The following is a 144,179-nucleotide window of genomic DNA, read 5'->3' as shown; positions in this document are numbered from 1 at the left end:
AGGAAAAACGTGACACAGTGAGTACAACAATTTATGGAAAAACTAAGTTCAGCAAAACAGTGAAGTGAGTAATGCTGTATTTCTTCATTATTTCTGCTTGACGGTAAACCTCTGATGACACCACAATGGGCTGACAGCTGTCACTGAACACTGACGTATATGGTGTCCCACGCCTTTCCACTTAGTCTCAGTAAGGTCATCTGCACACAGTGTCAAGCTGTACATCAATCCTCAGACTGCAGATAGACAGCACTGTTAAACCGTCATCCATCTGCACCTACTGTCCATTGCTTTTACCAAAGGGCGGTGTGACTCACTGAAGGACAGGAATAGAGAGCACAGAGCAGGAAATTCTAAAAATTAAAACAATAAGATAATTACACTAAGTCAAACAGAACATTCAAAAATGTAGCTTGGTGGAAGTATATTGTCAAATTTAAGTCCTCTTTAATGACCGAGGTGAGTGTTGGATAAAAGGCAACAATATGACCAAAAGTCCAATGGTCTCTGCAAACATGCAGTCAGAAGAGGCACCGGAGCTTCAAAAAATCAATTACAAGATAAAAAAATATTTATGTGGTGATGCAAGTATTGGTTCTTTATAAATCCAGTAACTTTTGAGTAGAAAATGAATGATGGTACATATTTCCAACCTAACCAGAGGAGCAAGGTGAGTTCACCTCAGAGTATAGGTTAACACAAATCCAATTAAGATTGGCTTCTATCCAACGAGAAGAAAAATGAAATAGCTATATCTCTCCTAAATAACCCTCTAAATAATGCAGTTAAATCAAAAATAGCCTTCATAGAGTAAGATATGTTTTGAAGACACAGAGACCTTCTATAAACTAAGCACTGAAACATAATAACACAAGGACACACATCCACTCTGAAGGAGATTTAATTCAGTGCACACACCAGAAACAGTAGTAATCTGTTATAACACTGAGGTGCTTGTGTTATTTGTTTCATGTCTGGACAAGTCCGAGCTTCATAGCATGTGTGATAATCAAAACAGATAAAATATATATGTATATAATTTAGCTGGGCCCCAAAACAGTTAGCTGAAAATACAACTTTCAACATGAATTTAGTTACCAAAACAAAACTCTTTACTGCTGCTGCTGGTGTTTTACCCAAACTTATTAACACAATCAATTTAACACAGCAGCACCACTAGGAATAAGGTAGATATGCTTGAAATCTCACCCCGCTCTGTGCGGTAAAATAAGTCACTACGTTTCACCAGTTTCATGGTCTACATTAGCATTTTTCTGCATGTTGTGATTTTGTCCCATCTAACTCACTCACAGAAGGCTGCAGTATTTACTTTTCTGGACTGAATAGTGGTGGATGTTTTGCCCAAACTTTATTTTCTGCAGTATTGTAACAAATTGCTGCTCCAACATGCTATTAAGAGAGCGATTATAAAAAATCTTGATAGTTCCAACAACTTGTATTTCCTCAACTTGTTTTTATAGGACTCATTGATAATTAGGCTTGAAGCAACATGTAAAGTTATTCCAGTTAATGGTGTATAATCAAAAGTTATACACAATTGATAAACCATTTTTGCCATGAATGTCAGAAAATGTAAAGGCTTCAGGGTTCAACAACTCTGAGAAGTTTTGTCAGGCACTCCAATACAGAAAATCTAATACCAAACGGCCTGATTCAGTATTACCACCTAAGTAAAGTTTTATTTTGTGACAACACAGAGACACACAGGACCAACAACCATGCACACACTTTTAGCTATGTCTATTGTTTTCTGCTCTGTGACTAAAACTCTTAAAGCAAAATCTGATATATTGTGTTAATGTAACAATATAAGAAAAAAGAAAACTTAACACTGCATTTAGATTTATGTTTTCCACATTTCCACATAAAATCTTATGCTCAGAGTTTCTACATATACACAAGTGAAATGACTAAAGATGTAAGGATAAAACAGCGATATCTCTTTGGCGGGGAATGGGAGGGCTGAGAAATAGTTTTCACAACTCATGCAGTCTAGCATGTCTTGACAAGTTTGCCTGCAAATTTTCAGTTCAGCAAATGTTTTAGTCCCTATACTCTCACTTCTAAATGAAGCATTTACCATATTTAGGGAGTTGAGAGAATAAACACTGAAATTAGTTAGCTGAACTGACAGCAGATAAATTGTTTTGATGAATATTTTATGTGGGGTTGGCAAAAAATGAAGAAAATGGGTGAGCATGAAGAGAGGAAGCAAAGACAGCAGACAGAGAAGAAAAGAAAGATTAGAGAACCATTTATTTAATCTCTGTTGTTTGCGACTAACAATAATGAGGAATCACACATGTTAATTACTCATTCACAAAAACAGGCAAAAAAACAAACTGTATTAACAGAGCAGCAATATCTTGTAATCAACAATTAACAGCACAGCAAACTACGTCTTATCAAATAATTCACATTGCTACACAATTCACTGGTGACAAACTGTTAATGAATGAAAATAACATTTTCCTCATAATGTCTGACTAAAAACACTGGATGTCCTCACTTTAATCATTAAGGGTTCTTAATTAATTTTATTAATTTCTTTTGGTGTATGACTCAGATGTATTTCCTCTACAGAATGCTCCATCTTATAGGGCTTGTTTTTCGGGTAATACGGCAAACAGCTGTAGAAGGCTGAGATGGATGATATGTCTTGGAACATTCATCATATGCATGTGTTTGCAAAATGTTCCTGTCCTACCAGGCTGCTGCGTCTGCTTTACTTTTACTTTTGAGACACACATAACAGAGGAGCAACAAAATAGGAAAAGCACAGTTACTGTAGTTATATTTAAAAGTCCATTTAGATTTTGAAGTCACCATTAAAATTGTGCAGACTGTTATATCTCCAGGAGTGTGCAGCTGTTGAGGAGGTGGAGGGGGATTGCAAAGGATGGTAGTCTACGTAACCGGCGTGCTTTTTGTGCAATATCAAGTCCAGTCACATTTTTAAAGTAGGAGCATCGCTTTTGTTGTAAGCCACTCTGACTAGTGCATGTAAACTGGGATCAGTGCTCTTGTTTATGGTAACCTGCTGTGCAGTGAACATGTCCTCTCCATACAGTCACCATCTGGTCTAATGTTTTTTTTTTTTTTTTTATCAAACATCAATGCTCTAAAGTGAATTTCATCCTATCTGAGACCCCACTGGGTAAGATTAAATACATGAGATAAATACATGATATAGTAGGCTAGGTGTTATTAGTTCATTAATCCATCATGTCCACGTAAATAAAATATTTTATAATGAGTTTAAGTATTATTACTTGGTAATTGCTGCATGTTGAGGCACATTTTGTTGCAGCATCACACATTAACAGCAGTTCTCATACTGCAAAATTGTTTGACTTTTTCAAAAAAATGTCTTCCAGTGTCAAAGCTTACAACGGTAATGTGAAAACATTATTCTGTATTACCTTTACAATACTGTGAAGGTAATAGAGAAACCATGGTTTACCTGCAGGTAGATAGATCAGGAAATGTCTTCACACTAATCTGATTTTAACTTATACTACCTTCACACAGTAAATCCAGATGTAAACAATGGCTGAAAATTATAACTATAAAAATTCTGAACTTATTAACTGTTGAAACTCTTTGGTTTCATGCACTACAGAAAATATTTTGTAGTGAGAGCTGTGTTGAGCTACGTCTTATTCTTGATCAAATTATGTAGGAAGTGTTTGCTACATTAGCACAAAATCCAGTTTAAGTGTCAGTTCTTATCTGAATATACCAATTCAACTTACCAGCGATAAGTTAATTTAAATATTTAAATATTTTATCAACTTCGCAGAAAGAACATAGTTCAACTGTCTTTAGGTTTATGGGTAGAAAAAATTGTTTTCTCTTCATTATTGCTATTCTTGTTAGGAATTTCTCCATTTAGGCAGTGAGTCTCTCAAATATGAGCTGGAGGATTTCTAATCTGTAGATGAGCAACCAAAGAGTTGAACAAAACTGACAGTGACATAACACAATCTCTGAACTCATTCACCAAGTGTGAGACTTGTGAGCGTCTGCTCTTTGGACCTTGCAAAATGAGTAGAGTGAAAGTAGTTTTTCACAAACTGAGGAGACTGCATCTGTAGATGTGGATGAGGAAAATTAGCATATTATTGCATCTGAAAAGATGGCTTAGATTTATTTTTTGCAACAAATCTCGAATATGTTGTTTCGACAGATGACTTTTTAGGGAAATAACCACTGCAGATGAACATTAATGTCCACAATTTGCATGCATGATTTGCATCACACTCCTCTGTTCATATAACGTATGAAACAGAATATTTAACCTAAATGACCCTAAATGTAACAGAATTCCTATGCAATTCAATTCAAAGTGCTTTACAGAGGCAAAAATATGTAAAGCATGTGGGCTCCTGTAAGAAGTTTACATACACTAATCATGGGAAAGAAATTAACATTATAGAGGATTTTCTTTAATTCAGATAGCATCAAGAGTTAGATATAGGTTAAAATATTTACATATGCTACCAATAATGTATATTTTCAATACAACTCAGATGGCAAATTAAAACCTCGTCTTACTTATGACTAAATAAATTTAAGCATGAACTGTTTCAGAAGTATTTTATGAAAGATGTAGCCACCCCACACCATGACACCTGCCGTGTCTTTAAGTTTGTAAGCATTAGCTGGACTCCTCCAAAGACACAGTTCTGGTGAGATGTTCACAGTCACTCATTGTGGTCTGATCAGTGGCCTTTAATTGAGTCATAAGAGTTGTTGTTATAATGGATTAGTCAACCAACAAGCTCTCTGAATGGAATTGGGTAAACAAGTGTGAATTTATTGTGGATTTAGTCTAGTAAATGACAAACTATAGTGAAGTAAACTTTACAAGGCTTTTATTTTATTGTATAGTTACTTTTATGCACTCCTGTTTACTCAAGCCTACAGCAGATTTAAACTTGGAGAAGAACTGAGACAAGATAAAAAGTAAAATAAAACCTAGAGCCCAAAAATCACATTAATCTTAGCTCCTACAGAAGGTCAAATGCTGTTTATGTTCTCTCAGATTGTGGTCGACTCCTTTTTCACAGAAAATTGGGTGTTATTGATCAGAGTTAGGGCTACAAATCATTAAAAGAGATGCCGATGTTCAGACACACATGTGCTGCCGTTCTGTAGCTGCATATAAAAACGCATTAAAGTCTTGCAGAGTAAGTCAGTGGTGTGTGATTTGTAAAAGCATCAGTATCTTCACACAGCAAGAAGTAATCCTTCAGGCATGCCATTAGGCATAAATCAAACAGCAATATATTTCCAGAATAATGCTTCAATAGTGACAGCTTGTTCTAGTAGCTCTATTTATGTCCTATTTTCCCTGCATATTCTTAAGACTGGCTTTCAAATTTCTTTTTTTTTTTTTTTTTTTGCCTGGAAGAGTTTTTTTCTTGACTGCACAGTGCTGCCCAGTTTCCTTTTTTTGCTGCTGGTACTGAGCCTTTTTAACATCTGTTGTGATTAGAAACTATACCCATGTGAGAGTGCTTTATATGCAAGAAGAGCTGACTGAGGAATTAAAAGCACAGCTAATGCCTGAAGTGGGAATTCAAATCTCTGTTAGCTTGAAGAAACATCACAGACTTAAGGCAGAAATAAAACGGAGGATAGGAAAGTATCTTCATTTGATGATGTTAAATACTTGGCAAAAAAACCCTCAACATCTTGGAACACTAATGAGAACAAAGCATGCATTTCAGGGATATGAGATTTTTAATAAGACATTTTAACAGGATCACATGAAATGACTTAAAGATTTTTTTCAGACGGAAGGAAGAAAAATGGACAGCAGGTGGATTTTAAAGACAAAAAGGTCGTTAAAATTCACTTGTCTAAACATGAAAACTGGTTTAAAAGTGAAAAGATGTCATCATAAAGACATTCTTGGACAGTTGAAAACCAGAAGTTTACATACAAAGAATAAAAAGACACGTTCACTTTTTTTTTTACTGTCTCAAGTTAAATCAGTCCAAACGCCTTGCTTTAAGTCAGTTAAAATTGGCAAAAATATTTCTATTTGCTAAATGCCACAATAATGACCAATAGAATATATGAGAGTTTATTTATTAAAGTCCTCAAGGTAAAGAATTTATTTTATTTTTTCCAGTATTTGGTAGAAATGCCTTTGAACTGTATGACCTGGGTCAAAAGTTTTAGTTTCAGTTTACTGAAATTCTGACCCATTTATCCTTACAGAAGTTTACAGTTCTCTTCTTTTCACGCATGGCTCCCAAATAACTGGCTGAGATACACAGCAGATACTGTAGCTTCTAATGATTGCTATGGAGACTTGGTAGTCACATGATGCCACACTTTGCTTTGCTGGAGTAAAAAAAATTATGATTCAAGTGCAAACAAATTTCTCCATGTCTTTATTTCTTCACATGGCAGAATTTAAGGAATCCTTAGGTTTATAATATGATAAATTAGACTTCATGCATCATAATTACATTAATTTTCTGTTCAAAGATGAAGCCTTGAAAAAGTTTAGTGAATGTGAATGATGGTGGAGGATTACAGTTATTGTTGTTTTGTCTTTCATGAATAAAAAGGGGATTAATTTGTCAATCAGAACACATAATACAGTAAAGAAGCATAAGAGCAAAGCAAAGCATTTTATTTCATCTGTAAAAGCTCTTAACTGGTTTCCTCTAGAAGCATAAGTAGCTTTAACTATCCGTCTTTTTTTTTTTCAATAAAACACGGCTAGTCCATTCAGTGTAACATTCCAACTCTTTTACGTATCGGACTAATGTGACTCATCAAGAGCAATAGAAACAGTTATGTCAAGAACTTGACATGAAGAGCTTTAAAACCACTGAGCATTAAAATTGCTGCTGGTGAATAGTCCTCTGCTTCTAGAATGAGTTTATGCAACTCTGTGCCACAAAGAGGAGAGAAAAGAGTCTGAGGTGTCAGAGCGGTAACACAAAGTGAGATGATTATAAGAGGAAAGAATTAACATTGTGGCCTCACTGGAGTCTATACTGTTATATCCACACCTCTCTATCTCACATCCTCTCCTTCTTTTCGCATGCCTGCCTGTTATCATTAGTTTCAATGTGTTTTTCTCTCACCTGTTTTCCCCAAAGGAGAAATGCGACAGGAATTTGCGAGTGAGTCAACCGAGGTTCGACTATAGGTTAAATTGGAGCAATTATTCCTTCACTGGTATTTAATTTAAAAAAAACAAAAAACAAATGTCCTCAGATTTTTAAACTTTAAGTTGCCTTTTAAGGCATTTTTCTAGACAAACTGTTACATTGACAAGGATTGTGTGATGTTACAGGTTTGAAGGTGAATAAATCACCTTTTTTTTCTTGAATGGTTAAAACCGATAATATTTCTTATGCATCAGAGGATAATTATTAGACTCCCCAATCAAATAACTGTTTTAAAGCACTTTGCAATAGCATTTGCACCCTTGAATGGTGCCAAATATTTTCTGGTTACAGCTTCTAACTTCAATGTATTTTAATTGGAATTTTGTGTTATAGACCAACACAAAGAAGTCTAGAGTTGTGATGCATTTTTTTAATACTTCTTTTTACATATTTTAATAGTCGGAGTTACAAATTATGTGTTTGTGCATTTTTATTCAGTCCTGACTTTGCTAATCCCATTTTGCTGCACATATTTTGGAGTGTTTCTCAATGTTTGTTTTTACAGATTTTTCTTTGGAAAAACAGCTCAGGTTTGGTTAGATGAAATGGAGAATATTTTATGGACTAACATTTTCAGCTCCTGCTACAGATTTTGATTAGGATTTTTGTCTGGGCTTTGACTGGGCCAATCAAATGCGTAAATATGTTTTGATTTGAACCACTGCAGCTCTGGTTGGATGCTCAGAGTTGAGTTTGAACCTCAGCCCTGGTGATAAATCTCCTGTCAGTGTTCTTTCATGATTGTCCTCCATATTTCCATTGACTCTGACCAGTTCTATTTTCCTAAAGAAGATTCTCCACAAAGCTTGATGCTGTTGCTGCCGTGTTTCACGGTGGGGATGATGTTTTCAGATTCGCTGTTTTCCTCATTTTACATGTACGTCAAAAATGCAACATTATCTGACCACAACAGCTTCTTCTACATGTTTACTGTTTCCTTTCTATGGTTTGAAACTGTGCTTATTATGATTTTCTTTTACCAATTCTTCCACCTGAGCAGTAGACCCCAGCGGCTTATCATGTGCCTCTTGGCTACTTTCAACACTTCACAAAAGTTCTATTTTTGGTTGGTCTGTCACATAAAATCCCAATTAAATACAATGAAGATCATGGTCATTTTACAGGGTGGTAAAATTAGTTGAAACTACTATTAAATCTGGCTATTTTGAGCTGCTGGATGCTGGTGGAAAGTGTAAACATTTCTGCAGAATAAGGCCCAGCGCTCTCAGGTTCCTTCGGGGCCCCACACTGCCTGCTGGTTCCCAAAGGGCCCGTGAAGGAATAATCAGTCATTAACCGGTGCACGCCCAGCTTCAGCTCCAGCTCCAGAGTGGCCGTGTCCCTGCAGGATCAATAGGCCAGGGTAATTAAAGAGCTGGCCAGGCAGGGAGGGGAGCATGTTGCCAGTAAATCCACCGCAGCGACTGGATGCTTGTAGCCAGAATGACTACAACATTGACACTGAAACTGTCTCTAAGGGAGCGGAGCTAAAAAATCCCACCAACACAAGCAGAACGGCTCATCACAAGCCAAATTATTTAAACATAATGATGCATAAAGACCAGTGCTTGATTACTTGGCCATTTTCTCCTTTTTCCATTAAAACATTAAACAAATCTCATATATGATAGTAATTATTGTGATTTAGGCTTCTTCGGTGCAATCCGAACACCAGTGGATTAATTGTGTCGTCCTGTGTATCCGTGTGGAGACACAAATCTATTGAGCTGTCAGGACACATGGTGATTTAATTTCTCTAAGCTGCTTTTAGCGTGAGTAATGTTTTATTGTTGAAAAGATAGCAGCAAGGTAAGCTGTATGAGCCATGCTGCTTTTCATATCCCAAACATCACAGATAGCTGCCTTTTTGGGGGGTTTGAAGTTGCTCAGATGTAAAAGTCCAATAAAGGGATCAAAGAGTTTCCTCAGAAAATCCTTGAGGAAAAGCTGATGTGGATAATGTTGCTTTGCTGCTTTTTGTTTGCTGAGCGGGGTTCAGTGTGCTTCCTAAATCCTTCAACATTTGCAGGCTTCACTAGTTCTCTTAATCTGATGCATTAGTGATCCTTACTTCATTCTAATAAGGACATGGAGGTCTTGTGTTGTTGTCATCGCTCTGAGGCTCAGAGGGCAATTTAAATCCGGCCCTTTACATTACAGAGCTCTAAACAAGAAAGTGGATGAGCTGTGCAGATCCTTGGTGACAGGACGCTGTACGTTGCTTCTTTAAAATTATCTAATGGCAAATTATTCTTCCTGTCAAGAGCAATAGCCAGAGATTCTGAGGGTAAATACTAAATTACACTTCATTTACTGCACTCTAAAAGCTGCTGGGTTATTTCTTTTATCCAAATGCATAGCAGGGACAGAAATTGAGCTATTTTTAAACAGGAAGCGAATTAAACCTGGAGGATCACCTGCTTCCCACCATCTGTTCTGTATTGAGGTGTACAAGTTTTTTCAAACAGCAAGCTGGTAAAACTGTGGAGTGAATCTCTGAAACTCTGTAAAGGTTCCCAAAATCTCAACACCAACTGTAAGAGCAGTTATCTTGCTTCAGTCACACAGACATTTAGAGTTTTCCTGAGAAAACCAAAAACAATATGATCTTCTACTGCGACTGACAGCAGCGATGCATGGAAAAAGATTCAAACTGGGGCTAATGAGAGGGAGTCTTCAGTTTTGTTGCAGAACTCTAAGTAGTGAAAAGATGAAATTAATGTTTGCAGCATTTCTACCAGCCGTCACTGTTTGATATCAGCAACCTGCATGTGATTTAACTGGGTTTCATCATTCTGCAACTAGCAGCACATCAGGAAAGAAGAGGCAGAGTCTCATCACAACAACCGACCTTCACTTTTTTATGGCATCATAAATGGTTCAGATTTTTCCTCTAATATAATAGAAAGAGGAGTGTTTCTTTGCCACTGCAAAACCTATTTCCACAGCATCAAAGCTTTGATTAAAAAAAAAACTAAAAAAACTATTTATCTGAAAAAAAAAACAAAAAAACAATCACTCGTTGCAGCTTTGTTTGCTTTAGACTTTCCCTCCTAGCAGCACTACTGCAGCCTTAATGGCAGGATAAAATAAAGCTTTCCTTTTCCCAGAGGAGCTGTCAGAGCAACCATGACTGCAGGCCTCTGGTGCTAATCTGAACCCTCTCTGGGTTAACAATCAAAGAAATATACAACACACTGAAACCCTCACCATCAACATTTACCCACATGTTTTCAGTATGTGTGTTTAAACATTACAGCACTAACCGTTTATGGGAGAAAAGCAACAATTAATGTTGGTCTTCCTAAGCTCTGTATAACCAAAACTAAAGCTTTACTCATTTCTTATTTTTGTTCAATCATCTCATGGTGAAACAAGAATCTAGACAATTTCCAGACTTTGAAACAATGGTGTTATAATTAATTTTACATAACTCTAGGGTATAGTAAAGTGTGATTCGTGTTAAGAATGTAGTTAAGTTAAAAATGTTTTTGTAAAGTTGCATACTTTCTGATATTTTCAAGATATGTATTTAATAAACAAGGATTATACATTTAGCCAGGATTTGAACCAGCTATAGAACACATACAAAACTGAAAATATAGACTTATTTCTACATGAACTTAAAAATAATTCATTTTATTCACTAAATAAAATTTATTATTTGTAAATAAGTCAAAAGAAATTGACTTCCAAAAAGTAAAAATTAAATTTATACCAAATGTAGTTTAAATATTGTAAACAATTATTCTTAAATAAAAATAAAATGGAAGAGATTAAAGCAAAAATAGCAATCTCCTTTGTTTAAAAAAGTTGTTATAATGTTGCATTTCCTGAACGAAGTGAAAATATTTTTACGTTGACGTTTCCCTGAGTGCATACAGGGCCACATTTGAGAAAGAGTAGATAAAGACCTACTGTAGGTAAACAAAAATAAAATGCTTTAATTGGTGACTTATGAAATAAGTGCAGATATTTTGTACCCAAAATTGGCAACTTTTACATTTTTTCACTCATTAATAATTAGGTTTGCAGTGTGTAAATCACCACTCTTTTTGTTTCTTTTTGTCTTTTTTCGTAACATTAACAGCACAAAATATATTGCCTCTTTTTAATAACATTAACTTTATAAATAATTTAGCTTTTCCAGTGGTATAATAATGATGGTGGAAACAATGTCAGTGGGGAAAAAAGCCAAAACATCGTGCTTTTATCTGCAATGACCTAGCAAACAGATGCATGTCCAATATTGACTCCTTAGTTCCACCAAGTTGTAACTTGCTGCCCTTCAGAGACCAATGATTATCGGATTTATCGACCCCTTCCTCGTGATACAGTAAAAGTTTGAAGAGTCTCGCACGGCGGTAACAGTGGAAGAAGGGTGGAGGCTGGATTAGTAGGAAGAAATCTATAGATTTTTTGGGACGTGGGACTCTGACCACTTTGAACATGCCAGGATCGACAAACCGTCCCCAGATGGAGCAAAACCTCGATCCTACGGACAGGGAAGCAGCCGAAGGGTGTGTCCGTCAGGAACAAACATTCCACAACTCAACAAAAACAAGACAGGCTATTAGCTGTGATGTCCATTGATCGGTCAGTGCTGCGCATAGTCAAAGAGACAAGCTGGTCCAATTTGATTTACTTGGAGACAGTCCCAATGTAATTGTAAGTAACTGAAAACAGCAAAAAGGACAGCACAGGTCAGCTGGACACTGGAACACAGTTGTTGCAGATAAATCAAGATTTAGGCGAGAGCATGGGGAAAAGTAAGAAAGAAGGACAGGAACACAGAATGAATCAAGTGGAGAAAGACTTGGATTCCTGCGGGTTTGATCTGAGCAGTGTCATTAACAGTCCAGGCAGAGATTTCCTCCTGGCTGGATCGCTCACTATCCACTGGGGGTTATATCCTCACAGAAGGATGTGTGAGCAGGAGGGACATATATTAGCAGATTACTGGCAGCTTTATTTTACCGTGTTTGGCAGAACCTCACAGGTGGCGGGTAAGCATCAGCAACACATAACAAGTCTGACTCCATGAGACTGTCTTTTTCTCCCGATTTTTGACACCGTCCGTAACACTGAATCCAGGCTGGACTCAGATTTAAAGATTTAATATTTTCTTCCAACCTTTGACCCATAGAATAAAAGACATTTTAATGACCAACTGGATGAACTATGTTTGCTTTATTTTATGGTATTTTCTTAGCTTCAAAGATTTTTTCAAAATTTTAAAGAGTGGTCTTGTTTTTAGAAATTAAAACAGCCCTTTAATGAAACAAAGTAAATTACAGTGCCTTCCAAAAGTATTTAGACTTTTTTAACTTTTCCACAGTTTTTGTCACAGCCAGAAACCTCAAGTTTAAACTAAAACAAAGATAGTACATGATTTACAGGTCAGATTTTCAAAGCAAATGTCAGAAGTTTGACTTGCATATATGTTTAGAAACCTTTTCATCTGAACCCACAAAATAAAACTCAATGCAACACCCGTGACCTGAAGAGGTCACCCAATCAGTAGCTCAAGGCTTCTTGTGTGTGATTTAATATTATTGTAAATTAGGGTTCTCAAAGTAAAACACCAATATTTTCATACAATTTAAGCAAAAATACAATTTTAAGATACTCTCTTGTGTCACAATGCAAACTGAGATATTTTTATCTCCCTGAGTTGGGACAAAACTTTGCACTTCTTCCTCCAACTTTTTGGCTTTAAACATAAAGAAAAGAAAAAAACAGAGGATACTGTTAAGCCCTCAGTGCTAGTAGTGGCAACAAAATCCCAAGAAAACCACAACCCCAATGAAGGAGCTTAAAAACCAATGTTCTGCTGTTCAAGATGAATTTAAAAAGGTCAGTAACGCTCCTGTACCCATTGCTCCATTGCAGAATTGTTAAGGAATTAATGGCAAATGTGACTTGAATAAAGATGAACAAACTGTTGATCTAGACTGATTTGAGCAGAAATATTCAGAAATCTTAAGGGTTGTAGTTGATCATCGAAAGAAAATATGTTGCAAAATTACCAGAAACACAACAACTGAACAGAGCTGCTGTTAAATACGTTTGCATGGACGAGAGCCATGTCTACACTGTAACAAAAAAAATAAAAAATTCTAGGTGAATGCTCCCATTAACATGTCTGCTAAGTGTTAGTTGCCTGTTTTTAGCTATAAACAAAAGCAACACTTATAAATTGCAAGTGTTTTTTTTTTAAAGGCGCGCTAAATTTCCGACTGCTTGTTTGTTTTACCCTGATTAAGACAATAGAAATATAACCATGCTATAAATAATGATCTTTATAAGGAAGAAACGTTTGTGAGGTATTAATGCTTTTTTACCAGGCACAGTGTATATGGCCCCTTTGTAAATCCATCCATCCGTCCATTTTCTAACACCCTTGTCCCTAATGAGGTCGGGAGGGGTGCTGGTGTCTATCTCCAGCTAACATTCCAGGCGAGAGGCGGGGTCAACCTGGACAGGTCGCCAGTCTGTCGCAGGGCAACACGAAGACAAACAGGACAAACAACCATGCACACACACACACACACACACCCTCACACCTAGGAAGAATTTAGAGAGATCAGTTAACCTAACAGTCATGTTTTTGGACTGTGGGAGGAAGCTGGAGAACCCGGAGAGAACCCACGCATGCACAGGGAGAACATGCAAACTCCGTGCAGAAAGACCCCGGGCCGGGAATCGAACGCAGAACCTTCTTGCTGCAAGGCAACAGTGTTACCAAATGTGCCACTGTGCAGCCCCCCATTTGTAAATACAAGACAAAAAATAGAAAATATTAAATGCTTACTAAAATTATTGACTCAAGTAGAGTTTAAAGTAGCAGTAAAAAGTAATTAATCTGACATGCACAGAGTAAAGGTTAATTACATATATAACTTCTGTGTGGCATACAAAGGACAAGAAAAGATTTCACATTAAACTCATTTTCTAAAATTAAAGGAAAATATTTTTTATGACAAAACATAAAAACATTTTCCACACAAAACATTTGTGAAACATTTGAGAAGAATAATTTCTCATTTCACTAAAGGTCATCCTGTGAGGTTCAATTTATCCACTAACATAGCATGCTGAAAAAGCTTGCTACTATGAAAACTCATTTAAAGTGTCATACTTCTTTATGGTTTAATTACATTTCCTTCTTGAGGCTACAATTATACAACTTCTGCTCAGTTAGGCAGAAGAACAGATTTAAAATATTGAAGGATATTGATAGATTGTTGTTAATGTCATACCTCAACTAATAAGATGGTTCCGTTTTTAACAAAAGAATTAGGATATAATGTTTGAAATAGATAATTACGCCTAATCATCCCATCATTATTATTACAGTCAATGGTATTCATTATTTTCTTGTTTGAATAAGTCAAGAGTCACAACTTCTACATATTACCTTGCTAAAGGAGGCCTCATATGTTGCTCTTTTCATTACATTAATCCGGTGTATAAATTTACCTAGTGACCCTAAATCATAGATCCATTAATTATATGCTCAGGTTTGTCTCTATTTTTTCTTTCTACCATCCATCCATCCTGATCCCAACTCATTTCGGCTGCTTGTACTCGCGGTCTTATTCTTTTGGTCACTACCTAGCGCAGGGGTTTCAAACTCCAGTCCTCAATGGCCGCTGTCCTGCAGATTTTAGATGTGCCACAGGTACAAAGCACCGGAATGAAATGGCTTAATTACCTCCTTCTTGTGTAGATCAGTTCTCCAGAGCCTTGCTGATGACCTAATTATTCTATTCAGGTGTGGTGCAGCAGAGGCACACCTAAAAGTTGCAGGGCAGTGGCCCTCCAGGACTGGAGTTTGTCACCTGTGACCTGGAACTTGTGACTATCTGATCAGTAAAATTAGTGCGCGATCGCACTAATTTTGTATGCTCACACCCTCTCTCATTCTCTCTGCTACGTTACAGCTCGTTCCCCACACCGTAGCCTACCGTGAATGCTAAAGCTAGTTTGCATGGCTACAAATGACTCTGCCTTTAGCTCATTGGGTAGCAAATACACAAGCATGATTGACAGTGTTAAGATCCTCCTCTTGGCTCTGATTGTTTTTGACGGGCATCAGTGCATTTCCACAGATGGGAAAGAGCTCTGTTTTTTCACAGATCATTTGTCTTATGTTTTACTGTTACAGTTTGAACAAATATGTAACCATATTTACCGCGGGAAGCACTGTTGTGTTAATTGTTTTTAAGCTTTAACACAGACTATTCCTCAATATCAAGTTTTCATGTTTGTAAGCTGTACCACCCCCCTTTACCTTTAAAATAACACAATTTCTTTTTGATTTTCATTGCAAGTATTATTTCACTGACCTTCACATGCTGGCAGGTTTGAGACAGAATTTTTATAGCACATGAATTCTGTCTGTCAGGGTAAACAAAGCTTGCACTGCACAAAAAAAAATCTGTTGACCTACTTTAAGTTGGTGCCGCAGCAGTTCCCTTAAATAATGGAGAGAGTTCATTTTACTCTAGAAGTCAGGCAACTGTTTCTGCCCTGTTGAGAAGCTGTGCTGGATTTTCAACAATGATTTTTCTCTTTTTTTCTGTTCAGAATTTTTCCATTAGGAGCAAGCCCAAGTCATGGCTGCTTATTTATTTATTTTTGCATTTGTATTTTTCCAAAGAGGGAACAACAAAAATGATAATTGTAGAATCATTGCCACATTTCACTGGATTGCATGATCTCTGAGTTTATTGGCAGCTGCTTAAGCACCTTCTGAATCCAGGCCTGGGCTGGTTACTGTTGCTAAAGCTTTAAATACTTATGATTAAAAATTATTCAAGTTTATTTCAGACCATTTCAACAATTTAAAGTTATTTGAATTAAATACTGTATGGAATATAGGGTAATGGAGAACTGTTCTTCCCTCACCTGTTGCTGCTCACTGTTGCTACAAGATAAATTCAGCTGTTTGGAAATATTATCTCATGTAAAGCATTTCTCTAAAGCAGCCTACTGCAAGTTCTAACAGAGCAGATAGCGTCACTAATTAGGCAATCTGCTTAAAATTAATTAATTAACACTCTCCCAGTTACTTTATTACTGCAATAAGTAAACTTTCTTGGAACTGCTACTAAATTAGTTAAAAAAAATGTTTATTTAGGTCTATGTGACAAAATCATAATGATAATTGTTATAGGTATCAACATTGTGATTGGAAAGATAAATGTTATATGTTAGCAGCAGCAGGGAAAGAGTTGATACTTATTGAATTTACATGTTTAGATAAATAGTGTCATAGAGTGATTGTGTCACACTATGACACTATTTACAGGAAATCTGACTTCAGCTCAGGCTGTACAGGCTGTACGTTGTGTCTTTTTGTTCTTCCACAAAGACACAACGTTGATTCCTCAAACTTGGCTCTCTGACGTTTTGAAGGATCTTTTATATTATTCACAGAACTAAAATCTCCAAATATGTCTCACATCATTAGTGTCAGCATTTTCACAACAGCACTTTTTCTTTTTTTAATTTCATTTTAGAAAATGTACAAATTGTGTCAACAACTATAACCATTAGACAAAGCACATTTATCTTATTGAAGAATTATACAACCTACCTTTTAATTCAGATCTGATGAAGAACATAAGTGGCACTCTTCAAAAGTCAAAAAGTGTAAATTGCTGTAGTGTTTTAACCATTTCTGTTCAAAATATTCATTCAAATGGACAGATGGCAGCTTTTCTCCACAAAAAAGATGAATTAATTAACCTTCATGAGTCACTGTGTGCAGGCGAAGAGGAGTATTTTATTACTTATCAAATGCTGCCAGTTCATATTCATTTTTGGATTTTCTGTGTGCTAAAAGTTAAATAATTCATCATCGGAGCTGAGTAAGGAAGATTAAAATTAGACATCATTTAAAGTGATCTGAATTTGCATCTTTGATAAAAAATATCTAGTGTGTTACATACATCCATACATTTAATATCTAAAATTTTATGTAATTGAAAATGAACTATATAGTGTGAGCATTCCTGGTTATTTGGCATAATTAATTCGTGATAAACTGGCAACTTGTGTAAAAAACCATTTAGCCTGACACCAAAGCCTCCAAAGCAAGAAAGTTGTTCTCTGTCTGGCACATGGCTGCTGGACGGTCCCACATTCTGACTAGGTTCAGGTTTTCCATGGCGGTTTAAGTGGTACAGAAGAGCTGTTGTAGTTAATTTACATCCTGCTGTTGATTTCTGGGTTCTTACGTACTAAACAGGGAAAATTGGGTTATGAACTCAAATGATAAGTAGCAGCATTGGATGATAAAAGATCAGCACTAGACACAGAAGCGACTGATGACATTTTAACAGATGGTGTCTTCTGGCTTCAACAAATGCATGAAACTCTATGAACAGTAAATAAATAAATACAATTATGATTATGCTAAATGTATTCCTCCAGAAAACATTCTAAGCCCAGAGGTAATGGTGCTAGGACAGGAAATTAAAAATATGACTAGGTAATTATATGTTATTCAAAGATATTATTGACAATACTTTATGATCCAAAACATTTCAGTGACAGAAACAACTAGAAGAATATTTTTCATAGCACTGTACTGCTTCTAGTGCTTTTTCTTGTCATCGATAAAGATTTTGTTGCTTAGTTCTATTCTGTATTTTCATCCATTTATCTAATAGTTATTATTGTGGAACTTTGTTTAGGATGTTATGATGTCATTATTCTTTGCATGCTTCACCATTTGTTTTAATATTTGGATACGCAGCTTTTGTTACATGAAAAGTGTAACCCCCCAAATAACTGATCATTCAATCTGTAAGATGGAATGATTAATCAAAGACTCTTGACTGATATGATTTAAAGACTCTTCCAGAGAGTTCAGAGTCTAAAACATCAATTAAACCTCCCAGTACCAAACAGCCATGAAAAGTCCTCATGTGTTTGGTCCATGGACTGAATGGATTGGTTCAAAAAGTGACAGAAGTATAATTGACTTATGGTCTTCACTTTATAGATGATCCAGGAATGAATTAGGCTCAACTTGTATAATTTTATGACTTAATCCATAGTAAGAAGTCACCAGTGGTACAAGTTAATTATTATTTTTAATTTCAATATTGTGTTGAAAGGTTTGATGAATATTAAAACGTTCACCAGTGAACGCAGCTTTCCATTATAGCAAGCAACATTACAACCCAAACATCTAAAAGTAATTTTTAACTTAATACACGTAATATCAGGGCCCATAAAATTTACACACCTGCAAAAAGCCATTATTCCAGCTATAATTTAAATGGGGGATTTTGTAACATGGATTAATTATAGCTGAATTTCACATAATGGTGAACCAGAATTGCTGGGTCGCAATGAAAGCGAAGTGGTCCATGAACAGATTAAGAGAAAAATCTTTAATGTTTTATCTTCAAGACACATGCAGAGAGAATAGATATGGTCAGGTTGCCTCTAAATCACCAAGTCAATTACCTCCACCATATGGAACAGCCGTGATTTGGATATTAAGGATGAGAGTGAGGGGAGCGTATCAAAGGAGTCGTCTCAGCCATCCTGCGTCCCTTAAGGCTACACTTACGAACACCTGAGTGACTCTGACTCATGGTTGTGCTGGTTGTGATAGCTTTGGCATCAAGTTCAGATGAGATGGAGGATGGAGCACCTGGTCCAAAAATGACGGTGTCTCCAGGGATTCCAATAATTAGCTTCAGACCCATGTTGGAGAACCTCACAGTTGTGTCCTGCAGCTCAATAGGACTTTAGTTTTAGGTTTTAGAAACAGCTTCACGTGTAGTATAGTTGTTCTTATTGGTGTGATTCTACATAATTTTCTCATAAATTTTCTGGCACTTTCTCATATACTAAAAAAAGTCTTCAATTTCCACTAACAAACAACTGGACAGAAGCCTCATTTTTGTCTCTTCAGCAATATTTTAGTGGCTGCCTGAGGCACAATTCATGTCATGAAGCCAGGACTATATTTCTGCCCACCTGTTTCTGTATTTATTGACAAAAACATAAAAAAGAAGTTATTGAAGTTGTAGGCGAGGGAAATGTGTCGCTTAAATATTTTGTGCAAGTGTTTCACTAAATGCAATATCAATATTTTGAGATTTGATTTCAGTTTTCCTTTAAGTTAGGGTGGAGGATCTGTGAAAATGTGGGCCAGTGGCTCTTCTAAAAGTCCTGGGAATCTATTGGCATGCATAGCATTGTCGAAGGATAATGATCCAAAACAAATATTTAAATCAATGCAGAAATATTAACTAAACACAGTGCGAAGATCCAAATATAGAAAACCTGTAAGGCGAGCTGAAGAAAACAGAGCATAAATGAGGTCAGAGGACTCTGAACCACGTGGAGAGATTGAACAGAAAAGGATGGTTAAAGATCGCTCCTTCATATTTTTTTAAACAGTTCAAACACATATGTATATAAATGGAAACTGAAGAATGTTGGGGTATTATTATAAAATCTAGTAATCATTTAAAGTAGCTCCATCTTACTTATCAGGTGTTGGCTTGTCATGTAAAATCCCAGTGTGTCATTAATTATTGTGATTTGATTCAAATGTAGAGAATTGTCAAGAAAATGTCAACAAAGCATAATTAAACTGGTCACAGAAAATTGCTTTTTTAAGACATAAAATCCAACAACTACGCCTATCAGAGGCCAAAATTTCTCCAGTTAAAATATTAGCAAAATTAAATTAAATGTGAATGCTGAACCAGCAGCAAAAATAAAAAGATTAAATATTTCCTCCATTGATGTCTCCTGTTGAAAAGACCTTACCTGTCAAATCACGGACTGTTCTGTGAAGTTTTAGATTGTGTAGGCGTTAATTTAACATCTGCGTAATATATTTTACCCCTCGTAAATCAAGCCAAGTGTCAAAGCTGACATGTTTTCTACTGCTAAAAAAAGGGTGAGTAGATTTCATGTCTAAATGAATTAGTAACATAAATGGTTTGTAATGTAGAAATGTCACAAAAAACTGACCTTTAACTTTTTTTTTTTTACATCATGATCTATTATCTTGTCAGCTGTTTTGACAGGATTTATTTAGCTTTTTGTGGTTTATTTGTTATTATGCAGAGATTCACAGCATTACTGTATGTATAACACTTTGAAACAGGCCAGTTTTATCCATAAAGAAAAACGCAATGTTGTTAACAGGTCTGTTTGTTAATCTGTCCTGGTAATTTTGAAGAGAAATGCCATGTTGGAAATGTGTCATTAGTTGAATTTAAATCTATACAACCCATGAATGTTAGGGTACACAAAAATCACAGTTCTGTATTGTTAGGTAAATTGTATTCAAGTTTTAAAGTCAAATTTCTTATATTTTTAGTATTCTTTAATCAAGAAATAGATTGATTTCTTACTTCAGTCAGCAGCTTTTAATGAGAATTAATTTCTAAAATTAATTTCTCTTTATGTCCTGAAACTTAAAAAAGTGGTAGCATGGAACTTAATGGAGATTTAGGTTGACAGACAGGTTATACAACAATGTAACCAGGTGTAAATAGTCAAATTTACAGTTTAAAATAAGATATATGAAAATATCAGAATAAAGCGTGCTCAAACAACTTTGGAGTTATTGTTACTACTGTGTCCCAGCTACACCTGAATGCAGCATGAGCAGCTGTTTGGAAAATCGCCTCTAATCAACAGGTTTTCATCCTACTTGTGTTTTACAGTACATTGAGTATGAAGTTCGGGAAGATGGACCTTACCATTGGCTGATTCCCATTCTACCACCAGCCGGCCCCTCTTGCGCAGCCGCACCCGGCACACCACATCAGAAAGTCTGTGAATCACCACAGATGGCCCAGCCCACTGACTGGTGAGCTTTGGGGACAGTCCTTTTTTCCGTTCAGGGCAAAACACCCAAACCTTGTCCCCAGGCTCGAAGTTCCTCCCCTGGCAGTGCGAATCAAAGTTCCGGCCCTGATCTGCTTGAGTCCGGCTGCAGTTAGGCACTCCCGAGCCAGTTCATGAGCAACCCGTAGACGCTGCTTTAAATCACAGATGTAGCTCAGCCCTGGCCCAACAGGTTGCTCCATTCCGGGGGGTGGTCCAAACACCAAGTCCACTGGGGTGCGTAGTTCATGGTCAAACATCAGCAAGGCAGGGGTGCAGTGAGTGGACTCCTGGACTGCTGTCCGGTAAGCCCACAAGATGACAGGCAGGTGTAGATCCAGTCATGTTGCTGTTTATCCACCAGAATAGCCAGCTGGGTGGACAAGGTCCGGTTGAACCGCTCAACCAGCCCATCGCTTTGAGGGTGAAGTGGCGTGGTTCGTGTCTTCTTGATGCCAAGCCTCCGGCAGACCTCACCAAACACCTCCGCCTCAAAGTTCCGGCCCTGATCACTGTGCAGCTCCTCGGGGGCACCGAACCGACAGAACATCTCGCTCACCAGTCTTTCAGCCATGGTGGCAGCGCTCTGGTAGGGAATGGCATATGCCTCCGGCCACTTAGTGAAATAGTCCATGGCAACTAGGATGTAGCGGTTCCCTCTTTCCGTCACAGGAAATGGGCCCAGTACATCCACACCCACTCGTTCCATTGGAGCACCCACCTGGTACTGCTGCAAGGGGGCATGTGAGCGCTGGGTTGGCCCTTTCTTTGCTGTGCAAGCATCACAACAATGGACATGGAGCTCCACATCTTGGCGGCAGCCGGGCCAATGGAATCTCGACCGGAGGCGTTGCAGCGTCTTAGCGACTCCAAAGTGACCTGCCCCCACGGAGCCATGGACCATCTGGAGCACCTTGGCCCGCAACTGTTTGGGCACCAGCAATTGAAGAACGTTACGCTGTGCTGCTGGAGCTTGCCACTGTCGATAAAGGAGCCCACTGTGGCAGCAAATGGTGGACCACTGGGAGTACAGTGCCTTAGTCTCTGGATCTAGAGCTGATATCACCTCCCAGGTGGGCCGCTGGCCAGCCTCCACCCACTGCTTGATCCGAGCGAGAACAGGGTCCCGATCTTGTTCCTCCCGCAGTTGTTCGGCCCCCATAACTTCCACACCATCCACAGACCCTTCGGTCACCCTGAGACACCTAGGATGTTGTGGGTTTTTGCTGACGACTTGTAGAGCCACGGTCAGGGGGCCCATTGACCCACGTCCTTCCACCCGTTGACACTGCTTACAGTCAGTTCCTATTGCACACGGCCGGCGGGACAGGGCATCAGCATTGCCATGAAGCTGACCAGCCCGGTGAACGATTTGGAAGTTGTAATCCTGCAGTGCCTCTAACCACCGTGTTAGTTGCCCCTCTGGCTCTTTGAAATTCAGCAACCAGGTCAGGGATGCATGGTCAGTGCAAAGAAGAAACTTCCTCCCATAGAGGTAGTGGCGGAAGTGTCGAACCCCCTGGACCACAGCCAGCAGCTCCTGCCGGGTGACACAATAGTTCCTTTCTGCCCAGCTGAGGGTGCGGCTGTAATAAGCAACAACCCGTTCTCCTGTCTATCCCCCTTGCGAGAGCACTGCCCCAATGCCTCTATCACTGGCATCAGTATCCAGAATGAAGGGTTGGTTTGGGTCAGGATACTGCAGTACTGGGGCCCCCACCAGTGCCATCCTGAGTGCAAAGAAGGCAGCAGCACAGTCTTCATCCCAGTGGAATGTTTGTCCCTTTTGGGTCAGCCGATGCAGGGGGCTGACGAGAGTGGCAAAGTCCTTTACAAATCTCCGGTAATAGGAGGCTAGCCCCAAGAAGCTACGCAGCTCCTTAGTGTCCCGAGGCTCTGGCCAATTCCTCACTGTACTGACCTTGTCCGGGTCTGTAGACACTCCGGCTGCACTGATGACGTGGCCCAGAAAGGTGGTCTCCCTCCGGAGCAGGTGACACTTCCGTGGGTGAAGTCGCAGGTTAGCCTGGCGAATGGCATCAAACACTTCCTGAAGATTGGCCAGGGCAGCCTCAAAACTGTCCGCGTGCACCAGAAGGTCATCCAGGTAGACCGCACAGCTGCTTCGTGGAATATGGGCCAACACCCTTTCCATGAGGCGTTCAAAGGTAGCTGGGGCATTGCAGAGACCAAAAGGCATCACCTTAAATTGCCACAGTCCCTGCCCAATGGTGAATGCTGTCTTTGGGTGAGCTTCTGGAGACAGTTCCACTTGCCAATAACCGCTGCGAAGGTCGAGGGAACTGAACCAACTGGACCCAGCAATGTAGTCCAGCGTATCGTCAATGCGTGGGAGGGGGTAGGAGTCCTTGCGGGTGTTTTCATTCAGTTGTCGGTAGTCAACACAGAACCGCCAGTCTTTGTCTTTCTTTCCCACCAGCACTACCGGTGCGGCCCAGGGGCTATTGGAGGGCTCTATGACATCAGCCTTTAGCATCTCTTCGATCTTCTTCTCTGCCACGGCCCGCCTTGACAAAGGCAGACGGTGGGGCTGTAGACGGATGGGTCTCGTTTCTCCAGTGTCGATGTCGTGCTGTACCAGATTAGTGCGAGTACACTCCTCATCCTTAGCAGCAAAAATGTCAATGTAGGCCTCCAGCAGGTCCTGTAACCGTTCACTCTGCTCCTGACCCAGTCCTCCACAGCTCCGCAGGCACAGCTCCCGTACAGCCTGCCCTGTCTCCTCTGATGGCAGTTCTGCGTGTGCCTCCTCCGTCCCCACCAAGTCATCCAGTGGTCTTTGTGGAGCCCTCTTGCGGTCTTCTGATAGTGTTGGTGCATTAACCTGTCGCACCTTCTCTTGACGTTGGGAGTGAAGTTGAACGGCTTTGTGGCCCACTCGGAGCGTGGCTGAAGTAACATCTATTATGCCCCCCTACGCCACCAGCAAGTCCAATCCAATAATACAGGGGTCCTGGATTTTCGCCAGCCAAAACATGTGTTGACTTTTCTGACCCTCCACCTCCACATCAAGGACCCACCAGCCTTTCATCCTTGAGCGCTCCCCAGTGGCCGTGGTGATGTATTTCTTGATTAGGGACCATCCTCTAGGACTTGGGGCCTCTGTCCCAGGCAGTATGCCCGGTCGAACCAAGGAGGCCGTGGAGCCAGTGTCTATCAGAGCACTGCTAAGGAAAATGATTATTTAATGCTAAAAAACACACTTAATCTTCCAACATGTGTTAATCACTCGTATTTGAAAAAAACAGGCTTTGTGTGACCCTTCAAAAGAGGCCCGAGGAGACAAGCAGACCCCTTCCACTGTTTGTTTAAGAGCATACAAAAGCTATAAAATTAGCATCTCCATGGAAACGGCAGCTGGAATGTAGGAGAAACTCCAGGGGAGTCGGCGAGATTTATAGCAGGACTTCGGTGGGGGTTTCTCTCCGGTTTGGCTTGATGGACCACAGAGCACCCTCGTAGCTGGGCTGAAAAGAAGGGGAGTTTCCGGGGGCCTCTGAGTGGTCGAAAAACAGACCGCCTTCTTTGCATATATTAAATAGGGAAACGCCTCTTTAGTTAAAATTCTAGGTCAGCACCGGAGAGTCAGAGAGTTTTTCATCTTTTTCTCCACGTGGGCGCCTTTGTTTGTCTGTCTTTGTGTTTCGTGTTGTCTGTTTACCCTTGTCTGTATAAAATGTATATCTCTGTTCCTCTGCAGCTTTGTTGTCGATTGCTTTGTATGAGATTAAACTCTGTGATCTGTGACGTCATTGTGCCTTGCCGTCTCCTTGCCAGCTGTGACGACATCTGCTCGAGACCCGGCTAACAGGAGGAAAAGGAGAGCCATGCTTTTTCCAAAATTTAAGCTAACCTAATAACTTTCCTCCTTAACAGCACAGAGGGCAACACCATTTAGCCTAATGTTCACATATAGTCCATGTGGGCTGCCTAGTCGCCCCAACCGCATTGCATTTTCAGTAGTAGGGGTGTATTCTGGTGGTGGCAGGCCCCCTCCAGTACCACCCCCAATCAGTTTAAAGGAGGCTGTAAGTCTCCTTTACGTGGAGCTGGTGCTGGACAATCACGAGCCAGATGCCCCAGCTCTCCACAACGGTAGCACTCTGGTCCTCTTCATCACCGCCCCCCGGATGGTGCTCGCGGTTGGACAGCTGTTGCTTGTCTCAGGTTATCCTCATCATCACTCTCAGTACAAGCTTGGTTTGCATACAGCCTCACCCCTGGAGCGGTATTCTTGACGCTTAGAGTAGGCTCTACCCTCTCTGCCTCCTCCAGCACCGCTGCCCAGCTGTTATGAGAGTGGACACAGATATGTTCACGAAGTCTGGCTGGCCGAAGTCCCCTAATGAAGGCCTGGAGGGCAAGTTTCTCCTGTATTGCTTTCACCAGATCAGGGTAACCTTGTCGAGTTTGTAGCAAAATGTCAGCTGCATAAGAGCCTAGGGACTCACTATCCAGGCGCCGGCGATTAATCAGCTGTTCCCTTGCATGCTCGGCATAAATCCTCCTGCCAAAACGCCTCCGAAGAGCTTCCTGGATCAACGGTCAACTCTGGCGTTCTTCTGGACGTAGGTCAGACAGCACTTGTAGGGCACCCCCCTCTAAGCTCAAGGCGACTTGAAGCGCTGTCTCCACCGGGGACCAGCCACCCAGTTCGGCAGCCATCTCAACCTGGACAAGGTAACCATCCAGTGCTGTCTCCCCGTTATAACGTGGGAGCTTGGGTAGAGTTGGAAGGTGACGCCGTCGGGGAACCTCCTCCCAAGCAATCCTCTCCTCCGACTCTTGCCTTCCGATGGTAGGCGGGGAAGCAGGGACGCGGGCACCTACCCAAATCAGTCAGTATAAGTTATGTAAATTAGTTATTTCTTTTTATTAGTACCTGTTTGAAGTGAGCAGTTAGTTTTTCCTATTGCACTTGAACGCACGTCATGCAGCGTAGTCACGTAGGCTGTTGCATGCGGAGGGTAAATGCTGCCGACTGTTTTTCCGACTGTGGAATGTTATATGTTATGGAAGCCGAAATTAGATTGTATTTAAATGTACAGCAAGCTAATACGAATTCTTGTGTTACAGTTTTGTAACTGTGCATTACGTTGGCTTTATTTCATGCAAGTGTGGCGGGATTTTTATGTTTTTTTTGTTTGTTTGATTTGACTAATTTTTCTTTATTTTGGATGCTATTTTCTTGCAAAAGGAGGTGTCTTGGACCAGACTGTGCAGAGTGCTCACTCCTGTTTCTTTTGATGTCTCAAAAAGGTATGGGTTTTATAAAAAATGACAAATAATGTCAAGAGCTTTGTTTTGGTTTGTTTTTACTGTTCCACTATGACAAGGATGACCGAATGTCCTTGTTAAATGTGAAAATATAGTATTTTTGCATATGTCCAAACACATACAAAAAAAATGCTGAACTGAGGACGGAGGTATTTTGGACCAGACTGTGCAGAGTGCTTACTGCTGTTTCTTTTGATATCCCAAACAGGCAAAATAAAAGACGGTCGGCCCGGATCTGGCTCCTGTTCTATTTGATACACTGATAGAAACATACAACGGAGAGTTAAAGATTGGACCAGTCACATGCACATAAACATTCTGAATAGTTCAAGTACAAGACGATGTATAAAACTGAAGGTGGCTTATCTATCTTTCCATGTATCCATCTATCGATCTATGTATGCATATATGTCAAGAATACATCCAAACCTGTTTCTGATTGACTTCCTTAAGCCATTTAATGAGCTATACTCAAATTTTATTCTTTCTGTTCATCATAACTTTTGTGCTTTGTGGTTACAGTTTTTACTGTAGTGTGTGTTTGAGTTTGATACTATTTGACTCTTTAAATAGTTTGTTTTTCATAAAAAGCTGGTCATGTGAGATCCCATAGGGTAAGTGATCACTTCCAACTCGCGTGGGCGTGTAGGGGTGTGGGCGTGTGTGTGTGTGCATATATATATATATCCATCCATCCATTTTCTTACACCCTTGTCCTTAGTGGGGTCGGGAGGTGCTGGTGCCCATCTCCAGCTAACGTTCCGAGCGAGAGGCGGGGTACACCCTGGACAAGTCGCCAGTCTGTCGCAGGGCAACACAGAGACAGACATGACACTCACACCTAGGGAGAATTTAGAGAGACCAATTAACCTGACAGTCATGTTTTTGGGAGGAAGCCGGAGAACCCGGAGAGAACCCCCACATGCACAGGGAGAACATGCAAACTCCATACAGAAAGACCCCGGGTAAGGAATCGAAACCAGGACCTTCTTGCTGCAAGGCAACAGTTCTACCAACTGAATGTCGAAACCAGGACCTTCTTGCTGCAAGGCAACAGTTCTACCAACTGTGCCACTGTGCAGCCTATATATATATATAGGCTGCACAGTGGCAGCCTATATATAGGCATACATACACACAAATATACACACAAATATATATATTTGTGTGTATGTTATTTATTTATTTTTTTTGTCTTTTTTTTTTTTCATTAGCACCTCAATATTGGCTAGCAGCTCCAAGTGATCTAAGGAGGTCCCAGACAGCAGTGGATAATCCAAGTGATCAAAGGGCCTAATGCAATATGAGTTTTTTTTAAAGGTCAGCAGCAGATCTGCCATTTCTTATAAGTCTTGTGCACTCCTCAGGTTTGCCAGCCATTAAAGGTCACATCATACTATACTCTCCTGCAGACAAAAAGATGGCAAAGGGGTCTTTGTAAAGAGGACTGTTCTTTATCTAACAAGGATGACAAGAGAGTGCACTTCTAATATATTACATGCTGTCATACCTAATTTACGTTAAACTCTCTCTGAGTTGTTCAAAGAGAAAGGTTTGGCCTGAGACAGTTAAAATGTTAAAAATAATTTCAAGTCTTCTGCAATTTACTATTAAATAATGACAGTCCACATTGTGGTCTTTAAATCTTACTTTATTCAAAGATAATGTCAGGATATCACTGCTATTAATTGCTGTTATTAATTTTTTAAAGCACACAATAGCAAATGATGCACCTGGAATAGCAGAAGGATATCTGCTATTAGGAACTTTTTTTGCCATTTCATTTCTGTAATGACAATCGCTTACATTTTTTTTGGTCTTACACTGTTTGTGACTCTGACTCTGATCCCAAACTGTATGAACTGAGGAACTCAGGGCAAACAAAACTAAAATGAAGCAAAGCTGAAATGATTGTACCAACAGTAAATGTTTTAAGAGGAACAGACATTTTAGAAATGATCATAAAGCTAGAATCTGGGAACAGAAATGGGAATTTGTGTTAACATGTGATCTAGTTGTTTTTTGGGGGGGTAATTTACCATGTTTTGGCATAACACACTACACATACTAGTTGTAAACTAGGTGTTTGAGAGAGGGAAAAAAAACCTTTTAAAAGCAACCCGGCTCCATGTGGAAAAAGTAATTGCTCCCTAGATCTCAAAACTGGTTGTGGCATCCAGGTACTGAATCAGCAAAGCAGCCACATAGACATAATTTATGCCTAATCTCTTCATTGTTATTGAGTCATAAACATTTAACACCATCCGAGAGGCAAGTGAGATATATAGTGCTATAGATGTTGTGTGTTCTTTTCTGACTTTTTAAATGTATCGATGTGCTGCTGAAGCAGTTTTGGTTGGTCATCCTGGGAAGGTTCACCGCTGTTCCATTTTCTCTATTTGTCGTTTGATAGTTTCAAAAGCTTATATATACTGTAGCTTGGTGACCCTTTTATAGACTAAAAAATGTCAGTGACTTTGTCTTTGATCCTTGATATTTATCCATATTTTTGGCTGGGTGTGTTACTTTTTGAGATCTGTCAGTCTAATTTATGTTCTCTGACAGTCAGTGATTATTTTGAAATGTGAGAGGAAGCCCGAATACCCGGCGAGTACCAACAAATGTATGAGGAGAACATTCAAGCTCCATGTAGAAAGACACCAGGACCTTACTGCTGCAAGGCAACGGTGCTGCCAAATGTTCAACTGTCCGTCCCACTGTCTGAAATATTTTTCTTATTCTGCAATATCCACCAAAAGATCAGATCCATTATTAGATTATAAAGTTTTAAGCTGCCACCTGGTGCATAATAAAAACAATGTCCAAAATACTCTTTGTATTTACTGCAGAACAGATTCAGATTAATCACAACACTTTAAAATGTGACGTTTGCATTACACTGTACGAAAGCAAAGAGAAAAATGAATCCAATTAAGACATGAAATGGATTTCATTAATCTGTTGTGGCTTGTGGCAAAGCACTGTGAAGGCTCCACTAAATGCAGCTTACATATTCAGGAATAGATTTACAAGGTACTTTTCATTGACCTCGGTAATTTCTTGTATTGTTTCTGCCTTTTTTGATTAAGAATAAAATAAAACTATTTAAAAAAGACAAAAACATTTGCTTGTTGAATTTTATATTAGTTTTGGAGAAGAAAACCTGCATTATTTACTGTAGTGTGCTTGAATATCATAAATTTAAAGAAATATTGGACATGAATAGATTAATGACTTTTTATTCCTTCTAAATGGTAAAGTTAGTCAATAATCTTGAGGTGTGAATATGATGCCTGCAGATCAAGTACTGGCAGGAACAAAGGGTGTTTTTATTGTTGGAGCAGCTGTTAGAACCATCCCATGTTCTCCGTTTGGTCACTTCGGGAGGTTGTATTATTGCTTTTCTCACAATAACTCAATGTATGACTATTGAATTTATTTTCTTGCAAAAATAACAGGCCTGAAGTCTGAAGCTGTTCTTTTTTTTCTTTTTACAGCTTTTACTTCTCTGTTGTGTTTGGGAGTGTAGGTCAAAGTACTGTGAAGCCACTTGAATATTTCAGATCATCAAACAACTGTTTATGTCAGACAATAATAATTCAACTAAATACAAATGTGTTTACAAATAACAGCTTGATCTATTAAGGACATCAAATTTCTAACTGACATGCCCCTATGTGAAAGAGTCCGGTTTAAGCTCACGTGACAGCATTTAAATCAGATTTATTTCCATACTTTGACTAGGCCTCTCCAATTTCTTCATTTTACTTTGTTTTGGAACCTTTCAGCTCAAACACCCGGTCTCCTGATTGTGTACAGACACACAACATTCTGACTGACTGTAAAACAAGTCAAGTTCAGGTCCCTCTTGAAAATGAGATCTAGATCTCAACGGGGTTTACCTGATTAAATAAAGGAATATTATATATATTATTAAAACCCCAGGACACAGTAGCATTATGACAAAATACTAACACTGATGAGAGAAAATCAATTTGTTCACTTGATTGTGCTTTAAATTAGTTTCCTGTGTGATTTCAATATTTTTATGGTCAAAATCATTTGATCTCCTCATTGCTTGTTGAGAGAAGGGCAAGGTCAGGCAGTAATGAGCTTACCTTTAATGACGTGTCATACACACTGACTAAAGCCTTTTCAAGTGTCAAAATAAAAAATAGATTGGTTTTTGCATGTTTGCTTCATCAAATGCACTACTAAAGGAAATCATGGAGAATACGAGCTCACTTGCCTGGCCAGTGCATTAAGCAGGCAGTGATTAGTATATCAGTGACAGATGCAGCAGGACATTCATCATCAGTGCAAAGGAGAGATGGCATTAATGAATAATGCTGCTCTAATCACAAATGTATGTCGTATCACCTTAAGCATAATTATAAAAATGCTTGCTGAGAATTTTAATCGGATATCAGATAACAACTAATAAGCATCCTTTATGTTCCCCTCTGTGAACGTGAGGGATGCAGATTATTCAGCATGTTTGTGAAGCCAAACGGTACCTGAAGTCAACATGTTTCCAACATAAAGGTCCCAATGTCAAGTTTTTGTAATAAAAACAAAAAAATACCAATATTTAAAATATTTGTAGTTTCCTGGTAAGACATTTTTATGTAACTCTAGGCTTTTAATTGGTTTTGAAAGTTTTACAGAAGAAAAAAGTTACAGTAGATGAGAGACCTTAATTTAAAGCATAAGAAAAGGGGATTTTCAGTTTAAAATTTTCCAGCATTGTAATGCTGGCACCCAAGGCAGTGCTTGCAACACAAAAGACATTTTCTACTTGTAGTTTCAGTGAAAAGTAACATGCGGAGAGACAGAAAAGGCTCATTAAATTAGAGAAGGAGGTGGAGGAAAAACCTCCTGCATGGTCATTTCTTCTCCATTCATCACGCATGTGTTACAGATGTCCTTATGCAGTGTGGTGTGCTGCATTTGCATGTAGGTTTTTCACCCGTGTACTGTGAGACAAAGTTCCCCGTTAGCTAGACAGCCACGCTGAATGTGCGCTGATTGTCTCCCAAAAATACTCGCCACCGATCCACAGATGACATTATTCAGACACGAATCAGGAATTGGAGAGGGGTAATGTTTCCCGAAAAAACACTCAAGTGTTGATAACTGACACCTTGAGTTATGCATATTGATTAAGTCGTGAAGGCATTGGCAAACTCAGTTGAACTGGAAAAAGGAGAGGTGTAGTGACTGCTGCTGCCACAGTAACTGAAAGACATTGGAAGACATTTCAATGCAAGGGGCTGGGCTGTGGTGATAGGATATGTAAATAAACCAGCAATCAAGATGCATTAGCGTCAGCCTGAGCAGCCTCGATACACTGCGGTGATGGACTGTTTGTTAAATGGGAAACAGTGCAACCAAATGCAGGTGTTGTTTAGAAGCCATGCCCTTGGCAGAAAGCGTCAAGGTCCTCTGCAAAAATATCTTCTTTATCAAAAAGTCCATATCTACTGCATTGGCCTTCTTCTTTTCTGGACATTATCTTCACTTTCTATCACTTTCCTCACTTTCTATGGCCACAATGTTTATTGTGTTTTATTGAAATTTGATGTGGATTGTAAAGTTGTAGGAAATGGATGTATGACTTTCAATTTTGCGTACAGTAGAAAAATCTTAAGCTGGCTGTTTAACACTTACAGTACTGTCAATGGAGCAATTGCTGCAGAGCTTTCAGGGTGAATTTTTTTGTCCTCTCTTCTTTGCAGAATTGCCTAAGATCAGTCAGATGAGATGGAGAGAATCGGTAAACAAAGATCTTAAGTTTTCCAGTGTTTAATGCTGTTTGTGTGGTCTTGCTTTAATCTAAGCCACTGGTGTCCACAGTCAGTTATCGAGGGCCAGCATCCTGCATAGTTTAGCTAACAATCGAGGCCTTCTATTGAGCCATTATTTGATCCAGGTGTTTAAAACCAGGAAGGGAACTAAAACATGCAGGAGGCCAATCCTCGAAGATCAACTTTGGACACCACTGATCTAAGCCATTCCTTTGTAGCTCCAGCTGTACTTTTAGGGGTCATGGTTCTGTTGGAAGGTGAACTGAATTGAGTCTTTTGCAGCCTCTTCCAGAATTGCCCTATTTTTAGTTTCCCCTTATTCACATTATTCACACATCCTCACATTTTTTTTCAGTGAGAGAATCTGTGTTCGGTTTTATGTACTGCTTGTTTTCTGCCACACAAAGTATTTAACATACTGGCCAAAGAGTTACATTTTGACTAGAACCCCTTTTATGAAGTTTGCTGTGTCTGCAAGCAGGACCTTTTATGGCTTTCTTTTTGCCCCACTTCAATAAAAGGCCAGATTTGTGGATTGCACAATCAATAGTTGTCCTGTCAACTTATTGTCCCACCTGAGTTGTAAATCCTGAGGCCTCTTGGTTACTTCCCAAAATGAGGTGGACATCCATCTGTAGAGATGCACAGTGCATTGAGTAGCAATTGTTATTGTAATATCAGTAGCAACTACTGGAAAATTTAATTGATTCCAAATGTTCTTGATGCCACTAATGCCACAGTCATATTCAAAAAAGTTAAATATTTTTGGATTTTGAGTTACTAAGTTATTTTAGTAACTCAGTTCGCAAAGTAGAATACATTATTTCTTAAGTACACAATGACTGACCTTTTCAAGCCATTATTTCTGATAATTATGAGGATTTTTTGTTTATATCTAATAAAAACAGCATTTTGACATATACTGAGCTGAAATTATACATTACACAAGTGACTCATACTCTATCTAGCAATATCAAAGTAAGGCCTGGTACAAATACATAACACACTTCAGTTTTTCTTTTATTTCTTTGGGAAAGATGAAATAATTTCCTTCCACTTCTACATGTTGGCCTGTCAAATAAAATCCCAATAAAATTTAACAGCAGTTTGTGTTTGTATTATGAAACAAAATGTAAACAAGTTCAAGGGGTTTAAATACATTTTCCAGGCGCTGTATTACATGTAAGGCAGTTATGTGGTCTATAATTTGTAATCAGGGCTACAATACTGTGGAGCACTTGTGTCGTTCACATAGAGCTACTGCAGTCCAGGTAGAACTAGATCAATATTGTGCAAAAGTCAAAGGGACATAGTGTGTTTGCAGCAACACATTTTTTTTCCTGGAAACCTGTCTCTGCCTTCCCAGCAACCACCTCAGCAGTGAGGAGAGAAGCACCTCTTCGGATTTCCTACTGAAATTCAATGTGCCATCTTCAGTTTCCAGAAAGACGCTTTCATGGCTTTTCACTTGTGATGATGAGGAAACCACCACCACAAACAGGAGGCCAAGACCACATGAAACTAAACGCCGCAGTGACTGCACATAAAAGGGCAAGACAGCCTCGAGCAAATGGGCTTCTCAAGTGGACATGTGCTAAAAAGCCTCACGGACACATACCAATCACTTCTCCACTGAGCGCTGAAGCATTTATTATTAACAGAGGAAATCATGGGGGGCTTTTAATTGGAGATGCTCTTGTGGGTGTCTCTAAGGTAAGCGGGGTGCTGTCACTGTCGATCTGCAAACTTCCTCAGCTCGGAGAAAATCGGCGGGACGTCACACTTTCATGTCTACCTCCTGTTGACTGTGAAGGATGTAATTTGAATCCGTCTTTCTCCTCTCACCACCGCCTCTGATTAGCAGCCATGACTCCCAAGCTGGAACATACTAATTCAGGAGCAGCAGTCTGGGAATCACCGCCATTAGTGGCAGGAATGGAGAATATACAGCATAATATGCAAATGACAGGAAGCATCGTTTTGGCTGTCAATCACCATAATTAAATAATAAATTCTGTATAGCCGCTAATAATACTTTGCTGGGGGGGATGAAGATAAAATAGAGAGACAGAGTACAGACCTGATAAGGCAACGTAGAATCAAAGGCAGATCAACTGTGCTCATTAGATCTTGCTTTCATTTAGGCAATCAGTGTGAAATTAGTTGAAACACTGATGGCAGTTATTGACAGGAAGGGTGGAGCTGTGAAGTCCCTCTGTACCAGCTGTCTTGTCATGTTTGCCCCCCCAGGACGGTGATGCACCTCAGCAATGACAGGTTCTACCTGAACATCATTACACTGCACAACTCCTCCCTGTGGATGATGCACCTATTTTTATCCTCTCTCCTAAAAAAATCCTTTTTGTCAAAGAAAGCAATCAGTAGAGAGGTTTAATATTACATTTTCTTTGCAAAGATTGAACATCTTGTTTTCATACCACAGATTCTGAGTATTATGGGCACTCCACAAGATGATTGATTTCTATCTTATTTGTCAAACAGGAGCTTTTCTATTCATCTGAGAACACATTCGCAATCTGTGCCTCTTGGCTCTCCTTTAGGCCTTATCCTATTGTCATTGTACACTGGGCATAAAAGGTGTTAAAAATGCCATTATTTTTCTCAGTAAAAATTATTCTATTGAGGCTGTTGGGAACAGTCCTGATAACCTATGCATTCAACAAGATCAAAATAAGTAAATTTCTTTAAGACTTTTGTATGAAGTGGATTAAAGATGGATGTCTGACAGATGCATTCTAGCAGCGTTTTACTTTCTTTCTCTGAAACTGTGGCTGTGTTCGTGTCTTCCACTTCTATTCATCTTCCGATTCCCACCAAGAATACTGGTACTTTTTTCCATTCATCCTTCCTTTTGCTTAGATGATTTCTGCTAGTAACTTATGCTGAAAAATATCCCCAGACCATGACATTCTCAAGTAAAGACTTGATTCCACCGTTGGCATGGTGTTTCTGGAAATGTTGAGTGTATGTATCATTCAGTGATCATTTGACCAGATTATATTCTTCCAGTGCTTTTTCAGATGTTCTGTGGCAAACTTTAAACAGGATTCAACAAACTTTTTTTCAACAGTGAATTAATGAGCTGTGAGTGTTCTTAATATGAGACTCTTAATGCCCTACTTAGTTCCAGCTCTTCCAGATCCCCTCTATGAATGGTTCTGAGAGAAGGATTGTGATTATTCTTTTTACTTTTCTCTCAGAAAATCTTGCAAAGAGCATTTGGTTTTTGCTGGTTTTTGAGCTCTCTGGAAATATTTGCTTTTATTCCTCATAAGATGCTTAAAGTAAAATGACGCCCTTTAGGACTAAATCAACTGTTATTAAACTGCAGGATACTGCTTACTAATTACCGACAGATTTCAGTCTATTTTGGCTTTCTATTACTTTTTACATCACATTGTGTTTAATATGCTTTCCTCGTGTCATTCCACTTAGGGTTACCACTTTATTACCTATATTCTATGGAGTAAGTTATTTTCATTTATTTGTGTTTGTGGATTACTTAAGTTATTGAAATACAGTGTAGAGTTTCATTTCTAATATATTTTTACTTAGGAAAACAATTAAAAGTTTTCATATGTTGTTCCTGTAATATTTGCTACAACTTCAATCAATAACCAGAACACAGGAACAGTGAATGCTACAGGTCAGTAATAGAAAACTGAATTTGACTGCATTGTTTGATAAACAGGATCAGTTATGTGATTGGATTTAATTGAATTGGCTCTTTTTTTTTTTTTTAGTAAAGTGCCTTGATATGACACGTGTTGTGAATTGTTGCTATATAAATAAACTGAATTGAAATGAATTAAGTATACTCTATACTCTACTCATATACTCTATGAAAAAACCTGCAAATAGGCAAATTTTCCGTGAATACTGAGCTGTGAATAGAAAGGGGTCCATTGTATTGTGCTGAATTTCTCTATAATCTACCTGTACTTCAATTTTATGCAACTGCAGGGGGGTTTGAATTTCTTCTACAAAGCCTGGACGTACCTTTTCTTCTGCAGCTCTTCAGGGCTTCAGCACCCAGCCCCCTTGAGTCACATTCCTGCTGGTCGATCACACTCCTCTGGCAGACATGAAGACTACAGAGTCCCTCATGTTTGCCACATATTGACCTACATTGCTTATCAGCCCACAAATCACCGCCATCACTTCAGGTGCTCTGAGAATGTATGTGTGCTTTGTGTTTACACACCCAGCAGCAGCTTCCTTCTCAGCGCTCCCCCAAGAGGATTCCAGGGCTTTACCTCATTCGCACTCATCACACCAACTTGGGAGTGGACTGACAGGTTCATTTTCCCCACTCTGCATGCAGTAGCACAGCAGCAATACCTATGAACAACCAGGCACCCAGAGTAGTTTTATAATTAGCTGCTTGTACTCTGCCACTAATGCAAGGAGAGCAAAAAAGCCCCCCTTCTGAGTGTGCGGTTGACAGACTCCATATGTGCGAGACCACTCCTTTTGAGTGTGGTGGTATATGTTGTCTCAGGCCACTGTAACACAGGAACGAGGCGAGAGAAGGAGGTGGGTGAAATTGCAGAGATGTTTAGAGTGCAGTTACCTTCTCACCGCTCAGCAGGTTGGGATTGCGCCTCGGGTGGTGGCTGATTGCTTTGATGTGAAATTATTGTGTTTAAAGTGACTCTGAGGTACATAGACCACAGGCATGGCCCTGGTCTTACAGTCACCAGGGTGTATGGCTGGGGGCATGTTGTAGCTGCTGGTATATATGTGCATCACACAGTGAGTGTGAACCCAGCTGCTTTCTGCTTCTCTAGATAATGTCTCCTGTTGAAAAGTCCGGGCGCTGGCGAGGAGGTGTAAATGGAAAAGGGAGGCATGCTCTGTCTAGCATAGATATACAAAGGACCTTCCATGACACCAAAGAAAGTGGAAGATTGTGGCTACAATATAGCAATTTACCACTTCTAGCTTAGTAACCACAGTTCTTTGTATTCATATTGATACTCTTTGAACTTTTTCACTTTTCTGTGATGCTAGACCCAAACATCAGTGATAGACAAAAAATTATACAAACTTTCCTGTGTGGGCAGTTAAAGGGATAAAGAGCTTTCAAAGTGTTGAACAGTTATAAGAAGATAAAAACCAAAATAAAACAACACAGATTAAAACCAAAAAGGAAACAAGAAAAGCAATAAAACTATAGTTACAGAGAGTATATTTGTTTGTAATAGACCTACACAAGATATTGTTTAACTACAAAGTAGAAGTAAAAAGTTGCAAAAAAAAACTTCCACAATCTATACAAATAAAAATCTGAATAGTGTGGAGTGCTTATACATTCACCCCCTTCCTAGTCAATCCCTTGCAGAACTACTTTTTTAATGCTATCACAGCTTAAATTTTTTTAGCTATGTTTCTAGCAGCTTTTAGAAGTAAGGCTTTCATATCTGTGGAACAGCTAAAGCTTGGTCAAATTGGATGGAGAGACTTTAGAGTTTTCCTGCTGAGAGTCTCTTGCAGTTTCTAATAGTTTTTTATTTCAGGTTTGCCCCATTTTTAGCTCTGTCTCTGTCAACTCTGATCATCATCCTTGTGTCTGCAGAATAAAAAGCTTGCCACAGCATAATGCTACCTCTGCTTTGTTTCACCATAAGGAATAATGTTGTTCAGTGTTATGTGGAGTGTTGGCTTTTCCCAATAAGCTTGGCTTTTGCATTGAGTTTCTCCTTTTGATTCTTCCATATAAGCCAGATTTGTGGAGTGCATCAAGAGTTCAGCTCTGTACATATTTCCAAACCTGAGCCGTGAATCTCTGCAACGTCTGGTGACCATGGGCCGCTTGGCTGCTTCTCTGATTGACGTTCTCCTTGCCTGACCATCAGTTTAGAAGTAATGGGGTATTGTTTTATAACCTACCAATTCTTTAACAGGCATCAAGCATTTTAAATATTTATTTTTTCAAAAATGTTAAAACCCATCTGTCCCTTTCCTTTCTTTCAAAGTTATACACTAATTTGTTTTGCTCTACCATGTAATCCTAATAAAATACAAGAAAATGATTTGTACAGCATGCTTGTATATAACAAGTATGTTTGAGATGCTATGAAGGCACACAGGGCTGCAAGGGTCTCATTTCATTCTGCCCTCTTACTATTTCTCTCTTTTTTTCCATTTCATCGGGACATATGTCATCTGTTGTTCAGCCATGCTCACACAGCGGACAGAACAGCTACCAAGTGTAGAGCTGGAAATGGAGCGATCAATTAGATTTTAACAAATGACTTTTTGTGTATTACCCAGCAGCTGTTAAATCGGTCAACCTTAGAGTGCCCCTCTCTCTGAGGGGAGGAAGGAGAGGGCTTGTCTACTCCATGCAACCTCATTGCAAACTGCAGAGAAAGTCAGCAATGGCCCCGGGCTGGAGCCGGCTACGTGTGGCGTGGATGTGGACAGAGATGGAGGAGCGAAGGGTGGAGGATGGAGATGGGTCATTTGGATCCCAGGGGTCCTTGCTGGAGATTATGCCGGGCCAAGGGGCCAGGAGATGTGTTTTCTACAGATGGAGGTCCGTAATTACCTGAGGCAAAGGCTGGGCCCTACATTTGTTTAGTTCCCTTCTTAAATGAGAAGATAAAATAGACCTCCCCCAATGCACCACCCCTCACACACACTGTTGTAAGAAATTATAGTCTCATAAATGATGGACCTCTGAATGTAGCAGTTGAAAAGGGCTACTTAATTATATTTATAAAATCATTAATCTCAAATCAAAGAATAATCAGTTGTGATTGGTATGTTTTTTTACTTTATTACTGAGGTATAATTTCTGACTTTAGTCACTGGTAGCCTTTAATGAACAGACAAAAAAAATAGAGTGGAGAGAGAAACCAGGACAACCACATCGAGGTGTACAGTCTCTACCAGACTTGGGTAGTAACTAGTTACATTTACTCAGTTACAGTAACTTTCTGAAAAAAAAAAAAAAACTTTTTACTTTTCAAGTAAAGGCACTTTTTGCTTTTACTTGAGTAATTTTATTATACAGTGTAAAACTGGTGGGTGCTGGTTTACTGTAAGTCTGTCTTTAACTGTTCTGATGTTAGAGTCTAGATGTTCTATGTAAATTGGACATCGCTGACGTACTTTTGAGGACAGTTTGGAAGAGAGAAAGAAGGAGAATTCAACAGATGGAATGCCCTCAGGGGCCGACGCATTAGACGACAGAACCATCTTGGGTTTCTGCTTCAGGTTCTGTTTACTCTGTCTCTCTCTGTCAGCCTCGGATCCAGCAGCTGTTCTTTCTGCCAGGGGAGGTCTGTCTGGGCCTAGAAGGCTGTTGATTCTGTGGTGGAGTCTGGACATCTCGGTGGTTCATTAAAATTAAACCAAATTTTGATAATTAGATAGTGAAGAAATCAAAATATTATTTATTTGAAAATTTTCAACTTTATCCCAAAGTCGTTTGAGTGGCAGTATTATATAAAATAATTTTTTTTGGAGCTTTACATCATGTTATAATGTCATTCCCTCATCAAAAACATAACTGGCGTGCTGCTTTGATTCTTTCATGCATGTTTGCGAAATCCTTTAATTTCCCGTAGCAACCATTTAGGTGAGCAAAATGCACTCTTTGTGCTATAAAATGATATGTGGCTGGAAAATGCATAATACTGTCCCCCTTAAGACCAAAATTTTACATTTTGCTACTTTTTTGATGGTTGTGTGCTTCTCTGTTGCTCATGTTGGAATCTCTTTTTCTAAGTTCATGCCATGCATTCCCAAACCATACAATATGGTATCACAGAATGCAGTCAATGTACACCTTTAAGGTCTGAGACATAAATTAATAAGAGGCAGACAAGAATTCATTCAGTTCAACGAGGTAAAGGTTACGACTGAAAATGAATTAAATATGAAAAACTATATCATTTGAAAGGCTTACTGACTTCTAAACTTGAAGGATTACATCTACTTTGAGAAATACATGTCTGCAGTTTTTTAATTCACAACAAAGGCACTTAACAAAAATAGGTAAATTCAATCAAGACAAAAAGGCAGATTCTAGGTCAGTTACATACATTCTACATGTATTGTCTAGATATGTGGTTCTGTATGATAGCAGCTTCAGGTTAGTAAAGCATTCTGTTTTTCAGACTTCAGGAGTGTTATATGCTGAGTAAAAGCTCAATCCAATGCCATGATGACTTTCCACAGTCATAGTCAGGGTGGGAAATGTGTACACAATGTTCCATAACATTGTTTTTGCTCAGGTACAAAGGTCTTATATATAAATACAGAAAAAAAATGTAGGCATACTTAGTCAGAAACTCACTTTTTTGCTCTCACTCTGCAACTTCATTTAAAATACACGGGTAAGAGTTAGCGAGTCAGCTTCCTAAATGATGCAGTTTTATGATGAAGTGCTGCTAATGGCTTAGCAGAACATCTTTAAAGGCCACTTAAAAGCTAGCAGGCCCATAAACTTTGTGACACTCCAGTATGGTCAAACCACACAATAGTCATCTGAGTGACTGAATGCAGGGTGTGCACATGCGTGTGTGTGTACATCTCATCTGTGTATATGCACATGTGTATTAGAGTTATGAACGGCAAGAGAATAAAACAGACAGGTGGTGTTTGAGGTGTGAGTTTGCAAGTGGCTGCACCATCTCATTTGTTACTTCTAGGTTCAGTCGTATATTTTCAAGCACCGAGCGGTTTTCAAATGGCTGTGTGACGAACCAACTCAGTCTCACCTTTCATGCATAGATGGATCCAAAACAGGTCGTCCCTCTGACCCCACGTGTCCTTGTTTAAGGTTAGACTTTGTGGCACAAAAATAAAAATAAAAAATCTGTACTTTGGATACCCTTGTTCCATTTAGAGCTGCAGTCAGTAGTTAAGTCAGTATGAAAGAAGTGCATTTCTGAAACTACAAATTACTGCACAGGCACTGTAATCACTGAGCACAATAGAGCAGAAAGCATCCACTTATGGAAAGTACTGTATAATGGCAGAGAGGTTGTTAAAGTCTCCATTAGGTTGTGAGAGGATGGTAGCCATGCTAACCCTTATGGATGTAAAAGGTAAACAAGTAAATAAGAAAATAAAATATTTATTTAGTGATACAGTAACAAGTTAATTTAAGTTTCAGTTTTGTTAAATAGTTCACGTTTTGCTTCAAGGAGGCAGCAGGAATGAAATTGTTTAATCTTAATGTGGAAGGTTTAACACATTCATTGTTTTTGTAAGTTCACACTTTTAATTATCTACTTTGTGTGAGTTTGGTGATATAAACAGACTGATTATTGAAAACAACACACTTTCTTCATATAATATAGCTAAATCACCACTATGTAAGAAACAAATGTTCTTTTGTTTCTGTGCATGGAAGATATAAACTATAGTAACATAACATTACAAACACCGTCCTAATTAGTCTCCCTTTGTTGGTGAAATATCCCTGACTAATGGAGCCATGAGCCCGTAAAGTTGGGTCTATAAGCCCAGTGTAATGTAAGGCATCCATGGATTGGAAATATTTGTCCAGAATATTTAGCAAGTACTCAAGTGTATTGAGAATTTTGAGGAAAAATAAACCCCTCAAATTAAAAAACATTTCTGAACCATTTGTTTTGTGACAGGGTGCCCAATCCTGGTATAAAAGCTATTCTCTGTTTTTCTTCAGGAAATACTGTTTTCATAAGGAAAACTGTATACTTTGTGGTACATATAAAAGAAACTAGTATTTATTTCTTTAGCAATTTCATTGGAGAACCTACTTGTGTATGCCACTTGCAATGCTAAGGACAATCAAGGCCTAAAAGTGATAGTTTCTGTAGACTGAATATGTCGACTAATCAACAGATCGAGTTTGCGCCTCCAACAATATGACGTTAATCCTAAGAAGGTGCTCCATCAAACTATCAAGTGAGTATTCTGATCTTTTAATATGAACAAATGCATGCTGGAGACGAGTCATTATGTACTGATAAACTGCAGAGGTGGAAAATTTTATATTACCACATTTGAACGTCCTTTATGACACCTGACAAACAAAATTTGTATCAAAAATAACCAGAGTCACAGTGGTGGATCAAAATTACAACAGTTTGCAAGGAAAGCTTTTGTTATATGGAGAAATCAGCTTATTTAAAAAGACCAATTTTAACAGATTAACTAAAGGTGTCCTTTTGTCTAAATCATACACTCCAGAGGACTGGCTGAAATTGGCAGGAAAGCAGAGACTTTATGAAAGTAAGGTCAAAATCTGATGGTTGGTCTGTGCAACAACTACTAGATTTTGTAAAATTGTACAATTCACAATCTGCTTTAGTCCAATTGAATAGTCCTCTTGAGTATTTTGTGAATCCACATCATTGTTTTGCTAATGTGTGAGTGTTTCAGTAGAAAGCAGTGTTTGTTCCAACATGGATAAAGATAGAATTTGTTTTTAATTTTTTTATATTAGTGATTTAATTTGTTTTGGACTTTTACACTCTTTCAGCACACGAACATGTGCTCAATCTCTGTTTGTTCCTTTATTTAGACGTTTTCATCAAATGATTAAGCGTACATGTAATGACTGACCTGTTCAGATGAATTTTTCATCCTGGCATTTCCAAGCACTGAAATTAAATAGCAACCTCCTAACAGATTGGATGAAGTCTGTGAGTAGTTCTGGCCACATGACAGAGGTGTCAGCGAGCGGACATCCGCGAAGTAAACGCTGCCGCTGTGACTCATCCTGATAAAGCCAGAGGTAATTCTGTTTTTGATGAGAATTACTCTCTAAATTAATTTCCATAGCAATTAATCTTAATGCCACACCTATGGGATGCTTTCTGCTCTTTGGAGGAGGTGATAAAATGCAAAATAATTGAATTGATTCATTTATATTTTTGTAATGACCAAGCTGAAATGGTTTTCTCTTTGTAATGGATTTTTTTTTTTTTCATTATGAATGGCCTTATGTTGCCAGCCATATCCAACAGCCTGCAGGCTCAGAGATATTTATTAAATATCTCTTTATTGTGCTTTATTCTACTGGTGCAGCTTGAGTATTGCCTCTCGTATTCAAAATGTGTTTCTTATGCCCCTCCTCCACTCAGCTGCCAACCCCGAAGCACAACAGAGCAGCATATCTTAATTAAACCTTTATTTATCTACTTGATGGGTTTATGGGAAGGGACAGGGTTAAGTCTACAATTCACTATCTCATATTGGGCCCTGAGTAGCCTCAACCCCAGGAGAATAGTTCTTTATAATCTGAACATCGGTCCCACTGGGGGTATAGTTTGCGCTGGGGCTTCGTAATAATGAGGGAGAGACAGGAAGTTGTCCTGTGGAAAGACAGAATCTGTAAAAGAGCACATTAAATAAATATAGTTCAGGGGAGAGGATGGTTGAGTGGAAATAATAAACACGAAAGAGCAATTCACTCATGACAAAGATTTTCATATTTTACCTGGTTCATGAAATAATGCAAGAAAAGGCACCACAGCACAGTCAGACTGCAAAACCGGAGAGGACAAGCAATCCTCATTACCTGGGACATTTTATTTCTGGGCTGGAGGCAGAAAGCAATTACATTAACAGCAGTGAAGAACAAATCTTATGAAGGTGAACAACAGAGAATTTATGTAGTGGAATTCATGTGCATAGCTGAAATGTGAGGAATTTTCTCCTGAAACTTTTCGCATTGAAATGTACAACAAGCATCATTTTTGGCTCAGTTTATATGTTTGAGTGGCACACAAAGCTCATCTCATGCCTACCGCATAATCACTCTGATCAATAGCGCACAGCTAATTTTGAACATTAATTGTCTCTTCCTTTGCAGAGGGACTATTGAAAGCAGAAGCTGGCCAAACTGAGTGTTTTAATAAAACAAATTGAAGTCACCACTTCCAGTTATATCTGGATACATTGAAGGAGTTATTTCAATACTCTCCGATTGTTTTGTCGATGTTAATGGCAGCAGCAGTTCTATTGTTGCCTCCATCCAGGATGGAGACAAAATTAAACACAGAAGCACTGAGCGTTTCGATGTGAATGAAAATGAAAGAGTAATGGTATCATCTCCATCTGCTAAAGAGATGTTTCTGATCATCAAAATTACAAGAAATAAGGCTTAAAATATTTGACTTTGTGTGTAATGGCTCTATATGATAAAAAAAAGGTTTCACTTTTTCAAGTGAGTAATAAGTAAATACTGAACTTTTTTATGATCCAATTTTTTTTAGATGTGTTTGTATTTCCTGTTGCAAGGAAGAAGAGTAGGAATTATTGTAGTTGCTTGGTCTCTTTGTTACCTGTGAGCCCATATGACATGACAAAACACATAGAGGCCTTTGTAGATGACCTAGTAAGTTTAGAAACTATTGACACTTCTTAATTGATACTAACATCCAGAATTTAGTTTGGGGGTCAATATGTAAAATTTACTTCTTTTTTTTTTTTACCTTTTTGAACTTTACATCATGTTGTAATGTTTTCCCTCATCGAACACATACCTAGAGTTGCTTTGATTCTTTTATGCATACTTGAGAAATACTTGAATCTTCCCTGGCAGAAATTCAGGGGAGCTCTCCTCTTCTGTGACTCCTCCACTTAGCTTCACCATGCTATCAGCAGCAGCAATTAGCAAACACCTGGTGGAACTCAGGTGTTTGCGGAGGTGATGCTGAGCTCATCATATGAATTACTTCTCAGTCCAATGCTCTTAAAAACGGGTGCAAATGCCATAAAGGCAGAACATGCTTGTGATGACATGCTGAAGACATCATGTCAGAATGAAATTCTCTTCTTAAAAAAACAGCAAAATTTCATAACCCAAGGCATCATATTGCAAAGTCAAATTTATTTTCAGGTAAGTTTGATGTATACATCATTGTTATAATGAATAAAGCTCATTGCATCAAAGTGCGATTTGAATAAGGGATAACTAGGAAGAAGTGATACTACAAGATGTTAACCACCCACTAGAATGTTAGTTATTTGTTTTGTCCATTTTTGCCAGGTCAGTTATACCTGGTTATGTTCATGATGTTATGGCTTAATGTTGTGCATTTTCACTTTTCATAGTTCTGTGATATATGTGTTCACTTTAAAGGAGAAGCATGCACAGTAGCGATGTGATAATTTAGCTTCTGATCAGCTGTTCGGGTGAAACTAACAGATTGTGTTATGAAATAACTGAATCACAGCAAAGTACAGACTGTTCACTGTAGGGTTTTACCTGTGTTAATTAACTGTTGCGCCTAATTGCGCCTTCACAGCATCTGAGCCAAACGATGAAGCAAAAATGCTTTTGATCTTACAGTCTGATCAAAAGATGTCTCTGATATCTTTTTCTCTCAGTCTGATTACGATTGAGCTCTAATATTATGAGTAAAGTGAATAAAGCTGATCTTGCTACAACACACTGCCCTGCCGGGGAAAGCTTTTTCCTGCTTCCCAAAAAAGCAGGAAAAAGCTTTTCTCTCATTTGCACGGTTAACGCCCTTCACCATAAAGTTGGTGAAGGACCACTAACTTGGCTTACGAAGAGTAACCCACAAAAGCCCAAATGATCTTTTGCTATAATCCCGTTACCAAACACCCAAAGATGTTATTTGTCCATCAGTACTGAGCTGGTTGTCATATTGCTGTGGATGATTAGTGTGGTGTGGGCTACTTAGCTGTTTGTGTGTGCCATACATATGCCTGCTGTTTCCCTGGTGATATCTTCTTCATCTGTGACTCATTATCTCAACAAACTGTGGAACAGGTTCCTGCTCTGCACTTTATCCTATCTAGACTGATGCTACTCACGTGTAGCTACAAATGTCATATCACCTACTGTAATTCTGTTATTAAGTTTTCTATTTGTTTAGACCTTGTTGTCAAACTAATGTCAGACCTCTCCTTAGCTTTAAGGTTAAATTTTGGGTTAAATTTCTACCATTTCTTTCTGTTTGACAAACCTGAGTTCAAGAATTGTTCTTAGCATGTACAAATTTTCTGTAGGCAGGATGTGTTGGTTAATAGTTGTGGTACCGACAGACACATTCTGAGTGGTTTGGTCTTCATAGAATTTAAAGCTAAAAAGACCTTAGGCCCTAAACTTGTTCACTTTCACAGTGGGCTGACAGTCCTGTACGTAAATTATTGGATTGCAATCTCGCTTGGCTGTACTGGTTGCTAGGAGACAGAAATAAGCTGCAATTTCAATGTTTAAATGCACCAATGTTGTTTACAGGACTCAATCTAACTAGATCTACCAAGGCACAGTATCTTTAAAGACTACTTACATTGAATTTATTGAACTAGATGGCATGCTCAGTGACTTCAAGCTGTCTGAACAGAGAACACCATTGGCAAGGTCGTGATGGTTGTCTCTCATCCAAAACAAGTCTAAAATTGATGATAGTAGTAGTAACTTCCAATGTATAACAAACATGATAGCAATAGTAGCTATCAGTGGGACAGGATAGCGGAGGACATGACAAGGAAAAGCATTTTTTGCTTGTCATGTCACTATGCAACTAAACTACCTCACTGTACAGTATATAAGGACACGGTGCTGCATCTCTGGCAGGCTGGTCTGAAAACAGGAGACCTGTGCTGGCACCAATCCTTCTCACCCTTTACTTTGCAAACTTCTCCATCAACTCCCTAAAAAGCCATCTACAAATGTTTGTTGATGACTCTGCCATAGCTGGCCTCATCACAAAGACGACTCTGATTACAGGCAGGGGTCTGGCTGTAATGGTGTGTTTGGAACCACCTTCTAATCAATGAGGTGAAAAACAAGAAGCTAGTGGTGGATTACTGCAGGCACACATATATGACATTGACATTTTTGAACATCCAGGGAGTGGACATTGAGATAGTATATTCTTGTAAGTATCTAGATGTTCATCTGAACCTTGAACTTGACTGGACTCACAACACCGATGCTCTTTACAGGAAAGGTCAGAGCAGATCACCTGCAGAGGAGGCTGAGATCTATTGGAGCACCTGACGTGTTTTTTAACTCTGTGGTGGCTTCAGCCACCTTCCATGATCTTGTCTGTTGGAACAGCAGCAAAGCAGTGTTCCTGCTCTGTTGTCTAGATTGAATAATTGCTATGGTACCTGTAAAAGCAAAAAAACAAACACCAATCTCTTATTTATGGTTTCACGCACATGGTGAAAGTGTACTTGTAGCTGTAAATAATCCATCTTGTTATTCAGGGTGTCATGTATGGCTAGTGACCTTCTTCAACGTGCTGGTGTGATGATGTTTCAGGAAGAAAGGCTCTGCAGACACGGCTTCTGTTTAGGGCTGAAACAATTAACTGAATTAGTCACGAAGAATTGATTATTGAAATAACTGTCAACTAATTTAGTTAGCGAATAATCGTTAACTTTACTATCCAGGCTCTAAAACATGTTATTAGGTGAAAGGACACCCTCAGAGCAGATATTAAGCCAACGCTGCACAAAATGTTTATACATTAAGATAAAAAAATCTTTTTGTCTGTAAGTGTGTTCTAACCAGAACTCCTCAAGTGGAAAGGCCTAAATTTATTTGAATTCTATAAAGAAAAAACATCATATTAAACACATCTTGCTATTTAATTATTTATTAGTTAGTCCAAAAATAGTCAACAGATTAGCCCTACACTGTACTGATGTTCAGCCAAGCAGAAAGGACTGAGCTTTTCCCATGTTTATGTTAGGATGTATAGGTAAAGTTCCGGTACTATCAGTCACTACAAGGGAACCAAACTTAGCAAGAAAAAAAAGCTGCATCAAGGAATTTGTGTCAATATTTCTGCTTCCCAGTCTTTGTTTCCAAGCACACTACACTCCATGAGTCTTAACTCTGTCAGCTTCAACTTTCAGAATTCAGACTTCCAAGGCAATTCGAACAAACTATGAGATTTTTTCCGAGTTCAGAGGCCTCCAATAAACAGTTCCAGGTCTTATGTTGGTACCTGACTGCAGAGTCAATAAATATATGGGTGATTTTCCCAGTACTGACAAGTGGAAAATGTGACATGGTTTACTTTTCATAATTGAAGGACTCCATGTGCTGCTACTGCGCTTGAGAATTAGTAAGATACACAGTGAAAAGGGAACAGAAGCAGGAAAAAAAGCATGTGAGGCAACATGGAGGTGTCCACTAATACAAACTGACGCATTTTAAGCAATTTGCTCATTTTAAGTATTTCTCTAGGAACAAGAATCAAACTTGACTTAAAATGTAAAAGACTTCAGCAGTAGACAACACAATCTGTTGAACAAAATTAAATACATTCACATTCTAATAAATAATAATATTAGACAAAGCAAGACAAGTTACTGGAGTAAGTTGACTTCCAGAACAAGCCAACCCTGAGGGTTATAACGTAAAAAATCTTTGTGCACTGAGAATTGTTTCTGAGCAGTCCGGCACTCGACATTCCTCCTTTGTCTCACACCCCGCCCAACTATTTACCCCAACTACCTCCTGCAGAGAACAGCTTAGGTCATTACAGTCTGCTGTCAAAACCTGTGACCGCTCGGCGTCGGAGCCGCCAGGATTAGGGGCTGTGAAAACATGAACAAGGGGGGAAAAGAGGTGAAGGCTGACAGGGGGAGCAAGGCCTTAAATATTTTCTCTCCCTCTTCTTTTTTCCATGACCACGTGCTGATTCTTGCAGCTACTTTGTGCACTAATACGAAGCAATGTTGAGTCACATTGAAAACATGGAGAGGAAGAAAGCCCATCATTTTAACATTCAGTTAATCAGACTTGAACAGGTTTTGCTCTTCCAAGGCACATAAGAATGAATAATGTTCTTAGAAATAGCTCTAAGAACATACTTTGTACTTCGTTGGCTTGATTGGGAGATTTTGCAAAAAATCAAAGTGAATCAAACTGTCTACTTTTGAAAAAGTTGGTATGTGTTAATTTTGACTGTTTTCCTGTGGAGTGGTTACCCAGAACTCACTTTGTGATCAAACACATTTGGAGTTGTTGTGCATCAGGCCGTCTCTGTACTGACTGCTGTGAACAGTCTGGTCTGCTGGCTGTCAGACGAAGTGATCTGGGAGGCAGCTTGGAGCTGAGTGCTGCGCCTGATTTCAGAGATATGTGACAATGCATCACGGAATGGAATAATCTGCCTGTTGTGCTCCACAACATTTGCCTTTCTAAATATCTACTTGTCTGTTACTGAGCACAGCTGTCCTTCATTCTGTCTATCTGCCTCCAAGCTATAAAGAATATCTCAAAAGGAGATATATCAAACTTTATTACAAGCTGGCTTTATTTTCATAGGTCTGTGACATCCTTTGGGTAAATTACAACAGGATTTGATTGTCACAGCTCTCTTTTTTTACCACTTCTCTATAGGTGTTTTCTTCACAGCAGTTCTCCCTAAATCAAGGGGTGACTCCATGACTCTTCATTTTGGTGAGTTATGTCTTTCAATATTGTTACTCATAAACCATTCTTGCTGTATATATAATGACATTGTCCTGTGCAGCTTCAAAGTTTCTGCAGATACATTATGTGCATTATAAAGTACATATCTGTATCACATCTTCTAACAAGGCTTTAAACAAAAGATGAATGCCAGTGAACAACACCAAATGTCAAAGAATGCCACCATCAGAAGTTTTTTGTTCTTAATACCAAGTCATTTAAAAAAAAGTAATTTGCGAATACCAAATCTAACACTAAGGCTATGAAAAGCACTGCAATTACGCTGTTAAACGAGGTGAGTAAAATTTCATTAGTAGCTGTGACGTGAACTACATCAGTATTGTGATTGCATACCAAATAACAGGCTCATCAATGAAGTTCTGGACCCTGCAGTGTGTTATATCCATCTTTCCTGACAGTAAAAAATATTTATGTCACTGGAAAACTTTCCACACATCAGGCTCATAAAGTTGTTCCGCTAGAGTTTGGGAAGTCACCATAATAATCAAACAGTATTATGTTTTGTTTCTGAAGACTCGACACTTAGTACAGTCCCCCAATAAACATGTAACATGATTCAATGTGTTTGCAGTTGTATGCTCACAAAACATGCAGAATTGGTTGTTCCCCTGCTTCATCAACTTCTACTTTTAAATCCTAATGTTGCTCTAATTTTATAAAAACTACTGATTAGTGTGGCACATGCATTTGCCACATCTTCCCTACAAAGACAGCATGTCACATGACACATGGACAGCGAGATGCAACAGCACACACAGTCTCTGTCCCCCTGGAAACATCACTGTAAAGTGTGAAAACCGCAAACATTGTTACAGAAAATGCACATTTGTGCAATTAAATCATGCGTAACCTATAACACAGGTTTTCCAGCTGTCGGTGTGGAAAAATGCCGTGACTGTGAAATACTGTTGCTCAATATGACACTGCATGTCTCGCTTAGAGATGAAATAATTCATACAAATAAGTTGACATAATCACAGGCACCCAAAAATCAAGAATTTGGAGTTCAGTTTACTCTTGGACTTGGACACTAATAATTTAAATGAGGATCTTTGAGAATGCTGTGTGTCTTTTCCAGTGAGCGAGAGGTGTAGATGTCATCCAAGTCGGGTAGCTGTTGATTTTTGAATTTTTGTGCAATCTTTCTGATTCTTTGTATTGCCTTTTAATCTACTGCAAAGCTGCTGCCGTCCCACACCAGCATGCAGTAAGTGTAGTTCTAGAGATTTTCACAAGTCAAATCTCTAAGACTGAAATTAATGTTCTTTCATCAGCTCATTTAACTGAACCCTGAAAAGCATAATGAATGTTGCAAGTCTGATTTGAAACGCAAATTAAAGCAGGGATTTTACCTTATTATTAACAAAACTCTGCCTCTTATAAGCTCTAAAGATTTATTTTACAGAGCATTATAGGAGTCTATGGTGAAGAGGTCTTGTTAAAGATTTTCCAAAATGATTTGATCATAGATGTTCATTTGTATTTCCCCTGCCGCCCGCTATTGGTTGCCCTTGTGCCCTTGTTCCCCTAGAGGTCATCAGGAGGCCCCAGTGTTTCTGGACTTGGTCCTTCCCCTCACTCCTATCCTGAATACCACCCCTGATTATCTCATAGTTCTGCTGGATCGACCCTCATACCCTCTTTTAAAGGACTGCATTACTTCCACCTCCCTAAACTTGTCCAAACCAATTAGGTTTCCTATTATTCCCTGAACTAATTTCACCAAAACCCCTCCTCGGAGCCCTCTCTCAAAATTCGCGACCTTCTGCTTCCCCTGGATCGAAACTCCCAACACGACCTGTTCAACCCCTAAACTCCCACCAGCCTCATCCTGGTGGCTGCTGGGGACTTTTTTGTTAGAAAGGCAAAGAAAAACTGCTACAAAAAGTAATTTTTTTAAAATTTACAAGCTAGTAAAAGAAGGCTTTCTGTAGATGAATCAGTGGTGAATTTGCTCATCATACACTCTTTAACATGAAATCCGTCTGGGTCACACACTTCTAAATAAAACTCAGATATCAGAGCAGCACAGTCGGCCTGATGAAGTTTCGGTTGTCGACTCGAGCAGCACTTTCATCATGATATCCTGCACAGCCCTTCCCTCTCCCGTCAATTAGCGCCTCAATAGTGACAACACAGAGGATCTTCATTAGTGAAGAATGCTCAATTATATCAGTTGATATTCCTTTCCAAAACTAATTATCCCAGTTGCATGGTACGGCTGACTGAGCCTGCCCTCACCCCGGGGCGCAGCAGTTACTGATGTGATTTGGATTTGGCTCCAAGGTCTGCTTCCTTCTCTTCTCTTTTGTTGCCCCTGCACCATATAATAAAGTTGCATAAAACAATGGACTGTCTTATTAAATTGTTCATAATAACTCAACATGTTCTTGCATTATCTTCTCTCTGCTGGAGCTTCCGCCTTCAGATGCAGATCTAGTTTCAGATGGAATTAGAAGATGGGGTAATGCTACAGAGAGGCTCGTCTCTGTATAATCCCGCTTCTTTGTTCGTCCTGTGGGGGATAACAAAAATAGACACCCTGCGCCACGGCTCTATCTGATATACAGACATGGTGCGCACATGTCTTCTCATGAGAAATCACTTAGAAGAAGGTAGAACGGCTGAGAGAAAATGGATAAACTGGATGTATCATTGGTTCAAAGCTTGTTTACCTTCAACTTATTGGCCAGTAGATAAAATGCAGTAACAACAATCCATTTTAAAAACACTAGATTAACATGTTTTGACAGTTCAAACAATTGTTGCATACATCTTATCCATCGACCCATTGTCTTCCATTTATCTGCATTTGGGTCATAAACGTAACAAGCCAAGGAGGCAAACCCACACATCCCTCACCAGATTGGTGAGCAAATACATAATACAAATCCTTTTTGAATTTAGGAAGAAGTTATAAATTTGCAAAAAAAGTGAATAGAGACCTTTTGTGAAGCTTATAAGATGCACGCCACTGACATCTGGTCAGTATTTAAAGAAGAGCCATTGAGCCTCTGCAAATGGCTGAAATGAGTTTTCTTCCTAGGGTGGTTGGGATCAGATGTAGAGATGGGTGAGGAGGTTCATTCTCAGGGCAGAGCTTGAAAAAAATCTGATTGTGGTTTGGGCATCTGACCAGGTAACTACCTTCCTTTGGAGGTTTTCAGGGCATTATACAAAAAACTGAAATTAGTTTCTCAGTATATGATGGCCAGGGTCAGCCATGCAAATAGTATGAGGAGTAGAGCAGCTACTCCTCTGCATCGACAAGAGGGAAGCTATATATTCCTTTTGACAAAGGCACGCCTTGGGATCACTGAAAATGAGCTGCAGAGTGTCGCTGGAAAGATGGATGCTTTGGTTTTACTTCTTGACCTGTTGTCACTGATGCCTGATCTTGCATAAAAGGCAAACAACAGTTGAAGGGATGGGATACATTTTTACTTTACTTCCATTTTTCTTACATTATTTAAAAATCACCATCAGATTAATGACTATATAAATGTCTAAGCCGGCTGTACACTGCATCATGTCAATTCTTCTTGTTTGTCCTGAGTGAACTCCTTGTTGTCTTGTTATAAGGGCCCAGGCTCACAGACGGTGGGCCATTTAGTCATTTCAAGCGTGTTCGTCAGTGGCTGTGACTGACGAACAGGCTCATTGCAATTAATTCTTCTCTTTCTCCAGCCTCTGTCTGCAGCTGACCCCTCCACTCCCTCTTACTCTGTCTTTCCTCTTTCCTGTTTCAAAACCAGAAAAAAAAATAAAAATACTTGCGACCTTGTGTCCAGAATCCGGAGGTAGATCATTTTAATTCTGCTTCACAGATCTTTTTCAAAAAAGAAAAAGACAGACCTGGAGACCCCAGAACCGGTGACCGCTTGGTGAACCTGGGCCGACCAGCCAGGACCCAGGCACTTGTAAACACAGCCATCGTCTAACACGCACCCTCCTGCTTCCACCCCTGAATGCTTTTGTTCCCTTCCCACATTAGCACAAGCGGTTTATGTTCACCAGTTCATGTTCTCTGATTTTGTGACGCAACCAGTCACAGCATGTCCTAAGTCAGTGATCTGTCCATTCAGGTTCATTTTGTGCTTATCTTTTATTATTGTTTACTTTGTAATGCTTAGTCATTTCTGTGGCGGAGTGCATCCAAAATTCAGCGCTCCCATGAAGGCCCGACTGAAAACCACTCTTTCTTTAGAGACAGGACTGTCCTAGATTAACAGGTCGGCTCTTGTGGGCAGGACCTGGATTCCACTGGTGGTTCATAAGTTCATTTCATTGTTTGGAAAGACACTTTCAAAAAATTTTTTAAAAATCCAGCCTGTAATTCAGTGCAGAAAAGGTTTAACGTAAACAACTTATTATTTGTGACAACATCACCAGTGGGAAAATTATTCAAACTCCAAATAATTCCTTTAAAGTAATTTTAACAAAAAACATTTTTGGATTTTTATCTTTTTCTTTAGTGAGTGGATCAGAGGCAGTTGGCCCTTGCAATCCATGGTTTTTGTGTTTTCTGAGTCATAAATATGAAGAGACACTGAGGCCCATATCTTCTGGCCACCCAGTCCTATTATACTGGATAGCAACTGAAAAAAGATGTCAGTGTTCACAGAAAAAATGTAGCATCTGGGCATCTTCAAAGCCTTTTTCACAATGCAGTTCCAATACAGATTTCTTCAAGCTGCCTGTAGCCTTGTAAAAACCAGCCCCTTACGATTTACTTCGTATATGGAAGGTTGAGAAATGATTGCTTGCTGGAGATGAGGATTCTGTTGAATCTTTAAATTTTATCCAATTGCTAAAGTTCGCCAGTGACGTATGTGATGTGTCAGTTTGACGCTATGAAGCTTACCGGAAATTGCCTGCCCATCCTCCATTACGAAGAGAGCAGTCTCAGCCTGAATGAGATGGCCGTTAATGTTAATTCAATCTTTGGCAGCATGGACAATACAGACTGGATCAGGAAACCAACGTCAGCTTGGCATGGAACTTACCAGGGTTGATATGGGGCATTGCATTTAAAATAGGAAACCAAAAACTCCTAAAGCCTAAAACAACAGGCTTAAATCAAAGGCAACCGGACTCACTCAGTTTTTCCTGAAGATGTTTCAACACCTCTTTAGCCATTAGCTGCATTAAAATCACGGACAAAAAATGTTTAAGACAACCCAAAATATGCTATTGTCTTCATTTCACATAAAATAAACTCCTATGATATCATTACTTTTGAGTCTCGCATAACTTTCTGTCTTTGCTTATAAATAATTAATGATAGTAATGAATGATGGTAACATTAAAAATACTCCCTAAACTAAGTCATTCAGGTGTGATTTTGTCGCCGGCAGTGGCAGCTTTTCAGACCATTTCGCATTTTAATTTTACACCCCCATGAAGCCACTTAGTTGATAGCAGCAGTTTTTATTATGATTAATTCATTTATTAAATCATTAAGTTCAGAAGGGCCCCTGTTATGTCATTCCTAAACACTCTTTTATTGTCTTGGGCGATGACCTCATGGTGTATGCACACATTGTAAACTACATTATCCTGTTGACTCTCAGGAGGTTTATGAAATATCTTCTAAAATATTAGAAATGTAAACCTATTTGTCTTATTTAACATTTCACAAAACGTCGATTTGTTGGTGTTTATTTAAACTACAGTCTGTTGTGAAGTAATGGTTCTGTGTAAATGAGGTAATGGTTGAAATTTTCTGATAATAGAATTTCTGAATTTTGTAGCTAATTTTGAAATAATTTGTAGGACAGACATTGCATAAGTAACTGCAAAGTTACTTATGCAGTGATGTCACTGCATAAGTAACTTTGACATGTTATCCAGTGAATGACTTGACATGAATGCAACAGTTTGTGAAGAAACGCATCTCAAATGAAACCTCTCACTTTTAGTCAACATACGCTGTCCCTGTTGCTTTTTAGAAAGGAAAAAAACTTTTTTAGCCTCTGAATAAGGGTCATTTTTGCATCTGTAGTAAGATGACAATGTTACAATCTCATAAAATGTTTTGAAACCTGTCCTTATGACAAATGGGTGCCTTACAAAGCATTCACAGCAGTAGTGCCAGTAATTGTACTGCCAGTCAGATTTACTTTTTCTGCAACAGTCACTCCAGGCAGGTTTAATTTAAAACAATGAATCTATGTGGAAAAGTACCTCATGTCCACTGGTAAGTATAGTTTAGAATCTGTAATGCTTCTTCTTTGCCAAAGATGAATCATCATTCGGTTTTTCAACAGAATGACAATATAGAGCAAGGTCGACCAAGAACTAAATACTGTAGAAAATATTAGAGTAAAGAGAAAAGATGAATGAACTGGACACACAACTCTGGACAATGGAAAAAACACAAATCCATAATGTGTTAGATGTATTGATACAAGCTAAAGGTACTTTTCAATTTGAAAGTATGATACAGTAACAAATGTCATATTTTTGTGTGGCACTTTTTGGCACATCCTTGCAAGAGGTGTAGGTAATTTCTTCTCCATGCCCACACACATATTTTAATTTGTCCTAAATAATTTAACCACTGCTGCTTGAGTTTGTTATAATTACAAGTGCCATTCAGTCAACAAATCCACCTTAAAATTTTAAGAAATAATGTGTTGAAAACCTTAAAAGATGTTCTTAAAACCAAAAGTAGGGAAGTGGGACTTCATATGATGGAAGATGGCTGTTCCAGAGAAACATCAATCTTTTCGGGTCGAATGAGAACATTTTCACAAGTGTAAATCCTTTCTATTGGAAGAAAATGCACACCAACCCACACACTAAGACAACAATCTGTCAGATATGTCAGTGTGAGAGACATTCAGTGACATTCTAGCAGAAAAGCTGTTTGGTATACTTTAGAAAGCACTGTACTGCAGGCAGGACTTTTCCACAGCTTTGCTACTTTGCGCATCGCCTCCCTTAAAGGGCAGCCAGCTCATCTTTTTTGATGACTGACAGTGGGATTTGCGGCGATAATGTCTTCAGGTGCCAGAGGATTGGGATTAAACATACTTCAATTTTAAAAACGGCAAAGTTGCCATGACAATGACCTTCAGTTTTTAGCTCAGATGGCGGACATGTGGCGAGCCGACGACTGGCTTGATATTGCCCAGAGACGGCTCCAATCCAGCGGGGGCTTTTGCCATGATTGCGCTTTCAAATCCTGTGTTGAATCTGAAACTCTGTCCTCACAAATGTGTGTGTGTGTTGGTGAAGGAGAGGATGATATTTCTGCAACAGCCATGCAGTGTAGAAACAGGGCAGTCTCACTTTAAAGTGAATCATGAGAAGAACTAAGGAAAATGTAAAGACACCTCCACATAATCTGTGACCCACTGACCCGCCATCAGAACTTAAATGCAATAGCAACTGCATCTCTTTTCAAGAGTCTTTCCAAATAAACTTGATGAGGGCTGACGAGGGGCCTGTTTGCGGACGTGAAGGCCCTGTAGCCTGGACCGAAAAGGCTTCATAAACTCACGGTTTGAGGTCAGTGTCTATCCCTCTGCAGGGCAATGCCTTCACACTCTCACACCTGCCTGTCAAAGGAGAGAGCAGCAGGACATCACGAGAGGAAGCACAGCAAAAGGGAAAACAAAGAGTTGTGGCAATACAGAAGAAGCGAAGAGAAAGCAGTTGCAGTTTTTTAAATAACGTCCAAAGCCCAGCAGACAGCAATAAAACTGTACAATGATTATCACTATTGACTAAAGCTAATGTCTGCTGAGCCCACGAGGCGTGGTCGGTCGATATGAATTGCAAGAGTTTTGTAAATTTGATGGCATGTGGTGGCTGGATGTTCAAGTGTGACTAGACTGCCCCACAGTGGAGGCTGGGAGAATTACAAAAGCAGACATGCAGGAAGCGATACGGTATAAAGAATTCCAACACAGTCTGGAAAAGTGCGAAATTTAACACAAGTATTTCACAGATTTTAATAGATATGGCACAAGTAATTCCTCTATGGGAAAATATTTTTATTTTCAGGCTTAATTATCTGTCCCATTCCATAAAGATGATGTGTCCATCTACCTGTTCATCTGTCTGTTCATCCATCCATCCATCCATCCATCCATCCTTTAAACCTAAGAACACTGTACCAACTGTCAAGCATGTTGCTGGCTACAGGATAATAGTGCAACTTTGTGTTGCATAATTTGTTGTGCAAGTTGTGTTGTGTAATGGCACAAAGTGGTTGGATTAATGAAGATGGAAGATTGCTTCCAGATTGTTCTACCCAAAATCAACATTTATACAGAAAGGGTGGGTATTTGTTGTAGTGTTACTGTGAAAACTGTTGATGAACTGCGACAATAATAAATTCCAATTAAAGATAATTAAAACTTCCACAACTGTCCAAAATGTTCAGCATAGTTATGATTTTTTTTCTCTCTTTTTTTACAAGTTAGAGAATATGTAGTAATTTCACTTCAGTTTTATTGTTATCACAGGAAATACCACAAGTCATTGTGATAAAAATTTTTAATCCATATCATCTCTCAGTTCTATACAGTTGAAATTCAAACTCACATCAAAACTGGTATTGGGGGAATTAGGCTGGTTTTGCAATAGGATTCTGAAAGAAAGCTGACTTAGACCTCTCTTAAAATTTCAAAAAAGCACCCATACTACAAAAACAAGGACTAAACAAGATCTAAAATGAACTTGAGTCCTCAAATATTCAACCAAAATTTTTTGCCAGAATCTTGTTCATGGCTACAAATTTGTATGTTTTTTTTTTTTCTCCAATTTTCTACGGGACTTTCAACCAAACATTAAGTGTAGTGTATTTATGTATTGAAGCCTGTTTCTGGTATAAAACAAATCCACAATAGGTTTAAAATTCGCATTCTAAATTTCTGTTTTAAAAAATTATTGACATTGTTTGTTGTGTTACGTCCACTATGAAAATGAATAAACTTAATCATTAAATGTCTGAAGTTAAATAGACATAATGATCTAATGAGTAAACCTTTAATACTCTGCAGAGAACATAAGGGTCTTTATATCTTCACACAATAATTCACTGGTGTATTTAAAAAATCCACAGCAACAAATGCACATATTGACAGGAATGAACACTCTAGTCATATTACATTCACCTTTTCATTATTTCAGATTAACAGCTCTAAATATACATAAAGACACAAATAGTGACAAACTTTAATGTAATGCACATCAAAACATGAATTCCTTCAGTCAGAAATGCTGCCACCTCTTTGTCTGTGAGGTGAGTCCAGATTCTGTTCATAATGTCAGTAACTCCCTAAATAACTTCAAAATACAGCAAATTTATCTCAGAGTAGCACATCTGGCCACAGGCGTGTAAAAGGACTATGGTAGTGAACAGCGTGTGAGAGGCTTTTTCTCACTTCCTATCAGGAGCATTGAGACGATCCAAGTTAGTGATTGGCAGGAAGGAGGCTAATGACAAAAAGCAAAGAAAACATGCCAGCTGAGTACACTCCTTGGTGTTTTTTAAATACAGGACAGTTTATTTCAGCGCAAACTGTGCTCAAATACTGGATTGTTTAGACGTGGTAAAGCATCTAATATGGGGTTCATCATTTTTACAAGACAGAAAAGGGAGTGGAAAAGCAGAATTATAAAGTATTTCTATACCTTACACTGTGTTTAAAAACAGGCCAGAGAAAATGTCAAAATGACCAGTTTTTTCTGGCTTTAGGAGAGCATCACCCCGCCTCCACTTGTTACTGCACTATTGGCTGAAAGAAAGCTTCTATTATTTTTTTCCTCACTTACAAGACTGAAAGATTTTTCAGTTTGGAAATATTTCTCGGTAGTAAAAAAACATATACATAGGTTTTTGGTCCCCCAAAATGATCTTTTTTTTCTTTTTTTTTTCAAATAACTAAATGTTTTAGCAAGTTCAAGCAAGCATGAATGTGAGCTTTGTTATTTTGTTTTATTTGATTGGACTATGTAAAAACCTTAAAACTGGGTCCTTTCTAAGTTGGATGAAGACATCTCTTGAATGTGTCCCTTGTTTATGAAGGACCCTTTACAGTAATAAAAATATAGCTTTGTAACAACTGATGTTGACAGGAGCTACAACCTTTGAAACTGATCTATTGTTGTAATTTTCATGTGAAATTTGTGAACTTGTGTCAGGAGTTGGCCCCACATCATCTATAGTTCAGGGTTAAGTCAATGCTTTGAAAGCATAATAACAGTAAATAGATTTTTTTTTTTAATGTACAATATTAATAGAACTAAAAATCTATATTTTGAAGCAGCAGCAAATAGTTGTTGCTTTTCACTTTAACTAAGAGCAATTAGATTGATTTTCTTTCAAGTGTTGAAAGAAAATGTGCAAATGCCATGACAATGTGGTATTTTTACTCAAGATTAGCAAACTGGTCAGTGCCTATCTGCCATCAAAGATGCAGCTAGTTGACTGATTTATTTATACGGTTCATAAGCATTACTTCACTGCTCAGTATGCAGCATTTTCTTAATGTCTTGCACTCCAATAAATACATTAACCAAAGTTAAGTGGAGTAGTGATCAGTAGGATGACATCAAGTGTGAAAACAGGCAGTCTTTTTGGCATTTTGTTGGCATTTGAATGCTGAATGGATTCTTGTTGGCATGATCAGGTTGTCTGTGTGTCCTGTGAAAAAATGTCAGTGCAAAAGTAGCAGAAAAGACAGCAGCCAAAAGCTGAATCCTGGCAGCGGAGAGGCGAAGCTTTTAATGTTGCAGTCATCACTGTAGCAGCAGTGAACTCTGACCCCTGGCGCTCTGTATCCCTGGCTGCTGGCCTGACTGCAGAAAGACTTGTAGGAACACGACTTCATCACGCCACCTTATGAGACACACAGAAATATATGTGAGAGACACATCCATTTAACAGCTGTCTCACAGAAGCCAATAAGTCCACCAGCAGTGAAAACAGCTGTTGCGAAAAAGTACTGCGTTGCTACTGACAACCAAATTAAAAAAAACTACTGCAGGCATCTGGGATGATGGATATTTTAAAATCACTGCAGGTTTGATAAGAAGCTGCTGCGACCACAGGCAACAGGACTTGACATTTCACACACATTTAATTGTCCCCCTTAAATATCTTGAGCTTGGACTCTTACAGGTAACTAAAACAACTGTATTTGGCCCAAACTATTGAAGTAACCTACAATTAATTTATGATTAGTTCTAACTTTAAATAGAACTAATCAGTAACTTATCAATTACTTCAAAGTCTTTTTTTCTAAATAAAAAAAATGAATAAACTAAAATGTTTATGCTGAAGCACCACATGGTATCCTAATTAAGGGTATTTGTCAAGTAGAGGCAAAAAGCTTCATTCACCAAAAAAAAAAAAAACCCTCAAACCTCCTGCAGGTTGGGACGTTTCTCCAGACAACAGCTGGTCTTCAGCAAACACTGTCACACACAGTCTTGTGCACGCCGGCAGAACGAACACAAAACCGTAGTGCAAATGTTGTCTGAATAACAGGAGGTAGAAACTAAATGAGCAAAAGGAGATAGAGACACCTTCAAGAAACGGCAAACTTACTGTCATGGCCCACCACCACCGCACAGGCGTCAGGGTAGCTGGGACAGGATTTGGAGCCTTGTCGGTTGCAGTCATCGTTATTAGAGCCCATGCAGGTGTAGCACTTCAAAGCCTCGCCTCGATGAGACAGAGACAAGGTCAAAACAAGATGCTGTGCATTCTGTTTAAAATGTTATTGGCTACTAATATTTTACCTGAAGTAGAAAACACTCTTGGTGTCAGCAAAATCTAGACGGACCCAGAGGCTGAAGCTAATAGCTACTCAAAACGGTACCAAAACTAAATAATTTTAAAATATTGTCAATCCGTTTATGTGAAGGCTACTTGTTGGAAAGGTTTTGTATTGGATGGTTTTGAAAGCAGTTCTAGTGGTGCTGCAAGTATGAGATACATTTATTTATATTTAATTTGCCATGCAAAAGTGGATTTGGGCTTATGTGACAATGCTTCTAGGGTTTATAAAACTGTTGGCAAAACCGCTATGATAATTTTGAGACTGGAAAGTTTGTTTGTTTGGTGTCTGGAAATGGACCCATTTCAAAAACGTCTGGAATGTAAAGTCAAATCAGCAGGCGCTACCAATCACCTAGCAACCCCAATGAAGCCCAGCCCGTTACATAGCAACTGAACCTTAGCTCTACAACGTTTGGTCAGCTGATTTTACCGCTGTATGTGCTGTACAGTGGCTGCTGGTAAAGACTAATGATTTGTTGTTTACTTACCATTTAGAAACCAGTTTGCTGCATCCTTATTCGTTGTGTCAGAGGCTCTACTTATGCTTTTCAAATATGTTAAGTTATGTAATTGCGCATCTGTTTGTTTCAGTAAATGTGGAATTGGGGGTGTGTGGCCAGCAGCAGCTTATTTGGATTTAAAGTGACAACAGGCTCCAAAGTAGCTCATTACAAAAGAGCTCAAAATAGGCCGAACTGAGCAGACTAAAATCTAATTATCTAAAAATGACTTGTGCAAAAAATGTAATGAACATGTTTTGTCCTAACCTGTTCAAGGAAGCATATTAGGTCACTTTTAAACTACTGTTGCTATTTTATTAAACAGCTGAGCAGATCTAATTTTTGTCCTGCATTTTGTCCTCAACAATCTACCAAGATGATATTGGTACTGATGATTTTAAAGAGAACATTTGCAGGTACCCAACCCATTGCTCTCTTTTCAACAGTTAATGCGGTATCCAGGGTATGGCCTAGAAACCTTAAAGCTGCAGAAAAAGAGAGTTAGCTCCAGTGATGCAGGTGTAAAGCATGACCAAATCAGGTTCCCAGACAGACCCCAACTCTTGATATCTCCTTTCACACAGGATGTACTTGATGTGCGTGCACATGCAAGCCATGTAAATTTCCAATGTGTGACAGTCTTCCGCTGATGAAGTGAGACTAAAGTGAGGAGACAGCGTTAATTAATCCCTTAACTCGTCTCGCACAAATCTTTCAAAATCTACTGGAAAGTTACAGCAGTTCTGTCCACATGTTTAAAAATACTTATTTTTCTAAACTTCTAATGCCTCGGGAACCAGTTTCAGCACATAAAGCACTTAAATGCCTTTCTGTGCCCTGATTTCTTATCTTAAGGAAGGAGCGGCTATTTGAAAATGAATTGACCTATGAAATGCTATAGATTTAAACGGTTCCTTTTAAAACCCTCCATCCCTGTCTCCTTTATTCCAGACATGCAGTCTCAAACGCTGCTTCCTAAGAGGATCAGAGCCGAAAGGCACTAAAAGCTTCAAACATTCTTCACAGCAGCACATCTCTTGTATTTCGCCATCAAAGTTGCTTCGTTTCACCTCAGATGTGTCTCTCTGACACAGTCGCAGGTTTGTCCCTGTACAGATATAGTTCAGAGACAGAAGACGTACAAATCAAAACAGAGGGTCGACTCTGTCACTATAAAGGTAGGCTCTGTTAAAGAAGAAAATCACAACTTGAAAAGTATAACTAAAACACCAACAGGAAACAAAGATTTCATCATTAAAATTGTCCTTGTTCTTATCAGTGCTCATCTGTGTTTCGGCTTGGCATTAAATATCCCCCACTGAGTGTTGCTGACCCCAATCTATCCCCACTGCACAGCCGCTTTCCACACATGCTAAAAGTATTAGTCTCCAGGCCTGTTAAGAGATTAGCTGCTTTTGACTGCATGGTGGTTACAGGAGATGAGGATGAACTACAGCGAAGCAAGCAATTATTAGAATCCCAATAGAAATCAACTTCCAATAACAGTAATGACAGGAAATACCATTTTATGTTTTAATGTTGAATATATTTCTTAAGCAGTTAAAAGATGAGTTTTTCTTGAAAATAAAAACATTGCTGCGTTGTCTTGTCCAGCCTTTACTTTTTAAATGTCAGAATGTAAAGGGAGTCGTCCAAAAAAAAGCAGACTAATGTACAGAGAAACAGGTAGCTAAAGAAATGCCTGAATGGAAAAAGTCAACTAACAGGTGGAGAAATGTTTCTAAGTTCCTTTTTAAGACAAACACTAAAACCAATTTGTAAAGAAAATAAAGGGTGGAATATTAAGAGTAAAATAGTTCTTACTGTAAGTTGGCAGCAGGAACACAAAAAGCAGCAATAGACAATAGCGGACGATCGTCATGGTGCTACCACTTGTCGCTCCTCCTGATGCCACAATGAAAAGCAGGTTGTTTGCTCTCTAAGCCCTCTGAGCTTTATCTTGGTATTTAAACGAGCTAATATCTGCTCCTGCCTGAGCAGCAGATGAGCAGCTAGCATTGAGTGGTGCTAAATTTTGATTAGTACTAAAATGATACTTACAATAAATGCATAGTTTGGATAACATTATTTATATTTCTGTCACATAGTAGTAATAATACCATACCATTATTACTTATATAAATCTTTAAAAACGAGGTTGTGCTGCACAAGTAAAAGAACAAAGCAATAATTGTTGCATTTAAAAACATCTAGATTACATTTAGCAAATATCATCAAACTGTGGAATTTTTTTACGCACAATTATTATACTGTGAGCATCTCTACTGGTCCATGCCTATTAAAACTGTAAGTTCACAGACAGATTCATTCTGAATGTTTTTTCTGCTAAACTATCACAGGTCATAATTTTCACTGTTGGTACTATTTGTAGTTCACATTTAGCCCTGTAAGTCCCAATGCTGTAATCTCCAGTGGAGACTCCAGAACAAATTTTACCAGGGTGTGCTTTTTTATGGCACTTAAAGAAGAATGGAGCAAAAACAGAGCAATATTTAATTGTTTAATATACCAAGGTTCTGCAAGTTGCAGACTATGATCAAGCAGATCAAAACTCTGATTCTATCTCAATGCAGCTGAATATGCAACATCTTAATCAAGCAAAACAATGAAGATAAAAAATAAAATTGTTCCATGTGACCAATTAGTTACAGTCTCTCTTTGACAGCACATATCATATTAAGAAATTGATTTAGTTTAAACTCTTCAGTAAGGGGTCATAACAGCAACCAAGTTTACATATATTTTTTACACTAACAATATTCGCAGTGCCTTTCAAAACATAAACAGGCCCACAGCCTCACTTTATTGCCACCATACTTAACAGTAACTTCTACACATTTGTCTTTTATTTCATGTCAAATTTACCCACATTACCTGTATTACAGAAAAACTCAATCTCTTTTTATCTAATTAAAATCCCTGAAAGGTTTAGCGCCTTGGTTGTTACAGAGATGATTTTCCTGCCTTAGCAACCTGCTGTGGTGGCGAAATAAAAATGGCTCCTCATCAAACATAGCAACCAGTGGCTAAAAGCAAATTGAGCCAGAGTTTTAAACTAGAGTGAGCCAGAAAGTCATGAAATACTACTTGAAAATACCTAGATACTCTGATCAATTTTAAAAAGTAAAAGAATAAGAAAATGTTTGATTTATTTTAAAGGGTTTGTTATGGGAACCAACAGCTGAGCAAAACTTCTTAATGTCGTATTTTTCCCACCACAGAATATATGTCCTCAAATTAAAGGATGGATTTTTGTTACATTTTTAATGTATACTGCTCAAAAAAGAAGATTATTTTTATTTAGTTATTTTTATACATCTTAATCAGAGGCCCAAACAGTAGTCCATCGATGCATCAATGTGTGTTTGTGTTCCTCAAGAACACAAGGTGAAAGTCAAATAAAATCTTATACGTTTTGGTAAAAGCCCAGCATAACATAGAGCAATCAAGTGATGAGCTAAAGATGAAGACCAGAGTGAACCTTCAGCTGTATTGCCATCTTTTATTGCACTTTGTAAGCTGATGCTGTACAGTAGCTGTGAAGAGGAATTATTCCTCAGTGAAAAATAACAGATGTCATCCTCCAAAAATTAAATCGCTCCTGCTCACAACTGAATACAGTGATGATTAGTTTGCTTTATATCAAAATAAATTCCCAAATAAAATAATAGTCCCACAATTTCATCAAAAAAGCTATGACAAGTATAACAAATATTTAAATGCTTACATGAGGGCAGCAGGATGAGGATGATATAGTAACTACATTAAAATGCAGACAACTCTTTTGTTTTATACTTGGATTTTCCACAAAACAGTATATACAAACAGTAACATTACAAGGTTTTCTTTCTCTCTTACATGCAACACTATAATGACGGTTGGTGTCTAAGTGTTTCAAGACTGTACAAATAAATCTAAACATCTGCAGCTAATTTTTTTCAAAATCTACCTTAACCTTGCATCAAGAGGAGAAACTAACAGGAGCGGGTAAACAGTCTTCTCCCTCAGTGGCTGTCATGGCAACATCATAAACACATAACTCAACCCACAAGTAATCCTTGGACTTTTTCGTCACCGTACACACACAATCACACACGCAACACTCATCACTGATATGATAGCTTTTCTAAAACTTTAAACCAGACCCCTGATACAGTACGGTACACTGACACATCAAAAAATGTACAGAGTAATAAGAGGAGGTCATTTTGGTGGAGACTCAGTAGGAAGCAAAACCCCAAGACCTCTTTGGCCTTAAAACGTCCATCGTTTCTTGCAACAGTGATCCACTTTGTGTTCATAAAGTATTAGCTTGTGGCGTGGCTGCTAACTCTTCCCCATTTTGGCGATCAGCTCGTCACAGATCTTTGTCAGCTCCTCAATCTCCTTGTTCTGTAAAAAATTGCAAAAGCATTAAGTTACCTGAACTGCGTATACACAGAGTCTTTCTCTTCATATGGGTTGAACTTTTCTGAGAAATTGGAAGGAGTAATGGCACAACTGTAGACCTATTATGATACAGCTGTTAACCTAAACTGCTTACAGGGTGATTATCTGACAAGCAGCTGAGGTAAAATGGTAAATCTGGGTCAGGTGCAGGGAGGGGAGAAATACCAAATGTGGAAGAAGATGCTCTGGTCATTCAAAACGCCACTGAATGGTGCAAAACCATCAAGACATTTCACTCTGAACACACCATCCTCACTATGAAACTTTTGTTTTTCACAGCAGGAATGGGAAAGGTTTTGAGAGTAAAACTGCTAACAATCTACAAAAGACATCAGACTGAGGTACAGATTCACCTTCCAACAGGAAAATGGCCCAAACCATGGAGCCATAATATAATGATTTGGATATACTGATGTGCTATAATGGCCTATATAAAGTTTAAACCTAAATCCCATTGGGAAACTAATATCCAAAGATGCGCTCCACCATTGTGACTGAGTCTGAGAATGGCCAAAAGTTTCTGTAATCTGTAAATGTAGCAAAAAGATGTTCTTCAAAGTACTGAGCAGCAACTGTGCATCACACATTTCGGATGGTATTATTATGCAAGATGCTCAAATCATGTCTTTATTTAATCCACAATATAAACATAAACCCCTTATTAAGTACATTGAGGAGGTTGTAAAAAGTTCAGGGGATATGAATAATCTTTGACAAGGTACTGTATTTTTTTTAAGGTTAGTGTGTTTCTCATCGCTGACCTTTTGCTCCAAAGTGCGCTCCAGAGAGTCCACCTTCATCTGCTCTTTCCTCAGACTGGCTTGGTGGGCAGCCTGTTCTTGCTTGGCCTTGGATCGAACCTGTGCGATCTCTGCATTGGCTCTGGAGATGAACAGTGAAAATAAAACAATAAAGTTACCCTTCAGTACTTGTACAGGGATAAATACCATTCTGAAGAAGTCAGGAAAGATTGTAATGCATCTCAAAAACAGAAGAAATGTAACTAACCTATTATAAAAAGCGAATTTGGGAACTTATAATGGTTGGACGTTTAGAGCTTTTTGTGGTTTAGTCTTTTGTGGGCTGAAAAACTCATTATAATTTGAATTTGTTTATACTCACTTGTCTAGTTTCTCCTCAGCGTGGATCTTCAGAGCTTGATACCGCTGCTCCTCCTTGCGGACTCTGGACAGATACTCCTGGGCGCATTTTTTCAGTACTTCTTCATTCTAAAGTAAGAGAGATTTATTAAATGTCTTGCCCTTAAACTACAGTACCCTTCACACTTACTTCTCCATGTCTAAAAAGCCTTAAAACGAAATAATCTTTCATTGTAGCGGGATAACTTTACCCTGAAATTGCTTTCTAAATTCAATATTAAATTTAGGTACATTAAAAAGTGGAGGAAGAATTTTTTTCACATCATCACTCACAAATCTGCTAAAATAAATGCAACTGAGGCATACTTATTGTGTCTAGTAATGGAAGAAAAAATTCACAGTGACATCTTGAGGTCACCAAGTCTCTATAACAAACACGGATTTTGCCAAAATACTATTCAGAATTTGATTGAAACCAACTGCTTTGGTCAGATCAGCCGTCTTAAATGCGTGTCATAAAATACACCCCTAATATTACCTATCAAACAGCCCACAATGGCTGTCGTCTTCTAGGCACGGTGATCCTTTTTAAATGTCTTTTGTTCAGAGGTACTGATGCTTCTAATGAAACTGTCCAAGGATGGAGTCCAATAATCTCTTCTGTCTCAGTGCACCTGAGCATCACGTGCATGATTTCACCAGACGACCTGAGGCGCTGCTGATGGGTGTCCCCCTTTCCTGCAAAACCCACTCAGCCCAGGAGGGTTTTGTGTAAAAACACTGTTTGGATGTGCACAAAGTGAACTTGTGCCTCCTCTTAAGTAAAGGTGGTGGATTTGTGAAGCTGCAGGTCTGCTTCTCTTTGGGAGTTTGGGGAAACTTTTTAGTGTACGGTCACATGAACACATTTTCAATTTGTTTTAGGACATCTTCAATAAAAATCTGGTGACCTCTAACAGGAAATGGGTCATCACTGTGTCTTTCAGTGAGATATTGTTCCAAAACAGGTGACTGAAACATCACAAAAGTTTTTCACTAGAGAGAAAATCATCCTTCTTCATCCCTAGACCTAAATCTTACAGAAAACCTATGAATGGAGCAGAACAGAAGACAGGAAACAACTATGGGACATATTTTAGGAGACTAACATTAACCTGTCCCTCCAGGATGTTGTGATGTTGCGATCGCAACTGTTAATGCAAATTTACTCAATTTTCACAAATTTTGTACAGACTTGCGATTTTCACTTCTTTTCTGACCGGTCACTGCAACTCGGCTCAATTTTGACCAATCCCTTAGCCTCCTTCTAATTTAACTTCCTGTTTCATGACGTCTCATGAAAGCTGAACCTGCAAAATGAGTGCATCTGTGACACTACATGGTAATATTTGCCATTTTGAGATGTTTTGTTGGATTTGATTATAAAGTTCATGTCAACTTTTTTTTTTAAAACATGTTGCCCTTTTTTTAAAAAGCAAAGTTTAAAAAAAGGGCAAATTTTTGAAAATGATGAAGCAAAATCAATAATTTTAGGCTGCAACAACCAAAAAACATTGCAACATCCTGGAGGGACTGATGGGTATCAGTAAGTGAGATGATTTCGTAACACCGTCGTTTTTCTCTACTGAATGCACTCAAAGGCTGGACTTTTGTCAAATTTTCAGCCTGAGATTATCCTACTGCAGTAAAATAGGAATTTATTTATCATTTTAGCATTTTGACTTTGAAGTTTTGAGTAATTTGTGTGGCACCTTGCGGAAGCCCTCCAACACATCTTTCATCTTCTCATAACGACGGAAGAGGTCAGCCAGGGACTTCTCCACAGAGTTGAGGTCAGCCAAGGCCTGGTCCTTCTCTATGATCAGCTGCTGGATGGTGTGGTGGGACAGAGACTTCTCCTTTTGATCATCCTCTAATGAACACACACACAGATTTCCTAAATCATCAATCTATCCACTAGAGACCTTAGAGACGTGGAAACACGTCTTCCCACAACATACATAAAAATATACACCATTTTACACGAACAAAGTGGAATCGTGGGTTAGAGTGATTTTTCTACTTCAGAAAATCATTATTTTTTATTGCATGCAAACAAAATGTCACAATGAGGAAATCAAAAAGGATAGCTATGTTTTATAAAGCTTGGCCGCTCGGTTTGTTTAGAGCGACACTTGCTTGGCTTTTAAGTAACTTACAGTAGATGATCTACTTGTGTAAGTAGGTAAAGCTGCTTGAGTGGCTTTGGCACACACCTTTAGTCAAGTGCCGATGCATCTTTAAGATCTTTTCATTGTTTTTATGTCACTCAGATTGATATAGTATTATTTTCAAAACAAACAACTTGACAGATTCTTTCCCTTACATCTATAAAAAAGTTAGGTCTTAGCCTTTATGTGAAATGCAACAGAATGGACAAACAAAAGCCACTAGACGAGATGAAGAAAAGGAGCACACCTGCTCCCCTCTCTGACGGACGGATGAAGAGACGCGAGTTGACACAAACAAGCAAAGTACGGCTCTGTGTTACTCACCTGGCATGCCTGTCAGGGTTATCAAATAGTAAGGGGCAATGATGGGAGCAGAACAGAAAAGAAGGGAGTGTGTTAAGTCAAACCAGGAGGGTCAAAACATGTGAGAGAGCCGAGTGTTAGACATGAACAGAAGCAGATTCTGGCCTTTTAGTGGACGTGATCTGGGAAGAGCAAGACATTAACTTAAGACTGCAGCACAAGTCAAATATTCAAGAACGTCTGAAGGTGGCAAAAAAGGATGTAGGTGAGGGCAGGGAAAATGTAAAGTGAGCAAAGTAGTGACAAGGGTGCCGTCAATGGATACTTGTGATGGTTTCCACCACCACCGGTGTCAGACTCTCTGCCGCAGCACAAAATTAACAAAGCTAAACTAGAGATGAACCAATAAGTCAGATTATGACTGGCTGATAGGAAGTTAAATAAATCATGGAGCAACACCTGGATATGGAAGTTAAGCTAAGGAAAGAAGGATGTTACTATGAATAAATTATGGTCTTCTACAGCATATTTTGAATGTTTTATATGTTTATAAAATAGTTCTTAAAGGAAGATTGCAAATTATTAAAACTGGTATTAGCAGGTGAACCTTTTCTAAAAACTGGAAAACTCTGACTGATGCGTTTCTGAAGTAAACCATTTGAAATCGGAGGTGGTGGGGTAAAAAATATAAACTTCAATAAGATACCAAAGAGCAAATTAAAGTGTCAGAATTTGATGAAAAACATTTTCTGATGCATGTTAAATTGTGCACTTACAGTCAATGATTACATTAAGTGAGGAAGTGAAAAACTCACCTATCATCTGCGCAATAGTCTTCTCATACTCTGCAACAATCCTCCTATAGATAAAAAATGATTGCAAACTTATTGTCAGCACAATATCAGAGTGTGCAATATTAGTAATGAAATATTGCATTGGACCATTGCATTGCAACTGGACCATTAGTAAGAAATGCTCTAACTGATAAAATTGAGAAAATTATATAAATGCCATTCCACTCACTTTCTAGGTCTGAGTGCAGTTCACACTTAATGTTGGTCAAAACGTCTTTTTAACTTTGTGTTTATTGAATTAAAAGTAAATAATAATAATTTGATTTGATTTATTTATTTCAAACAGGCTTTTAAAAAGCAAAAAACAAGCAATCAGTAGGACAGAGAAAGCATGTGCATATATAACCAAGAACAAAATAATTTGTTTGCCACTACTTTTCTGTTCAAAAAAAGAGTAGGAAGAAATGAACAGCTATCTAATCCCACCCCTTATCTCAATTTAATGTAGTACATTACTTACTTACTCAATAATTATCAAAAAATTAAAACCACATTTTAAGTTGTCAATTTAAAAGGACAAAACAGCCAATTTTCATGTGTACAAATGTACAGTAGCCCAAAAGAAATCTGAAAATACCTTCTAAGAAAATAAAAATGTACCCAATGTATCCATTTTCATGTGTTTGTTTTTTTTACACTCTTTTTCTTATTCTTGTGCTCTTTCTTATTGTTATCATTTCTTATTTTTGCTTATCTAATTGCTTATTTTGTACATTAATACCTCTGTTTGCTAGTCTGTAATGTTTGTTTTGTATGAACTAATTTGTGAATAAAAACAGGAAAAAAAAACTTTATAGTAGGCCATGAACATCGTAGACTTTTCTATTTGTTGTAGATCTGTGCCTGTTCATGTCCTTTTCACTAAAAAAAAAGCATCAAAATTCTTACTAAAAGTAACATAAGTAGGTTAACCTGTGATGTGTAATAAATTTCTTCATGCTTGCATTGTTTCTTTAGAAATAACTGGACCATTTTTGACTGTTCCAGTAAAACAGGTTGTACGGGGTAAGAGGATTGATTAGCCTTGCCTCCCTCTTAGTCTCTTAGCTCCTCCTTATCCAGAGCACAATCACTTAAAGGAGGTAAGCTCTGTCTTATCCTTGCTAAATGACCCAGCTGCACTCACACTCACCACCTGCTAACTGACAAGAAGCTCCAATGCTGCTTATATCCAGTTTCCTGTCTGAACCTGAAGCTATTTGCTGACTGTTGTTTATGGGTGAGTTTAGAGCTGCTGTTAGCAGGTTTGGTGTAATAATATATATAGTAATTAATTATTTAGTCATCTTTTCTATCTGTGCTCAGTGCAGACTGGCATACTCTTTAACTGGTTTTCCATTCTGGACCCAAAGGTGTCTTTGTTTCAGATAAACCAAATTAGAAGTGCAAAGGAAGACAATGCAATACAAAGACAGTTGCTAGATATCTAAAAGTGACAGACTTGACAACAACTCAATGTTTCTTTTTACCTCATCTCCACCACTTCCTGTCGACTGTCCTCATACTTCCTCTGCCACTCCAGAACTTCTTTCTCCTTTGACACAATCTATAAAATAGGGGCAAACACTTTTAAGTAAAGTTCTAGATGTTGAAATGAAATGACTTTTGCCACTCAAAGAATAAAAAGAAATAGAAGGGAACCTCCTCTCGTGCAATGTCCAACGACTGGTCGAGCTCTCTTGGCAGATGTGGACTCTCGCCTTCGATGTAGCTGCTGCTGGTGGTCTTGACGTAGAGCGAGCTCTTGGGTATGGAGCTCTCCACAGAAGACAACATGTCCCGGTGCTGCTTCCACGAAGCAAAGGACAGCAGGGAAAGGAACGGAAACATGGCGAGTTACAAATCGGAAACAGATCAGATGCAGGGGCTCGCACACGAGCCCAACAGGTTTCCTGAACCACAACCTCAAGGCAGCATGGAACCACAGAAATCTGTTCCACGCAGCAAAACTCTGCTGGCGAATGCTGCAAAGCTGGTGATGTTTCTGAGGACTCAGTCGGCCACTACATGATTGGATGAAACAGCCTTCATCGCTACAGTAATTACTGCGTAATTGGCTGATGCTGGCCCCGGCTGAGTGATCGTGAGCACCTGCTGCTTGCAGAAGCTTGAATGTGAGTTGGTCTGAGCAAGACAAGAAGGAAGGCGCACAGCAGCAGATAATAAAACAGAGATGGACGATAAGGGAGCTGGACTGGGCAGCAGGGGGCATTCCTGTTAGTGTTTGGTTGTAAAAGATTAACTGTTCTGACTTCACAGTTTTTACTAAAAACTTGAAAAGTTTCCAAGATGTGCATGTGTCCGTTAAGGTCTGACAACATTTATGCCTCGACTTCTTGAATACAAGACTTTTTCTGGTATCACTATTTCACCTCTAAAATTTGGCCTGGAATAAAAGGATTTAGTCATCATCGGAAAAGCTGGATTAAAGGAGGATTTAATGAAACAGTGGGGGCTCAAAGAGAACAACAAGAATGTATGGAGCTAAGTGTTGTGTCTGGCTCACGAACTAATGCGATTACTCTCGTATAAAACGAACGACTAAATTAAGGTAAATAGTAGAAACTTGAGGACATGTAATGGCATGGCATCTAGGTATTTTGATTCAAAGCTCTATTTTGGTTGGGATACTAAATTTTAGATCATTCATCATATTAACTGAAAATATGATGAAACAAACTTTACTAGAGGCAAGTGATTCATTTTAATGTGGACTTAAAAATGGGCTCAAAGCTGAGAATGCAGGTTATAACGTCTGAACGGAGAATAAACATGGAAATAACCCAAACGTACACAAAACCGGCAAGACCATAGATATAAAAGTATGCAAAATATTCACTTAGAGATATGACAACATTGGACTGTCGGTTCTCAGTCTGAAAGGAAAAGATCTGATCCAATGTGCTAACTAACAACAACTCTCTTTGGTGCTGAAATTACTACTGAGGGAGAACCACAAGGTTGGATATTTTCAGTTGCTAACTTTCCACTGGAATAGAAAAAATCATCAATTGCTGATCTTTTAGAAATTTGGAGTGAATTCGGCATCAGTAGCTGGTCTGAGCTTTACAAAATCTCTGATCAGTGCATCTCCATATAAAATGCTGTCTAGATGTAGCACATCTATGAACTACTGAGGCTCAAGTCTGCAGTGCAGTCTGGATGTATTTGGACTAGATTGTAGTCAGAACCAAGAGGGCAAAGTTCTCATTCTGAACTTTAGAGGGAGCCAAACAGCTTAAATTCACTGTGCTAATTTATTTTCTAAACATTCAAATCAAGGGAAATATGTTTTAAGAAGATAATTTAACTAAAAAGATATAACAAAGGTCATATCATTGAATCCAGTGTGCTGTTGTGTAACTGGGCCAGTGAAACAATGAAAAATATGTTCTTGCCCAAATACTTGGACTGCACTCTAGCTGGGTAAGAACAGATCACAGGGTGTCTTGTTACTCTTACTTTGAGTAAAGGTGAACCGTTGATATTCCACCGCCGTGTGCTGGGTTTCTTGAGTCGAGACTGAAACGTGTGGAGCAACAACATGAGACTTGAAGGGACAAGATTGGGAACCAGAAGTCCTACTCCAACTCTTTCAAGGATTTTTCCCATTACTGACTTCCTAACTCAGCTGCATCTTTAGTTCCAACTAAATATATTCCTGGCACATGTTTTTATGTTGAGAATAGCTTCGATAAGACACATTTGTCACTTTACAACTGCAAACGTCAATGTATTTCAATAGGATTTCATGTGATGAGTGCATAATTGTAAACTGGTAGAAAAAATTATACATGGCTTTCAAAGTCTTTGAAATGTGTATTCAGAGAAATAGCTCTTATTTACAGCTTCACTGAAGGGAATAACAATCAGATGGCTGAAAACAAATCCTGCAACAAGATATATACAAGATATTGAACCAAAAAGTGTAGGAACTTGAAGCAAATTAGAGTCTGAGGATTCTGGATCCCTTTGCTTCAATATTGATGCTGAGGCGTAAGCAGTGGTAAACAAATCTAAAGAATGTGCCAATTTCTCTTATCCGATTAACTGATTCAGCAACAAAATAATCGATACAATAATTGATTATTAAAATAATCATTGCGTACAGCTTTAATTTCAATTAGCAAAAACTTTGAAAACCATTAAGAATTTTTCAATCCACTTCATAGTTATGCTCTTGTATTGGTCACATAAAATCCCAATAGCATAAATTAAACTTTGCAGGTGTAAAACAACAAAATGTAATAAACTCCAAAGGTTTTGAAGATTTTTACAATGTGCTGTAATATTCTGTGTTGCGTTTGTGTTGTTAGTTTGGGGGAAAATAAAAGAAAAACTCAAATGTGACTGGAGATTTGAAACAGAGGATGATCAAATACACCAGGAAGAGTTGCAGCCGTGTAACTGTGCAGCTGCGGTTTTTAGGTTATCATATTACATCCCCAGTCACATTCATGCTAATGTAAGCCTCTCATGAACAGGCAACAGGCAAAAAACAACGCAGGGGGGCTAGGAAAGCACTGGACTGTGCATTAACCTGGAGGAGCTTGTTGCCAGTCTGAATGGGAGTGGGACGCGTTAAGCATCCTTAGCGGTATCGTGTGGAGAGGGGGCACCGGGATTGTGGATGCTGCAGCACAGCCGCCATGCCGAAGGGGCCGATCGGCAAGCCGAGACACACCCATGCAAACACCGCAATTTACAATGACCCACTTCAGCTACACCTGCTTTTCCCTAATCACTCATTCAAGATGCCTATTTTCTGCAGCAAACACGCTCACCCACACACACTGAATACAGCAGGTGCAGGCTGACTCAGCGCAGTACCTGGGGGGTTACAGTGGAGAGGGAGGGGCACTGAGAGATGCTTTGGGCTACTTGCAGAGCCTCTAGCCTCAGGGCAGCAAGCACCAGCTCCTCCTTGGCCGCACACAGGGGGGGCCAAATATCAGACGGGGGAGCGGTGGGGTAGGGGAGGAGGGAGGAGGGTTGAAGAGAGCAAAGGGAAACATACAAAGACTTGAATTGAGAGCACACATTTGCTGCCGTCTGCATTTTACCAATCATTAATCTACTTCACGCAGCAAGCCAAAAACTGCAAGTACAGGGAGGAGGAAACATAAAAAGATGAAAGGGATGAAGAACGTTGACACAATGGGAACGATGTGGAAACAAAAACATACACAGTCACATTTCCTCCCCAGAGCCAGGACCTTCGAGGTTCGTCGAGGTGGGGCAACACACCTGTAGTTTTTGGGCGAATGCGGTTGGGTTGGTCTCAGCCAGGTCAGGCTCCAGGTACTGCAGGGGGTCCTCACACTCTGACAGCCTGTCTAACAACAGGGGCATGGCCTGGGCTGGAGCAGGAGCCACCACGGGGCCCTGGCCAGAGGGCTACAGGGGCACCAGGAGGAGTGGGCAGAGGGATGGGATCGAGGGAGGGGGACGGGACAGCACAGCAAAGCAAGCGCTGAGTGTTTGAGTGGCAGCTTATTTCCTGAACCAAAGCTGGGAAAAAGTGTGTGATGGGGCTGATTTTTGGAGAATCACTGTGATTCGAGTCCTGGGATAAAGTCTCTGGATGGAGGTGCTCAATTCTGATTAAACAACAACATGGAGTAAGATGTAACTAAATAAAAACATGACATACAGGTGCATCTCAATAAAATGGAATATAAAGTAGAAGATTCTTTTTTACGATTGCAGCTTACATCTAATGAAAACCTACAATTCAGGTTACATTAATATTACAAAATAAAGGTATTAAAGTAAGCAACTAAAGCAAATTCCTAAAGAACCAGACTGTTAATGGAGTGCTGTATCTAAGTATTTTAATAGAAAGCTTCGTGGAAGGGCAAAATGTCAGAAACAGGTGCACAAGCCACACCGATAACCATTAGCCCTGCGAGATAAAATCAAAAAAGAAATATCGGTCTACTAAAAAGTATGCCCATGTTCATATAGCACATACTCAACACTCAAAAGAATCCAATCCAGATTATATAAAATCTACTTTAATCTGAACAGAGAAGAATTGAGCACCAGTCCAAGTAAATCACATATGGACACCTTAGTTTCAGAAGTACAATTGTAGTCTACATCCAGGACTTTTTCCTTCCACTCAACTTTTTAATGAAAATATTTGACAGCACTCTGAAGATCAGGCTTTAAAAAAAAACTTTGTGGTAATTTACTGAAATAAATTCCCCTTGTAGTACAGAATCTACTGAGATGCATCTGTAATTCCCATACATGATGATGAGTACACAGATAAACGAAAATCAGTTTATTCTTTATAACAAATGTGATCAATGCCAGCTGTTTACCAAGAACCTTGGTCTCACCTGCTCATCCCTCTCTATGCTCTGTGTCCGGCTGAGGACCTCACTCTCTCTCTTCCTGCCCTTATCTCCAGCAGAACCTTCGGGCCCGGGCCGCGGGCTCAACACCGGCGTCTTCATGCCTGCAGATATCTGGGCTTCCATTTCCTCAAAACTCCTGTGCAGAAGGACAACAATCTGAGGTCTGAGTAAAAGTATCAGGAAGAGTATGAGACGTCTATGTAAAATAGACAGAAGAGACAATTAATACTTAATTTTACCAAATAAAATGCATTAAAATGCACTCAGCCCAGACTGTTGATCAATACACCACTAAAAATATTTATGTGTAAACTGTGGAAAGAAATTCACACTATCATGATGTTACTGATTTAAAGTTGGTTGGTTGAACTTTTTTTTTATAAATGTAAAGGTAGTCAAAATTATTCAAATCCAGTGTACTAAAGTACAAATATTCAGTGAAACAAAACTGAATATTGCCATAAAAATTAATTAAAATAAAAAATAATGTTAATTATTGTTAGTAAATGATGACTGATTTTGGCATTTCCTGGTAAAGACATTTAAAATACCTTAAAATGAAAGTGTCTTTTATCATAGCAGCATCATTTCAAACAAAAAAATCTGATAACTCCAAGCTTTGGGGGAGAAAAAAAACTTCTAGCACCTATAAAATAAATAAAACTGCAGTATTAAACCATGTATATACTTTAATTTTCTAAAGAGTATCGAGGAAATGTTTTTCCCACTGAAATAACTTAAATTTACTGCTAGGATGTGTGTGTTTTTGTGTGACATGATACCTACTGCAATAAGACACATTTATTTCAATGCCTTTATAAAACATATTTTCACCAACTGTGCCAATAAGTGGTGAGGACACCCAATAATCACACAATAAAAATATTACAATTTTCAAATGAATACAAAGATAATATAGTATGAAAATTTAAATCACAGACATCAACATGGAATATATTATGCAATGCTGTAAAGTAACATATGTAGTAATGCTACAATATGTGAATAAGTAATGTAAGGTATATTTTACCCAGTGCAGGGGGAGCTGGGCTCAGATCCATGTCCACAAGTAGTTTTGGTTAAGTTGTCAGACACTGAGTCCAAGTTCAAGTACAGAGATGGCTTTTTGATAGACAGTGGCTGCAAAAGACAATTAATAAAGAATGCTGAAAACTGAAATAATTCATCATCATTAGAGATGCTCAGGGACATTAGCTGGTGAGTGGAATCTAACAGTTTTCAGCTGGATCAGCCCAGACCAATTTATCAAATTAATTTAAAAAAAAATCTTTTTTCTAATGAACATATCAGACCTAAGAGTTACCACACTATGGTAGCAACAACCCTCTGTGGTGAGAATGTTGTGGCTTAATGAAGAATCAAAGTTAGCTGTTTTCAATATCAGTGAGGTGTGAAAAGAAATTAGCTCACAGGAAGCACAGACTGGAGTCCAGCAAAGATGCTTGTTTTTGTTTGTTGTTTTGAGTAGGGATGCACACTATCAGGAAAATATGCAATTGCAAAAATGTGGTGACACTACTGATTATAATTAATGCACATTTCTACTTTCTATTCCTGCAACATTTTCCTGACTGATATGAAGAGTGTGAATGCATGACACTTTAAATTTAGCAAGTTACTAAATATAGTGTCCAAGCAGTCCATTACCACTGGGATATTGCACAGACTGACAATGCGTTGACAAATGTGATTCCTTGCACTATTTTTTGCGCTTCTGTCTGGAATGGAAGAGAAGTTTGGAAATGTTGGGAACCTCAGAAGAGACAAGGACTTAAGGTCTGCTGGGAATACACATGAAGCTGCTGTTTGTGTAATACTAACTATGCTAACCACTATTATGAGATGTTGAAGACCAATAAAAAATTTTTTTTTTTCTTTTGTTTTAGATTATTAAAACCAAATCAAATCTTGGCAGAGATCATTCAGAAGAATATGCTTAATACTGTTGGTATATCTTATATGTGCAGTCTTTAAAAGGAAAAAAACTACAGTCGCATTAAATAAATTAGAAAATTATTGAAATAAATTACATTTTATAAGTTAATTACACACAGGCTGATGGTTTTTCAGCTTTTATATCTGGTAAATTCGATGATTTTCTGCTTGCAGTTAATGAAAACATAACTCAGGTAAGAGTATTATATCAGACTTAAACAAAAAAATTATGCAGAATTATGGGCTTAATGATTAAATCCCAGATTAAAATAGTTATTTTCAAATGGTACCTTATCCAAACGCATATTCCAATTTATTGAATATGACCGTGTGTTCGCTACAATCTGAATCAAAACAATTTGATTGGTGCATCTCCAATCAACATACAAGAAAACCTCAACATGCATAAAAACTGAAAACAAATCACATCTGTCAATATGTCAAACAAATACTTACTGGGGAGGAAGAGCCGATCTTCTCCATGTACTCAATTTCATAGTCCTGGACTGAAGCAGACCAAGACACAAAACCAAGAGTTAGAACCAGAATATAAGGTGGAATAGTGACTAATGTTTAGGTCTGTCTGATGGTGATCAGAGGCTGAACCAGCACTGTCTGCTCTCTGTTTCATCTACAACCCAGATGGGTTGAGCCAGACAGCCTCTGGGAGGAGGTGGGTCTTTTGGTGGTCAGAGGGCAGTAGAGAACTGGGCCAGCCCTTTTATTTATTTATTTTACTACTAGAAGAAAAGTCAATACACTACTGCTCTATGAATGGATAACAAAGTAACTAGCTGCTTTACATGAGCATATATCCAAACAAAGCTTTGAATTTCACTGAATAGCTGTACGAGTGTGGTACACTTTGATCTTGCATGAAAACAGGTGCCTGAAGGAGACAAAAAAAAAATCAGACAGTAATGCCAAACCTGGATTCTCCTGAGGGAGACTGTTCTCATTTACGAAAGTCGTAACGTCGCAGGGCTGTGGGAAGTCTTGGTGGTCAGTGTTTAAATCTTGGTCCACCTCGTGGCGGACCGCCCACTTATGACCAGTGGAGGAGGCCAGCTTCTCCTCATCTGTGGCGTGATCATCCTGTTGATGAAGGGACGAAGATTCATCTGCAGATGTGGGATCCTGCAAGAAAATGGCAAAGAGGGAAACTCTAAAATCAGCTGGAACTTTAAAAGTGAGAAAGAACCTTAAAAGAGAGCAAATTAAACACACCTGGGATGTGTCAGACAACGGGGATTTCTTTGGTGACCTCTTGACTCTGAAAGTATTACTGAGGGAAAAAAGACAATAAAACATAAATTATTAAAATCCAGGGAAATCCAAAGCCTTTGGAAAACAACACAATGTTAGATGCGGCATCTATGGCCTTAAACTTAATATTGTTCACTGCTGAAATTCCAAGTACTCTGGATGGAAAGCGTCTCTCTTCACATAAAAGGATGACAACATTACTTCATGAGAAACGACTGAATTCACTGTGTCAGAATTACAGCTCAGACAAGATGAATAATTAATATTAATTCTAATTTTAAATATTACAAAAACCCCTGCAGAGAAATAAAACTTATTATATAACCCTGAGTAGATGGTGGCACAAAAGTTAATGTGTATTAGTGGTTAAAGGCATATATATATTAATCATTTCTGAATTATTTTTATTTCTGATTAGATAAAGCTATTATCATAATTAATTGAATCATTAGTTTGTTAACTCACCTTTGTATTTATATTAATACATTTTCACATTCTGTATTCTTGTGTATGTTATTCTACTGTCCATGTGTCATTTACTTGCATTTTGTTCTTTTGTATGCTGCTTTGACAATTGAATTTCCCTATACAGTAATGAGATAAATTAAGTCTCGCATAGCAATAACTGAACATGAACACAAGAGGGAGCTCAAGCTCTGTTAAACATTTCTAGAAAAGATCCAGTTCTTTCACAGTAAAATGATGCTAGATTTTTCCCCGTCTGTTTTATTGAAGGACTAAAATATTTATCATTTGAGAGAATTGTAACTCTTAAGGCTTTGTTTGTGAAATAGTTATTGAAAGGCAGAGACTTTGTATGAAAAGAAAAAAACTTAATTTCTTCTTGGTTATGCAGCGAAGTTTGAGGAGGGAATTTTAGCATCACATCTTGAACATAAAAAAAACATGTTTCATATTAAGTGCTGTCTTTTAGATAAAAGCATACCTGATCAGCATTTTTACAGGTAAAAGCAATCAAGAGTCTTTCTCTGCCTTGCTTAATAATTTCCCTGCTGGGATGAATAAAGTAATTCTATTCTATTCTATTAAACTCTTGATATGCTCATGTGTCACTGTTAGACTCATTTCTGGGGATATCTTCATCTCTGGTCTTCCTTCACTGCATTCACCGTCCTGGACGTGAATTAAATATCACTTCCAGGACATTTTGGAGAACTAAAGATAAAATCTGTCTACAGACCTCGAGGTTTCAGAGATTGTGAAATTATTTGTTTCACCATTTATTCTATCTAAATATATAAGGATGTAATTGAGCACCAAAATTGTATTATTGGAACCCAATGTGAATATAAGCTTGTTGTGAAAAGTATGATGAAAAGGTAACAACAACCTTTTTTAAATTTTTCAGAGTGAGATTATTCTACCAGAGTAAATTATTAAAGTATTAAACTTTTTTTCCAAGTCTTCACCAGGAGTGCTAAAAAATCTGTTCCTGTCTTTATAAATAAAGCTTATTTCTGACACAGAGCTATAAAGAGAATGAAAAAGGTAACTAAAAACATGTGTCCTCATCTTTGACTATAAAGTTCAAATGCATTAGTTAGATAGTAGGCCCAAAGGATGATGATATCTCTGTTAATAGGATGGGGAACAACATGCTGCTTTTTAAGATGGAGTTTAGGGTTGGAAAGGGAGGATGGCTGTGTTGTCCCTCTACTTACAACAGACAACAAAGAGAGGACACACCCCTGGACTTCCTGTGATACATGAGAATACACAAACACAGGTGACAGAGAGACGGACAGAGGACACTGGCATAACAGACACAAACTAGGAGTGTGGACTCTTCCATCAGCCTTTCAGAGGACCATGTGAACTTACGATTTTAAGGGAGTTTTCTTCTTCTTAGCCGGTTTGTTTTGGTTCTGGTCCTCCAGTTCCCCGATGTTGTCATTGTCATTTTCGTTATCATAGTCATTGGACGACGTTTCGAAAGAGACAGGCACCCTGGGAGGCGAGGCGGCCATTTTGTTGGAGGATTTAAAAGGGTTTGTAGACTCATCAATGTTGTTTGGGTCAAAGCTGTATGATGGCCTGGATAAGGTGGGGGAGTTGGACATACTTTTCTTTGAAGAAAATGGATTGAAGTTTGGGTCATCCCACTTGTCAGGTTCAATGTGGTACGACACTTTAGGAATGGGGATTTCATCCGATCCGTTGTAGGCTGCAGGGGGGTTGTTGTCCAGCTGCTCCACCTGTTGTGGAGCCGCTTTTTTCAGCCCCAGCTTTGGTTTTCTGGACAGCATCTTACCAGGAGGCTTCTTGCCCAATTTCTTAGATGGAGGAGAGGCCTGCTGTGGCACCTCACAGCTTTCCTCAGAGTAGTCAAACTCCAGCCTTACCGGCTGACGCTTGGGTAGAATGGGTTGCTCCTCGGGATTGGTGGAAAGCTCTTCCAGAGGGGCGGTGACAGTGTGGTGATGTGGTTCTGCGGCAGGGACAGGGAGGCTCAGAGGAGGACTAGATGCAGGGCCATACACAGGACCCTTATGACCCAAAACAGGAGAATTGGTAATTTTGCTACCTCCAGTGCTGAAGGGGTTAATGTTCTCAAAGTTTTCTGGATCCCATTTATATGAGGCACTGGGTGGGATTGGAGAGTTGTCTTTGTCTTCTACGCTCTCTGCAAGAGGGGCTTCCTCCTGGCACAAGGGTAAGGCAGGGACCCCTTTGCTCTCCTCTTGGCAGGTTTGATTGGTTTCCTCTAGGAGAGGAGGCGGAGTCTCAACACGGCTCTTCCTGGTTTTTCTGAGAGTGCCTCCGGGACTGGGAGTTGCAGAGCCAACCTCCAAATCCTCCTGAGTCAGGAGAGGGCTAGCCGTCCGAGGCTTCGCTCGCTTTGTGATTTCAGGGGTGCTGCTAGAGGAGGCTGGCTTTGAGCTGTCAGGGTTGGAGTTTTGTCTGAGGAAGGGCTTCTTCTTCACAGATCCCGGACTGACTTTCTTAGGTCTCCGGAGCTTCCCCGGGGTGTTCTCGGTCCCAACGCTGAAGGACTCGGAGTGCTGACGGAAAGCTCCAGAGGCTGATCCTTCCAGCAGACTGGAGCTATCGAGCTCCCCCCCTTGGAGGCTCAGAGAGCGAGTCAGAGTGTGACTCGTTGGCTCTACAGCGACAAAGTCGAAGTTATACGTCCCGCTTGCAGCAATGGGTTTGTTCTCATCAAAAGCAATGGATGGGGACCGATAAGGTGCATCGGTTGCAGTGATGTCCAAACTAAGATCACCTTCAGAGCCGTTAACACCTGCAAAACATTAAAATAAGATTAATCTGCCTGCTATACAGGAGAATAACTTCAAGTAACATCCACACAGAGAAACAGGAATCATTACATTAAATCTTCTTGGTTATGTGAAAAAAAATGGTTGTACGAGTAAGAAAGCATGGTTGGTCAACCTACCTTAAAAAAGTATTTACATTTTGCCACATTTCAACTACAGACTAATTATTCAATAGTGTTCACTTCAGTTTAACCTAAGTATAAACGCAGCTGTTCTATGAAGATCTCAGAAGTTTGTTAGAAAACAAACAGCATCATGAAGACCAAGGAACACATCAAACAGGTCAGGGGTGATGTTGTGGAGTTGTCTTTAGCAGAGTTAGGTTTTATCCCAAAGTTTGAGCATATCACAGAGCTCTCTGTTCAATTAATCCAATATTTTTTTTAAAAAAATGGAAAGAGTGTGGCTCAACTCCAAACCTACAAAGACATTTCAGTCCAACTAAACCAACAGGCTGGACAGGAAGAGCATTGACCAGTGAAGCAGCCATAGCACACTTATGAGATTTATTATTTTTTAAGAAATGTGAAAGTCACTTAAAATTGATTTTCACAATCAATTTTGTGATTGAAATTGAAATTGCATAAACTTCATACCTTGAAGTTTATGTAACGACATAAAATGTGTCAAGGACCATGAAGGCAGTATACACATTTTCACTATTTACAGTAACTGTGCCACATACAGGCTACTATAAAGCATTTTTTTATTTGTAAGTATTATTGGTGATCATCTAAAGGTTTATATAAGGTTTATATTTTATACTCTGTTTTGGGAACCATTGTTCAATCTAAGAATCTGGTCCAAGGGATAACATGTAAAAAGATCAATAAAAACCTTTTAGATTAAGAAGGAAAAACACAAACAAAACACTAAAAAAAATGCTGTCATCTTTAAAAAATGTGTATACTTACTTTTTCTTCAGTTATCTTTATTAAAAATGAATTTTCTAGTTTAACTATCTGTAAACAGTCCAGAAGGTTTCAAGGGATTTTAACCTATACTGTTTGGAAGAGCAGTTCAGCTTCCCACCACTAGAGGATGTAACAACCTTTTCAATAACAACAATTGAAGCAGTCGAGCTTCTATCTCAGCATCTCCTACTGTACCTTTGTCATCAGATTCCAGCAGCTCTCTTTGGGGTTCAGCAGGAGAAACAGCTTTCACTGGAGTTGTAGATTCAGGAGTTTCAAAAGCACCATCAGAGTCTGAGCTCCTAAAACAAAACATAAGTTACACCTGACATTAATAAGGCTGCAAAATATTCAGAGGCCATATCAGAAAGATTAAGAGTTTCGCAAAAGGCCCGTTTATTCTCCAAGTAACCATTGATGCAAATGAATGAATGAATGAATAAATAATTTTTTAAAAACAAAAACAGAGAGAACCTAAATGTTACTCAAAAGATTGAGCAGATGTTCTGGCATCAGGTTATTAGCTGCCTTTATGTGAGCACTAATATTTTAAAATTGTTTCTGAGCTGCACAAGAACACAGTGTACAAGTATATTCTAATAAATGATCATATCAATGAAAAATAATTAATTTCAGTTATACAATTATAAAAAAAATTTAACTTATGGCCCACTGATTGTAAATTTGTGGATTAGGGTTTACAGCTAATTAAAAACTAGAATGTACTTTTTCAAAACAGATTATTGCATAAAGCTAATAAAAAATTATTTTTACAAAGAAATTTATGCTATGCAATCACTGAGACGACTGCTGGAAATTAAATAAAGATCAATATCAGACAGACAGTGGATGTCTAAAGAAATGGCATGACTACAATTGACTATTGTCAGCATGTGAGATGTCATGCAAAGACTGAATGGTAACCACTGAGTAAATAAAGTACTGGACCTTGGGGGACTCCTCGGTGTAGAAAGCTTTAATAAAATGCAACTTTCATGTAAATACTGTCCTTCAATTAAAAGGAATACTAGTCCAGACACCAGCCAGATGTTCAAGTTAATGGAGTAAAACGCTTCGTTACGCAGCACCAAATGATGGACTGAGGTTGTGAAAATAAGCATAGAACAATTTCCAATGCTGGAAAACAAAAAGGTTGTCATAACTTTAATCAGTCGAATGCTACAACAGACAATGTTATACAGATGCTTAATCTGAATTTTAAAAAACTAAATATTAGAGGTTTTTTATATTTAAATAGAAAAAGAGCACCTGAGAAATATTCCAATAAATGTGGTTTATAAATTACATCAATTATAGTAAGCGTTCCTGTTTTCATATCATGCTGGACTTTATTGGCAGAAATGAAAAAAGCTAAATCTGCAGAGAGGTATGAAATAACAACACACCAGAGACACATTTCACTACACACACATATAGACCTCCATCCATCTCAGGGTACAAAGACTTTGTGTTAGAGGATATAGCGAGAAACACTGAAAATCAATGGAAGTGGAGCTCACAGATTAACAACACCACTACGCATCAGTTCAGAGCATCATTTCATGGCATGCAGCCCGAGCCCGTCTCACCTCTGTCTGGCTGCCTCCCCGGCAGTCTTTAATAAATTATCATGACGAGAACCCCACGAGAGACGCTGCAGGAGCCCCAGAGTCGGATCAGAACCCGGGCTGTTCCCGTCTCCTGCCCCTCCCAAAAGCGTATCCCAGCCCCATCGGGCCCACTGCAGAGGAGACAGAGCCTGCCACGTACTCACTGCCATGGCTACCAGAAGTCTGCACTGCGATGCTACCGGCAGCCAGGTGCAGCAACACTTCTTCCTCCAAAGATGATGCTCCAAGATCTTCTTTCCCCCTTTTGCTGCCTGATGTTCAGATTTACCTGCTTTAGGTCAGCTTACTCTGCTTCTCTCTTTGTCATCAGCCACCATCAGTCTGTCCCCTCACCACACAAGTAGTGGATGCAGAATGAAAAAGATCTCCTCTCTCTCTGCCTCTCTCTCTCCCTCACCCTCTCTCTGTTTGCGTCCCTCTCTTTTTGATCAATGAAAAACAAACAGTCTAGTGTTTATACAATTTTCATTCAGATATTTAAGTATTAGACAACAAGAATCATGGGTTAAATTCTGAAACTGTTCCTACATATGATGATGATGTCATCAAATTAATGACAGTTCATTGATCAAAAAGAACAAAAGAGCCAATAAAGACAACAAGACAACATCAACATAACAAAAAGCACCATAAAAAGGTGCTTCTCTGACACCTAGTCATGGAGTCATAGAAGCATGTCATCGTTAGAGCAGGGGGAGAAAAAAAGATGTCGAAGAACAGCAGAGCATTAATCAGAAGTTAGCTTTTGTGTCAGACCCAGCTGAGCAGTACATGAAGGCTGAAGGACAACACATCAAAAACTAATTAAGGGAATGTAAGCCAGCTCACTCTGTGAATGCCAGTACATCTTTCAGCGTTTTGGACTGTTTTCCCAAGCACCAGACACATATCAAAAAACTGCAACAGGAAGAAATAATCATTCATGTCCAATTGCCAAAAACAAAATGGTCTTGATATATAGTCTGCTCTGTTTAAGTACCTTTTCACATACAGCTAATACATTACGTAAATTACTATTATAGTTATTGCTATAATCGTCATTATTATATAATGATTTTTTCCCCTTATTACTATTATTTTAGTAGTTTTTTTTTTTACATAATTTAACTTAGCAGTTACTAAATATTATAGCTAAATATGTTACGCTATGCATAAACGTTTGGTCACTACTTGCATTGTAGTTTAGCTATAAATGGTTCAAAGGTTCAAATTAAGGTTATGTTTGAGTTTTTAGTGAATAAATCAGAGCTAAGTTTAGCAGATAACATTAATATGACTGCAAACAGTGTATTTCTATGGTAACCAGAGAAATGGATGCTATTCTCTCCATATTCCTCAAGAAGGAAAAGAAACATTGAATGCACAAAATTCCATGCTGTAAAGTCAGGTAAATTTTAGTGAAGGTAATTAAATTGGCAAACACAAATTTCTGCCTTCTGTGCAAACAGATTTTACTCAGAAGGCATATGGCTGAATAGTCTGGGTGAGGGGGTGAATATAAACAAAGAGAGCAGCATTTCACAGCCCTCTCTGATAGGCTGAGGAGCCTGCCTGGAGACAGAAAGCTTTGCAGAGCCAGGCAGAAACACACAGACTGTCAGACAGCCAGACATGTCTGCTGCCGGCAACACCATCTGATGCTGTCTGCCTAAACAGCTTCTAGTGCTTGAGGAAAGCCAGTGGGTAAAACAAGTAGCAATAAAACCAAATAAAACATGGAATTAGTCTTTAAATGTGATTAAAAGTTAAAAGAAGATGGAAGCAGACTGATTTATAAATAGAGGGGGAGTGGTACACTACGGGGTATTTACGAGAGGAGCACGGTGGAAGAGGGGGGTAAAATATGGTAGTTTCCCAGAAAAAACGGGAGACCTGACAGGTATGAGCTTCCCTTCACCTTCATCTTTTACTTTGTAGTTTAATATTTCTCTTAGCTTGCTAATTCATCGCTGGAGTTTTCCATAGGATTTATTGTTAGAACTTTATTAAAAACAGAAGTGTGAAGAAAGAACAAGGACAAAATTGTATAGTTGACATGCTGAAAACAAACCAGCAGAGGGAGCCCCTGTGTTTTTCTGATAAGATGAATGAATATTCATAAACATACTGCACACTACACAAGAAGTCTGAACAGTGTCTCTATGTAGGTTTTAGAACATGCTTCGCTAACCACAAATGTTCATGTTTTTTGAAGTGGTTTATGTTGTCAGCTGGCACAAAACAGTGCAAAATTGAATAAAAGTTTAATAAAAGACTTTTAAGAATTTTAAAATAATCTGAAATATGTGGCTTGCATTTGTATTCATCCCCTCTGAGTCTATCCTGCTTGTACTCTACTGCAGCTCCAAGTGCTTTGGGGTTTGCAGCTACCAGCTTTGCAAAATGCCTGCAGACTGAAATAGTTGAAATGAAAATGCAAAATACCTTAAGCTCAGTCAGGGTGTCTGGGCTGTTCTAAAACACAGATGTGCTTTAATTGTAACAATTTTATTGTAGCTCTAGGTTTATAGTCGAATAACATCTGGAGTCTCACGTATTTTTCAGCCTCTGACTGGTTTTGTTTCAGGTTGAATTTAGTACCACCCATCTTACTATAAACTGTTTTGTTCTAAACACTTTTGATACGCACTGTTTTTTTTTTCTTTCTTTTTTTATTTAGTCAAAACATTCTGTGTTGGTCTGATCTAATCAAAGCACCTTTTCTCAATATATTTACTACATCCTTGTCTCTCACGTGGTTAGTAGCAAATTGGACATTTTATGATCCCCCACCCCCAACAGCTGCTTTCTCATTACTAGAGTAGATTATTTTAGGGGTATCAGAGTAAAGAGGGGGGTAAATGAATGCATGCCATGGTTTTTAACAATGTAACTTTGTGTTGATCTCATAAAATCCAAAACAGCCGATATACATTTGATCACAACGAGCACCTGAAGGTAGTTGAGTGTGCTTTAATTCAGATTTCAACCAAAGTTTGTGTCAAATATTGATATTTGATTAAAAATATGATAAGCAAAGGTAATTTAACTCCAAAGCCTCTAGTATGAATTTTTTATAGCATCCCCCCACTAATTTTAAATAATTATAGTCTTAAAGATTAAATTCAAATTAGCATAAATTGATATTTGCAGGGAGAAGCCTTACAGAAACTGCAAGACCATCAAATATTTTTTCTTCTTTCTAATGGAGAAAAAAAGGATTCATCTTCCTGTTCTCCTCATTTCACTTCACCATTGAGCACCAGAGTGTCTGAGATGTGGAGCACTGATCCACTCCTGAGTTATCCTCCAACCCCCCCACACAGCGTGTTCTATTTCAACACCGTCACCGACGTCAGCTCCCAGCGCGGCAGTAGCGTCCTCCTTCTTCCAGAACAAAAACATCACCCCACCAGTCTCCCTGTGCCACCTGACTCACTGTATTCTGCTTCCCAGGGACTCCTCTGTAAGCACTGTTATGGTTTTTCTGTAGCTACTATACAGTATTGGCAGCTGAAGAAAGTGCATGTGCGTCCACACGTGTTTAGGTGATCTTATTTACATCGCAAAATCAAATCAGACTAGCATTTAAATGCTTGTTTTTTAATAGCTAAGACTGTTTATTATTAGAGAAAACAGAATGAAAAAAAACAAAAGCGATTAGTGTTTTTCCAACGTCTTAATCTAGAAAATGGCATCACCTGGCAGCTATAGTGAACATCTATGCAGCAAAAAAAACAATCTTTGTGACACAATTTTGTGGTTTTGTCCCTTCCAATCGGAACAATAAACACAAATGTCAATAATTCCAAACTTACATGTGCTCTTGAGATGGACAGCGCATCTGTCCTTGCTCCATGGACTCGTTGGCTCCCATCCTTGACTATCTCTGCCCACCCTGCCCCCCACCCCTGCCTGCTCCTGCTGCCCAGCCACCAACCACATCCACCTGCTACCTCCAAAGCTTCCTCTCCTTGTAGGCTTGCAGAGCGGGTAGCCTGTATCAGAGGAGGCGAGCGCACCGTGCTGCAGTGCAGAGGATGAGAGCGGGCTCCTTGCATTAGGGAGCGAAACGGTGGCGGACGATTTAAGAGGCTCTTCGCTTCATGTACAGCATCCTCTGTCCTCTGCTCCTCAACTTACGGGAGCATTCCTCCCTCTCATCTGGTGCAAATGCAAACAAAATGATGAAGCACCCAGAGAGGGAAAAAAAATCTCAATCAAGTCTAAAAATAAAAAAGCATAAAAAATATTCCAGCTTTCTTGTCGTTCTAGATGTGACTGAAGAGCGTCTTCTCTGCTCAGCTCCAGAAATCGCTGAGCTGTGTTGCTGCTCTCACAGCCTCCTCCCCCTTTTTTCCTTCATTCTCCCCAAACACCAGACTCCTGTGCCTTTAAAAAGACAAGCAGCTCTTTACCCCCCCTCATCTGCTAATGCAACTGTGCAGGGGAGCCAAACAATGGATGGACCCTGAAACTGCCGTGATAAAGTGTCTTTTTCTCCTTCGCTCTCAGTTTCTCTTTTCCACCATCCCAGACATCTGAGTTAACATATCTCACTAAATCGCTATCATGGTGCCAGATATTCACTCCATCAGCCTACGACCTGTACAGAAAAAATACCTACTTGTCGTTCCCTCTTTTTCACACAATGGAAGGATCCAATACAGTCTAGCCAACCAGGGAGATGCCTGAGGTAAACAATAGAGTGCATGAAACCAGAGTCTCAGAGTTTTTGCTTTCTATATGTCTATAATGCTAGCAGCAGTTCTTCACAAGAAAAAAACTTTAAAATACAACTGCATTTGTTTCCAACTACAGAATGCAATAATGTGTTGGGAGAGACAGACACTGTAAAATCTGAAGTTACAGATGTCAGTTTCCTACTTTTAGTTTGATGCACATCTTATTAAAAAATTAGAGACCTAGTAAAAATGTGCAAAAAGCCTTACAATAAATTAACCTTTGATGGTGGCCGGCTAATGTCACTTTTAAAAATTAAGAAAGATAAAACTTTCCATTTGAATAAGTTTACATAGTGAGTAATTTAAATCTACAATAGTAAAATTTGTCATTAAAATAACTAGTTAAATCTGCTGTACCTCATTCTGCCAATAGTTTTCTACCATTTTTACAAAGTACAGTCATGTATATAGAAATAAGTTTTGTGTGAATTCCTCTTTACACAACCTAGCAATTACATTACAACCTAGCATTACATTGCTGAAAGACCAAATCCAACAGACTTTATTTAAAATCTGTTGAATTTTGGTATTTACAAAGGTTCATGATGCCGTGCACTTTACCATTTTTCCCAGACAAAAAAAAAACAAACGGTCCCACAGCATCACAGATTCTCAACCGTACTTTAAATGCTGTGATCCTTTTTCCAGATGTCCTTTTGTTTCAACTCCAACTCAACTGCAGTGGGGGTTTTTTATATAAAGAATCAACTTTAGTCACATCTGAAAAGGCACATTTATCACAGTTGAATTAAGCAAAATCCACATGTTTATATTTTTTGATGGTAGTTTTCCAGGCTACCATTTTTTTTGTGTTGTTTTGATATAACTGGGTCTTCATTCAGCCTTGTGGCTCTTTGGCTAAAATAAACTTTAGTTCCTGCCCTCCCTAAAGGGACTTTCAAAGATCGCTTTCTTTATTTTTCAACAATGAGTAAAAAAGTAAAAATCAAGTCGTGGATTGGATTTTTCAAATTTTTTAGAGTGAGATAATGCTGCTGCAAATAAAGTTAATTCAAATGCATTTTACACATCATTATAGGGATGTTAATAAATATTTTCATATCTGATTTTTTCTGTCTCTTTGTTGAAGCCCTGGTTTTCTCTCACTAACCAAAGCGATCAAGGAGTGGTTTCTTAAGTCATCTCTATGACAGATGCAAAGAATGTGTCCTGTGGGCTTTGGATAGGGGGCAGGATCAGTTTCGTCAAATTCCCAACTGATTTCAGCTACAAAGAGGGAAATGAGGCTAAGCAACTTGAGAAGAATAAATCTATTGTGCCCCCATGGGAAAGTACGGGGATTCTGGCTCTCTAGGATAACTTGAGCTGGCAGAAGCTCCAACTTTCTGTACAGAGGTTTCAGGTGTAATACCTGTGTCTGTCAGGGCAAAAATAATTGTTCCAGGTTTGATCCGCACAACCTGGAACACAAACCCAGGTGTAAACATCAAGTTCATTCATTACTTGATGAATGAACTTGCAAAGCATGCTGAGGTTTTATTCTTAAACTGGCTTGATGGTTGATGATATACAATTCAAAGAAACCCATTCAATTGTAGCCAAGTACGAAAGTCAAAGCACAGACCCAGCTAAAAGAAAAATCATTGATTATCGTTTCCCTTTAGACCGCCCACCCCCACAGAAGCTCAAAGATGTATTTAGGACAAAGAAGTCTGTCCAATATCTGTTCCAGTAGGTTCAGTATTGAATGAAAAGGCTGTTCTTTTACAGTTGAGCTTTGCCCCTCAGTTTCAGCTGCAGAGCAGAAAGAAATAGAGTTCAGCCTACTCATGCACAGGAAAAAACGGCTGTGACAGGGTTTCCTGAAAGATTTATAACTGGGCTATGAAAGATTCAACTCAATATCCATTTTTATATCCTGTTTCAGACTCCAGCGCAATACATAAAACTCCACAAAAAACATTTTGTCCTTTAGGGCAAATGGAAGTAACCTTCCGTGGCAACCTTCATTCTCCACTCATGGGATGTTCCTTCTGCCATGACCAGTCGTGCTAGTTAAACAACCAAAGTTGTCAGCATCTACCTCACATCTATCATTCGTTACACTGTTTTCAAAGAACCAGCTGAATTCTTGTTTATGGGGGTTTTTTAGATAATTTTCATTTCAGAATTCTAAATAAATTTCAAGCTTAGTTTTGAAGTCAATTTGCAAGCCACATTAGGCTACCAACAAACCAGCCACTTCAGTATGAGCACTGCACCCTACCACTCTGGCAGCTTTAGGCTTTATGAACCAGGCAGACTGTATGCAACACTGTTCTGATGTTGTCATCTTAACAGAGAAATTTCTCTCCACCTGAGACTGTGTAAACATTCTGGTCTCAGTCCTTTTTGAAATGCCTTGACCAAAAAAGCTCTTGGGGGAAAATTAAGCCAGCTCATATTAATCTGCACAGATGTTTTGATGGGGTGACGACGACTCAGGAGGTAGAAGTTCGCCTTGTTACCGGCAGTTTGCCGGTTCAAACCCCCACTCTGTCCCTCTACGTATTTGTGGCGATTGTACGGCAGCCTTGCTTCTGTCAGCCTTCTCTCAATCAGCATGTGAATAACTGAACAGGGTGTGAAGTGCTTCGGAGTCCTCTGATTTGATAAAGCAGTATACAAATACACTGCGTTTACCATGTAATGCCCAACAAAACTGGCAAAATTGGTCAATTGTTAAAGCTGAACTTAAGTGATGTCACTTTATGCCTTAAGTGACATCACTTAAGACATATAGCAACTGATCAGACTACTTTTACTGTGTGTACCAATAAGAAATATAAAAGTGGCTTGTGAAGAGGACCAGGGCAGATCTGAGTGAAACGTGAATTAATGTCAGTTAACAGCCTAGGTGAAAAACCGATAAAAATCTCTCATCCCACATATTGTTTACCAATGCCAGGTGATTTAATCGATTATTGTGCTTCTTGTGATGTCATTGACAGCTTTTTCTTAAGTAGCTTACAGCTACAAACTTTTTTAATTAGGTGAAACGCTGCAGTGGAAATCCATACTTTAGTACTCTGTTTTTTTTTATTTTCAGCATTATTTTAAAAAACACACCACTAAATAGGTTTTAAAAATATTATCCATAGGAAAGAAACATACCGCTGTTTTGCTGCAGCAGAAGATAACGATGAAAAACTAGAAAATTTCGGAAGAAATTTAGCCGGGGCCTGCCAAGGCGCGCCCGTCGGGCATGGGCCCGGCGTCGTCGCGCCACAAATCGGCGTCGACGCCAAAGGACGCCGCGACGTGATCAGTGGCACGCGGAGAACCGCAAGAACGTTAAGCGAGGCGGACGTGCACCGTTCGGTACGATTTAAAATGTTGTCGAGGCTTTTATTTGGAAGTTTTGTTAACCTTCATTTCAAAGGGCCAAACTAATCCCATGCGTAATAGTCCTTGGGTTAAAATAGTTATATAATGCTCAAAACACAAGTAGCTGATGTAAAAATATTCAAGGCTTTTATTTTGAAATTTTCAGTATGCTTCATTTCAAAGGGCCAAACTAATACCACGTGTAACAGTGCTTTGGATGAAAAAGTCAAATAAAGCCAAAAAGAGCAATTACGTCATGTAAAATTATTCAAGGCTTTTATTTTGAAATTTTCAGAATGCTTCATTTCAAAGGGCCAAACTAATACCACGTGTAACAGTGCTTTGGATGAAAAAGTCAAATAAAGCCAAAAAGAGCAATTACCTGATGTAAAAATATTCAAGGCTTTTATTTTGAAATTATTATTATGCTCCATTTTAAAGTTCCAAACTAATCCCATGTGTAACAGTGCTTTGGATGAAAAGTCATATAAAGCCAAAAACAGCAATTACCTGATGTAAAAATATTCAAGGCTTTTATTTTGAAATTATTATTATTCTCCATTTTAAAGTTCCAAAGTAATCCCATGTGTAACAGTGCTTTGGATGAAAACGTCAAATAAAGCCAAAAACAGCAATTACCTGATGTAAAAATATTCAAGGCTTTTATTTTGAAATTATTATTATGCTCCATTTTAAAGTTCCGAACTAATCCCATGTGTAACATTGCTTTGGATGAAAAAGTCATATACGGCCAAAAAGAGCAATTACTTCATGTAAAATATTCAAGGCTTTTATTTTGAAATTTTCAGTATGCTTCATTTTAAAGTTCTGAACTAATACCACGTGTAAGAGTGCTTTGGATGAAAAAGTCAAATAAAGCCAAAAAGAGCAATTACGTCATGTAAAAATATTCAAGGCTTTTATTTTGAAACTTTTGTTAAGCTTCATTTCAAAGGGCCAAACTAATACCACGTGTAACAGTGCTTTGGATGAAAAAGTCAAATAAAGCCAAAAAGAGCAATTACATGATGTAAAAATATTCAAGGCTTTAATTTTGAAATTTTTGTTAATATTCATTTCAAAGGGCCAAACTAATACCATGTGTAACAGTGCTTTGGATGAAAAAGTCAAATAAAGCCAAAAAGAGCAATTACGTCATGTAAAAATATTCAAGGCTTTTATTTTGAAATTTGCAGGATGCTTCATTTCAAAGGGCCAAACTAATCCCATGCGTAATAGTCCTTCGGTTAAAATAGTTATATAATGCTCAAAACACAAGTAGCTGATGTAAAAATATTCAAGGCTTTTATTTTGAAATTTTTGTTAAGCTTCATTTTAAAGGGCCAAACTAATACCATGTGTAACAGTGCTTTGGATGAAAAAGTCAAATAAAGCCAAAAAAGAGCAATTACGTCATGTAAAAATATTCAGGGCTTTTATTGTGAAATTTTCAATATGCTTAATTTTAAAGTGTAAAACTAATCCCATGTGTAACAGTTACTGAGTTAAATCAGTTATATACAGCCCAAAGCAGCAAGTAGTTGTAAAGGCCAGTTCTCAGTCCTGATCTGTTTCAACTGAGGATAGATAGAACTACAACGATGCGTATTCGTAGTCCTAACCAGCAGCCAATAGCCTCTTGAGTTCCGTTGCTATGGCAAATAATGGTCTCAGCAGGTGTGAGCTCTGAGCTGTGAGCTCTCAAACACACAAGTGTGTTTGAGCAAACACACTTTACTGAAAAAAAGCATTGGAAACAAATCCTTCTTGTTCGGGAACCGTAATACATATTCGAAAAGCGTTTTAAGCGTATGACAGTTCAATGTGTCTTCTGCGATAGTCCCGAGATTCATATCTGTACCTCACTCAGAGCATTTACAGTGATGAGAGAAAGAAATGTTGTGCCCAGATATGAACCGAGGTCGGCTGTCACTCTAATATGAGCAAAAATGAGAAACTTTGGGTCGCTTAGAGGCAAATTGTGGACAAACCATAACTGGTATCGACGAGCCGTCTTCACTTTCGAAGAGATCACAGACGTATCTACAAAATGAAATTTGAATGGCATTTCTAGGTGAATTTGTGACGACACAGCAAATCCTCAAAAATAGGGTATTTCTAGGATTTTTCCCATTGAGTTATAATGGGGTTTTTTTCGTAGTTTTTTGCGAATTATGTCGCCATGTTAATCCCGAATCCCACCAAAAGTAATAGCTGGAATGGCGTGAATTTTCTGCACGTTTTGATACCTCTTTTGTAGGTGTGCACGCAGCGGTATGAGCCGCATTAACGGTTACGGATGAAAAATAAAGAATAATAATAATAAAGAAACTTTTCTTGGGAGAATAGCAATAGGTTCCTGCCATTGCTTTGCATGGCAGGCCCCAATAACAGTCACAAGCAAAATAAGTAGAAGGTTTTCTGTGTCAAGCATGAAAATTTTAAAAACACATCTTAAATTACCTTCAGTTTGACCTTTTGTCTCAAAATTTAGAAGACACTACTAGAAAATGTAATGGTCGTAATTGCTGAAAATTAAGAGGTGGGAGTAGTTTGAGAAGAAACTAAAGTTTCACTGCATACATTAACTTTTAGCCACTAAGGACAGAGAAAAACCAACAGATTTACTGCCGCAAAATAAAAGTCACAGAAAGATGTGATAATTTCTTATTAATTAAGACCATTAAAATAAAGAAAGATTTTTTTCAACCTAAAAAAAAACAAACCAGTGAAGAAAATTACCTAAAACTGAAGTCGTAGGTCCACACATGCTCTGCCATAATCATACATATCTTTGGTCAAAAATGAAAATCTGTGGAGTCAAATATAAAAATTTTTCAAACGTTCCTCTTCACTGTACTCAAACAGGTCACTCAGAGACTGTAATTAATATAACATTATGCCTCACTGGGATTTTTTATCCTTCTGCTCCTCACTAAGCATGGCTTGTTTTCATAAAGCTAAATATTCACACAGCTGCTTCAAATAAATATGTACCTGACTAGGACTCCCTTGAGAAAGAGAGTCCTCTCTTTTGGTAAAATCAAGGTCAAATAAACTTCTGCATTTTAGAAGCTTCTTGTCTAAATCACAGAGATCTATGTATCATGAAATGCATCAGCACTGATTTGTCCCCCTGTGTTCAGTCATGCAAACATGTGAGCACTTAAGCATTCCTCTGCACAGTTTGAAAAAAAACACCCTCTGGTGGTTGCAAAAATCTTTACACCATAGAAGTGGCTGAGTCATTCCTTCCAAATAAAACTTTATGCAATAAAATGCAAAGCCAAGAGGGGCTGCAGAAGAAGGGTGTGGGTTAAACAATGTGAACTATTCACACTTTATATATTGTGGCTATAATTTAGTAAGAGTTTCATAAAAAGTACATGACTGTGTTCCAGATATTAAAAAAAACGCACAGGAGATTTGTCCACCTATGATTGCACATATAAAAACACAGTAGTTATAAAGAGTACATGTAAGTATCAGTTGCTATGTTAAATTTAAAAAATCAAGTTTGATTTCACTTTGTGGTCAGCGTGCATAGCAGTGTCATGCTGTCATTTTATAAGTGGGATAACAAGCCCAGTTGATGACAGGGCATATAGGTTTATATGAAAACCTGATGCTGCTTTATGTTTGAATAGAACAAAAACATTGCCTTACAAAATTATGAGTACACCTTGCCATTTTTGTCATTTTGCCACATAACAACAACAATTAGATTAGTTCTATTGGGATGTTATGAAACAAATCAACATAAAGTAGTGCATAGATTTAAAATAGGAGGATAATTACATAGGAACAAAGTCTTATTCAAAAAAATAATAATTGTAGTGTGCATTTGCAGTCAGTACACCAGATAAAATGCACTTAGGATTGTGGTTGCAATGTATCAAAATTAATAAAAGTATTTGTAGTGTATGGGAATAATTTCACAAAGAACTTTTGTACTAAAATAAACTCATACATTTAAAAATAGGGGTGATTTTCAATAAAACATTTGCATTTTGAAATATCTACTGTGAAATATGTACTTACTTTGTAAACTACTGGATAGATATGTTTTTAGATATTTCTTCCTCCTCCTATTTTAGGAGCTTATTCTAAGACAAAATACCAGTTCAGCTGCATACTTATCATGTAAACATGCACATAAGATGAGCTTCACATCTGAAATTTATTTCTTTGAGTTATGCAAAGAAGCCTTGCTGGAGGAGTATTTCAAAAAGCTCCCTGTTAAAGAATTGCAAGATCAGGATCTACAAGTTGAGTAAGTATGCCAGATGTCAATTTAATGGTATCATTTCACCAGAGCTATTATGCTGAAATTTAAGGGTTTTTGGCTTTGGAACAAATTCCGAGGTCCAAATTAAGTTGCATTGCATTTGTCAATGCCGAATTTTAAAGCTAAATGATAAAATTGCTTAAACATGGAGATGTTTACAGGCAATGGTGTGTACCGTACCTTAACAGAACCCGGCAGGGTGCAGACACAGGGTAAAGGTCCTCACAGGGTTCAGCAGGAAGTGTATAGGAGTCTACAGGGGCAGCAGGAGGAAGACAGGGGGATGCAGGTGGGGTTGGTGGAAGTGTCTCCAAAGATGTGAGAGGGGCGAGTGCTGAGGTTTTGTGGAGGTGAGGGGGGATGGCAGGCAGGTGAGTAGTGCTGTGATCGTTGGGGGCAGGAGTGGGAGAAGTGGGGACAGGTTGGCAGCTCTCTGTCTGCTCAGCAAGGGAGAGGCTGCAAAGGGAGGGAAGGCAAAACATCAGCAGGTAACCAAAAAACAAACTACATCCTTTGTCATGTTCCTGTTCAAATGACGTATGAAGCAGACTTGACTAAAAACAGAAGACGACAGCAAGTCTTCCTGTTTGAAACTCAATCTTCAGCTTGCCTCATTACTTGCCCAGACATGACAGTCTACTGTTTCAGAGACTTAGCCTGTTTAGCCTTATGGTGCAGGCTCTGTCATCAATGGCCTCCTGGTGGAGTGGATTTAGACCTGATCTGTTTTGGCCTTATCCCAAGTGGGTAGGCTCTGTAATCTGACAGGCATTGCCTTGGACACCCATGCAGCTGTTCTGCACTTGGGGAATGCCTCCTGTTTGGCTTCAGAAATAGCCCTGCAGACTCTTCTGACAACTAGAACCTCAAAATACCTTGATTATCAAAAGCACAAATTCAGCCAAATGTAAGCAGACATGTTCTTTTTAGATGTTCCTACCAAAACATGTTATACTTTCAATAGGAAATCTTCCTTTATTTTCAGGTTTTACAATTAAAACACATTAAAAATGCAAGAAATAAAAATGTAGACATACGAACTGCAATGGGAAGCTAACAAAAAAGCCTTAATTCTCCAGTCCGTCTTATCTTCGTGGAGGTTTGTGGGTGTTCTATTCTATTAATTTGAGTCATTTTTTTCTCTTCCAATATGCATCCGTACTCAAACTTCCTCATCAGAAAGGTTCATAAGTAACTTGCCTGTATGTCTAAGCATTTTGTCATTAATTCTACCATTAATTTTGAGTGCTTTATTTTTTTTTAGGAAAGTACTCCCGGCTCAATGCTTCTGTGTACAGTTGTGACTCTTTCCAAAAGAGAGTTACAGACAAAGCTATTGCTGCAGTTAATTTTGCATACCATCTTTGTTTTGCTGTTCAATTTACGGTAGTACTGACTCAGTGCTTCTGTGCTCAGCTGTGTCTTATAAACCCACTGATAGAGCTGTTGCTGCTTTGAGCTTTATGTTATGCTGTTCTTTGCTGTAAAACGTAAAGCAAGCCCTTCGATTTTAGGCTTTTCTCTTCCTAAAAGGAGCTGCTAAGACATATAATTTAAAGTATTCTCCTAGATTTGTTTATTTTTTATTTATTGTTTGTTTCTGCAATACAAAATAGTCCTGACCTAGTGCTTCTGTGTTTACATGTTTCTTACAAAATGGGCTTTACTTTAAGCTATTGCTGCCATTGATATTTTTCTTTACCCCTGACTCAGCGAGTCTGTATTTCGGTGTCGCTTTTCTGAAAGGAGCTATTGATTATGAAGTTGGGTTGAATAACTTTGACTACTCTTATTGTTTTTCTTTGCCATAGAAAGTACTCCTGATTTAGTGTTTCTCTTATGTTTTTCTGTGCACAAAACGTTCTTTTTTTCCACTGTTGCCACATGCTTGCTTGGGCTGAGAAACCGCTGGGAATTCAATCACCTGAAGTCAAGAACTGAGCTTCCTTACATGAACTTCCTTTTACCAACTGGCATTTTATGATCAGCAGAATTAGTTTTTATGCAATCAAATTTGAATCTCACTATAGTATTGGATTGTGTCTGATTGAACTGGATTCTCTAAATCTGGAACTTAATTGAATCCTCTGAATAAACTGAATTAGTACTTGTGAATTCACAAGTATGATGCTGAAAAGTTGTGGAATAAGCTCTGATTAGGTTTAATTTTATGTAAGTTCAGCATCAGCTGACCTACTCAATGTAACAGCTGATGATTTCTAATTTAGCAGTGCCCACAGATATGATGAGCACATAGTGGCAGCAGGATAAATATAACAAATTAGAGCATATGAGCTGTTTCAAGTGGGACAAATTCAATCTCGTGGCATTATCCCTGCAAGCTGCCCGATATATTCTTACTGCCATAAATTCATCTGGGAGCTGCGTAACACACTATTAAATTCTAAGAGCCATTTTAATGAATAATTATACAATCTTATTGTTCATTAATGAATGTTAATAAACACATTTGACTGTGCTTTGAAAGGATTTCTGGTCTTTTTGGTTGCTAGTACCAAAGTAATCTACTGGAAACATCTGGGTTTAAGCGTCCAGGTGTTTTATGCCAGAGTTTTAAATGAAACCAGCTGCAGTTTACCAGAAGAAAAAAAAGAGTTTTTAAATTGCTGTAAAGATTGGACCATATCATTCTTTCTGTAGCCAACAGCCAGCTCATAATGTTTACATAAAAATGCCTAAAGAAAACATCTATTGTTTGGCAAATTTGTACTTTACCCTACTTTCTACTGCCATTATATTTTAAATGTCAGAATAAGTTGCAGACAATAATTTATCCAGTCATGCAAAGCAAATAAATCTACAATCACCAGGGCAACCAGTCTATTTACATTAAAGAGTGGGTTTCAACACACCCAACTTCTCTTGAATGGATTCAATACTTTACTGATTCTGTTCAAAACCTCCAGAAAACCAACATATTCAGTCATTCTGCTCTCCAAAGAGTTATGCTCCTATTTTACATTTGATGTATCATATTTAAAAAATACTCATTTCTATTTCTTCTCTTAGGTCTTCAATAGTAACAGACCTAGAGTTTTTAAACTCATAAGGAGGTACCTGATTAGTCCAAGTCATGTAATTAACTGCTCAGTTAAAGCGGGGCAATTTCTAACTTCCTAGAAAACTCCAGTTATTACTCACAGTTTCTAAATCTGCTGAAGGCACTTATTAGTGATTTTAAACCCATCAAAATTCTTCCAGTAGGATCCAAATTTTGTACAATTTTTATTTATTTTTTTTTTCTAGAAAATATCAAAGCAAACAGTGGTGGTATAGTCAGGGCCATTTTTCTTTCACACAGATAAAAATTATCTCAGTGGGTGGATATTAATGCTGGTGTACCTCAAAGCTCTGCAATCGATCATCTGATTTTTACTTGATATATTAATGTAAAGTTTTCGCCTAATGCTCAGATGTATTCATATGAAACCTTTGTTTATTTACAAGCAAAACCAAAAACTAGTCGGCAGAAAAGTGGTCTGCTGTGATGGTTAAGATCTCTAACTGGATACGTAACTCATGCCTGCTTTGTGATGTTGAGAAATCCTTTTGAAGTTTGCAAAGATCCAGATTCAGATGTGACAAGGCAAGGAAAACATTTCAGTACTAATGGTAAACAGTTTTGCATCTCACTTTAAGGGACATATTTAAAAGATTGCAGCAAATTTAAATTTAGTTTTATGAATTTCAGAAACACAAAAGAAGTAATTTACTCAGGCGTCAGAGAATTACACAAATACCATGAATTGGTCACATATGAATTACCAATACTAAATAAAAAGTCCAACTCTATCATTGTAGGGCTTCAACTAAATATAATTATATATTTTGGGAAAACAAGATAAAATAACTGGATATTTTAGTAGTGTGTAAAATATGACATGATTATATAATAGACTAAATACTCAGAAACCCTTTTAGATATAACAGTGGATTGGATATTCAGTTCTTTGCAAAAGTATATATACCCCTTGAATGTTTTTTAAATGTTTTGTCCTATTACAATCACAAATGTCAACAGATTTTACTGGCAGTTTATGTGACAGAACAGCACAACAAAAAAAGCAGAGCCCAATTTTGAAGTGGAAGATAAAGAACACATGTGTTTTAAAAGTATTTTACAAATAAAAACAACACATGTATTTGTAATCAGGTGCCTTTACCCTGATATCACTAGTTAAAATCTAGAGCAACCAAATGGAGGGACAGATTAGAAATCAATATCACCAGCTTTTAATCAGACATGCAACCAAAAAGGTCCATTGTAAATCTGGAGGAGCTGCAGAGATCAACAAGACATCTGTTAATTGTGAACTTCATAAATTTGATCTTTACAAAATAAGTCATGATCCATTGTCTTTCGTTAATGCAAGATCAAGTCTCAGAAGTGAAATGTCCAGGAGGGCCAAGAAACAACAAGCATTGTGTGGAGGAAAACCAAACCTGCAAACCACCATTAACACACAATGCACAATTTCACTCAAAATTAATGTTTGATTCAAAATGATTATTCGTAATGAATTCTGATTTAGTCTATAGGTGTGCAAAGCATTCTCATGATCTACTCCATTCTGGTTTGCAAGGCAGAGTGACTAAGGGAGACATTAAAGTGTCTTTTTCACATTTATTAAATTTTAAATATTAATGCATGCATGGATGTAATAACTCCCTGCCAGAAATCTTCTGTCTTGCTTTTAATAAATTGATCAAGGAGCGAGCACCACACCATTCTGCAGACAGTCTTGTCCAAAGAGGAGTTTCATTTTCAGTGGTCTTTTAGTCAACAACTGTAAAAAATGTATATATTTCCTCACCACGTCAGACATTTTAAATTGATTCTGAATAGTAGTAAATGAGAATCATAATTCTTATGTGAATCAATTTTTAGCACATCTCTGCTGTTAAATATGGTGGTGGCAACATCATGCTGTGGCGAGGCTTTTTTTCAGCAGAGACAAGAAAACCTGTTAGAGGCTAGAATAGACTTGAATGGGGTCAGTATCAACTTGCATCAGGACAATGATCCTAAACATCTGTTAGTCTGGTCTAGTCAAAGTCTAGACCTAAATCCAGTTGAAACGCTGTGCCAACTGCTCCCAGTCAAATCTGACGGTGAAGAAGAGGAATAAACTTCAGTCCCTTGATGTGTAAAACTGGAGACGACTAATCCCAAAGGAAGCTGTAATCGCAGTGAATGGTGAAGCACATCACACTTTTTAGATTTGTGTTTGCACAAAATTTGTGATTGTAATGTGATGAAATGTTCAAGGGGTGTAATTCTAAACCTGAAGCGCCACAGCTAGTTTTAGAAGTAAAACTCCAGTCAACTGTTTTATTTGGTAATGCAACTTTTCATAAATAACAATTTTCAAAAGTACTTTGGGTTCAAACTGAAAGCAGCTCTTTAAATTTCCTTAGTAACCTCCAAAAATACACTACAAATACAGCAGTTGATCACTCCAGACATATTTCAAGAGAAAACATTCAGGATCAAGTTAAACAGCTTTCCAGTTTCTGTAAATTACAGATAAACTCTCATCCAGTCGTCAGAGGCGGAAGTATAACATGCTGATACTTGTCAAATTTCTTAAATGGGAGGCAGCAAACTCTATGCTCAACTTCACTCCACAAAATCCTTCCATACTGTCATTTCTCTGTCTGTCCCGCCCCTCTGCCCATCTGCTGGGGTCAACAGTGGCACAGAGTAATTAGCACAAGTTACCTCCAGACCATCTGCTGCATCCACCTGGAAGGATTTAAGCACCAACACACTTGTTCTACAAAAAACAACCAAAAACAAAACAATGGCAGCTCTCTGTCAAACTCACCCAGAAATCCCAGATTTCAGCTGTGGAAAGGATTCATCACAGAAAATATAACTTTAAGATTGAACACTCAGTTTTTTCTTTACTCCACAAACAGGAGAACCTGCGACTACACCTCCTCCTCCTCTCTGTGACTCCGTCGCTCACTCTCACACACGCTCAAGTGTTTCTCTGAAGCCTGGCTTTTGTTCCTGTGCGCTCTGTGAAAATGACTTCAGTGGGACTGTGTCCTGCCCAAATTCCTCCCACTGCAGGCTTCAGCTCACAAAGCCGCACAGACTGAGCAGAACTGACAGCTATGTTAGCCTTCGGGGGCGGAGGAAAATACAACATATGCCCAACCTCACACACACATCATTGGCTAGGCAGTCATATTTTTGTCTGCCGCATGTTTGCATGTGTAACCTTATCTATCGCTGACATATGGAGTGTATATCACCGTTATTCTTTCTCTGAGAGAAGTTGTGGGTCTATGATGGGACAAATGCCAAGACTGACAGGCAGCAAGTGCTGCTCCGGCATGTAATCGCCTCTTCGGCATGCAACAGGCGGCGCATAGGAAACATGAATGAGAAGGTAGTTGGTAGAAAAAAAGAGTGAATAACACAAAATCAATAGAAATATTCCTGCATGTTTACACTGATTTGTTTTACTTGTATTTACAACCTATTAAGTGTCTAGTATTTGCTCTAATAACAAGATTTTAAAGTATTTTTTAATGTGAAAGACCAACTAAAAGCAGTGCGTAGTTGTGAAGTGAAAGAAAAATGATATATGAACTTTAAAAATCTGAAAAGTGTGGCATACATCTGTTTTCAGTAACCTCTCCCAGCCCCTCCAATCCCAAGCCAGTTTGTAGAAGCACCTTTGGGGTTTATCAATTTTGTGGACAAATTAAAGTTTTTGACCATTCTCCTCTCTAAAATAGCTCAAAATCAGATATATTTAATGAAATGGGTCAATGAGTGTTAATTTTTGATCTTCATTTGGATTTAGGTCCAGAGTTTGACTGAGTAATATGAACACATGACTGTTTTAATCTAACCCATTTTATTGTAGCCCTAGCTTTTTGTCTAAATGTACTGTCCAGCTGGACAATAAATGTTTCGCACCAGTCTCAATCTTTTCCCAATCTCAAACAGGTTTTCTTCTAGTATTGGCCCATTTGTAGCTCCACCCACCTTCCTAATTACTCTGACCAGCTTCTCTTTATGAATTCCTGGCTTGTCTTGCATCAATGTGAACTTAATTTGCTAATAAGTTGACTTCTAATGTAACTGAATGTGCTGAGTTTTAATTATGGATGTCAGGGTAAAGGGATTGATTACATGGGTATTTTATTTATAAACACTGTTAATTTCTACTTCACTGTTCTGCACTACAATCCCAATAAAATACATTGAAGTCTGTGGATGAAACGTTAACAAAGTGCTGAATCTTTTCAACAAAAAAGCAGCAAACAATTAACTTAGTGAACTAAGAACTGATAAAATGATATAAAAAGTGAAACCAGACGAGTCACATAGAAGCTGAACTAAAAACAACAATGGCCTCAGAGGCAGAACAGACTGGCAAGGCTCCTGCTAATTGGTTTGATCAGAACCGCTGCCGACAGAAGAACCCAACCAGACACCCTCCGAGGCTCTGAGAGCCAAACAAATTCATTTTAAACACATAAAAGGCAGGAAAGGAAAGGGGCTGAAATTGAAAAACCCTATGAGATGTACTAATTTGCAAAACAGAATAGAAGTCATGGATTGTGTCTAAAAAATTGTAAAGAAATACAATGTTATTCATTCTGGGGAAAAAATAGATAGCCTATAAAAATCATGAGGTTTTATTCACCTAAATATATTAAAAGGTATGTTTCTATGCTCCAGATCCTAACTAAGTACTAGAGAAGCAGTCATTGGTTGGTGCCTACAGGAAAATATTATGGATCAGATTACTGGACTACAAATCACGTCTTGTTTATCTGATGAATTATATTTTTAAATATTAGACTTACAAAAACAATTAAGCTACTGACTGACAGCTTAATTTTTAATATCAGCTTACCCACTGTTCTGTAGCTCTGTGGAGGGATGCTCGACTGTTTCTGGCACCTCAGTTTTCTCAACAGGGACTCTGAATGGCTCCACAGGTGGGACCTCGATGGGTTTTTCTTCTGGCTCTTCTAAAAGCTGCTGCTGCTGCTGTTGTAGAGTCTCTGTTCTTGGCTCGTTTGGTTGTAAATCTTCTAGATTTGGTGTTTCTCTGACTTCTACCTCATTTCTGGCTAGAATCTCTTCTGTCTCTTGAGCAGGTTTTAGGACGTTAGTGTGCTCTGCTGCTTCTAAAACAGACTTCCTGTCAAACAACTTTTGAGATGATTCTTGTTCCAAAGGTTTTGTTTTTTTGGATGATTCTCCTGGGAGCTCAGCCTTCGAGGTCAGATCTGCCAAATATTTTATTGGTTCAGGAAGATCCACCTTCTCTAAAGGTTTAGGAAGATCATCTGGCCTCTTCACAGCACTTGGACATGAGCTTTGAGCTGCATTTTCCTCTGCTTCCTCTGGTGGAAGGATCACCTTGTCTGATATCAGTGCAGAAGGAATCTCCTCAGTGGGAGTTACAAACTCAACCTGAGGAGACTCCAGAGATGGGAGTGGTCTGGGAAAAGAAGAATAGAAGAAAAGGGTTAATGGAGCTGTTGCTTGACAGCAAAAGTCCAAACAAATGACAAGTTTGCGTGGGTTTGTGAAGGTTGTGTACACAGAAATGTTGACGGTGTGTTTGTGTGAGAAAAGGCTCGTTGTCTCCCTGGAGATGTCACAGCTGATGTCATCCTTTTGAACATAATAGGCTGCTTTACTTTCATTAGAGTTCAACCAGCAGTCATATGACTCAATTCAAACACAAAGTGCAGCTCTGTGTTTACATCCTCATTCATATTCATTGTCACGATGCTCTCCTCAATAGCGCTCCAAACAAGGCCTGGACAGGGTGTTACTGTGAAGTCGATTTAAAAACAGAAATGATTTTTTTTTTTTTTAATGTCTGCCTGAATTCAAAGACAGTAAAGGAATACTTCAGATTTGTTTTGTTGTGATGCTCCGTGATGATATTATCAGTAATAGTTTCCTGGAGTTGAGGTTTTAAACAATTTTAGTCATTTATTAAATGGCTCCTCTTGGATGAGTTTTTATTGTTGTATTGCAGTTTTGCCACTGCAAGACAAATTTCTCCTATGGGAGACTAATAAAATTATCTCATCTTATTTAACAAAATTTTCAAAATGAGTTGGGACACAAAATGAATGAAATAAAAATAACATAATTAATAAAAAAAAAAAGTGTTGATATGTGGTTTTAATCAAAACAAAACTATATTAAGGACATAGTAAGGATTATTATTCACAATTAACAGATTCCCTAACTATCTGATTACCATTCCATCAGTGAAGATTGGATTTAGGATGCATTTTTAATTTGTCTTTCAGACTGTTTTGTCGACAGTCAAAACAAACATCAGAATAAATCCAATAGCTTTGGTCTTGCTTGAGTTGATTAAAATATAGCTTGTTGTCGGTGATAATTATATTATCTTCACTTCCTTAGCAAAAACTTCTTTCGGTTGTAAAAATGTCCTTCCTTTGAATTTACATTCATTATGCTTAACAATTGTAAATATCTTTTACTTTGAATTTTAGTCAGATCAAAGGTAGAACAAATTAGTTTAAGGTTTTTGTGTTTTTTTATTTTTTGTTTTTGTTTTGTTGCAGAGAACGTGAATATAATGCAAACTTCAGCATGGTGTCGTCTGTCTGACCTGTTCTATACGGATGAACTGAAGAACTACCCACAGCTGAAGCCCAGTATCCAAATCTGTCTAATGATGCCTCCCAGTGATCACAATGTGACTTTAGCCTTCTACGTCTCTACATATGTACTAAGAAATACTATCTGTCAGCTACAGGTACGGGAACCAGAACTATGAATACCTTTGAGAGAATATGACCACAATAAATCCAAATCCAAACTACCAACTAATGTGATCCCTTTAGAACAATTTTAAAAACTGTATGAACATGCTATTGTGTTTACCTCAAGGCATCTTGTGTATTCACTTGTTCGCTCTGAGAGAGGGATGCAGTGTCTTTTAAGGCTTGAATCCAGTTTGTTTCTGGTTCCTGGGATCCTTGCTCTGGATCAGGACTATCTAAAACTTTTTGCTCAACAAGAGAGGAGCAGACAGGAGTCTTTTCAAGAGGTTTTGCATCACGCCAAGAAGCAGTGGCAGGGGGCTTTACCTCAGCACTATCATGGGGTTCTGGAAATGCCACTTGATCATGGCGTTTCTCTGACTCATTAGGAGACGGGATGGTGGTCGAAGTAACAACAGATGGTATGATGATGGTATCAGTACTTCTTTTATCTATCACACTATCGTCTATTTCAATTTCCTTAGCACAGCTAACGCCCCCTTCTGAGGGACAAGCAGGGGTTTCTATGCTGCTCTGTGGCACGTCATTGTTAAAGAGACTGGACTCTGATTCTGTTCCACTTTCTTTATCATTTAAATTTAAAATCACTTGCTTTCCTGCATTTTCATCACTATCAGCTACTTGCACCCCCTTCTGTTCCCTATTCTCTACCAAATCTGCCTTGTCTTCTTTTGGGATTTCCTCATCATTAGAGCTTTTTATGGCTGCTTGTACTACTTGGCTGCTGTCTGTGTCAGAGGTTTTATTGCAGCTTTGCAGCTCTGCATCCTTAATGTCACCCTTAATGTCTTTAGCTGAGGCAGCATTAAAGTCCTCTTTCCTAGTTTCTGCTTCCCCAACATTTTGCTGTGTGCTAAACCCCTTCGGATAAACTTCATTAGCTTGGTTTGAACTTGAAATATGAGTATCTTGACTGTCTGTGCTGACTTTTGATGAAACTGAGTGTTGGCTAGCTGAAGTCGAAGCAAACTCAATAGATGCAGCACTGTTTTTTAACATTTCACATGTTCTGTGCTGGTCCATGTTAGTTGTTTGTTCTGGCTTTGTGTTTCTGTTTGACTCATCTAGCTCTAACCCAGGGTCTTTATTCACATCTAATCTCTGCCCAATCTTAAATACTTGAGGGCAAACAGTTACTAACCCTGAGTCAACTGATGCTTTTCCATCTGCACCATTTTCACTTCCATTTAAATCCACAGAAAAGCCAGATGGCACCTCTTCTTTCACTGCAAATCTAAACAACTCATCCTTGTTGACTGATTCAAACAAACTCTGATCAGAGCAGTCTCCCTCCTCTGGACCTGCAGGTTGAGTCCAATTGGAAATCTTTTCTTTGCCGTCAGCGGTTCCACCTGACATCTCCTCTGTGGAATGTGTGGATCCCAGACACTGCTCCCTTTGCTCTGGTTCTTGAGCAAAACTGTTTAGATCTTGCAAGTCCTGCGATTGGCCAAAAGCTGGGCTCAGATCTGGTGCAGTGTCAGAGTCAGAGCTACATTCCAGTACTGCTGTCAAAATTTGGCCCAAACTCTGGTCATAAACAGTCTGAGTTTCAGTGTTGGACTCCAACTCAGGAGGTAAAAATCTTTTGGATGTTCTGCTGGAAGTTGAGGAAGTTTTACTTCTACATTTAGATGGAAAGCTCTTATTGCTTTCTTCTTCGTTTGGTATTTCTGTTGACGGTGATTCAGTCTCCATATTGTGTTTACATTGTGGCTGCAGAACTGCTGCTCCCATAAAAACAGCCTCTTTATCTGGTCCATTATACTGCTGCTGCAATGTTGGGTCTGTCTTTCCTGTCTGCTGCATTTTGTTATCTGCTGCTTCCTCTTGATTATCCATGGCTATGTCTTCTTTTAGTTTCTTTATTTCCCCCATACTATCATTTTCAGTGTTAACATATGTCTCATTAGTAGGGTAGTTGACACATGCTAGGTCATCTCTGTTAGATGTTTCAATAGTAGTAGAATCTGGCTTATCGAGACATGTTGGCATTATATTACCAGATTTTTCCTTTGACAGTACATCATCTGCAGCTGAAGTCTGGGCTGCAACAGTCAAATTTTCCACTTCTGAACAAGGATTATTCAAATTCTTGGTGCAAGATATCAGGAGTTCATCATCAGAGTGCTCAGTACAATCTCTATCCTTCAGCTCCTGACAGGTTTCATCTGTTCTCAAAGTGGCACTACTGTGATTCAGATTCTTTACTAAAGGCATCTGGCTCATTTCACCACCCTGATTGCATGCCACCTCTCTGGAGATGCTGGTGCAGTCCTCATCAGTACTGCGGGTACCTGTGTTCTCTGAAAAAGAGACATCGCAGTCGGTAATAAACTCCAGGTGACTCATCATTGGTCCAGGAGGCTGTAATGTAATGGGTGAGTTGCTGACAGAGCCAGTCTCTTCCTTTGTCAAACCAGTAAAACCACCCATGAGTACCTCAGTAGACCCCATGACATCAGTAATGACTGGTCCAGTTTGAGGGGTTTCATCTAAACAGAAAGGCTGAGAGGTGGGCTCTAGCGGTTTTGATCCAGAGCATGTTGAGGGGTCAGCTTCAGATGCATTATGCTGGTTCACTTCTTTTTCTTCAAGGGTCACAGGAGCATCGTGTTTTGAAGATAAAACTTCCTGCAGGCGTTTAGTCTCACCTGAATTTTGAGTCTCACTGTCAATGTCATGTTCTTCCTTACCCATCTGCTTTCCCTCAGTGGGAGAGAAAAGTTGTCTTGAGCATCCCTCGGCTTCGGCCATTTCCTGTAAGTGTATAGCATTTTTTTCATGGTGATCATGATCTAAGGCAATTTTGTTAGTGTCGCCTTCACCCAAAATGGCCATTCGTTTTTCTTGAACCTCATTTGAACCATGCATTTCTTCTTCATCCTTCATCAAACCTGTACTTGTGGAGTTTTCTGGCATATCAAAGCTGAGGTGATTGGGGAAGGTATAACTGGCCTCTGTCACAGGATGGTGCAATGTCTCATGAACAGTCAATGGAGGCAAAGAAGCACAGTCCAAATCTAGAACTGGCATGTTTGTAAGAGTCTCAGAAGAGCTGAGCTTAAAATTAACATCATCAGCAAAGTGAACTCTGTTACCTCCACTGCTGGTGCACAGAAGGACTCCTCTTCCAGTCATGTTGGGACTACCACTCTCACTCTGGGTATTGGCTGTACTTTCAGGTGTTTTCTCTTCAATGCTACGAGGTCCAACCTGTTGATCCGATCTTGCTTTTTGCTCACTTCGCTGTGATGTATTCAAAGGCTGAGGTGAGGTAAAAGGCTGGACGATGCGGTTGCAGTTCCTTTCCGCGATGATTGATATCTGACAAGGTTGTTCCAAAGACAGTGCTTCCTCTGAAACCAGTTCTTGTATTGGTTCAGTCTTTATCTCAGCGTCTGTATTGCTGGAGCTCTGCTGCTGCTCAGAGTAAGAGGGAAGAGGTAAAACTGTCACGTCATGCTGCTTGTGATAGAAACGCTCCTCTTCAGAGCCCTCTGGAATGGTAGCGATCGGCTCACCCCAGCACGGTGACTTCAACTGTGACTCGGCAACATCACTGGGCGGACTCGCTCCCGTCTTGACTGATGACACCCCTCCAGCAGAGCCTTTCAGCTGGCTCGGTAAATTGTTCTCTCCAGCAAGCCCTCCTTTTTCTCCTACCTCCCCTCCTCTTCCTTCCCCTCCTTCTTCCGATCTTTCTAAATGTGCACCACTGTGATCCTGGAAATCAAGACCAAAGGTATTCGTACAGCCTGTGGAGAATAGCAGCTCCTTTTCAGCGTCCGTCTCCTCAGCTGGTGAGATCGCTGTGTCTGTGCTGTGAATGCAAGCCTCTCTCGGTTCCTTAATTTCAGCCTCAGCCAAGTTGTGTGGCATTTTGCTGCTGCAGCTTTCCTCACATTCAGTCTCCCCCTCTTTGGCCGAGAATGGAAGCGTGCAATTTCCTTGTGAGCAGATTAATGAGATGAGGTGGGGGCTCTCCTGGAGTTTGCCTCTTTTTACATCCGCAGAGGCAGGATAGTCTGCTCTTCCATCCAGTTTGCCTTCTCCTGCTCCTTCTTCACTCTCTGCAACTGCTACAGTAGCCACCGTCTCCTGTAGATCACGGCTCACACTTTCTCCCTCTCCCTTGTTTTCTATCACTTCTGACAGTGTGGGTGTTGTCAGTGGCAACGTATTAACCACTATTACAGCATTTCCAAGGCCACTCTCCACACAACCGTCTCCCACACAAGTTCTGCTGTTGGAGAGTACGCTCTGATCCTCTGCTGTGGGTATTTTTGTTTCTGTAGTAACTATAGCCTCCTTTCTCTGTGCATTCCATCCCTTTTCACTAGAATCACCTTGTCTGGTAGCTGTAGTTTGGAGATTTGTTGCTGGTGTACTGTGGATGCCATTTTCTCCTTCAGTTACATGTTGCTCACACTCTGAGCTCTGACCATTACTCATATTCATATTGTTGTGATTCTCTGACTGATGGGTCCCCTGTGAAAGGGACTGCATGGAGTCAGGTGAACAGGCTGAGGCAGTAAGATGATCCAGACTGCTTTGAGGGGAAGACTTTTGCATTCCCACGGGACTCAGCTGTTGCTTGTAATCAGTCTCTTCCCCACAAGTCAGAAGCTCAGAGTCTAGCTTTGACACAGACGTAGCATTTTCTGCTAAATCTGTGTGAGTACCAACATATGATAGTGACAGAGCCCGTTTTTCAGTTTCGGACTGCCAAAGCTCTGTCTTTGCTTCCTGGTCACTCTGGGCACTCTTTTCTATCTTCTTCTTTGTCTTGTGTTTCTTTTTCTTTGCTTCTTTTTGCGGTCCAACTTGTTTCTCAGATTTTGATCTTAACTGATTATCCTCCCTTTGCTTGTCTGTTTCTTTTTTTGATCCTGATGCTGTTACATCTAAACCATTTGACTCATCTGTGGCCTCTGGTATTCCTCTTGGGCTTTCTTCTTTAATCTCTGTATCAAAATTATTTGAGCTGTTTATCTCAGTAGTGACACTCACTCCAACTTGTTCATTTAAAGTCTTTAAGTCTCTCTGTTCTTTTGGAGATTCCTTATTTGTATCTGATTTCTCCTCTTGTTCATTCATCTCCATTTTTGACTTATGCTCTGAACATTTCTCCATGCTCTGATTTGCTTCTACTTTATTTTCCATCTCTGTTTTCCTAGAGTTACTCTCCTTTCCTAGAATGTAATCCCTAAAACTAAACACAACTGTATCCATTTGACTGTGTGCTGCCTCACTGTTTCCATGTGTACTCTCGTTTCCAAGGGCCCCGTTGCTATGTTCTGGCTGCACTGCAACTGGAAGTGGGGAGAACGATTTGCTGGACTCATTAACCATCCCCTCATTGGTTGCCTTCCCTACTACATCCTGAGTCATTCCAGACTCCTTAGAAGAGAGCATGCCCAGCGACGCCATTTGTTCTTCGCATTCTTGGAAGGCCATTTGGAGTTCCTGGTCCAAGAAGTTGGTTGGGGAAGGTGTCAGGGGTCCCGGCTGAGGTGAAGAATGGACATCTGGGATTGCTGGCTGGGTGCCATCTGGCCTGAGATGAGGGCAGGGTGACACAATTAGGACGAGACAGACAGCTGCTCATTCCACGATGCCTTCGAGCATTGCTATTGGCAGAGCAGAAGTCCATGCTCAGCAAACACAACACCCAGTTGCACGTCAAGATGCTTGGGATGGCCCTTCCTGAGCAAGAACTGAATATCAGCTGTTTTTAATATTATGGGAGTTATAGAACATGCACATCTTTTTACAAACAGACCAGAGAACAAACTATTTCTAATTAACTTCATTAAATCAGTTTCCACTGATCCTTAGTGTCTCGCTATTTAAAGATGTGCAACATTAAAGTTTCATGAAGCTGTTAATTCAAACACATTCAGGAATTCACACTGAAACTGCCATTTTTGTTCATGTTCACCCTGGATTCATGCAGACATGCTTCTGGCAGGTAGTCGCAGTGAAATTTAAATTTGTCAACAGAGATCTATATGGACTAGACGTCACTAACAAAAACAAAAAAAATCTAATCTTTTTTAGATCAGCATAGGCATCAGAATCATAACACTTTTCGGTGTGAATGCTATATTATGGGTGAGGTGTTAAACAGGAAGTCAGCAGAAGCAAAAAAATATAACAGGCTTGAAAGGAAATTGTATTTTCTATAACTTGTTAAGATGTATCTTCACTTCATTATGGCTGCTACTTAAACACACTGTGACACATTAGGCAAAATTTCACCATGTGTGAGAGTAGTTGCTTTACATAAAAAGAAAACCTGTTAAATAAATTGGGATTTGAGATGGTAAGAGAACAAAAAGTGGAAAGGTGTATCAATACTTTAGAAAGAAGCTTATATTACTAGTTAAAATGGCTTTAAAGATGGCTTTAAACAAAAACACTTGAATGAGCAAGGGTGGGTACATTCATATGAATGTATTATTTATTAGCCTTATTTAAAATTATTGTTGCATTATATGCAGTGTCCTGAGTTTTGCTCATCTCACTTTTTAATAAGCCATCTAAAAAGGAAGAGCACAACTACATAGCTACAAAGAAAATGACTGTACAACTAAACCGATGAGTCAGTCGGAGGAGCATTAAGCAGAGAAGTAGACAAGAGGCCCAGGATAGCTTAGCGGAGAGGCAGAGATCCATAGCTCAGGCAAGAAAGATCTCTATTAGTTGTGCACTCCACTAATGAGACTGTTATGAAAAATGTCTGCCACAAGCCAAGTAGGACACAGCAAACATGTGGAAGAAAAAAGGTGTCAGATGAGAACAAAAGTAAAATCTTCGGCCAGGGTAACACAGGAAGGAAACTGTTTAAGACTTAAGACTTTATTCCAGGCTGAACTTTACATCAGAAGTAGTGCGTTAACCTTGAAAGAAAACTGCTAGAAAACTGTAAATAGGTTGCTTCTTGTCAAAACGTCAAAACTATGTTTCTCGTTTTAGGAGACTTTTCAGCCAGACAGATGAAATACCTGAGTCCCTGTTTAGCTTTTAATTAGAAGTACAGGAAATACCAGGTTGTGTCATAGTTATTTGCCCTCATTCTTCTTGCTTATTCTGTTTGGGTTTCATCGTGTGTTGAAACATTACATTTTTTTAATTTTTTTTCAACTCTATACCAAAACCAACCGACAATAAAACAGCTTTAAAAACAAACTTCTCTCATGCCAATCCACAGAAACCAAACCAGTTGTTTGTGTTTAGTCTGCAGTAAAGTTTAGGTGGAGGAAAATCATTATTATTCCCTTCATCCGTCAGCTGTGATTGCACTCCTTGTATTCTTGTAAACACAAAATCTCTTCCAGCATGCTGCTCACTAACCAACCTGCCATTCAAGCCTGTATCTAATTCTCTTGGCACTTTGCACTAAAGGGCAGAGCAGTAAAAAAAAAACTCCAGTGTTTCCAGCTGGCAGGCATCAAAATGATTCCTGCTGCTGCCTGAACAAAGCAAATGTCTCAAACAGCAATCCATCTTCAGACTAATAAGTCTGCAGTGAGTAGGCAATAAAGAGCTGGATCACTGTCTACCATACTTCTCTTTTTGGAGTTTGAGCTGTTAAATTATCAAGTCAAACATTATCTATACAGCAGCAGGGTGTGAGATTTTCAGTAAACATTAAAGTCTTGATGCAGATCATGAAAAAAAAGTGTTCACAGATAAGCCACTTTATCATGAGGAAATTAATCACCACAAATCAAAATAAAACCTGCGTCAACCGGCAGCATCACAACAGCAACATCATTGCAATCAAGCATGAGTTAGAAACATTAGATTAAGCCCAAGCGCCCTGATTTATAATGCTATGATCTCATTTACAGCTAACCACAGTCCCATGGCAGAGACGCATGCCGAATCATGTGCTACCTTCTGTCTAAAACTTGCAGTGGTCCACCGACATTCATGTGATGCTGCAGGCCCACCAGCAGAGGGTTCACCTGCTCACATTTCCTCCCATCGGAGCTAGAATGAGCTCTGCTGACAGGTCCATAAAAGCAAACATGGAGACACACACAGATCATTATCGAGTTAACTTTCACCTCCGGATAACTTGCACATATGGTATTGTTTATAACCAGTGCATCATTAGACAAAGTTATTTTATTTTCCAACAATAGAATTTTGGCAATTACTTGACCCAACTTGGCCTCAGTGGTGTAAATATTTTTAATGAAATGCTTCTTTATGAATTGAACGTATTTTATTAGATAAACTTTTCTATAGTAATTAATATAATCACAGGGTTACTTGCAGTATACTTTGTCACCTCAGCAACTGACTGGAGCCTCTTGTGAGGATTGGCTGAAACTTCACCTGGTTGTTAGAAATAATTTTCTCACAAGCAAGAGGAGAAATTTTAATATTTTTAAGAAAAGTAAAATCCAGCCTCTGTTCTGTTTTCATAAATGAAGTAAATGTTTCTAGAAGGTCAAACTAGAATCTGTTCACCTTTGATTAAACCTTATTGTCGTTTGTATGTTTCTCACCTTATGGAGGTCCGAATACCAACAAAAAAAAAATCCTTGATGTCGCTTTTCTAGTCTTTGATGCTCGTTTGAAACCCCAGCTTTCTCACTGTAAGGTTATTACTGTATTCACACAGACAGTTCTGGAGTGGCCTAGTCAAAGTCTAGACTTAGATCTGACTGAAATGCTGTGGCATGACATCCTTCTTGAGAACTTTCCAGTAAGGCTAAATTAAGACATTTGTTCCTGCACAGTGACGTACAAGACTGACTGCTCGTTATCACAAATGTTTAATTGTCAGTTGTACCCAGCAGGGACATTATTACAAGTTATTGTGTTTTATTTAGGAACAGGGTGGCTGGAATAGCTTTTTTCCCTTATAAATATAATATTCATTAAAAAGCTGCACACAATAACTTTTTTAGCTAGAAGCAAAGCTACATGCTTCCACCGCAAAACCAGTCAAAGTGAGAGAGGATGTTTATTTGTTTTTGAACAAAAAGAAAGTTTTTGTATGTAAGTTAAAGTTTCGTGTGATTTATTCATTAGCCTGAGAGATAAAAACATCTGTAATTTCCTCTGAGGTGAAAAAACAGCTGTGGGCAAGGACAAGTTTCTACATACCCCAGTGAAGACTCCCAGATGTTCAACTCGCTGCTGAAATCCAAACTGGGCAGCAGATCATGAGGAAACTCAAGCTCCTCCTGGTCCTCCTGGTCTGCAGATTCACTGCCCTCCTCCACTCCAGTGATGACTGGGACCTCTAGGAGCACTGGTTGGTAGGTGGAGGCTTCGGTCAGCAGAGCATGGTTGTCCCGTCCACTCAGACTCTCTGCTTCAGTCTGTGAGACAGTGGAGACAACATATTGGTGCGCTGCAACCTCCAGCACATGCGCAAAACATACTGCAGCATGTAGTTAAACAAGCCTGAGCATTTTGAAAGCAAACGTAGGGAACACCCAGAGATTAATGTTCAGACACAACATGTGATCAAATAACTCCACCCATGTGTTAAACTATTAACCAAACAGCTGGTACAGCAAAGTCACAGCAGATTATCTGGAGTCTGTCCAATCACTAAACACATATTAGATCTGCTTTTCTTATGTTGATGCAGGTATATACCAGCCTAACATCAGTTACCAACCGATTCTCACCTTGTGTGTTGCTGTCAGCTTGTCTGATAACAAGCTAGCAGAACGATAACTGATCTCAACTGATCTCTTATCTGCTGTGTTCAGTCTGGCTTTGTTATCAAACTGACTATACTTAATTGCATGAAATGCCATTTTGCCTATGCACACAAAAACAACGCAAATAAGATAGATAAGCAACAAATGGATATACAAACTGATGGACAGATGGATGTAGGGCTGTAATGATTAATCAGATGAATCATGATAAATCAGTTACTGAAATAAGCATCACGTAATTTAGTAATCAGTTAATTAATCGTTAACTGGAGTACACAGACTCTGAAAGAACAACACAGTCAGAGCAATAATTAAGCCAAAACAGTCAAAAACATATACATATTTTGCACTTATGATACAAAAAACTTCTTAGTCTCTAAATATGTTCTACCCAGAAATCCATAAGTGGCATAGTTTTAGCTTTACCTGGTCCAAATTCTGTATAAAAAAAAAAAGAAAAAGAACTCTTCTATTAAGTAGATCAGCCTTACACTGATCTACTCAAGGAATGCGGTTGTAGCTTATTAGGCAATAGAAATGTTCGTTTTGTTATTTAAAAAGGAATTGAATTGATTGTTTATTTGCACCCTGTGAAGTATTTCTAATATTGTATAAAAATGATTAAGCGGTTAAATGAAAAATCTACACAATGTGCCAATTTATTTATCCAATTAACGTATTAATTGTCAGAATATTCAATTTAATAATAGATTATTGAAATAATCATTAGCTGCAGCCCAAGATAGATAGATGGATGGTATTCAGATCAATCATGACTTGACAACACTATCTCCAGCTTCAAAGCCAAAACTCCAACCTCACTGTCTAGACTTTACATCTGCAGCTTCCTTCATGCTTTGCTGCTCTTGGGCTTTGAAATTACAACCACTAAATGCATAAAATAAAGTAGGTGATTATTACAGCCTGCAGCTGTCCATCTAAAACACATATCATAAGGGAGTACATTTCTTTTGTAAGGCTTCAAAAATAATTTACCAAGCAGACAAGTCTGTTCAGATGGTGTAAAGCACAACAGACACTGTCTATAACCATTACACAGAAAATAGTTTGTCCTTTTGCTTCAGGAACTTAAAACTCCACCAGTCAAACTTTGAGAAAATCTTGAATTTTGTCAGGATTTCTGTCAGTCTGACTGGGAAACAGTCCAATCACAGACACACATAAACACACACACAACACTTGGCAGTGTCGTCGTGTTGAGGCAATGTCGCCCTCATAGCATCTAAACACTCAACCGTCACAATTCAGTGGAATTTCTCCCTCATGGAGCTGCTCAGTTAATGGAGCCTGGAAAGTTTACTCTCATTTCATGGATCTCGCTTTGTTTTTTGTTTTTTTAAGACTGTGGCATGCAGGTGTAGGAGCATGATAAAGTGTGCTTGTGTAGGCACATACAGAAATGTGCAGAATTGAAAGAACTTCATAACCATGTTTTTACAAAATCAGTGTATGACCTGTTTCTTAAGTTTTAGTGTTATTTCTTTAATCCATGCTGCCTGGCAAAAGCCTGGAACTTTTCCACATTTTGTGATGCTAAAACCTTGAACTTCAATGTGTTTTAGTGGAGTTTCATATAATTAACAAACACAAAGTAGTGCATAACTGTGTAGTGGAAGGAAAAATGCATTTTTTTTAGATTTCTTACATGTTTACCTTCTCATGTTTGAAAAATATTTTAATCTCAGTCAGGTTGGAAGGACAAACATTAACATCCGTGTCTTTGCACACAGATTCTATATAGGATTTAGGTCTTGACTTTGAATAGGCCATACTAACATACAAGTACAGTACATTAATCTAACAATTGTGGCTACATGCATAAAACTAGAAAATACAATATTTCTGTAACCTTTAGCAAGTTTTATTTCCGGAATTAGCATGGATTTAGCTCTATCCATCCTCCATTCAACTTTGACCAGCTTCTCTACTAAAGAAACAAATCCCCACAGCATGATGCAACCTATGCCAAGTTTCAGCATTACAAACAAATTAACTCTGCTATCTTGTGACTTATAAAGGAAATCGGCTGCACTGGATTTCATTTTGAGATGATTTTTAAAAAAGGAAGTGAATATAAATTTAGATTGTAATTCATGTACAATTTCGCTTCCACCTCATAAGTATTTACTAGAAATATAAAGTAATGGGGAAATGTCTGATTGAAATACGTGTTTGTGATTGTAATGAGAAAAAAAAAATTAAAAGTTCAACTGGTATGAACACGTTGGGTATAAACAGCTGTACGTAGAAAGCATGCCTCCATGTGAAACATACAGAAAGGTTTGGCTGCATTACAAACGCTTGTCTGCACAATCGAGTGGTTTACTAACTGAACACAGATGCTGAAATCAGATTAACACTTACAGTTGTGTGAGATTCGGGAGCTCACCTTTGTCAATGCAACAGAGATCTTGCTACGCTCAACACATTCAGAACAAGAACAAATATTCAAGATTTCTCATGCACTCATGGAAATATTTGCAAAAAAACAGTCAAGAAAACTGCCATATAAATCTGTTTTTACATGTTTTAGTTTAGCTGGTCTCTAAAGTGCTTCTTTAAAAAAAAGACAAAAACACAAAAGGGAATAAAAGGAATTGAATGAAAAAGTGAACCGGCAGGAGTGTCACTTTGAATGCCTGTGGAAAATAGAACTGCTGGTTCTATTTTCTGTATTGTTGTTGCATAATCAGATTAATAAAAGACAAGCACCTGCACGTAATGCAATGATAAGCCTGTATGAAAAGAAGCCCCCCCACGCTTAGAAAAGTTTACAGCCAACAATGATTCACCTGCTTACTGGTCCTTTAAAGGTCACCAGAAGGGTCAGTGAGGTGGAAAACCACAGTCCTTATTTCAACACCACACAGGGGGGTTGCTGATACTAATGAACCCACAAGTACAAAACAGAAACCAGGCTGAAGTCGCCTGGAAATCTCCGCCATGCGGTACGTCATGTTAATCCAGCATGTCATGTGCTTAAAAAACTTTAATGGCCCACACATGACTCCTGTTAAGAGAAGAAAAAGAGGAGTTTCCTCCTGTTATGAAAGTGAGTGCTGCACTTACCCAGCAATGCGCCTCGCTGTGCTGAAGGTGACTCTACAGTGCAGCTCCTCTGCTATCCCTGTGTCATGCTCACAGTGTGGGCAGCCTCTGCAGGACTGTGTGTTTTGATGGGAGGTAGACAGTGGCACTGAAACATGCTGCAACACATGCTGCTGACGTCCCCTCTCCTCTCCTGCACTGACTCAGCTAAGTTCCTCCTCCTCCTGCTCAGCTGCTGCCGCTCCCCTGCTAAATTTCCATAAGCCGCCTCTGTTTCTTGCAGAGTGTGTGTGAAGAGTAGAAACACTACACTAGCCCGCACTGACAAACACAGAGCCCCTCGCTGCTGAGACAGTAACTGGCTTGAGTGGGCTGGTCACAGGGAAGTGCTACGTGTTCTCCTCCCCCATCTACTGTAAACTCTTCCCCTCTGCTTTCTCTCTTCTCTTTTTGTTCCCTCCTCCCAACTACAATCCTGCTTCCTTTCTCCCATCTTTCTATAACTAATCCTGCCCCCCGGCTTCCTTCTTTCATTCTCATCATACCGTATCTCCCATGCCTTTGCAGGTGAATGCTAAGAATCAGGCCAAAGGTTGGGCATGCAGTGAAGCCTTTAAAGGGGACCAGAATGTACTCCAGAGTCAAACCGTGGTAGATGTAAACAACCAAAAAGACGAGTCATTCAAGCATGTTGATGTTTGATTTGTAAGAAACTTCTCAAAAGTGAAACAAATAAAAGATAATTGAGAGACTGAACCAGTAACAAGTGGTGATGACTACTTATAGTGAGCTCAGCTCCCGTTTCTAGTTTAGAAGCCAGTGGGATTTCTAATTAATATCCTCAGTAACCAGGCTAGCTACTATTAGCAATGTAAGATAATAACCGGTCAGTTTTCACTATCAAGATATACCTAAGTAATGCCATTAAAAGGGCTAAAATTAGAATAACATAATGCTGACTTCTAAACTTGTTGCTGCGCACTGCCAGTCAACTTCTCGAAGACAGTCATTGAATGTTTTCTACACTTAATTGAAATGCAAATTTAGCTCTTGAAAAATATTTTTGGCTGTAAAAAAAAAAAAAACAAATAAAGAAGAGCTACCTGTTTCATTTATCAAAGTAGCACCATATTAAAATGAGAGTCAACAAGATGGTTAACTACATTTCTTAGATTATAATGCAACTTTGACCTAAAGATTTGTCCTAGGTTCTACCAGAAAACTGTTATCTTTTATTAAAATGATCATACCACGAGTATCTTAAGAAGCAGAAAGAAACAAAGAAACAAAAAAAAAAAGTAACTCAAAACTGTGGCACAAGTACCACTGATGGTACTGGGTTGCTCTTAGTGGTATACAGAAAAGGTTTTGGCTATTATTTAAAGGGTAAATATGACAAAAAACTCTACTGTTAAAACTTGAACATGTGAACAAACATCCAGCCCAACTGGGCTGCTGTTAAAGTTTCAAGTTTTAAAATAACAGGACGTGATATTTTATGAGAGAAAGAGACTTTAAATGTTAAAGCTGCAGCATGTAATTTTTAGAATTTTCTTTTTTTTTTTTTTTTTTTACATGTCTGTTAAAACTAATCCCTTGTGACAGTATGGTATGGGACAGATAATGTGAGGAGCTTCATTTTTACAGACCATTTGTCTCATATTGTATTTGTTACAAGATAGAGAATATGTTTAAAAAATAATTTTTTAAAAAAAAGTTACATACTGCAGTTTTAAGTGAACACAATGATGTGTTTCAATAAAATGTGACTATTTGAATTAGACATCATATACAATAAAAAAAAAACATCTAAGTAATTAACAACAGAACATCTGTTAAGTCAAGCCACCTGCTTCCAAGGATATAGAACAAATGCACAAATTCAGAGCTTACACAACACGGTCAGTTTTCTCTCTGTGGACCAAACCGGCAAAGCACTGTAGCATAATTAGCGGTGTTAACAGCAACAAGCACTCAGAGCATCTTACCTCTATGAACTGATGCTAAATGCTTTCAAAATGACAAGCATTCAAACATATTGTGTACCTGCAGGGTTTCAGTTTGGTTCTCTCTGGGTGGAAACAGAACCACATTTTCTGGAGCGCCCTCTTCTGGCTGTAACGGGGAACAAGACGGTTCACCAAAAAGGGGAAAGCAGCTCAAATGTGCAACCAAGAGAAGCTGGAGTTATGAAGTTTCTTCAATAGTTTAACAACTGTTTTTGTTTTACAGCCATGTTTTTTAAATTGAGTCACGATTAGCATTGGCGGTGCCTGAGCCTCCCTTAGTGGTACAGAAAAACAATGAATTTCTGTATTTTGTGATTTTAAACATAAGCTAAATATTTAGTAAGAATGTTTTATAGTACTATGTGTTCCAATTTTACTACAAAACAAGATCTTTTTACAGCACGTAACACAAGGTTTTATTTCCAAGGCAATTGGTTGTTGTTAGAAAGTTTAGAACGGCTGGTTTACATTTTTCCAGGGTTTCTTCAAGTTTCGGTCAATTAAATTTCAGACTTTTTAAGACCCTTATTTAAGTTTAAGACATAGACGAATTATGAAACAAATGCTATTACTCAATAGTCAATTATCAACTTCACGTCATCAGGAAAACAGGAGTTTAAACCGAATCTTGTCTACTCTGTGTGGACCTTAATTATAAGCTGTTCATTCAACAAATGGTTATTTTAATCCTGTTATATTAATCCAAAATTCTCCACCTAAAGTCTTCCAGTCATGTGCAAATTACTGTTTTGCAGTGGATCTTCTTTCGAAGTACAAAACTGTAACATCAGAATGCAAGTAGACACGTTTAAGTGGCGTAATTAATCAGACTTTAGGCATTTTTTTTCAGCCTGTTCAGAAATAAAGCATGATTTTAATACAAATTTTTATTAGAAAAGCTTCTGTTACAGACATCCAAAAGTTAGAGATCACAGAAATTAAGTTAGCTTTGTTAGTCAGCTGTGCTCGGAATATTTTGAGAAATGTAAAGCAGCACAGCAGGGGAGCAAGTAGCAATCTTGCCCTTACCAATGCCTCAGTAGTGCTGCTCTCGTTCCCCATGGCTCAGCTAGGTGCAGGGCCACAACTGCCCAGACCAACGGCCTCTCACATCAGCTGGCTGAAAGACACTATGAACAAAGAGACCATCAGCGTGCGACCGTTCAGGTGCTCAGTACAGAGACAGAATAAAACTGGGGATCTGTGGGCCACTCAACACTTAGAGATTTATGTTCTTGCAGGATTAGGGACCCTTTGGTATGAGCTTGAATGGGCACAAGGTGAGAAGGAATGGAGAATTTGAGTGCAGACTGATGCCAAGACTGCCTGCAGGGCCAAAGTGCAAGTGGTGGAATTTAAAAAAAAGTAGGAAAGTAGAATCATAATCGATAGATGAGATTTTTACTCTTTCTTTTGGTTTGTTATTTTGTTTGTATTTCCTTTTAATTCCTGTAAAGCACTTTGTATTGCCTTGTTGCTGAAAATGTGCTATATAAATAAAATTACCTTTGCCTTTAGAAATATTGTTTCTGGTGTTGTAAAAATAAAAAAACATTCCTAAAATCAGAGCATCTGCAGCAAAAATCAGAACTTAAAGATTTTAACAAAGTCCTGGCATAAATCTAGATGGATATACCGCAGCTAATCATAAGCTGGAAGACGTTAGATTACCAGATCTTCTGTCCACAGTGAAGCCAGTTTCACATCACCATGGGCTGAGAAATTACCAACGAGGAAAGAATTACCTACTCTACAATCTACACCTTCAAACTTGACAGAAATTAGCAGTTTCCCTCATTTACCAGCCAAATATCTTCTGGAGTTTTATAGTTAAAAAAAGGAAAAGATTTAACTATTTCACCACAATGACAAAAAAAAAACATTTTTGGAGGAGTCAAGGTTAGGACTTTGAAACTTAAGAACTCTGTACCAACCTGTTCCTGCCGAGAGCCTGTTTTGCTGACAGTGGTTGTGAAGTGTTACACAAAGTGGATGGGATAATCAGGAGGGAGAACTATCTTTAAGTTGAAATCAACAAAGTGGTTGAAACAGGATAAAGATCCCAGAAGCATCAAAACTGGTTTTGTAAAGAATCAATCAGACTAACGTTAAGCTTCTTAAGCGGCTCCCAGATCAACGTTACTGAAAATTTGTGAACAATGCCTAAAACCTGATCGTACGCCAAAATATTGAGAATTAATTTTTTCATTTAGATAAAGTTAGATTAGTGTCTTCCAAAGATAGTTGATGTCTACAAATTATTTGCAAAGCATGTGGCTTTTCATGTTGCTATTTAAGCAACTTTCAACCAAACTATATCCATAGCTCCATGCTTCTATTGTGGATGCCTGCAGCACACTGACACAGTGACTGCTGGATAAGGTAATCCATACAGGGTAAATAACAGATTGACTCTCAGCAGTGTTGCTGGAGTTGTCTGGGTGGGGAGGCAACTCTAATCCAAGATGGGCAGTATAATGCACAATTTAGATCCTTGTAAGTCAGACTTTGTCACCAGACACCGACTGATATTACATAGCAGCATTTTTAGCTGTGGTAAATTTACTCTCTGACATTTCCTTTTTAATTGCATTTCTTGTATGGCTGCAGGGACCGAATGCCAGCTCAGTGTTCAGTCAGAATGCACTGACCTGAATGTGCAAGACTTTATAAATAGAGTTGTCTCATATTTACTGCTTTATTCCAGCCTAATGCACGGGTTGTCATGCATGCTCTCCAGCTGAGTCAGTGACCTCTCTCCACAATCGTTTTTCTACAACAATTATTCTTTACTCTGCATCCTCACATCCCAATTCTCACCTGTTCAGTGGTGTGGCAGCTCATCTGCTCTGCCTGCTATTTGTGTGAATGGGGTGTAATTTCAGCCCCCTCTTTACACCAACGTGCGTGCACTTTAGCTGGCGGCGGCATTTCAAGGCATTTTGGCAGCACACAGGGGAAATCATATGATTCAACCGCTGCCAGGTCACTTCTCACCTCATCACTGTCATATAACATGAGTCCTGAAAGGTTTGGATGGAGGAGCATGTGTGTGAGTTTGAGATTTCCTGCCCTGTTTCTGACCTCCTCTCACAATAACAGAGTGCGATTTCTATTTATTTTTCTACAAAAACATAATTTTATGCTGTAATATTTCTAAAGGTATATTTTAGTCAGTTGTGTAAACAAGTAGATTAAATTAATGCTTCGTCTTTCATAAATAGCTGTAGGAAAAGCAATAAAATCCATGCATATAATAAAAGTGAAGTAGCAACAAAAGTTTGCACCATTTATCACCTTTTCGTTCCATTTTCCTTTAAAAAACGCTATAACAAAATAAGAAGCTTACAAACTACTCACCATTGCAAACAATAGGACAGTTTCCAAACCTCAGGTTTGACCCTCCGGTGTGTGTTTACTGTCAAACTAATGTTTCTGTCCTGCCTCCTGAGGAACCCCGGTTTCTCTGCTGCTATTTTAGCCCTGGACGCAGGGCAGGAGCAGACGAGGGGAGAAAGCGTGTGGGGAGGGGAGGGAGCGGTGGGAGGAGACCAAACTGGAGCTGGAGTAGCCATGTCTGCTGAGGGAGGTTGTAGGTGGATGGATTGCAAATAAACAGGAACATTAACAGCAGGATATAGGTATAAGGCCTCTTCACTCTCATTCATACCCCTTCAACTTTTCAATAATACAACCGCTGTGAAGTGAAAGAAAAATCATCCAAACTTCTCCTTTTTTTGTTCAAGTGATTTGTTTTGCTTTCTTCCACACTCCAAAAATATGCATGTTGGGTTAATTAGTCTCTCTTAAGCCTCTTATAGGTATGAGTGCATGATTGTTTTCGCCTGTAATAAGATGCCAACCTATCCTGCCTCTTGCCCAGTGACAGCTGGAGACAAATAGTAAAAATGGATTTTTTTATTTGACCTTTTATTTCACAATTATCCACAACTTTATCTTTTGGTCTGCAACATAAACTCCCAAATAAAACACACTGACGTTTACGTAAAGATTCAAGAGTTGAGAACATGACCGGAAGGCAGAAAACAAGCTGCAGGGGTTTCAGTGTTCATGCCACCTGTAGCCACGCTTCACATTTACACTGAGTTGTAAGGACACACGTGCACAAGTACAAACCATCTGAGATAAACTCGGAGAGCAGCGCCATCAGACAAAAACCTCATCTCCACTCTGAGACAGCAGAGGGTTGGAAGCAGATCTGCTTCCTCTATTATCTGCCATCTTTAAAGGCCACTTTGAGCAGACTACACATCATCGCTATAAATAACATGAATCTGACCAGCTGTTTCCCACAAACAGCCTCCATACTTGTCATTTGTTTGTCTTCTAGGTGCTTTCTGCTACTGGGGGTTAGATGCTCAACTGAGCTGACAAATAGTGTCACACTCCCTCCAATTTTCCTCTGCAACTCACATCATCCTTTCACTTTTATCCACTGCAGCTCATTTTTCCTGCTGCTTTCATCTGTTCTCAAGCACAAGAACACACTTTGCCTCTCCCTGAATGAAACGCCTTCATTCAACACGGTGCCTCCCCCCTCCGTTTACCTGCTTGTGTGAGATTCCAATGCAGCTCCCCATCCTGTATTCCATGTCCTCCTCTGGTGAAGTGACCCTGGCGCTACACGGCTGGCAGAGCACCTTCCTGCAGAACTGCATCGTTATCAGTCAGCCTCAGCATCACCAGAGCATCACTGCAGAAGCTTGCTCGTACACTCCTCCATGTCGGTCTGTATGAGAGTGTGCATCACTGCCTGTGGTCTTCCCGTGACATATATTCTCCAGTCACTGTTACATAACGCTCCCTCCAATCAACTGAACGTGCCAGAAGCAGGGATAAAAAAAAAACAAAAAAAAACAGAAGATGCTCTCTGCAGTCTGAGATCCAGCTGAGCTTTAAATCACAGCACAGGAGAGCGGACGAAGGCTCTGCTTCAGAGGGAAAAAAAATCTCAGTGAGGGGAGAGGAAGGGATGGGAGGGAGCATGAAACGTGCCTGTCTCTTTAAAAGATCGAAGACAATGAAAGGCTGCTTCTGCTGCTGGAGCCAGAATGCATCCACTGTTCAAAACGGAATAAAATCTGACGGCTCAAGACGAGGGCTTTGGCAAATAATGACTTTTTGTTTGACAAAAACAATTTTTAATTACCAAAAACGTGGAACAGGGACACAGCAAACATATTTTCTCAATGAAGTACAACAATGTAAACAAAGTGCGAGTACTGCATAGAGGCTTAAGATGGTTAGGATAATGTGGATAAGATGAAAATACAAGAAAAAAGCTTTAAAAAAATGAAGCAGAGTCAGAGTCTGTCAGATATATTCAAAACTTATGTCACACTGAATCTTTCATATCATTAAAGATTAAACTAATCTGTTACTTTCTTTTCAATTAAATGACTTAAGTTACAAGAAGAACTGTTTCAGACTGTCTCATTATATTATCAAAGCAATTAAATACAATGTGAATCATGTTTAATTTCTGATGTGGTACAAAAAACATCTGTGAAATCCTAAAGAGATTTATTTTTCTACATGAATAAAAAAACTATGTACACAAAATCTTACTGACAAAAAACAGTAAAAAGATTATCTGGTCCCATGAAACTCAAACAAAGGTGTTTGGAATCAAACGGACGTAAAAAAAAAAAGCTGTTATTTAAAACTAGTGAGACAGGAGGAAGCGCCGTCGTCACTCGCTCTGCGTCTCCGGAGGCTGAATTATTGTCTCTTTGATTTCAAAAACATCTATTAGCTCCTGAAACAAGAACAAAACAACAAAAGATGCATTAGGAATAATTAAACTACCATACAAAAGTATCCACACCCATAAACTATTTCAACATTATATCACAGCGCATAAAAAAATCTATAAGAGTGGCACGCATTAGTATTCAGTCATCCAGAGTTATACCAGTCAAAACTTGCAGCAATAATTTTTTGTGTCTAAAATGTCACTGTGAGGATGGTGTGTTCAGGGTGATATGTAGTGTTAGTTTTATGTAGGCTGCCAAATGTCACTTTCTCCTCATCTGACCAAAGCACCTTCTTCCACATGTTTGCCATTTCCCCTACAGGCACCATCACAGACTGACATCAGGACTTTCTAACAGCTTTATATCAATAATGGCTTTGCTATCCCTTCCAAAAACAGCGGATTTATTGGGATGAAGAACTGATAGATTCTTCCACCTGAGCTGTGGATACCGGCAGCTCCTCCAGATTAAGAGCTGGAGTCTTGGCTGCCATCCTGCTTAATATTCTCTTGATCGGCCACATCTAGGTAGATCTGCAGTTGCAACTTTCTTTCTGATCTGCCTGCTGTGTTTCTTGGTCTTCATGATGCTGTTTGCTCATCTATCTTCATATTCACAGAACAGCTGGATTTAAACTGAATTTTATTTGTTGATAATATACCTTCTAAAGGCAATTGGTGGCACTGGAATTTATTTTCTGGGTCTGAAAGTAAATAGGGCTCAATATTATCTGTGAATTTTTTTTTTAATGATTCTTTCCCCTTCATAATTATTAGTACTTGGTGTTGATCTGTCACAACGTAATAAAATACATTACATCTCATGGCTATGACGAAACTAAATTAGTTTTTCCAGAAACTGTAGATGAACATTTTATAGTATAGAGAAGCTAAAAGCTGCGCACCCTCCATATTTTTGGGCTGATAGAAACAATGCACTGTTTGCGGCTGAATGAACCTGCAGCCTCCACCTCTTCTTCCTCTACTGGTTCTGAAAGATTAAAAACATAAAAGGGTAAAAAATTATGTGATGCCGTGAGATTTTCCTTGTTAGTCGACAATCAGACTGTTGAAAAGACGTCCTTCATGCACTCACCTATACAAGGCAACTTGTCACTATCCAACTTGAGACGTGCCAAACCATCCTGAAAAAAACAGAAGCAACAATGTTATACCTACTCAGAGTCACTAGAGGGCGACAAAGTTCAGTTAAAAGAAACTGTACATTTCTCACCCTTATGAGAAAAGAAGTGTGGAAAATGTTCTCCACTGTCCGTGAAAACGAGTTGGGGTCGATGACAAATTCATAATATGATATTGGTGATGCTGCATTGAAGCAAACACACAGTAATTATGAAAATAATTCAAGACACTGAAGTGTTTCAGACAGGGTACAAAGATGAGGTATTAAATTACAGAACAGCTCTGAATAAAAGTGTGAACAGACTCGGGATCAACAGAAATCTGATTGATCAGACCACAGTCAGAGGTGATCCGATACCCAGAGATCCAACACCGAGATGTCACATAGGTTGATGAAAAGATGTCACAACCTGTCACACACTGAAGGTATTATTGTTGGGTGTTTTTGTTTAATTCTTCAATGACTGGTCAAACATAACCCAGAGATCAAAAAAGTGGCAGCTGAAAACAATCATTATTTACATCCCAATCTCTTATTTATTAGATGTTGTTTTTTATTATTACGTTCTATGTTTTCTATAACAAAAAAAACATAGAAAGTTACAGCAGAGGTTGACGACACATTTAAAGACCTGAAACTTGTCATGTAAATAAAGTTTGCAAATGTTGCTGTCACATGTCAAGATGAACTCACTACTTTAGGTTTGTACAACAGATCTGGTCTCCATGGCAGAGCTATCTACTATTCATAGTAGATAGCTCTATGAATAGAGCTATTCATAGAGCTGCTATGCTCAACTGCAACTCATGTTTGAAGACAACAGCCGCAATTTACTAATGGTCATGGAAATCCCCTGCTCAATATTTTGCTCCTTAAATTTGGTTTTAAATTGTGTCAAAAAAAGAAAAGGAAAAGAAATGCTTTGGAAGATATTAGTTTGACAACTTATCACTCCTCCCCCCCAAAAAAAATATGTTTCTTCATAGAAAAAAAAAGAAAACTTGGAGCTGGGAATTAGCGATGCGCCTGCAGAGGGTTTCTTCATCTCTGTACCCTAATATTTGTACATTCTCATAGGAAATATGAGTAAAGATGATTTCCAACTTACGGTCATCTTGATAATAACTCTTCAGATATCCCAGGATTCTTTCAACCTCTTTCTCTGTAGCTTCTTGATGAGATTCTTCCATTTTCTTTAGCTAAAATGCAACATGATTTTGTTATTAGCCGAGACTCAACGTCAATCATTTTGTAATTTACGAGTACGCTCTAAATGATAAAATAAAAGTAAATATTTGAAGAAAATTTGCCCCTTTGAAAATTCAGCTACGTTGGCTGGGTTTAAATTTGTAAAAGATGTAAGAATAACTCTCGGCCTTCTGAAGCTGCTACCCCGCATAAAAGAAAATGGATGGATGGATGGATGCAAGAATAAAGTAGTCAGAGTAAAACATAAGATATTCTGAAATAGAAAAATCTGATTAAATTACTTTTAAAGCCCATTAGCAGGCTGGTAAATGAATATACAATAGGAAATTTTATTGCGGAGAAACAATCCTCATAATTCAAAGTGTTTGCCAATATCAGCTCAGATGTTTGCATCAAACTGCAGCCATGATGGTGCAGCTTGGAGCTACCTGAGTGGGCATTATCCTCTTGGCTTCTTTGCTTGGTGCTTTCCTTTGCCGCTCTATTCTCTGCTTCGGAGGCGGTGGCTCCGTATAGAAAGATCCCATCCTGTTGAGAAAATTCATATAAAGTCAGTGTTTTGAGATTCTATTCTAAGTAATAACGTTTACAAATTAAAGAGAAAAATTGCAAATAAAAAAAACTATTCAGATCAGATATTTCAAGAACTCAAGTGTTTGATCCTTTTTTAAACCCCTAACTCTCATTCTCATGTTAGTAGATGTGACTGAAGACAGTCATGAAATATTTTCCTGAAAGAAAAAAAAAAAGATTTTTCTGTTTTAATAAATTCATGCAGAAACATGTGAATGTATTTAACCCAGGTTTGTGGCACCTTTGGTCAAAATGTAGCTTTTTAATAAAGTTGGAAATTGGTAATCATTAACGAGAATGAACTAAATATTTCATTTTCTGGCTCTATTTTGCAGAAGTGATCACTTGAAGCTGAGTTTTTTTGCCAGTCATTTGCTTCGTATTTTTAAAAATCATTTGCCCATTTTTTCTATTCATTCTGGGACTCAAATCATTTGACATGTGAAGCTGAAATCACTTCACATGTGCACAATTCTTCCAGTTTGTTCAGATCTATTTAGTACGATCACTGAGAATCATTTATAGCTAAACTTTGTTGTCTTGCAGGAAGATTCACACATGTATAGTAAAGTAAACGTCTGATACAATCTGACTTTGACTTAAACTTTAATTTACAGGTTACTAGAATGCAACATTAATTCAAGACATTTTTATTGTCATCCTTAAAGACAAAGAAAATAGCGAATGAACCATTGAAAAACACACTAATGTTCTTTCAAACTTGATTTTCTGCTCTTCTAACCTATCTAGAAAATGAAAATATTAGGAGTACTATTACCTCTTCAAGCATTACCTTCAGGAAATTGCTCCTATCTAACGGAATCATCCCAAATACCAGATATGGAAATTAATACATTTTAGTGGAAGCTCTGATCTACAATGACTAACATGAGTATTATTAAAATCAGAGGTAAATTCAGGAGTTTGGTGACTTACTTCATGTTCACAGATTTTATGGAGTTTTTGTACTCACTCCTGATTTCCTAAGGTGAGAACTGTAAGAAAAACCCGAGGGTTTTTAAATCTGTGTGGGTGAGTCACGCTCTCTGGGACTCACATGTAGTGGAAAGAAGGCGCCGTCCTGAAACAGCACTCGGCTCTCCTGGCCAGCCGGTGCCAGGCGTCTTTGGGGAGGTAGCCATCGCTGGCACAGCCATTCGGCGGCTCATCGTCCTCGTCCTCCAGACGGTTAAGACCCATGAAGGACAACTGTTGGAGTTGTGTGACATCAGTTCAATTCAATGAACAATAAAAAAATTTACTCCAAACACAAAACACTGAGATGATTTCAGAAGCTGTTATTTCATATGTTCCTCACTCTTATTTCATTTGTCTTCCATGGTTACGTTGTGGTCCTACTTTCTGTCATCGTTAGCATCTTGGTCACCAAAGTTTTCAGTTCGTTCAGAAAGTGTGCATTGCTTCAATTTTTCCACATTTTGTTTTATTACAGTCTTATTCTATATTGTATTAAATTAACATTTTTCCTCAGCATTCTATAAACACATACCTTAAAATGACAATGTGGAAAAAAGTTTTTAAATTTTTGCAAATTTATTAAAAGTAGAAAAGCAAGATGTCACATTTAAGTAAGTATTCACAGTCTCTGCCAAGAAGCTCAAAGTTGATCTGTTTCCACTGATCGTCCTTGACATGTTTCTGTAGCTTAAAATGAGTTCTGGAGAAACATGTCAAGGATGATCAGTGGAAACAACTCGAGTTTGAACTCCATAGCAAAAGGTTGTGAATACTTAAGTAAATATGATTTATTGGCATCAGGACAGTGAGAACTCAATCAAATGGCAAAAAATAAATATTGCATTAAAGCAGCCCTTTGCACTTGATATTGATAGCTATTCAGTTTATTCTGCAGCTCTCCCAGATCCCAGTACACTGTTTATATAAATACACTCACCAGATGTTCAGCAAAAGCAGAGGGATCAAAAGCACTCCCCTCGGAAAACAGTTGACTGGCTTTCTCTTTTCCCAAGTCTGTGGCCACAACGAGAAGCTGAGCATCGAGTGCCGCCTCTCTTGCCTGTCGAACTGTCAGAGAGCAAAGTCACATCAGAGCAATTAATCCAAAAGGATAGACGTATGCTGGACAAAAAAAAACAAAAAACATCTGGTATAAATCTATACATTGAATATTAAAATCAAACTATCAAAGCATCCATTGGGTATGGGGAATACACATAAATGTTTAATTTCTGATGCTGGTAATGTTAGTTTCCCAGACTGATTAGACAACTAACATGGTTACAGCTGTTCCAGGTTGTAGCTGAAAAATTTCTAATAATATTCAAAATGCCTTATGTTTTCTTTTCCCGTTTCTGCTCATAATGAAGCTAGAGTTTGTTGGAGAAGCTTTGGGGAAACAAAGCCATGCTTATGTGAAGATGAGTGGAATTTTTTTTAAATTAACTAAATAGTCTCTCAGATAACAATTTCAAACATCAAAATACCAAAGAAACATACTTGTAATCCTCACAATTTAACAATATTTTTAATCACAGCATTTACAGTAACTTTTCTAAGAAAAAAAAGAAAAGAAAAAAAAAGCCAAAGATCTTTTTATGCCAAGCCTCTATTGTGAAAATATGATTTTACAGTAATGAACTTAACCTCTGTGACAAATACAGAATCATTACAAGTCAATTACATTATACTTACTCTAATCTCTAGAGAAAGCAGAGAAACTTTTAATTTGAGCGACCAGTTTCATGGTAATATATAATACATAAAATACTTAAAATATTGCAAAAACATTTATGTTTTTGTTATTTTAAAGAGACACTTTTTACATATTTATATTTAAACTGATGTGCATAAATTACCCCATAATTTCAGCCTTTGAAAACATTTTCAATCTTCACATTATGCTGGTTACACAAAAAAAAATACTTTAAGTACTTTTGCCTTTTGACATTCAACTCTTTGGTGCAGAAATTACATTGCCACTAAGTTGCAGCTCCTAATCAGAAATACCTCGCTATTTCTCACATACCATCTTTGAAAAGTTTATTTGCCTCTTCTAAGACTTCTGTGAGCTTGTTGTTGGAAGGACTCAGCATGTCTTCTCTGTTTTCTGTAACAGAAAGAAAAGTCTATGAACTCATTCAAGCTTTGTTAAATAGTTACGGCTGCCTCTCAGTAACAACTGACGTTGAACTGAGTTGATGAGGTCCCTGTATTTGCTTCGGATTTCTCTCCTGAGGCCCAGATCGTTGTCATCATCGTCGTCTTGCACACCACCGGAGCTCGAGTCATGGTCCTCTCCATCACCCGGGTGTTGATCGGTTCTCCTCCGGCTGGACGACCCGTTCTGCCGGACAGCTTCATCGTCACCGCCCGCTCTGGCCTTCCTCATCTCTAGTCTGCTTCAGAACGGGCTCTACGAAAGGGCAACCACATGAAGGAGAAAGCAAAATGAGAACGTTTGGAAAAAACTTATCAAAAGTTACCTTCAGCAAGTTTGGAGACAGGCTATGATTATAGTAACGATAGGGTCGTAGATGTTCAGAGTTTAACTATAAACATGGCATAGCAAAAAAATATTTAAGAAAGAAGTTAAGACAAAGTTATTTACCTTACAGAATTAATAAACCCACAAGACCAGCTTCAAATAAAAAGCTCTCGATTGGTGCTAAATGAAAGCTAACGCTAGCTATCGGTTAACTGCTGATGCTTTCGGCTAACGTTAGCCGTTAACCTGATTTTAGCGGTTTTGTTTAACTGTGGTAATGCGAACAGAATGAACTACAAAAAACACAAACACGAGCAAAAAGTCTAAAAATCTGTTAAAAGAATACCTTCAAACCTATTTTAAAAACAGACAAAAACTATTCAAACGATAGACAGAGCTCTGGCGTGCAAACGCAGGAAGTTGACGTGACGCGTCATGCACAACTTTTCAGAATAAAAGAAAAGGAAAACCCCGATTTTGTTGGACTAAAAAGATACACTAGTGCAGTGCAAGGGCACCCAAACTTTGTGAGACCAAGATCTACTTTTTCTCTTATCAGCTGGCTGAGATCTACCACATGTCACGAATATATAAAAATTGTAAATTAAACTCTATTGATTTATTTTATATGCAAACATCAACTATAGCAGTGGTCCCCAACCACCGGTCCGCGGACCAATTGGTACCGGGCCGCGCTAGAAATAATGAACTACTTCCGGATCTTTTATTTTGAAAATCCTAAACCGGACTTTACCGGTTACGTCTTGCGCGTCAAAATTGAGCCAACTTGCAGCAGAATGAGTAACAAAACAAGTACTGCCATCAACTTATTAGTAAGTTGATGCTTGCAGCACAAAGATAAATATTCAAAGTCAATTTCAGCTGAAATATAATATGGAGCAGTGTGGCTCATGGGGCCATTTCTGGCTCTTGAAATTATTTTTGTTTGGCCCTTGACCACAAGTAAAAGTTGTAAAAAAAAATACAAATTTGGTCAACAAAATAGAAAGCAATAAATTAACCAAACAATTGTGGTGTGTTTACTAAGTAGGTGACTTCTCCCCACAGCAAAATTGCGAAGGGCTGACCGGTCCGCGCGACTAAAAAGGTTGGGGACCGCTGAACTATAGGACGCATATTAGAAAACCTAATGCAGTTTCTTCCACGGTGAGATTCTGACACTGGGAAGAGGTCGCTGGTTTCTCATAGTCAGAATCTGGTTGCAAACCTCCTATACTCTCACGCCAACCAACTTCAGGTCCTCTTTCACCAGATCTATATCCTTTTTGGTCTTCCTCTAGGCCTCCTGCCCAGGCGTTCTACACTAAAATGGACTGAAAGGCCACTCAGCAAGTAAGAAGTCATTAGTCCATACAAAGGAACAAGGACCTTTATTTTTTATAGCCATATCCTGTGGTCCAGTATTACTAAAGCTAGCTAGACAAAAAGGGGGAAACCAGCCAGTTTTCGAGCACCATTGTAAAAGTTATGTATTGCAGGCAGCAGAAACATGTTATGTGGGTGTTTTGTTGCAGGAGGGACTGGTGTACTTAAAATTTCTCTAGTATTTGGCAGGATTGCCATTTAAGTTTGATGACTTAGGTAAAATGTTTTGAGAATTCTTCGGTAATGTTCTCCATATAGCTAAAATATTAACCCATTCATCATGGGCTACCTGTTTAAAGGCCACACTCACTTTTTCAAGCGGTTTCTATGTCCATCCTGCCACTCTAGGGCAAAGGTCTGATTGTTCGCATTGTTTTTCTGTTTTTGATGTTTTTGTTTTGTGTTTTTATTGAAACCATTGTTGCCTATCCAGCTCAATTGCTGTGATTACAGTCACTAGATGGTGCTAAAGGAGAACCCGATGCGACAGACAGCTGGTGTTTATTTAGATTTTGCTGATCCGTTGTCATGGTAACCAAACATTTCCCTTACCAGATTGCAATCAGTTTTTCTTCTGAGTTTCTTTGTCAGATCATGGAAACTAAAGTAACCGGTAAAGTGTTTATATGCAGATTTGTCAAGTTACATAATTTAAAAACACATTTCCTGGGATATTGACTGAGATTAATTCCCACTTTGTTGTACCAAAAAGTTGGTAACCTATGTTAGAATTATAAATGTCCTTGGCTATTTAATCAACATTGTAGCTCCTCCTGGGTGTTATCAAAATAATAAATCCATCCCACACAGTGAGAGGTCAGGTGATCAGCTAATCCCCTGATCACCTGGGGATCACCAGCTCCATATGCTGGACAGACGCTCAGCTCAGCAGCCTTCCTGAGCAGAAGAGACTTTCAACCAGTGGAGGAACTGAGGTCTAGTTCCTTTTACAATGGAGGAATTGAGGTCTAGTTCACCTGCTCTCTGTCTGGATGTGAACCTCTCTGAACCGCCTGGACCTGGTAAGAGCAGCGGCGTCATAACAAGTCCCCACTCGCTGGAGTCCAGGACTCAGCCAGGTATTAAACCGGTTCAGCTGCTAATTAGATCTCTGAACGAGCTGATTGCAGGGCAGCAGGCTGCTCCTTATGAGGCCATGAAGACTCTGCATGAATCATACGAGAAGGAACGATCAAAGCTTTTCCCTATGCCTGTGTCCAGCAAGGAGCAGGAGAGGATTATTCAAGCTGAAAGGAGCAAATGCCTAAGAAGTAATGCAGCCTCAAGCTCTGAAGTTGTACCAAAGGTGAAGAATCACTCAGCAGAGCCAGTTGTCTATGCAGACCTTTGCTTCAAAGCAAAATCCGGTTCCTCTGTTTCTGCAAAGAGAGACCCAGAGAGGAGCACAATCAGCAGCTTCAGTCTGGGAGATCTGAGATACTCCCCGTCTGCTGAGAGGAAACTGCAGAAGATCACCTCAGAAATAAAGAGGAAGACATGCATCACCGTGTCAGAGAGGGATCGCAAGATAGCAGCTCTGATGCTGGTCAAGCATCGGGAGGAGCAGGAGCGCCTGAAGCTCTGTCAGCAGGAGGAACAGGAACGGCAGGAGGCCCGCAGGAGGGAGGAGGCCAGGCAGGCCCACGCAGAAAAAGAACGAAGGAGGAGGCTTAAGCAGAGGATGAAACATTGGCACAAGGAGCTGGAGGCCCGCAGGAGGCTGAGGCTGCGGCTGGAGCAGGAGAAAGCAGCACAGCTCCAGCAGGAGATGCTGCTCCAGGAGAACCAATGGAGAAAGCTGAAGGAAGTGGTTGAGGTACAACGCAGAGAAAAGCTGGAGGCTGCTCTGAAGGAGGCAAAGGAGCGTAAAAAATACCAGGAGAGATTGCTTAGGGAGAAGATGGAGCTGGAGAAAAGGGAGCTTGAGAAGGAGAAGCAGGCGGCAGAAGAGAAGGAGGAGAAGGCCTGGAGGACCAGAGAGCTGCAGGAGAAGAGGGAGCGGAAAAAGCTGCAGGAGGAGAATCACAGAGAGATGCTGTGTCACATCCTGCTGAAGAGGCAAGCAGAGCAGAAGATGGAGGAAGATGAAACGCAGAAGAGGAATTTGCTGGAGAAGAAGCTGCAGCGTTCCTCCGAGAAACGAGCCCGAGCTGCAGAGGCACAGCACAGGCGGCTGCGGGAGCGAGCTGCCGTGCAGGACGTCCAGATCCAAAGAGCACAGATGAGGGCCAAGCTGCAGAGTGTCCAGGAGCTCACACACAAGCAGATCCTGGTCCAGCAGAGTCAGCGTCGCATGGAGAGAGCCGCCCAGAACGCCTCGGCGCTGCGCAGGAGCCGCACTCAGCAGAGACGAGAACAGAGCAGACACAGACAGCTCTGTCACCAGCAGCTGAGTGAGAAGATCCAGAGAGAGGAGGAGGCCAGCAGGAGGTGCAGAGAGAGCTACGTCTGCATGAAGGAGGGGAAGAGGGAGAGGCTGCAAAAGCTGAGGGAGCAGATGCAGGAGGAGGCGCAGAGGCTGGTGCAGGCCTCCTTTCACTTGAGGGACAGGGTCAGGCAGCAGACACACAGCCGGACCTTCCACCAGATGGCCCTAGAGGCTAAGCTGACTGCCTCCATGAGCAGAATCAAACTCTAAAACAACTCAGGATGTTTTTTTAGATATTAAATTATTTCCTTACAGCACATTTAAGTTTGTATGTAGATTTACTGTAGCAGGGCAATTTGTAAGTGCTGCATCATTGTAAAGTGGAAGGAATTGTTTCCAAAACAATTTTTAAAGATAAACATCCAAATTGTGGGATGTACATGTTGCCAACCCCTTTACTCTGCTACACCTGAATAAAATTCACTCTAAGTGCCTTAAAAATAAAAACACTTCATCTTTACTGAATTTATTCACAGTATGGAACACTATGTTTGAACTACAAACACGGCAGAACATCAAAGCTGAGATCAGGCAATGAGGGCATTTCTTCAGGTTTTTACAAATCACAACTTTTTCCATGAAGGGTTTTAGGCTCTTATCCCTAGATAAGGTGAGATGGTTTCTGAAAATATACTGGCTTTTTAACCCAGTGAAAAAGCAAAAATTTCAAATTCTTCTGGATTTAAAATCCTTCGTCTTGGGAATAAAAAAGAAAAATATCCTTTTGTATCAGACTAGGGGTCTGCAACCCTTACGATTCGAAGAGTAATTTCTGCCCTAAGTGTAGATAAATAAAACTTGCCTCACTGAAGCTTTATCCTTCTGTAGAAATCACATAAACTTCCTTACTGTAACAGCTAGATAAGAGAAAGGATTTCTATGCAGTGTAGGCAGTTGCAATGGACATTTTATAACCTCGGTTTCTACGTGGAATACGGTAAACACTTACTGAGTCACAGAAATAACAACATTTACGATTTCAGTCTGCTTATAAAATGTAACAAAATATCCTTCAAGTTATATTTGATTAGTTTACATTGTGTCTCACTTTATTTGACCTTTTTATTTATTTACTTGCGTCATTTATGCCTGTTAAAATCATAAATATTCAATAGGAAAGAATTAAGCGGCCAGCATTTTCACCGCAGAGCTGAATACAGGTCAATCTAAAAGCTGTATTTAGATGTTGCAAAGAAAACTTGAAACTAGAGAGAAGGTTCAACTTCCAGCAGAACTACAGTAAACATAAAGTCAGAGCTGTACTGGAAAGGTTCAGATCAAAGCACTGAATATGTTACAATGGCCCAGTCAAAGTCCAGCCCTAAACCCAACTTTAACGCTCAACTTACAGTCTGAATGAGCTTGAACTTTTTTCAACGAACATTTTTTTTTCTTCTAGTTTTCAGATGTGTACAGCTGGTAGAGACAGATGTACAAAAACAGATACTGCTTTTATTTGTAAAATAAGAAAAAAACTGAACTCTGTTTTTCACTTCACAATTACATGCTACTTTGTGCTAGTAAGTGGAATTAAAATACACTGAAGTTTGTGTTTGTAACTAGTGACAACAGAAAATGGTCAAGTAGCACAGCAAACTTTTTTACAAGTCCTGCAAGTTCATAGTTTACCAGCTTGAGGCCATTTCTACTAGTTTGGATCAAAACAATGTAATTCAGGGCAGCTAGAGGGTAGAATACAGAGTTATGAAACATTCAGGAAAGTGTGTCTTCTTTCACAACACCATACACTCTATCTACAAACTCAATTTGGCCCAGGAGCCCAGGGATACTTTCTGAGGAGTTACAGGAAATAACTCACATGGTGAAATCTCTATTTATTATGTAATCACAGTAGAAGTTCCAGCTTGTTTTCATATTTACCTTCAGGAACTATGTAAAGGTTGTTGTTTTTTTTTACTCTGTTTTGAAAAGGTCAAGGCAAGCGTGATTCCAGTCTTACGCAAACCCTTTCCACTCACTCAGCCAACAGATGTGTCACAGTAGCTGTTAGGGAGCAGAGTTGAGTTCTTCCACCGTTAGAAAGTTACAGTATTTTTTTTCTTTTACAGACACAGAGTGCATGAATGCTGACAGGAAGGCCATTAAGCAAAGCTCACAGTGCAGCTATAAAGAAATAAAAGTTAATGTTTCACCACTCATTGTTATGTGTGCTCTACTGATTAATCTGACATGTCTTACTGTTACAGTCTCTCACTGCAGGCTTTCATTTGAGGTTAAAACAGGAGAAATCCAGCTAAGCTACATGACAATCATGTTACTTCAAGTAAATGGAAACTATTTGTAATCACATTAGCAAACCAAGCCATCATTGTTGTAGAGGTTTATAACAATGTTTTATTACTTTGGGGGTAGTATATGGATATGTTCAATACATTTTAAAGAATAACAGAATGTGAGTAAATTTCATGCCTTAATTTTATTCATGTATTATTATTTAAAATTTTAATAAACGTATTTTAATTCTGATGCAGCCGTATTTGTTAGCACCCTCAGAAAAAAGGCAACATATCACATAAAAAAACTTGAATTGAGGATATGTATCCACTGGAGAAAAAAATAATGTTAAGAGAGAGTTAATTATTGTCTTTTATGAAATTACAAGGAGGCAGTTAATGGTAACCCTAACAATTGAAACTAATTGTTTTTAATTTACAGTTTATTTTTAATTTAAATTTCTAAGATTCTTGGATTACAGTTTCAAATGATGTGTCTCCAGCGCACATTGTATAAGCTGACCAAATCCATAGAAAAAGAACCAGAATGGCTTAAGGAAATTAGCAAAGCACTGCATCAAAATACATAAAAACTTATCAACAATTAACACTTTTATTGTTTCATAATTAAAAACATTGTTTTGTTATATCTGTTGTTTTGATCAGCTATGAAGAGCTACTGTGGAGGGTTAAGGACCCACAGTGGGCTCCTGAGCTGCAGGTTCCAGATCCCTGCTCTATAACAACATCTTCTCTGGTCTGCATGCCAGAAAAACATATTTTCTATCCTACCATCACAATCATAAAAGAGTAAAGCCAGAGGCACTTGGACTTTAAATGGAAATCTGTGCTTTGGTCATATGACACTAAGGCAAAGCTTTCAAGTAATAAACACTACATAAAAATATGTAGAAAAGTATGGAAGTTCACAGTGGAGGATATGTGATGCTGTGCGCATTTTCTCTTCCAGAGACCTTGGGAACCTTCTGAAGAATGGAAAATGGGAACTCATTTGAATACCTGAACATTTTAGATAAAACCAACCTGTCTTTATGACCATCTTAGCTGAAGAGAAGAGAGCAGAATCCATGACTAAGAACTCTGGATGATTTAGATCAGGGGTCGGCAACTTTTATAACCTTAATAGACATTTTTTCCTTTTCTTCAGCTAAACAAAGTTTATTTAAAGCTACAAAAGAAACACAACTCTAAAACAAAATAGCAAATTTTTTAAAGATATCTACAACAGAGAAACTCAAATTAAGAGAAATTCTGCACAGAGGAAAAATCCCACTCTGTAGCATCAGACCTTGTAAAATGTTATTGGAGACAAAGAGCCATCTTATTGGTAAAATGAGGTTGAACAATGGAGTAACAACAGAATTTCATCAGCAATGATTTTGCTGAACAGATGTACTCCAATAAGAGATCAGATTTTTATCAACTTTTCAGTGTTAAATTTATGGTGTCGCAGTTTATTTTAACAATTATTGCACATTTTAAGTAGAGACAGCTTTATAGAGCCAAACTTTTAAAATACATTCTTAAAAATAAATCAAACATACACTGTTGAAAACAATAAGTTATGAAGTAATATGGCTCTAAAAAATGTTTTTCATGAAGTTCAGGTGTCACATTTGGCATTTTGGCTAAGAAAAGAAATAAAAGACAATGAGTTTGTGACGAATCATGAGGAGGAATGTTTCTCTCTGATTCTCCAACTTGGCACTTTTTCCTGTCAAACTCTTAATAATAAACACAAAAGTAGTGCAAACTGTGCAAACTAGGTTGCATACTGTGCACATGACAGTATCAAATTATTATCTTGTTCTTCTTGTAAATCTACCTCCTGACCACGGTTTCGTTTTTTAGAAATTAAATAGCCTCGTAACAAATAACAAATGTCCCTCTTTTTGTTTACTTGTACTGGAAACTCAGCTGAAGGATAGCGGCATATAAAATATCCAAGTCCTTTCAAATCCTGAAAAGCTTTGTTGATCCAAGAACAGTGGCAGTGCTCAAGGGTCAGGTTAGTATGAATCAGAAGCACGCCCATGAGGAACAACCTAACGCTGAGATACGTGGACGGGTTTTCCTTCATTCTGTCTTCACTGCAAAAATACTACATCTTACCAAGTATTTCTGGTCTAGTTTCTACTGGAAATATCTTAGTACATTTGATAGAAGACAAAGCTAACTTACAAGTAACTTTTAAGCATAATAAATGAACTTATTTTAAGTCAATAATTCCTTAATACTGATGGAAAGTACTAGATATAACTGGACATTTTAATGTTTTTTTTTGACTGGCAGTACTTTTCCATCGATATTAAGAAATTACTGACTTAAAACCACCTCCCATATCTTGCTCTAAAGTTAGTTGTATGTTAGTTTTGTCTTATTTCAAGTGTAAAAATATATTTGCACTAGAAACTAGACCAAAAAATACTTGGTAAGATTTTGTTTTGGGAGTATTATTCTGCATCCTTCGCAGTAAACTCTCTGTCAGTCATCGTGCAAGCTGAGGGCCAATATGACTGGGAGCCCCACACCGAGGATGAGGGTGAGGCTCTCCAGGAGCCCCAGATGTCTTGCCTTGTGGGTTTCTGCTCCTGTTTCCTCCTGCAGGTTAGAGAAGGGTTCTGCTGCGCTGCTACTGCTGATCTCAGGGAGAACGTGCACCGTGGC

General features: G+C 38.7%; 5 protein-coding genes across 18 annotated transcripts in view; 1 reads left to right on the top strand and 4 right to left on the bottom strand.

Annotated features, from left to right (window-relative positions):
- Positions 1-58,184: 58,184 nt before the first annotated feature.
- LOC111606570 (prostate stem cell antigen-like) lies at positions 58,185-63,892 on the bottom strand. The gene is made up of 3 exons (XM_023327434.1): positions 63,786-63,892; positions 61,228-61,344; positions 58,185-60,516 (listed from the first exon to the last, which is right to left on the bottom strand). Exons 1-3 carry the CDS (start codon positions 63,841-63,843, stop codon positions 60,335-60,337), a joined length of 357 nt encoding a protein of 118 aa, XP_023183202.1. The 5' UTR covers positions 63,844-63,892; the 3' UTR covers positions 58,185-60,334.
- A 1,572-nt stretch (positions 63,893-65,464) lies between these two features.
- tacc2 (transforming acidic coiled-coil containing protein 2) lies at positions 65,465-128,231 on the bottom strand. Of its 13 annotated transcripts, XM_023327402.1 has the most exons (25): positions 127,844-127,933; positions 124,305-124,405; positions 123,313-123,381; positions 117,629-117,846; positions 116,405-116,512; positions 106,573-107,166; positions 98,849-99,124; positions 84,894-85,000; positions 82,328-83,747; positions 82,168-82,203; positions 80,447-80,504; positions 80,149-80,356; positions 79,676-79,725; positions 78,294-78,403; positions 77,246-77,399; positions 76,146-76,295; positions 75,729-75,821; positions 72,540-72,683; positions 72,368-72,444; positions 70,860-70,903; positions 70,066-70,074; positions 69,283-69,443; positions 67,554-67,660; positions 67,193-67,313; positions 65,465-66,374 (listed from the first exon to the last, which is right to left on the bottom strand). In XM_023327402.1, exons 2-25 carry the CDS (start codon positions 124,335-124,337, stop codon positions 66,309-66,311), a joined length of 4,413 nt encoding a protein of 1,470 aa, XP_023183170.1. In that variant the 5' UTR covers positions 124,338-124,405; positions 127,844-127,933; the 3' UTR covers positions 65,465-66,308. The 13 variants fall into 13 exon arrangements, with proteins under 13 accessions (XP_023183170.1, XP_023183171.1, XP_023183169.1 ...); XM_023327403.1 differs by lacking the exon at positions 123,313-123,381; XM_023327401.1 differs by lacking the exons at positions 123,313-123,381; positions 124,305-124,405 and having other exon boundaries at positions 127,844-128,231.
- A 203-nt stretch (positions 128,232-128,434) lies between these two features.
- On the bottom strand, positions 128,435-136,100 carry LOC102224601 (non-structural maintenance of chromosomes element 4 homolog A-like). Of its 2 annotated transcripts, none has more exons than XM_023327432.1 (11): positions 135,790-136,100; positions 135,143-135,371; positions 134,985-135,065; positions 133,893-134,023; positions 133,035-133,186; positions 131,833-131,932; positions 131,304-131,394; positions 130,286-130,377; positions 130,148-130,196; positions 129,957-130,042; positions 128,435-129,054 (listed from the first exon to the last, which is right to left on the bottom strand). In XM_023327432.1, exons 2-11 carry the CDS (start codon positions 135,345-135,347, stop codon positions 128,989-128,991), a joined length of 1,053 nt encoding a protein of 350 aa, XP_023183200.1. In that variant the 5' UTR covers positions 135,348-135,371; positions 135,790-136,100; the 3' UTR covers positions 128,435-128,988. The 2 variants fall into 2 exon arrangements, with proteins under 2 accessions (XP_023183200.1, XP_005811060.1); XM_005811003.3 differs by having other exon boundaries at positions 135,567-136,099.
- Positions 136,101-137,674: 1,574 nt separating this feature from the next.
- Positions 137,675-139,467, top strand: LOC102224866 (coiled-coil domain-containing protein 177-like). Its single transcript, XM_005811004.2, has one exon. The coding sequence runs from the start codon at positions 137,782-137,784 to the stop codon at positions 139,465-139,467; it is 1,686 nt and encodes a 561-aa protein (XP_005811061.1). The 5' UTR covers positions 137,675-137,781.
- A 4,210-nt stretch (positions 139,468-143,677) lies between these two features.
- Positions 143,678-144,179, bottom strand: part of LOC102225125 (zinc transporter ZIP9-like) — a 3,569-nt gene continuing 3,067 nt past the window's right edge. The window contains exon 7 of the mRNA XM_005811005.2: positions 143,678-144,179. This exon is cut by the window's right edge and continues 78 nt beyond it. Coding sequence (XP_005811062.1) covers positions 143,997-144,179 — 183 coding nt within the window. The 3' untranslated portion in view covers positions 143,678-143,996.

The sequence above is a fragment of the Xiphophorus maculatus genome, chromosome 22, assembly GCF_002775205.1.
Source record: "Xiphophorus maculatus strain JP 163 A chromosome 22, X_maculatus-5.0-male, whole genome shotgun sequence".
NCBI classification, from domain to species: Eukaryota; Metazoa; Chordata; class Actinopteri; order Cyprinodontiformes; family Poeciliidae; genus Xiphophorus; species Xiphophorus maculatus.
This window is presented reverse-complemented; position numbering and strand designations above follow the sequence as displayed.

Coding starts and splice junctions, on each gene's coding strand:
- LOC111606570 (XM_023327434.1), bottom strand. CDS start 63,843: ATGACGATCGTCCGCTATTGTCTATTGCTGCTTTTTGTGTTCCTGCTG. Junction 61,345..63,785: donor GTTCCTGCTGCCAACTTACA/GTAAGAACTATT, acceptor TGTCTCATCGAG/GCGAGGCTTTGAAGTGCTAC. Junction 60,517..61,227: donor GGTGGTGGTGGGCCATGACA/GTAAGTTTGCCG, acceptor GTGTCTCATAAG/GTGGCGTGATGAAGTCGTGT.
- LOC102224866 (XM_005811004.2), top strand. CDS start 137,782: ATGGAGGAATTGAGGTCTAGTTCACCTGCTCTCTGTCTGGATGTGAAC.
- LOC102224601 (XM_023327432.1), bottom strand. CDS start 135,347: ATGAGGAAGGCCAGAGCGGGCGGTGACGATGAAGCTGTCCGGCAGAAC. Junction 135,066..135,142: donor CCTCATCAACTCAGTTCAAC/GTCAGTTGTTAC, acceptor TTTCTGTTACAG/AAAACAGAGAAGACATGCTG. Junction 130,378..131,303: donor GAGTTATTATCAAGATGACC/GTAAGTTGGAAA, acceptor GCTTCAATGCAG/CATCACCAATATCATATTAT.
- tacc2 (XM_023327393.1), bottom strand. CDS start 111,535: ATGCCAGTTCTAGATTTGGACTGTGCTTCTTTGCCTCCATTGACTGTT. Junction 85,001..98,848: donor CCCTGCCGGGTTCTGTTAAG/GTACGGTACACA, acceptor GTTTTGTTTTAG/GAGCTCAGACTCTGATGGTG. Junction 80,505..82,167: donor TCCTCTCTTTGTTGTCTGTT/GTAAGTAGAGGG, acceptor TTTTTCCCTCAG/TAATACTTTCAGAGTCAAGA.